General features: G+C 40.0%; 4 protein-coding genes across 4 annotated transcripts in view; 3 read left to right on the top strand and 1 right to left on the bottom strand.

The window, feature by feature from the left end:
* The window catches only part of LOC133616125 (CTD small phosphatase-like protein 2-B), a 20900-nt gene extending 2902 nt beyond the window's left edge, over window positions 1-17998 (top strand). Inside the window, exons 2-13 of the mRNA XM_061975240.1 lie at window positions 6527-6714; window positions 7639-7765; window positions 7844-7993; window positions 10772-11020; window positions 11113-11209; window positions 11584-11695; window positions 11776-11862; window positions 12050-12112; window positions 12200-12279; window positions 13716-13842; window positions 17664-17759; window positions 17851-17998. Coding sequence (XP_061831224.1) covers window positions 6550-6714; window positions 7639-7765; window positions 7844-7993; window positions 10772-11020; window positions 11113-11209; window positions 11584-11695; window positions 11776-11862; window positions 12050-12112; window positions 12200-12279; window positions 13716-13842; window positions 17664-17759; window positions 17851-17916 — 1419 coding nt within the window. The 5' untranslated portion in view covers window positions 6527-6549 and the 3' untranslated portion in view covers window positions 17917-17998. The remainder of the gene's footprint in view (window positions 1-6526; window positions 6715-7638; window positions 7766-7843; window positions 7994-10771; window positions 11021-11112; window positions 11210-11583; window positions 11696-11775; window positions 11863-12049; window positions 12113-12199; window positions 12280-13715; window positions 13843-17663; window positions 17760-17850) is intronic.
* An 8083-nt stretch (window positions 17999-26081) lies between these two features.
* Window positions 26082-93766, top strand: LOC133616257 (uncharacterized). Its single transcript, XM_061975443.2, has 29 exons — window positions 26082-26214; window positions 31128-31802; window positions 31874-31898; window positions 39009-40344; window positions 40450-41265; window positions 43457-43522; window positions 43605-43715; window positions 43853-44007; window positions 48307-48493; window positions 48766-48881; window positions 58480-58609; window positions 58711-58893; window positions 64328-64366; window positions 64454-64624; window positions 67095-67235; window positions 69137-69198; window positions 72489-72624; window positions 72718-72806; window positions 77540-77675; window positions 77770-77966; window positions 78107-78200; window positions 82171-82342; window positions 82412-82587; window positions 82682-82837; window positions 83632-83774; window positions 86041-86189; window positions 87540-87637; window positions 87740-87890; window positions 93666-93766. Exons 1-29 carry the CDS (start codon window positions 26184-26186, stop codon window positions 93755-93757), a joined length of 6033 nt encoding a protein of 2010 aa, XP_061831427.1. The 5' UTR covers window positions 26082-26183; the 3' UTR covers window positions 93758-93766.
* Window positions 93767-101464: 7698 nt separating this feature from the next.
* On the top strand, window positions 101465-113726 carry LOC133616127 (eukaryotic translation initiation factor 3 subunit J-A-like). Its single transcript, XM_061975244.2, has 8 exons — window positions 101465-101601; window positions 101750-101835; window positions 105589-105643; window positions 105717-105826; window positions 105890-105986; window positions 106282-106446; window positions 106541-106614; window positions 112580-113726. Exons 1-8 carry the CDS (start codon window positions 101508-101510, stop codon window positions 112706-112708), a joined length of 810 nt encoding a protein of 269 aa, XP_061831228.1. The 5' UTR covers window positions 101465-101507; the 3' UTR covers window positions 112709-113726.
* Window positions 113727-113842: 116 nt separating this feature from the next.
* LOC133616126 (cartilage intermediate layer protein 1-like) lies at window positions 113843-121605 on the bottom strand. Its single transcript, XM_061975241.1, has 8 exons — window positions 121502-121605; window positions 118799-118852; window positions 118455-118724; window positions 117394-117570; window positions 116797-117102; window positions 116622-116730; window positions 116391-116539; window positions 113843-116311 (listed from the first exon to the last, which is right to left on the bottom strand). The coding sequence occupies exons 1-8, from the start codon at window positions 121548-121550 to the stop codon at window positions 113958-113960; spliced, it is 3468 nt and encodes a 1155-aa protein (XP_061831225.1). The 5' UTR covers window positions 121551-121605; the 3' UTR covers window positions 113843-113957.
* Window positions 121606-140859: the final 19254 nt, after the last annotated feature.

A 140859-nucleotide genomic window follows, 5' to 3' on the forward strand; every position in this document is an offset into this window, starting at 1 on the left:
AGCATTATTCACATGTGAGTGATATAAATATATTATACATATATTCTACATTTAAGTGCAGTCAAGAAGGAACATCTGCATTATACAGTCTGATGCCTGTATAAGGGCTGATAACATGCTATGAAATAAACAATTGTGGTCATTTAGAAAAACAATTTCTAATAAAAATTGTGGTCATTTAGAAAACCACTTCCAAAGACATGCACCTGGGGATAAGTTGATTGGCAACACTAAATTGGCCCTAGTGTGTGGATGTGAGTGTGAATGTTGTCTGTCTATCTGTGTTGGCCCTGCGATGAGGTGGAGACTTGTCCAGGGTGTACACCGCCTTCCGCCCGAAGCTGAGATAGGCTCCAGCGACCCCAAAGGGAATAAGCGGTAGAAAATGGATGGATAGAAAAACTATTTCTAAATGGCCACACATTTAATTTTATAGCATGTTATCAAGATTTTGTTCCCAAATGTATTGAGGATCCCTAATGTGCAGATATGTTTTCCTGTCTGCTATTTTTTTTTAAATTGCTGTTTTCAGCCAGATAATAAAATATAGAAAAATAGAAAGAAAAAAAATCTAAATGACCACATTGTTTTATTTAATTTCAGGCAAGTGAAATTCACGCGGAAATCCGTGTTTTTAAGTAGAGATGTCTGATAATATCGGACTGCCGATATTATTGGCCGATAAATGCTTTAAAATGTAATATCGGAAATTATCAGTATCTGTTTCAAAAAGTACAATTTATGACTTTTTAAAACGCCGCTGTACGGAGTGGTACGCGGACGTAGGGAAGTACAGAGCAGTTGCGTCTCCCAGTCATACTTGCCAATCCTCCCGATTTTCTCGGGAGACTCCGGAATTTCAGTGCCCCTCCCGAAAATCTCCCGGGGCAACCATTCTCCCGAATTTCTCCCGATTTCCACCCAGACAACAATATTGGGGGCGTGCCTGAAAGGCACTGCCTTTGCGTGCCGGCCAATCACATAATATCTATGGCTTTTCACACACACAAGTGAATGCAATTCATACTTGGTCAACAGCCATACAGGTCACACTGAGGGTGGTCGTATAAACAACTTTAACACTGTTACAAATATGCGCCACACTGTGAACCCACACCAAACAACAATGACAAACACATTTCGGGAGAACATCCGCACTGTAACAACAAAAACACAACACGACAAATACCCAGAACCCCTTGCAGCACTAACCCTTCCGGAACGCTACAATATACACCACCCGCTATCCCCTAGCCCCCTCAACCCCGCCTCGCCCACCTTAACCTCCTCATGCTCTCTCAGGGAGAGCATGTCCCAAATTCCAAGCTGCTGTTTTGAGGCATGTTAAAAAAAAATAATGTACTTTGTGACTTCAATAATAAATATGGCTGTGCCATGTTGGCACTTTTTTCCATAACTTGAGTTGATTTATTTTGGAAAACCTTGTTACATTGTTTAATGTATCCAGCGGGGCATCACAACAAAATGAGGCATAATAATGTGTTAATTCCACGACTGTATATATCGGTATCTGTTGATATCGGAATCGGTAATTAAGAGTTGGACAATATCGGAATATCGAACATCTCTATTTTTAGCAATAATTTTTTGCCTCAAAACATCACTTCCGTTTTTTTAATGAAATATCAAAACTATGATCTAAATAAACAAAACTATGATCTAAATAAACAACGCTCTCCTCAGCCGCAGGCACTGGCTGTTCATCTTTCCTAAACGCAGCACTAAGTTGCAGGACCGGGAGACGATCAGAAGCACCTATACAAGCTCGCTTGTTAGTTAACCATAGGTTTGTACGATATACAATATATAGTACCGCAATACTAATGAATCATATTCGGTACTATACCGCCTCTGAAAAGTTCCGGTCCACCCCTCCGCCCCGGCACATATCTATTCGATACTACTATGATTACGTCAATATTTTTTGGCATCACATCTTTCGGTTTTTTTTAGATTTATATTATGTTTATAAACTCAGGAAATATGTTCCTGGACACATGAGAACTTTGAATATGACCAATGTATGATCCTGTAACGACTTGGTATCGGATTGATACCCAAATTTGTGGTATCATCCAAAACTAATGTAAAGTATCAAACAGAAGAATACGTGATTATTACATTTTAACAGAAGGGTAGATAGAACATGTTAATAGAGAAAGTAAGCAGATATTAACAGTAAATGAACAAGTAGATGAATAATTCATTTTCTACCACTTGTCCTTAATTTTGATAAAATAATAGAATGGAAAATGACACAATTTGTTACTGTATTCTTCAGCAGACTAATAAGGGGCCTTTGTTTGCTTACTTACTAATAAAATAAAAGTTGTCTTGTATGATCACTATTTTATTTAAGGACCAACTTGCAATAAGAAACATGTTTAATGTACCCTAGAATGTTTTGTTAAAATAAAGCCAATAATGCAATTTTTTGTGGTCCCTTTTATTTAGAAAAGTATCAAAGTACTGAAAAGTATTGGTATCGGACAACACTATTTAACCATCAGTTACCTAGCTTAATTGTTGTCCCCTCCGTTCGCTCTTGGAGCTACAACGTTTACGGCTGTCTACTTGCTGCTAATCGTGTTTGGATGATTAAAATCTGAACACTGTTAGTTCTGAACCAGTTGTAGTTCTAGAGTATTTATTAATAGCCTAGCCAGCAAGAAGTTATATTTTTGATATGACTGATTGTAAACACAGATCACAACACCGGAAGTATACTACCTAAGGGGGAGGGGCTACAGGATAGAGATGCCAAATGAGAAATGTTTTTCTGAGTTCTTTGAATGCATGGTACATACTTTTACATTACATTTTCTATGATTATAATGTTAGTAAATGATCTACTAAAAACAAAAACAAAATTGGTGGTACAATATGAGACATGTAAGTGTCAACTGAACAGCCAAAAGAGGTTGGTAGATGAGAATAAATCTAAAGGCAAAATATATTGTAGAAATGAACCCAATTGCAGGATATGTGGTCTTGATTTTCAAAAATTTATTTTCCGAGCTTGCGTGGCAACACTTGGTGCTGATACAAAATTGCATGTACGAGCCAGGCTGTCCCACAACACAGGATAGCGAAAAATAAGGAACTTATTGACTGCAACATCAGATGACAATGGCAGACTAGCACAAAGCTCTTTGGGTAAAACTTAGCCGTATATAGAGACATCCGCTGACGCCACCAATTGGGGGAAAAAAGTCACTAATTGGGCAAATTCCAAACTGCTCATTAAAAGGAAGTATGAAGGAAGGCAAGATTGTTTTACAAATATCTCTGCCATGCCTCCATGGTTTGATTTAAAATTTTCAGGACTTGCAGATCTGAAACACACACAAACAGGTGCCAATAGGTAAGAAAGGTTGGTATAACATAATAATGTACTACATGCTCAAACGGTAATAATGATAACCGCTGTAAAACTCCCGACGGTTAGTATTGCCTTATTAGATTAAAGTGATCAAAAAACCGGGATTGATAACTGCACTTTGATAAACCTATGGACCCATTAACGACTAGGTTTAGCTTGCGAGCTAGTCTAAATGCAATCATGAAAACAAACATTAATGTCTATTTCTATTAAGGATGGTCATATCCCAATCTAAACTTATGTAAGCACATTACTGTCCAAACAACTGAGACACAGTATTCACATTGGAACATTAAGGCTGTACTGTATTTGCACAAAGTTATCGATAGAAACTCAACATTGTCGCGTTGAAACAGACCATTCAACAGGAAGTGAACTTGCGTGATGTCACATAAACCGGAAGTGAAAACAATAGATCACCAAATTTACATTTATTAAAAAATTCCAAATTTTTTACTAATGAAAATAGAAGACGATTAACATATTTAAACACACAAATACAAACAATATTGCTCTTATAAAGCCAGAACAATATTCAATGTGGCCTCTGCCTAGGAAGTATATTGTCTATTTATTTTAGTTATTTTTTAACACATTCAACAATACCGTGACAATAATGGTAAATAGTTTTATTTAGCCATATTATTTTTCTGTTATGGTTGTGTATATGTGTGGTCCTCCACCCCTTCAACAGCGACATAACCTATTTTATTGCTGTTGGTTGTCATTTTTATTTAAGTGCAACATTTTGCTGACACATTATATTTCATTTGTATTTGTTTTCTTTTTATCTAACATGAATATTTAAAACTTAACATTCCAATGTTAAAATAGATGAAAAATACAAGTGTATTACATTTCAAAGGGTATAATTGCGTTATGTATTATCACTACATCAGTGGTTAATTTGGTCTTAAAATAATGTTTGCAATAATATCGTTTATTGGCAATAATTTGTAGGTCAATATATCGTCCAGCAAAATTTGTTGTTTGCCCAGGCCTATTTCTGCTGCTCATACAAATGTGGTTATCTTAGGTAAATTAGGTGATCGGTCAACTTCCCTCATGTTCTTTTTATCACTAAAATGACTTTGTATAAATATATTGCTTGGAATGATGTTCATACAGCATCCAGATAGTATCTGTGAGGATTCAACATCAACTAATATATATCAAGAGTAATAATAATCAGTGTTGGTAGGCCTGGGCACTATGGCCTAAAAATAAAATGTTGAAATATTTTTTTTAACGTAATATTTGACCTCCAATTTTTTTTACCTATTTCTAAAAGAAACCAATAAATACATATGACAGATAATGTACAACACGTTTTGCTTTCAGTTAGCTTTTAAACTAGTAGTTTGAAAGACAAACAATGCCACAATTTTAAAAGGATACATTGCATGACCATACACTGCTTCTTTCTTTATACAGTTATTATTTTTAGAGCAAATATACATTGCACGTTGTATAGACTCTTTGTCAAAATCTAAATTAAGAACTTACTTACTCTGGGAGGCAAAACTTTTGTCTTGAATAAAGTACTTCTGTAAACAAAAATGAAACCTTGCACTTTACATGCAAATAAACGGCAGTATTGAAATCAATAAAGTACAAACTTAAATCCTTTATTTCAAATTAAGTATGTCTGTAAACAAAAATGTAGCATTGTGCATTGTATGCAAATAAACAATAAACTCCAACATTAAGGTGTCTCTATAGTTTTAGTAGGTGGATAAACACAGGCGTTCCACTTTTTGGAAACCACATCTTTAGCAAGTGCAGATCGACCGCTTAGTTATTGTTCTTTATTATGCTCCTTTCTTATCATACTTGGTACCTTGAGTAAACGATTCCATCACATGAAGTTGCTGTTTAGCGGGAGTGTGTTTGTTGTTACGGTCCTGGTCGCCTTCTTGTTGCATTACCCCCACTTGGCTGGATGCTATTTTTTTTCCCCAGATCCTGGAATACGTTTGTTGTGCTACGGCCTTTTTTTTAACAAACTTTGCATCGTGCTGTCATTTGTTTTACGCCTGTTATCACAAATCCAAATCACTGATGACATTTAACTTTTCTTTCTCGTTCTTGTTTACGTTAGCAGTAGCCATGATGTAGCTGTGTGTGTGAATCTCCGTTAAAGAAATGAAAGTGGAACAGAAGCTCCTGGGGGCAATAAGTATGCTGGAGCAAGAGGAGAAAAACATAAATTTACTTCTTTTTTTTTCTTTTCTTTTTATCGTCTGCAACAAAAAACAACTCGACTTTATCAATACAGTTGATATAGTAGTCAGTTAGATATTTGTGTTTTTTTCAAACTCTTTTTATTACTCATTGTTTAAAGCACAATTAAAGAACATACTGTAAATGTTTCCATCAATATTGTCTTTTAGTGTTCGTCATTTATTTTAACATACGTACTTAATCCTCTCACTATTTATTAATGTGATGCTGTTTAAAGTCTGTGTTGGTGTTTTACTGCACAACAGTCGTTTATTATTTTGATGCTGTGCTTTAAAAACTGACATTGTGAAGCCCCCATACTCGGTTTGATTGTATTCCGTATGAATGGATGTGTCTACAGCTTGTGGATATGTCCAGACATATTTTCAGTCTGCTGCTGTTACGCAAGCACAAGAGCAAGAGAGGATGTGCTTACACTTGGTGTCCTCTGTGAATAGTTTTTCTCCTCGGCAGTGTGAATACTTTGAACATCTCCGTTCTAGAGAGCAAGATGTGTGCTCTTTGCAGATATGGCTAAAATCACAAGTTGAATAAACAAGTTTTCCAGTCCAAACTAAATCGCCTAGAATGTGTATAGTGTAAGATCCATTGTTTCGTGTTTTGAAAGCCATCTGGCTGCTGTGAGGTAAGTGAAATGGGATGTTGAATACATCCAGATGGTTGAAGCCAGCAAAACCAATACTACGGAAATATATTTTCACATTTACCTGTATTAAACGTTAAGTGTGTTTTAGATTATTAGGTTAACCTATTACGCTCAATTTATGCATTTCTTTAATTTGTATTCAGTTCTCTTAAGTACCTCAATCATCCTATGTGTCACCTTTACTGTTGATTGTGTATCATTTGACTAAGTAAATCTTTTCTTATTTCAAACAGCCTTACATGTGACGGCTAAAACGATGAGGCTGAGAATGCGTAAGGCGTCTCAGCAACCGATCCCTAGTCTGGCACCACGCCCATCTCGGACCAAGAGAAAGCATTCAGAAGTAGAAGAAGACGCTCCTACCAGTGCGAGGGGCTTGTTCTCAACAATCAAAAAGTTCATCAGAGGAACTGCAGTCAAGGTAAATACCCAAGTCATTTCAGTTGTCTTGACAATAAGCCTTGAAGTAGTCTCAGCTGACTTTTTTTTTTTTCAAATCTGTCAATTTGATTTTGCACAGTTGCCTAAAACTGTATTAGGCATGGTTTTATTGTTGGAGAGTGTCACATTTCCATTGAAAACCTGCTGGATTGCAGTAGCCTATCAGAGAACTTGGTTCTAATTTTAGATGTTTGCTCAAGAGTTGCTGCATAGGAACTGGAGATTTTATAACAAGTAGAAAAGTAAACTGCAAACAAGCGTCTCCCTGTGTTCATGTAATATGGTTTCTAATTTTAATAACTTTAGATTTATATTGTTCTACTATCTAAAGACTGCATCACACTTTGTTTTTCCAGAATGTTTGTCTAGATTTATAATGTTTCTCATTAGGGATGGGCAATATGGCCTAAAATCTACATAACAATATATATTTTAGCATCCTGCCATAATGATATGTATCACAAAATAAATATTTGGTATATAAATGATAATACAATTTCAAAATGAGTTATAAAGGCTCCTAATTTTGCCTGCTGACGTGTGTGCGCACTTGCCAACGATACTCTATTTACATTTCGTAACTTGAATATTACCCAAGTGTTTGTGATAATATTATAAGCGTTAACACAGACAAACCATAGCGGCGCCATAATCACTAGCTTGTGTGCCTATTTTGACATGATCGACTGGTGAGCTGCTTCCTTGCTCGTTGAAGTTTATTGTAGATCACATGTTCCCGGATGACATTCCAGCAATAAAATGGCAGTTGTCCAAATATTGAGGTCTGTTGTTTTCGCCATATAATGCTACACTTACAAGCTAGACTCACAAGCTCCACTATCACAAAATGCAAATACTTTTTAGCTTTTGTATAGAATTGTGCATAAATTGTTGTCTTTTTAAGGTGCAGCAGGACAACCCAGCCAAGAAGGCACGTCTCCACTGCGACGTTGACAACCTAATCACTTCAGCACCAGACACCCCTCGCAGGACTGTCAGCAGGGTTGGTGGGAAAGGCGGCGTCAATGGATGTGAGTAGCACAAAGAACAGTGGTATTTTTTCCTATACTTTGTTATTGTGGTCTAAATTATATTGATTCTTTCTTCAGTGGCAACCAATCATGACAGGAGCAAGGAGAAGCCCAATGGAAGTCTGGAGGAGACAACAGCTGCTGAGGTGCCCACCAGCCCTCCTAGGACAACTCTTCTTGGGACCATTTTCTCCCCTGTTTTCAACTTCTTCTCACCGGCTAAGAATGGTAGGCTTTCACAGTAGATGTTGGTTAAACTGCATTTTAATGTAATTCCTACATTAACCTAATCTGTGGCTCGATGGAGATTTTAACTAATAAGACTATAATATTTATTTAATGTTATGCAGCAAAGGTCAATTTAAAAAGTAAGGTTTTACAAAATAAAACTGCTCGGAATCGGTGACCATTTGAGCGTTCATGAAAATGAATACTCTTCATCTTTAAAAGGGGCCTGCACTTCTTTTTATTTATTTTTTTATTTTGCTAATCGTTCACAATCATTATGAAAGACATGACAACATATGTATTTTTTAATGCATTGTAACTCGTAAATTAAAGTCTGCTTACAGCATAGCCAGTGGATGTCTTTTTTCCGCCCATAAAACCCAATTAAAAAATCGGCAACAATACTCCATTTACATTTTGTGACTTGAATAATAACCAAGTATTAGTGACAACCTATAGCGGTGCCGTGATCCCAAGCGTGTGTGCTTATATTTACATCATTGAGTGGTAAGCTGCTTCCCTGCTCGTGAACGTTTATTCTAAATCCTGCCTCACCTGGATAGTAGAAAGACCAGGATGTAATCAGACATGTTGGTACAATTTGATAGCCAATTTAGACCCGGAAATGGCGAACGACACAAAAAGATGCTTGCTTCCACCCCCCTTTTCTTCGCGAGGGTCACGAGTCATTTTTCATCTAAACAGGAATATAACAAGATTCTATCAGTTGGCATCCTCATGACAGCAGACATTGTACAGTAAGTAATGTTTCATTATGTTTGTTGGCTCTCATGAAGTCTACGGTGAGTACTAATCAGTGATGTAGTGGGGGGGAAGCAACCAATGTTTTTGAAATGAATGTGCCGCGTATGCTTAAAATTATCAAATTACGTAAATATTAAATGTTCTATAAATGTGCCTCATCGGTCCATTGAAATCGGACTTTTGATCTCATTCATTAAATATGTAAAATACATTAAAAAAAGGAAAACATTCGTTCTTGTCTTACGTAAGGATTAAAGATGGGGGAAATCGATTTTTAGATGCACCGCAATTCATACATGGACGATTGTAAAATCGATTAGTAAATGTCAATCGATAATGGATTTACTTATTTTAAATAAAGTCATGCAGACCGTTCTAAAATTTGGCTGACTGCAGCGAGCCACTTCCCTGAGAGACCTGACCAGCTCTTTTATTATGGGGCACTTATGATCCAGTTTTGCACATATTTTCATTAATTTAATAAATGTGATGGGAATTTATTATGCACTGTTTTTAAAAGTTGCAAGTGATAAATGCTTATTTATTGAAACAAAAATGAATGTAAAACGGCATGAATATTCATAAATTGAAGATTCATCAATAATTTTTTATCGAATCATAGCTCCTGAATCGTAATCGAATCGTGAGGTGGCCAAAGATTTCCACCTCCTGATAAGGATTGTGAATGATGGGCTGCATGTCAAAAAAAGTGCAGTTCCCCTTTAATGATGGTCGATGGTGATAGTCAAGAAATAGGAAACAAATTCAAGACTAATACCGTTGGCGGTTTTATCCCCCTAGCTTTTTATTGTGTTCATTTTCATTTCCTTGTCACACTGCTGCATGAACTCCGTAAAGTTAACTAAAAAGTGCCTTTACTATAATCTCTTCAGGGTAGTTGTAAAACTGTGTGAGCTATCTGATTCAAAGCACTGAGTACACAAATTTCACGACTCCTTGCACTACCTCCAATGACCCCCTTACTACCTCTTTTGAATTCCTTCAATGAGCTGGCTCTTTCCTCCAAACCTTCCAGCAATACACCTTAATGTACACCTCTCATAAAAAGTAAGATCGCCGCTAGGGCTGTAATGATAGGAAAATTAAAATGATCACGGTTATCATTATTACTGTATTGTTGAATGCACACAGACACACTGAAATCATTTGACCAAGTTTTTTTAAATTTAAATCTCTAAAATAGACACACTGTTGGACAACCCACTATTTTACATGTTTTGTGTTTATGCTACACTGATTTTGTTTTAGTCTTGGTATTTTATCTGTTTTAATGGCTAAGCTTTTATTGTTTAAAATATTGGTTTGTACTGTAGCACTTAAAGATGTATTTAAATGAAAAGCTATTACTTCTGGTGAGTGTTGTGAGGTCCTACTCTGTTTGGCGAATTTTGAACGCACCGTAAAACTCCTCTCTCTTTTCTACTAACTTAGAACTATGAATATGTTTTAAGAGAGCATAACTTTTAAGTTCCATGTGCACCATTTAATATCTTTGTTGCTCACACAGCAATGTTTATATATGTTTAGATTGGGATATGTTGTTTCTTAATGGAGAAAGACGTTAATGTTCCTTGTTTTCATGTTTGCATTTAAGCTAGCGAGTTGGTACCAGTAAGTCTCTGAGTTTATTAAAGTTTCAGCGGAGAATTGGACGTCGCACACTTAACCTAGACAAAGAGCTATACGGGGATCGGGATTACATGGTATACTACACAAAAGCAAAGTTCAGGCTTAAATTGTCTTCAAAAAATCATAATCCCTCCAAATATACGGTTTATTATTCTAATAGAAATAATCAAATGTCTCTTTAATTATTTTGGCTATGTCCTCAGCTGTACAGTTAGATTTGGTTTTACCATAATGCATTTTATCATTATGTATATGTTATATAAACTCCTTGTATATCACCAAACTGTGCCTATACTATTTAAAAAGATACTCTCCAATCACCAGCGACAGGCTTTATGAGTACTTTTCTCCCCTTTGACACAGCCTCGTCCGGTTCAGACTCCCCAGACCAAGCATTGGAAGCAGAAGAAATAGTGAAACAGCTGGAAATGGAGCAATCTGTAGAAACAGCCACCAGCACCATCACTTCTACACAGGAATTATGTACCACCACAAACTTCTACTCGAGTGTATCCCAGCTGCCCCCTTTGCGACTTCCTCACATCCCTGATGCATGCCCCACTGTAGAGGAGGATGAAATTGATGCTAATGCTGACCTTCCACCTCTCACTGGTCGGTCATAAATTTTTATTGATTTGATCAGAATTATGCGCATGCTTATACAGTATTTTGAAATTATTCAATATATGATTTTATTTTCCTAGCTCCAGGCTCAAGTCCACAAATGGCATACATGAACTCTCCTCCCCCTGCTGTTCCACCAGAAGCATCTTATGAAGAAGAATGGGAAGTCTTTGACCCGTAAGTAAAAACCCAAGTCATAAAATGTAGGTAATAGATTGCCATCGGTCTCTGAATAGACAGTGATTTCAACACTTTGGGTTTAACTGGATTGATGTCTGCAAGATGAAGTCTTTTGACATAAAGCTAGTAGAAAACCAGACATTTCTCAAAAATTATTGCTAATGTAAAGAACCTTTCCAGTAAATGTTATAAAAAAAGAACTATATATATACTAATATATAAATTTAATTTAAATTTAAATCTCTTAATTGTTCTTGCCATTAGAGACTTAAGTTAGACCACTACATTGATATGTCAACCCCACTTCCCTTACTTATACTGTGGTTGAAATGGTTGGATCAATTAAACATGTTTAATGTCTTACTTTCCAGGTATTTCTTCATCAAACACGTCCCACCATTAACTGAAGAGCAGCTAACTCGGAAACCAGCCTTACCATTAAAGACTCGTAGCACACCTGAGTTTTCTTTGGTCCTTGATCTGGTCAGTTTCGGAACGCAAGAAATGTTCTATTTTTGCAGTTTATATACTTATGAAAAACATGTTTCACTTATATTTTCAAGGATGAAACGTTGGTCCACTGCAGTTTAAACGAGCTTGACGATGCAGCACTTACCTTCCCTGTACTCTTTCAGGATGTGATATACCAGGTAACTGATGCATGCTCTGACCACTAGAGGGGGTTATAACACTTGGAATCAGTTCTGCATTTTTTGTCAAATACACAGACAAAATAAGCATGAAAAAAAGGATAAATTGCCTTTGTCGCCCTAAACAAATGTATGCAGTGAACCGTGCCGTGCTTATGTATTTCTCATGCTCTTTTGCCATTTACAGGTATATGTGCGCTTGAGACCGTTTTTTAGAGAGTTTTTGGAACGCATGTCTCAAATTTATGAGGTAAATATATCTTTGGTATTACATGTATTTTATCTTATTTCTAACAATGTAGGATTTGATACAGTGGTCTTTCTGTCTCTTTTCCAGATCATCCTTTTCACAGCCTCTAAAAAGGTGTATGCAGACAAATTGCTCAATATCTTGGACCCTAAGAAGCAGTTAGTAAGGTGAGGTGTTTCAGTATGTTAGCAACAATTTTACAGCTCTAAATACAATGTACAGTAAGTAGGGCTGGACGATTATGGCAAAAATAATAATCATGATTTTGATTGATACTGTAATCACAATTAGACAATTCATTAATTTGAAAACATGAGTATTTATTGTACTAGCAAAACTCAACTTTAAATATAAAGTTATACATTAGTATCAAATAAACCACAGCAAGTAAAATATTAATAGCAAAACAATTAAATGTAAATAGCAATACAATAAAATTCAGTTTTTCTGTTTTGTTTTTAATGTAGTTTTAGTAGTTTTTTCCATAGTGTGTGCTTTTTGTGTAAAATATCATTTAAATGTTTGTTAATTAAATGCAAAAATCATCACATTTATTAGTGCAATATATCTTTGGACAATTTTGACCAATATTGTAGGTCAAACCTTAATTTTTGTAAATTTATCATTAAATGCTTTAAGTACATTAAGCTTGTGCAAGATACTTTTTTGAAACCTTTATTTTGTTAGCGCAGTCAGGCCAGATTGTGAAGGGGGGAAGTGTGCTGTGCTGTTCTCAGCTTGACGAGTAAAGAGGCGACTCGCTTGAGGCTGTTAAAAAAAAAAAAATTTTTTAAATGAGAGAGCGGGAGCGCCTCTCAAGTTGCGACCACTGTTGTACATTGATCTTACGTGGATGATGTCGTTCACAACAACACAAGTAGATGAGATGCGTTGTGGGTGTATAGATTGTTCTTGTTAGCTTCAGCTTCATAGTTTAGTCACTGTTTCAAGTGACCGTCTTGACATTGTTTCGTTCAGAACGGGGGGACTGAGTGTGTCGGGAGGATATGAGCGCTACCGGACACATTATTTTGCCAAACAAATGTTTCTTCTCCTCACAAAGACAACATTTCACTTACATTTATATCAATTTCCATGGTATTATTTTGCGTTTATCAGCAGATTTTGTCTTATTGGTCAGTTATGTGACTCTGTTAAAGTACCAATGATTCTCACACACACTAGGTGTGGCGAAATTATTCTCTGCATTTGACCAATCACCATTGATCACCCCCTGGAAGGGCAGAAATCATATGCCTTACTTTTTTGTTGAGTTAAGTGATTATTGATTAGGCATATTAGCCCTGTGTCAAATAAAAAGTAGCAAACATGGTGACATCCCAAATTTTTCGTAGACATGCATTTTTCCCCACTCATTCGTTCCTCATCTATTTCACAGTCACAAGCTCCGGAATTTGCATGCACGTTGTGTGGTCGATTATTATATTTTCATAATTGTGTGAAGCCATAATGTACAGCACCAGTGTTGAAATGATGAGCTGTAAGTGTGGTGGTGTTCTCTGAATTTTTTATCGTCCTGACCTTGTCAATGTGTCCTCAATCTCCCTGACCCCCTTCTTTTCTGTCATTCTTCACTCACTAGACACAGGTTGTTCCGAGAGCATTGTGTCTGTGTCCAAGGAAACTACATCAAGGATCTTAACATTCTTGGCAGAGACCTGTCAAAGACCATCATCATTGACAATTCACCACAAGCCTTTGCATACCAGGTACCTACAGAAATAGAACTGTATGTGTCATAGTTTTCAAAACAAATACATTAGAGAACCGCTTGTGGCTCAAATTGCCTTTGTTTAGTACAGATATAAAATTGCCATGAACTGCAGAATTATAACATAATGCTATGTTCTGAAGGGCTGCTGCTATCGATTTATTGTAGTAATTAATGTAGTAATCGGATAAAGACACTTGATAGATTCAATGCATATTTAAGGGAAAGTAGTTTAAACAATTGTTTTTATGCTTAGCATAACCTTTTTTTTTCTTCTCCAGTAAACGGCCATAATCAACATTGAAATTGCACTTTTGACATGTGTAGTAACATTTTAAAAAATAATCGATCACGACATTCACATACCACTTCTCTCATATTAGCTCTATTGCAGCAGATGCGCGTACACTATGTCCACGTCTTTAAAGTTCCGGCCACTTTATGCGGTCTGAATTTTATACATTTTTATTAGTTAAGCTTGAAACAACCCAATATGAATCAAAGGGCTTAGTATTTTTGGCTAAGGCATCCCACAAGGCATTGTCAGCAACTATATTAAAAGACTACCGTCATTGTTCAGGATAAAGCTACATGTAATATTTTCTATTCAGTCGAAAATATCATTGCACCAGCTGTGATACGATGGAGAAATACTGTGTCATTGGATAAGAAGTCCCTTCGTCGTTTTTAAGGTGAAAACAGCCACAATTGAATGCAATGATCCGTACAAGATCAAGCAGTCTTTAGTGGAGCAGAAACTACAACATATTCCCCGATGTCTCATACTAAGACTTTGTGAACTACTTAATTTTTCAATACAGGCCATTTTAGACCTTGAAGTACTTTCAAAATTAGAAAAGTCTAGAAAACTATGTCGGACTATTGTTTGTGGATGGCTTTGTATGTTGTGTTAATCTTGATAAACCCAGTGGACATAGTGTCGTTGTCAAGCCAGACTAGAGTCATGCACTCTCAGAAATGATCCGACCCAAGTTTGACACCCTGGATAATCTCCGATAACTAATCAAGATCATCTCCGCACACTGTAACTTTAAGGCAGAATTGGGATAATGTTATTCTCATGTCGCTTCAGTTCTGTTTTATGTGGCGGCTACAGAGAAGTACTATTTTTTTTTTTTTAATCAATACAATTACTGTCTAGTTATTCAACCAAATGCGTCGATACAAAGTACCGTATTTTTCAGAGTATAAGTCGCACCGGAGTATAAGTCGCACCTGCCGAAAATGCATAATAAAGAAGGAAAAAAACATATATAAGTCGCATTTTTTGGGGAAATTTATTTGATAAAACCCAACACCAAGAATAGACATTTGAAAGAAAATTTAAAATAAATAAAAAATAGTGAACAACAGGCTGAATAAGTGTACGTTATATGATGCATAAATAACCAACTGAGAACGTGCCTGGTATGTTAACGTAACATGGTAAGAGTCATTCAAATAACTATAACATATAGAACATGCTATACGTTTACCAAACAATCTGTCACTCCTAATCGCTAAATCAGATGAAATCTTATACGTCTAGTCTCTTACGTGAATGAGCTAAATAATATTATTTGATATTTTACGGTAATATGTTAATAATTTCACACATAAGTCACTCCTGAGTATAAGTCGCGCCCCCGGCCAAACTATGAAAAAAAACTGCGACTTATAGTCCGAAAAATACGGTATACAAGTAGCATTTATTTTAGATTTGTTTTTACTTACATTTTCTGATTGACCTGAAATGAAATGATTCAAACAAACACAAAGTCATCATATCACGTCACATCTCAGTTGATTGCAGCAATCCATGCTCGCCTTCGCCGGTCACTCTTTTTCTGCCGCTTCAGTTTTGTCCAGAAATATGCTTAGGAATGCGATAAAAGCTAATAATACCTCTCCCACCTCGATTGTGGCAGTTGGCAATCGCACGTCGTCGACATTTTTAGTATCACTAGTTGAAAGAGCAGCAACAATGAGCATGTTTACAAATGAAGCCTTCTAATATAGCCAACAGCAATGCATTGTGAGAAATGTAGAAAAATCCGGAGCCCTCTATAAAACACAGCACAATAAGATGCAATCTGGCGCAGATTTCTTAAAACGACAAATGTTTCACGGTTCTTTAACTCCCTTGTCATACAGACCTGCCTGTATGTAGGCATTTTTCATATTGTAAGCATTTTGTTGCATTTCACTGGTTTCAGTTTGGAGTTCCGTCTGAAAACTGGATTGTGTTCTTGTGTCGAGGCTAGGGCTGCAGCTATAGATTCATTTAGTAATCGAGTAATCTATCGATTTAATTTGGTCTATTAACTGAATAAAACACGATTTACAGCCTTGATGCGTTGTTTGGGGAAAGTGATTGAAATAAATAAGCATTTTTCTAATGACCTTTCATTCTTATTTCTTATAAATGCACATACAATTGAAATTGCACTTTTAAGATTTGGGAGCACCACTATATTACTTATATTTTGAAAAGAAAATGGTTTGAAAGATAAACAAGTGTAGCCTAAAACCAGATAATAGATAATAAAGAACCAAACTAAACAAATGGGCTCTCTGATAAACTATGATGAATTGAATGACAATGTATTTAACATTTGAAAAAGTTTTAATTGAGGAGTGGTGTTGAATTTTGGACAAACAACTTATTAGCATTAACATACCGGTACAAACTGTAGACGCTAACATGTCCTCACATGCCCCCATGTGTTTGAATATAAACTTTGTTATACTATTAAAACAGATAAGATGACATTAGCTACCAAAATAGACTTTTACCTTGTTTCTGCTTGTTTGCATCTTTATGTAGGATACTTTCTGGTAATGCTGCATCATTTGTGCAGTCTTATTGTGAAATTCCAGCTCCGTTTGACATTATGAACATTTAACCACGATGTCTGTGTTTTTCACTTAGAAATGATCGTAAAACCTCTCTTCTTCTCTGGACCCTGTGTTATCTTTCGAACTTGTTTTTCTTTGAGCAGTTTCTCTTTATCAGCAAGCCACGCTTCCTGCCCCCCACCCCCCCCCCCCCACACACACACACACACCTACCTGCTACATCACCAATAGGTGCACCTCTATCTCTTGCTCTCTCTTGGAGCAGTCTAGTGGGAATGATGTCCATGTATTCTACTTATTAGACTAATTATCCAAGCAACAAATTGATGCTTTTTTTTTGTATAGATTTAATCAATCATTCTTTTCAGCCCTGGTCAAGGTACCAGCATAAACGAAACCGGCTCGCTCCTCTCCCTGCAAAACCTTCCTGTGTAGATTCAAATGACAAGTAGCTTCAATAAGATACGTCTTCCCTGACTGTAAAGGCTGTGATTGATCGGCTTGCGGAAAATTATTTCACTGTGTAGACAACTTGTTGCCTACAGACCACATCCAAGAATACCTTCTTTGCCAATTTTGGATCAATTTTTACAATAGAAATGACTTGTTGGGCATCAAATAGTTCCAGCTGCAGTAACCATCTCCTCTCCCTTTAATTACCATCCTTTGCTAACAACAACAACATAAGTTAACAAGCTCACTAGTTGTCAGGATTTGTGTTTGATCAGAGTTGATCTGAAAGTGTGGCCCAGGGGCCAATTGGAGCCCTTTGTTTTTGTTTTTTACTGGCCCAAGGCCCAGTGTATAAATAAAATTACACCAAAACATTTATCATTTATATGATGCTTTTTTTAGCCTTTGTACAAAATGCAAATCTCAATTAGCAAGTATTATATTAAAATGCTTTTTTGTTTTGTATCATTTCTAGCCACATTTAATATTTTATTTTAACCCTCACAGTTGTCCAACGGAATTCCCATTGAGAGCTGGTTTATGGACAGGAATGACAGTGAGCTGCTGAAGTTGGTGCCCTTCCTTGAGAAGCTGGTTGAGATGGTACGATGCCCTACTTGTTCTGTGTTTTATCATGCATAATCTGTTTTGTTGGTCTATTCTATCATGACTCAAGCAGCTACTTACTCAACAGGATGAAGATGTGCGGCCACATGTTCGGGAGAGGTTCCGTCTTCACGACCTGTTGCCTCCGGATTGAAGTCCAGTTTCTTAGACAGGGACAGCTAGGAAGGACTGAAAACCAAGTGTGTAAAAAGCCCCTCATAAAAAAACTTGCGTCATTTTGTTTTTTATTTTTTTTACTCAGCGTTGCTATGGAAAAATACATTATCCATTCAAAAGAAGAACATTTCCTGTATGAATTTTTCTAAAAAAAAGAAAGAAAAAAGGGTTTTGTTTTTTTACTTCAGTTTTGGAGTGGGCTATCGTCTCTACACTAAATCCAGGTTTTGGTGCTTGCTTAGTGGATATAGGCGCAAAAACCCAACTCAACCTCTGGTGCTGAAGCTGTTGACACTCTAGTCTCCACAGGAAAGACTGGCTTGTATATCAATACGTGCGTCTCTGTTCACTCCGTTTGTCTTTTGCAAACTGTAGCTTTTAAAATCATATGCATTCCACCTTAGCCGAGTCAAGTTTGCTGTCTTGTTTTGGTCAATCCAATTTTTTTTTTATTATTCTAATTTGCATTTCCATATGTTTTATCTTTGTGAGGTGTTTTGGAAGAGGGGTCTAACAGTAAGCTGGTCAAATCCATATGAGTATAGTATGTTCTCATTCTGAAGGCTTAAAAATGCAAGGCGGACACAGCATGGCACATTCATTAAATGTTAGTTTTAAGAATCCTCATATGTAAATCTGACATAGTGTACGGTTTGAGGGCATTCATGTTTGAAGTGCTATGTGTCGACGTTACAGTATTCGATTTGTCTAGAATCAGTATTGTTTTTTTATTCTAAGTATTGTGGCTTATTCAGAGCCGTTACTTTTGATGGCTAAGATAGCATTATGGTAATGTAGCAGAGCCAGTGTCCCCTGACATCTGGCTTAGAACCTCAACCAGCCACATATGGCACCAGCATCATCCCCCGCACCTCTGCCTGTGTTTCCTACTGTTTAAAAGGTTGTTATTCCAAATGCTTATTTTATAACGATTTCTGTGCTTTCGGTCTGAGGCACTATTGTTTCTGCTGATTTAATTTTTTTTTATCCACAGATTTAATTTGTATTAAGTGCATTCTTCTTTTTTCCCCCCCCCACATTGACACCCCTTAAATTTTTTTAGAATGGAAAGAGACAATCAGACCCCAGCGTTGTTGAGCACCACTTATTCCTGCACGTATTAGTATTTGTTTGTTTCCAGTGAGTTGGATTTTACCAGATTTCTAGTTTAGTCTGTTCTGGCCAAAAAATCCCCAGCAATTGTCAAAAGTGGTTGCCATCTGTTCTGCACCTGCTCGTCACGTTAGTATCACTCCAGGAATTCAGCTTGTACAACCATAACAGGGCACAATGGAAATTCTGCATACTGTTGCGTGCACGTCCAGACGATGAATGTAAATTGTGCATAGGGGGAAGTCTTAGGTGTTTTTCCTAATTTTTTACAGTGTTTGTATCCTCAATGACATGAACAAATACATTAGGCAATGAGCCAAAAGAGATTTTAAAGTGGGGGTTTAAACATTGTGGAGAAAAAGGAGATGCACCTAGAGATCCCACAAGGGTGCCTCTAGCAGCCAGAGTGTGATGTCACAGTTTGTATCTGAAGAAGGCATTTGATGCGATTTATTCAGCTCCTTTTTATGTGCATTATTATTATTATTGTACACTCAGTGTGGAACAATACTAGCAGCCTCATGTTTTAAAAAGAAAAGTCCTTTCAGGAAAAACCTATTTTGTATCTTTTGGTTTTAAAAAGGCATGTTATATCTGCTTTTAAATGTATTAATAAGATTATCTCTTCATTACATGTTCTCCCCACTCTTCAAAATAATTTAGATTAGTCTAATGCCACCAAACAGTTTCATAGCATGTCGACAGTACAGTTTGCTTTGTGGGGGAAACGCTCTGAATTGAATTTGAATCTGGGAACTTTTTCTACAGGAAAAAAAGTTTGTCGATTCTTTTTTTTCACTGTATCTGTCAAGCCATTTTACTTGCAAGAAATGTTTCTGCTAAAGATGTTTTGAAAATGTTTTGAGACATCTTTGTAAGCCGCCAAGCTATATACTATTGTAAAGTGTATATAAAGTTACATTGAATTTCTGAAACAAAGTTTTAAAGTGAAAAGTGTCTTCAGTGCTCTTGTTTTTATTTCACTTGATTGTGAGAGGATGCTGCACATGTGCAACTTGTCAATTCTGTTTGGGGCTGCCTCGAGGGCGCTAACATTTAAATGAGGTGCCAAAATTATAACCTGCTCCAACCTTCTTGGCTATGCACAAACTAAAATGATAATATGTTACTACAAAAGCAGTGTTTGGAAAAGCAATCAGTCTCAATTTAGTTTTTACTTTTTAGCTCACAATTAAGACCTATTCTTTAGAACTGTTCCAAAACGAGCATGTCAGCATCAAACTTAAGAGAGTTGTTTACACCAATCACCAATGTAATGTTCATATGTAACACAATCAAGTAACAGCACAGCGAAATGATGAAAGACAAATATAAATAGGTGTATTCCAACACACTGAATACTTTCGAGGAAGCAGTTCCATTCATTGTCAAATGCGGAAGTGTAGCTTCATTGGTTTGAGTGTCTAATTGTCTATACAACACACCATGCACATTCACATATTTGGAGCTAACATTTTTTTTAAATATGCAACTTTATTGGCATTATTTGTCATTAACCATCTGTCATGTTTCCTTCTTCCGCAGTCAGAAAGATGTAGGAGCGTTGTGGAATATTGACATTCTATAAATATTCATCTTTACACTCGGCAAGAGATTTAGCGCTCACATTTAGTTTTAAGATTTAGATTCAACATTTAGGTTTAGATTGAACATATTTAGATTTAAAACTTAGTTTTAGATTTAATATTTAGCCCTCACTTTTAGATTTAAGATTTATTTATATATTTTTTTGTCCTGTCCGGCCACTGAGGCTAATCATATTGTTGATGTAGATGCCCATATCTGCTCTACAGGTTTACTTTACAAACGAGAAGTGTGGGATACTTTTCTTGTTGCCTTATTTGTATTTGACTTAAGTGGATGTATTTAATGCAGCCGGACCGCAGCGGGGGGATAGAAGGAAGGCAGGGAAATTTCGGTGACAAGAGGGATAAGATCGAGAGACAAAAACACAATATGATACGAAAAATGATAGCAAAGAAGCAGTTGGTGAAGTAGATTGTCATTTCTGTGTTATTACTATCATTATTGCGCTACAAATGGAGCAGTAAAATACCAATAGAAATGGCACTAATCATAATGAACAATAATTAGGGACCGCAATGTCCCTTTGGGACAGAGGACCCTATTGTTATTGTAACGTTTTATTATTATTCCGCCGCCTCTTTGAACTGTAATTTGACCCCCTTAACATGATTCAAAACTCACCATATTTGACACACACATCCCGACTGGCGAAAATTGCCATATAATAAAAAAAACCCAACCCCAAAAGTCAAAATTGCGCTCTAGCGCCCCCGAGGAAGAAAACAGACAAAACTGCCTATAACTTCCAGTAAGAAGTATGTAGGTCTCACTTAGACCTACATTTCATACAATCACACCCTTCAGCAAAAATCAACAGGAAGTTGGCAATTCTCCCTTCAAAACAAAAGTTTTGTAAAAACAATCACTTTTGCCTCTTTGAGCTACAATTTGACCCCCTTAACATGCTTCAAAACTCACCAAACTGGACACACACATCAGGACTGGCAAAATTTGCGATCTAATAATAAAAAACTAACCCTAAAACTCAAAATTGCGCTCAGACACAACTGCTCCTAGGAAGAAAACTCAGACAAAACTGCCTGTAACTTCCAGTAGGAATGTCGTAGAGACATGAAACAAAAACCTCTATGTAGGTCTCAATTAGACCTACATTTCATGTATTGACAACCCCCAGCAAAAATCAACAGGAAGTTTGCAATTCCCCCTTCAAAACAAAAGTTTTGTAAAAGCCGGTCACCTTTTATTCAAACATTATCTCCTCTGAGCGCGTTTGTCGTGTCGGCTTCAAAGTAGCACAGGAGAGAGATTGAACCCTTCTGATTAAAAGTTGACGAAAGAGTATTAATTACTGCTCCGGTTTGGATTTTATGCGCCGTCAAAGTCGGTCCCGTCCGTCGCTGCTTGCATCATCAACAATACAGTTGTTTCAAAAGGAAGCATATAAACGACGCGAAGAAAGAAGCAAACTCTAGTAACCTTGTAGATTGTTATAGTAAAAATATAGGTTAACAGTGTGCCGTGTTTTATGCAGTTTCCCCTAGGGGGAATAACGTTAATGCCTGATGAAATGTGATTATGTGCATGAGTGTATGTATGCATATGTGCTTGTGTATATATGTATTTTTGTACAGTGAATGTGAGTGTGGATGTACTGTGTGTATGTATGTATGTATGTGCGTAAGTACCTAATCTGCATATGTATGAATGAATGTACATATGTATGAATAATTGTATCTGTGTTTGTATGTACAATATATTTGTCTCCCTGTACGTGCGGGAGCCAAAGTATAGCCCCAGCCACCCAGAGAGCCCAGGTGCGGTACCCAGGGAACAAGGGACCACCGGCCCCACGCAGGCAGGCCGGCGACAGTACCCCCAGAACCGGGCCCATCATGCTGCCTCGCAGGCCATCGTTGGGCCATAGCCTAGCAGAGGACCCCAACGATAGAGTTGGAACATCCAGCAACTGCCCCGGCGTATTCTCCCCCTGAGGAAAGAGAGATAAAAAGAAAAAGAGGAGATCACACGTGCAGAAACAAGGCCACTACCCCAACAGCTGGCCACCATGCAACATCACAGAATACCATGCCCAATGGACACAGACTAGTCCCAGCAGGTCCCAACCAATACGGGCATCCGGAATAATCATTTATATTCAACATTTAAGTTTGAATGTAGAGTTAACATTTTATTATAATACTGACAGTCAACATTTAATGTAAACTTAAATGTTACAAAAATGAGCTCAGTTGGTAAAGCGCCCGTGCCAGCAACTTAAGGGTTCCAGGTTCGATCCCTGCTTACGGCATTCTTGTCACTGCTGTTGTGTGCTCGGGTAGGACACTTGACCTTTCAGTGCAACCCACACTGGTTTAAAATGTAGCTTAAAGATGTAGAGCAAGGGTCCCCACACCTTTTGACTCGGGGGCCGCATTGGGTTAAAAAAAATTTGGCCAGGGGCCGGGGTGTTTTTGTGTGTGTGTATATGTGTATATATATACATATACACACACACACACACACACACAGTATATTGTGTGTGTGTAAAAAAAATAATATATATATATATATATATTAGTGTGCACGGTGGACAGGGGTTAGTGCATCTGCCTCACAATACGAAGGTCCTGAGTAGTTCTGAGTTCAATCCCGGGCTTGGAACTTTCTGTGTGGAGTTTGCATGTTCTCCCCGTGACTGTGTGGGTTCCCTCCGGGTACTCCGGCTTCCTCCCACCTCCAAAGACATGCACCTGGGGATAAGTTGATTGGCAACACTAAATTGGCCCTAGTGTGTGAATGTGAGTGTGAATGTTGTCTATCTGTGTTGGCCCTGTGATGAGGTGGTGACTTGTCCAGGGTGTGCCCCGCCTTCTGCCCGATTGTAGCTGAGATAGGCTCCAGCGACCCCAAAAGGGACAAGCGGTAGAAAATGGATGTATGTATGTATACATATATTCCTCACACACTAATTGACTAAAAGAGTGTGCACTTGCCACCGATAACCCAACACTGTGGCGCGACGATGTCACGTTATTGATGAGGAAAATGCATTTTTAGATAAAATGATTTGCCTAAGCGGTTAGGAGACCCGGAGAGTAACAAGTGGTAGAAAATAAATTATAAAGGACAAATGATTAAAAAAAAACAAAAAAACTTGAGACTTCCCACAGGCCGGATTTTGGACGCTGGCAGGCCGTAGTTTGGAGACCCCTCATTTAACTTTACCGCTGCCGGGTATTTTTTTCTATACTTTTATTGTATCAGTATGTGTTTGTTCTATTTTTGGCCAAAGTAAGACAAAGAAAACAATCTGAAGTTGTCTTTTATTTTTTAGTTTTAATGCCACGATTTTCCTCCATGCGGCCCCAGAGCTAAAATGAGCTGGACACCCCTGATGTACAATATTACAGTATATGTAACCACTGCAGCATAAAATGGAGAGTAGATCCAGCAGAAAATATACATTATAAACATAGAGAGGTAGCTAACATAGAAGCAGTCGGATAAATAAAAAACAAAAACTTGAGACTTCCAGCGGGCTGGATTTTGGACACTGGTGGGCTGCATTCGGCCCGCCGGCCGTGGTTTGGGGACCCCTGATGTAGCTAATGTGTTTCACTATGTAAAGCGCTTTGAGTCTTTAGAGAAAAGCGCTATATAAATATAATTAACTTCACAAATGTGAGAAAAGTGAGTTAAATCAGAAATATCTGCTACAAAAGTGTGACGAAACCTTTGCACTCTGCTTTCCATACTTACATGACTTGAACAAAATAAGAACTACCCATTGGTTCTCATTCAATAACATTATTATTAACAAAAACAACTTAACCATACACACAAACACAAGATCAAAACACGGATATTTGTGAAAATCAACAGGAGAAAACTTAAAAGGCCTACTGAAATGCGATTTTCTTATTTAAACGGGGATAGCAGGTCCATTCTATGTGTCATACTTGATCATTTCGCGATATTGCCATATTTTTGCTGAAAGGATTTAGTAGAGAACATCGACGATAAAGTTCGCAACTTTTGGTCGCTGATAAAAAAGCCTTGCCTGTACCGGAAGTAGCAGACGATATGCGCGTCACGTCACAGGTTGTGGAGCTCCTCACATCTGCACATTGTTTACAATCATGGCCACCAGCAGCGAGAACGATTCGGGCCGAGAAAGCGACGATTTCCCCATTAATTTGAGCGAGGATGAAAGATTCCTGGATGAGGAAAGTAAGAGTGAAGGACTAGAGGGCAGTGGGAGCGATTCAGATAGGGAAGATGCTGTGAGAGGCGAGTGGGACCTGATATTCAGCTGGGAATGACTAAAACAGTAAATAAACACAAGACATATATATACTCTATTAGCCACAACACAACCAGGCTTATATTTAAAATGCCACAAATTAATCCCGCATAACAAACACCTCCCCCCTCCCGTCCATATAACCCGCCAATACAACTCAAACACCTGCACAACACACTCGATCCCACAGCCCAAAGTACCGTTCACCTCCCCAAAGTACATACAGCACATATATTTCCCCAAAGTTACGTATGTGACATGCCCATAGCGGTACGCACGTATGGGCAAGCGATCAAATGTTTCGAAGACGCAGCTGCATGCGTACTCACGGTACCGCGTCTGCGCATCCAACTCAAAGTCCTCTTGGTAAGAGTCTCTGTTGTCCCAGTTCTCCACAGGCCAATGGTAAAGCTTGACTGTCATCTTTCGGGAATGTAAACAATGAAACACCGGCTGTGTTTGTGTTGCTGCAGCCGCCCGCAATACACCGCTTCCCACCTACAGCTTTCTTCTTTGCTGTCTCCATTGTTCATTGAACAAATTGCAAAAGATTCACCAACACAGATGTCCAGAATACTGTGGAATTTTGCGATGAAAACAGACGACTTAATAGCTGGCCACCATGCTGTCCCAAAATGTCCTCTACAATCTGTGACGTCACGCGCAGGCGTCATCATACCGAGACGTTTTCAGCAGGATATTTCGCGCAAAATTTAAAATTGCACTTTATTAAGCTAACCCGGCCGTATTGGCATGTGTTGCAATGTTAAGATTTCATCATTGATATATAAACTATCAGACTGCGTGGTCGGTAGTAGTGGGTTTCAGTAGGCCTTTAAGTATTTTCAGTATCGATCCGACAATAGGAGCTATTATTTGTATCGACCCGCCCGTCATTATCCTGTTCTTCAGGTCGAAGGTCGATATCACGTCAATCCTGCTGGCAGCCAGTCTGGTGTCTTCTGGCAGGATTCGGATTTCAGGCGCTAGGTCTTCATCAAGACGGCTCGTCAATAATTCACAGGTCGTATTTGCCAATTTCTGTCTGCTTTCCACACCCAACAAGTTGAGGCTGTGTTAATTACACAGCTCTTGGGGCAGGTGTGGAGTTACGAGGTCAGTCCAGATCAGGAGATGTTCGAACCCGGACCTTCTACCACAAATGAACATTTCACACCGCAAAGTAGACACATCCTTTCCTTATTTATTTTTTTATAATTTTTTTTAATGTTGTTCTTGTCATTGGTTAATTTCAAACAATGAGGGCTGTCTGCACATACATCCTGTTAGGTAAGTACCAGCTACTTTTGCCTCATTCTGCCAGGAATACATCAATAAATTACTTTCTAGTCCTTTCAGTAAATCATAAATGTATTTTTTTAGGCCAATTCTTCTGTTGATTATACAATATAATATAAAAAAACTTTTGAACTATTCCTGTCAAACGTTTATCATTCTAATCCGATTAATCACACTTTTAAATGTAAATGGTGATTAATCACAATACTCACTTGCATTATTTAAATTAACTTAAAAAAAAAAAAGACCTCAATATTTTGACACAAATGCAATTCTGTTGCCAGGAACATTTAATAAAAATATGTTAAGTCGTTTATTTGTTCAAAACCTGGTAACAGTTTTATCTTGAGTGCAATCAGGGTTTATTTTGAAATGAAATTTGCCAGCGAGCGCAGCAGTCATATTTTCACTGACGTATGTATGACATGATTATATAATAACTTATAGCTTTTTTTTTTATTTGTATTTATTTATTTTAAACAATCCACAGTTGAGATAAAGGGGCATGTACGGTCAAAATAAATTGCATGATTATTGCAAAAAATGTTTGTGATGAATCACATGAATTAACTCGTTATTTTCAACAGCCCTAATTTCACCGTTTAAAGGCCTTCTAATCAAATGATGTCACAGTTGTCAATTAGTAAAATACAAAGAAAAAATACAAACATAAAATGTTGGATATTAGGACTGAAATGTATTTAAAAAATGATCAAAAATATTTTTATGCTCTTCAAAAACTTTTTCCCTGTGAACATAATTACATGTAATATTCCCTGAGGGTTGATAATGAGATATCTTATTATATATTACATTAATTTGCTTTGTGACCAATAACACAAAACTAAGACTTGTTCCAATAATTTAGCACTTGGGTTCTCAACCTTTTTTTTTTTATTTTTTTTTTTTACTAAGTACCACCTCAGAAAAAAACCTGTTTCTCCAAATACCACCATAATAACCAACATTAAAATACAGTAGCATAGTAGGCCCAAGTATTCATTAAAAACAATGCAGCTTTTTCGAATTTAAGTATATTTCATATTTATGGGCACTGTAACATTAGACACCGTTTGAACAGTAACACTTTTGTTTGAATAAAGGAAAATAAAACACTGTACTTTAATGTGATTCTTTGGCGTACCACTAGATAGGCCCCACGTACCACCAGTGGTACATGTACCACCCTGCAAAATGGTCCCCAAGCATCTTTTACTCCACGTGGCCATTTTCAGGAGAAAGTTTGGTCACCCTCTGCTTTATGGTTTCGCACAATTAATACATGAAAATATCTTTGAAAGGTGGATTGATTTTAGTTGTTTTAATTTCTGACTTTTATAATTAGCTTAGGGCAGTGATTCTCAAACTGTGGTACGCGGGCTCCATCTAGAGGTATGCTGAAGAATCACTGTGGAGGGGGGCGTGGCCTGCGGACCTGCAGCGAAGCGGGGTGTGCCAGGACCGGCTTCGAGATCTGCGACAGGTGCGTAGATGGCCCACCTGGGCGTGTTTATCTAATCACCTGTCGCTCTGTTAAAGGCAGCAGCCGGGAAGGAGAATAGGGTTGATGGTGGAGCACGAGCCGAGCGAGAGCGAGCTTGAGGAAACAAAGACAATTTATTACAAAATAAAACATTGTTGTAACCCTGGAGGAGCCTGGCATGTCGGTCATTGGTGGTCCGAAGAACCCGGAAGCGCAAATCTTCCACAATTTGGCCCCCAATGTGGGGCTGGACCACCGGAGGCGGGGGAGGACGACCCCCTGACGGCTTGTGCTCGTGCTCCATCATCAACCCTAATCTCCTTCCCGGCTGCTGCCTTTAACAGAGCGACAGGTGATTAGATAAACACGCCCAGGTGGTCCATCTACGCACCTGTTGCTGATCTCGAAGCCGGTCCTAGCACACCCGGCTTTGCTGCAGGACCGCAGGCCACGCCCCCCTCCACAATCAACTAAATATATATTCAAACAGTGTTACTGTTCAAACTGTGTGTAATGTAACAGTGGCCAAAAATAGTTGTAAAATAAAACCTCTGCCTTGTTTTTAATGAATGTGTAGGTCTACTATGCTACTGTACTTTAATGTTGGTCATTATGGTGGTACTTGGCATGCCAGTGGTTACAAAAAAGTTTGAGAACCACGAGCTTAGGGATGATTAAAACCGCAAATTCAACATCTCATAAAATGTGAAAAATGTTCAAACATTTCAATATTTCAAACCTAATGTTTTTAACTGGTCAAAGTTAAACTCCGGAAATTAAATAATTTTTGCATTATATTTAAATTCATTGCCTGACAACAAACATCTATGTTGAAAGTATTTTAGTTTATTTGACAAAAAAATACGTACCTGTAAGATTGCCAAAAATGATAATAGTGTATTAAAAAATCTTTCAAATTAGATTAACTCGCTTAATAATTGTTGGACACTAAGTGTATTTTTTTAAATTTAGTTGACAAGAAGTTAAAATCAATTATTAATTTTGTGTGTGCATCGGATGTATTATTCATTGAATGTTTCTGTTGTAATAATTTGCAGTGGTCAAGTTATAGGTTAAGGTTTTGACTCTAGGAGCTAAGCAAAATAATTAAAAAAAACAATTGTCAGTATGAAACAGACTTGAACACCACTGCAAACCTAAGCCACAATAATAAGCATATTGTACAAAACCCAGAACCAGTGAAGTTGGCACGTTGTGTAAATCGTAAATAAAAACATAAAACAATAATTTGCAAATCCTTTTCAACTTGCATTCAATTGAATAGACTGCAAAGACAAGATATTTAATGTTCGAACTGGTAAAATTTGTTATGTTTTGCAAATATTAGCTCATTTGGAATTTGATGCCTGCAACATGTTTCAAAAAAGCTGGCACAAGTGGCAAAAAAGACTGAGAAAGTTGAGGAATGCTCATCAAACACGTATTTGGAACATCCCACAGGTGAACAGGCTAATTGGGAACAGGTGGGTGCTATGATTGGGTATAAAAGCAGCTTCCATGAAATGCTCAGTCATTCACAAACAAGGATGGGGTGAGGGTCACCACTTTGTGAATACATGCGTGAGCAAATTGTCGAACAGTTTAAGAACAACATTTCTCAACCAGCTATTGCAAGGAATTTAGGGATTTCACCAAAAAGTTCAGAGAATCTGGGGAAATCAATGCACATTGAATGCCCGTGACCTTTGATCCCTCAAGCGGTACTGCATCAAAAAGCGACATCAGTTTGTAAAGGATATCACCACATGGACTCAGGAACACTTCAGAAACCCACTGTCAGTAACTACAGTTTGTCGCTACATCTTTAAGTGCAAGTTAAAACTCTACTGTGCAAAGCGGAAGCCATTTATCAACAACACCCAGAAACGCCGGCAGCTTTGCTGGGCCCGAGCTTATCTAAGACGGGCTGATGCAAAGTGGAAAAGTGTTCTGTGGTCTGACGAGTCCACATTTCAAATTGTTTTTGGAAACTGTGGACGTCGTGTCCTCCAGACCAAAGAGGAAAAGAACCACTCGAATTGTCATGGGCGCAAAGTTGAAAAGCCAGCATCTGTGATGGTATGGGGGTGTATTAGTGCCCAAGACATGGGTAACTTACACATCTGTAAAGGCACCATTAATGCTGAAAGGTACATACAGGTTTTGGAGCAACATATGTTGCCATCCAAGCAACGTTATCATGGACGCCCCTGCTTATTTCAGCAAGACAATGCCAAACAGTGTGGCTTCATAGTAAAGGAGTGCAGGTACTAGACTGGCCTGCCTGTAGTCCAGACCTGTCTTCCATTGAAAATGTGTGGTGCAATATGAAGCATAAAATACCACAACGGAGATCCCCGGAATGTTGAACAACTTAAGCTGTACATCAAGCAAGAATGGGAAATAATTCCACCTGAAAAGCTTCAAAAATTGGTCTCCTCAGTTCCCAAACGTTTACTGAGTGTTGTTAAAAGGAAAGGCCATGTAACACAGTGGCAAAAATGCCCTTGTGCCAACTTTTTTGCAATGTGTTGCTGCCATTAAATTCCAAATTAATGATTATTTGCAAAAAAAAATTACAATTAAAAATCTTGTCTTTGCAGTCTATTCAATTGAACATAAGTTGAAAAGGATTTGCAAATCATTGTATTCTGTTCTCGCCCGGAAAAGGGTGGAGTGCCATCTCCGGGTTGGGGAGGAGACCCTGCCCCAAGTGGAGGAGTTCAAGTACCTCGGAGTCTTGTTCACGAGTGAGGGAAGAGTGGATCGTCTTCAGTAATGCCGACCCTGCATCGATCCGTTGTGGTGAAGAAGGAGCTGAGCCGGAAGGCAAAGCTCTCAATTTACCGTTCGATCTACGTTCCCATCCTCACCTATGGTCATGAGCTTTGGGTTATGACCGAAAGGACAAGATCACGGGTACAAGCGGCCGAAATGAGTTTCCTCCGCCGGGTGGCGGGGCTCTCCCTTAGAGATAGGGTGAGACGCTCTGCCATCCGGGGGGAACTCAAAGTAAAGCCGCTGCTCCTCCACATCGAGAGGAGCCAGATGAGGTGGTTCGGGCATCTGGTCAGAATGCCACCCGAACGCCCCCCTAGGGAGGTGTTTAGGGCACGGGGAAGACCCAGGACACGTTGGGAAGACTATGTCTCCCGGCTGGCCTGGGAACGCCTCTGGATCCCCTGGGAAGAGCTGGACAAAGTGGCTGGGGAGAGAAAAGTCTGGGCTTCCCTGCTTAGGCTGCTGCCCCCGTGACCCGACCTCGGATAAGCGGAAGAAGATGGATGGATGTTTTCTGTTTTTATTTACGATTTACACAACGTGCCAACCAGGGTTTTGTGAAAAAATATATATTTATCAGCAATTATTCATTATTATTTATCAATGTAAGTTATATGAATGCTTCCTTTTCTGTCCACAGGGATTTTGAACCATTGCAATCAAGTGATCTCACAACCTAAACTAATCCAAATAAAGACTGACAGTTTAGAATCAGACATCCAATCAGCCGTAAATGAGATTCCCTCCTTGTCTGCAGAAAACAGAAAACACACTCGTACTATTGACTCTTCCTCCATGGGTTTGAATGCACATCACCATGTTTTGACCGACTTCTTCGCCGTCTTCAAACCGTTACTCAGAGAAGGGTTTATCGAGGAGCTTCCCCGAACCCTCGTCTGCATTCTATCTGAGCGGAAGGACTGCGGAGTGGAAGCAGAAATGACCAAGACCGTTAGTCTCGAGTTGGGAAAACCACTGCTGTTCTTCCTGTCGTCCCTGAGATCCCACACTTGCACCCCTCTGAGTGATGGAGGCCATACGCAGCATAGCGGTCTGGGGAACGCCTACTTTAGGATGGAGGAACCCGCAACTTCAACAAAGAGTGGCTTTCCGCAGACATTTTTAACCATTCTGACAAAGTTGCCTCTCTTTGGGACTTTGGTGACAACAGTGAGTGCTGTGGCAGACGCAGCTGTCACCTATGTATTCAACGTGGCGGCCTCGTTGATCCAAGTGCCCACGGACTATGTCCAAATAGCTTTGCAGTTTGGGATACAAATCCCGTCACTTATCGAGAGAGAAAGCTGTGAGCAAGGTAACGTCATGTCAGTTGGCAATATTTTCACTCCTATGTTTTTCATCATCTTTTCTTCCCCCCCATTTTAGGAGATCTCAAGCAGCTCATAATGTGGTAAGAACGTCAACAATCTCCTGAAATTCAATGTAACATATTGCCTTTTGCAACGACAACAAGCCTGATTTATGCTCTTGCTCTACATTGGCCTGCTCCTGTAGCTTGACATTCCCCTCCAACATGCGGACCTTAAAGGCCTACTGAAATGCGATTTTCTTATTCAAACGGGGATAGCAGGTCCATTCTATGTGTCATACTTGATCATTTCGCGATATTGCCATATTTTTGCTGAAAGGATTTAGTAGAGAACATCGACGATAAAGTTCGCAACTTTTGGTCACTGATAAAAAAGCCTTGCCTGTACCGGAAGTAGCAGACGAGTAGCGTGACGTCACAGGTTGTGGAGCTCCTCACATCTGCACATTGTTTACAATCATGGCCACCAGCAGCGAGAGCGATTCGGGCCGAGAAAGCGACGATTTCTCCATTAATTTGAGCGAGGATGAAAGATTCGTGGATGAGGAAAGTGAGAGTGAAGGACTAGAGGGCAGTGGGAGCGATTCAGATAGGGAAGATGCTGTAAGACGCGGGTGGGACCTGATATTCCGCTGGGAATGACTAAAACAGTAAATAAACACAAGAGATATATATACTCTATTAGCCACAACACAACCAGGCTTATATTTAATATGCCACAAATTAATCCCGCATAACAAACACCTCCCCCCTCCCGTCCATATAACCCGCCAATACAACTCAAACACCTGCACAACACACTCAATCCCACAGCCCAAAGTACCGTTCACCTCCCCAAAGTTCATACAGCACATATATTTCCCCAAAGTCCGCAAAAATACGTACGTGACATGCACATAGCAGGACGCACGTACAAGCAAGCGATCAAATGTTTGGAAGCCGCAGCTGCATGCGTACTCACGGTACCGCGTCTGCGCATCCAACTCAAAATCCTCCTGGTAAGAGTCTCTGTTGTCCCAGTTCTCCACAGGCCAATGGTAAAGCTTGACTGTCATCTTCCGGGAATGTAAACAATGAAACACCGGCTGTGTTATCCGGCACAACAGTCAAGGGGTGCATTCTACGGCGGGGGTGCGTTATCCGGCACAACACCTGCCGCAATACACCGCTTCCCACCTACAGCTTTCTTCTTTGCTGTCTCCATTGTTCATTGAACAAATTGCAAAAGATTCACCAACACAGATGTCCAGAATACTGTGGAATTTTGCGATAAAAACACGACTTAATAGCTGGCCACCATGCTGTCCCAAAATGTCCTCTACAATCCGTGACATCACGCACAGACGTCATCATACCGAGACGTTTTCAGCAGGATATTTCGCGCAAAATTTAAAATTGCACTTTAGTAAGCTAACCCGGCCGTATTGGCATGTGTTGCAATGTTAAGATTTCATCATTGATATATAAACTATCAGACTGCGTGGTCGGTAGTAGTGGGTTTCAGTAGGCCTTTGACCTCTTAAGGCCCAAGCTGTTTGTTTAAATGCTTTTTTTATTTCTCTTTGCTATTTGGGCTTGTTGGACCCTAATTAGAATAAAAACTAAAAATAATCTATTAATATGTTGTACTTAGTCCATATGTACACAAACGTGTACTTCATGTGTAGTGACATGCACATTTTTATTTTTTACCCTTTTTTTTTTTTCCAAATTCCATTGTATGTTACACTCTTCTGACACCACCAGATGGCAGTATAAGTGTCCATATGTAGGCATAAAACCCCAATTCAGTAGTGTACACAATTTTGGAAATAAGAGCTGAAAGGTGCTGTCCACGCATGTGGCCACTAAGGCCTTTAGAGGTTAAATGCTGTGATTGGTCAGATTTTTGTACAGTAGTACCTCAATTAAAGAGCTAAGTTGGTTCTGTGACGGAGATCTTGACCTAAAACACAACCGCTCCCATTAAAATGAATTTAATCAGTGCTTGCCCCTACCCTAAATAGCAGTGGTGGGCCGTGCGTTTCCCACCTAGGCCTTCAGTGATGTTCGACTTCAATGATTACCCCTCAAAATACCATAATTGATGTCACCACATGACCATTGCTGGAGAAATACTATACAGGAACACATGTACGCTCTATTTGGTATTGAAACACATCAACAGTGTACAAAACGGGTTATTTTCTGGCGCATTTAAAAATCAATTAAAATGCATCAGCAATTACAACATATCTTATGTGGTACTGTCAAAATTAAATTTGCAAAAAACTAGAGATGTCCGATAATGGCTTTTTTGCCGATATCCGATATTCCGATATTGTCCAACTCTTAATTACCGATTCCGATATCAACCGACACCGATATATACGGTCGTGGAATTAACACATTATTATGCCTAATTTTGTTGTGATGCCCCGCTGGATACATTAAACAATGTAACTAGGGATGATGTTCGAAACCGGTTCTCCCGGTTGTTCGATAAGAAAAGAACCGTTCGATAAGAAAAGAACCGATTCCATGGACTCAAATCCCTTTTTGAGAACCTGTTCCCATTATCGAGGCCACTATAGTAAAGAAAAAGAGTTTGTTTCTTTATTCGAATCCCTGGGAACGAATCCCGTCCCACAAGAAATGCCCTGTGGAACATCACAGGAAATTACGTAGCTCAGTCTGACGACTGAGCTACGTCATTTCCTGTGATGTCATTAGACTGAGCTACGTCATTTCCTGTGATGTCACACAAGCAGCAAAAATAATGGACCGGAAAAAACGCCTCAAGGCATGGCTATTTTCCTATAGTGATCACAGAAATAGGTTGTTTTTGTGTTTATATATTTGTTTTTCTGAAAAATCCCACTTAATATACTTTGGGTAACAACAGTCAATATTTATTTATTTATTCTATTTTATTGTTATAAAATAAAAGTCAGCTTTTGTTAAAGCAAATATTGTGTTTTTTTCCATATACAACAACCTATCTGGGTTCGATAAGAGAATCGATAAGGAATCGGTTCGATAAGAGGATTCGATAATGGGTTCGAACTCGATAATTTCTTATCAAACATCATCCCTAAATGTAACAAGGTTTTCCAAAATAAGAGAACAACTGCATTATTTTTTTTAACATGCCTCAAAACAGCAGCTTGGAATTTGGGACATGCTCTCCCTGAGATAATCCTGATACCCACTACAACTATGGGAAATACTATACTTTGACTTTCACAAAGTCTAAGTCTAAGTCTAAGAAAGTGCATTATTCCTTATTTTTTTTAAACAGGCCTCAAAACAACAGCTACAAAAACAATGAAGGCACACAGCTTCAGTCCAGAGTATACTAGAGTAATAAAGTAAACAATAACATAGTCCTCCTTTAGTGCAAGACTGCCTGGTATACTGTATAACAGGGAATTATAAACTGGGCTCAATCTGCCCTGCTCTAACGTATTTGTATGAGTAACACAAATGTGCTGCAAGCTAGTGGTGAGTGCTTGAAGTGGTCTAGCAGTCAGCCAGAGCTTCTGAAATGCTGCGTTGAGACAGGGCACCTCCGCTCACTGCAAGCTGCAGAGTGTGCGCCATGCAGGGAAGACTAGCCATACCAAATTCCATCGTAGCTTTGGCCAGACTGCGTGTGTTGTCCCTGACCATAGCATGAGCTTTCGCCCCGGGGTGGTTTTTGTTATATTTTTTGTTTTTTCTCAACGGAGTCTTTAAACGACAACTGTGTGGTACTACTTTTTTTCGGTGTTTGCTTTTCATCCATCTTCCGTTTGTATTCATCGTGTATCACCTTATGATTCTTGAAGAGGTGGGAGATCAAATTGCTCGTATTAAAGGAAGACGTCTTGGTTCCTCCTCGCACAACCAACTTTTTGCAGCTATTGCAAATTGCCAGTTTTTTATCCTTCAGACACACTTTAAAATCATCCCAAACCATAGACATGGTGTCGGTAGTCAGTCACCGAGCGAGCTCGCTTGTTAGCCACGGCTACAGCACCGGCAACAACACACTCTTGTTGTTGTTATGATCCGCTCGCGGCGGTTTGATGAGATCATCAAGGGTCGCCAGTAAACCTCTCATGCTGCAGCCGTCAACTCCTGTGTTGTGTGTGGGAGAGGAGAGAGGGGAGAGGGGAGGGGCTGCTGACTGGGTTTATATCCGTGTTTTACCGGATATGTACCGCTCCGCACAACGGCGTTTTAAAAAGTCATTATTTTTACTTTTTGAAACCGATACCGATAATTTCCGATATTACATTTTAAAGCATTTATCAGCCGATAATATCAGCAGGCCGATATTATCGGACATGTCTACAAAAAACATATTAAAAGTGAAAAAATTTAATATTTGAACTCATAATTAGTAAGACCTATTTGACGCCGTATAAGCCAGTGGTACCCCTCGTAAGTCGGCTGATTTGAGTGGAAATGGCAGGCATTTCCCCATTTCATCGCCAGAACAGCTGAGCTAGCTTCCGGGATTGGCCGACATCGTCTCACAAGATGTAGTTTCTCATTAAATATCCTTATTAAAAATGGCCTTGCAAATATATATCTGCCTCCTAATCAACGTTTTGTTCTCCTTCTCTGCTATCCCGGTCTGGCTACGGCGCAACACTTCCCGCTTCCTGCTAAATTGAAACTTGTGAATGGATACTCACTTTGGAATGACAAGTGAGTATCCAATCACAGCCTCGTTAACATCAGGCTAGTTAGATAGACTACTGTCAACAACTTGTGATCTGATTGGCTATCGCAACTGTCTATCAACTGTATGTGTTCTCATATTCAATAATAATAATAATAATAATAATAATAATAATAATAATAATAATAGTGGATTAGATTTTATATTGCGCTTTTCTATTATTAGATACTCAAAGCGCTCACAGAGAAGTGGGAACCCATCCTTCATTCACACCTGGTGGTGGTAAGCTACATTTGTAGCCACAGCTGCCCTGGGGTAGACTGACGGAAGCGAGGCTGCCAGTTTGCGCCTACGGCCCCTCCGACCACCACCTATCATTCATTCATCATTCGTTCACCAGTGTGAGCGGCACCGGGGGCAAGGGTGAAGTGTCCTGCCCAAGGACGCAACGGCAGCGATTTGTATGTCAAGAGGCGGGGAGCGCACTTGCAACCCTCAGGTTTCTGGCACGGCCGCTCTACCCACTACGCCATACTGCCCCATTCATCCGTTAATGGTCCCGGTGAGTATCCATTCACAGGACGCGTAAATGTCACGTTCAACCTTAGGCCAGCTAGAAGGCCTTACTGACAACAACTCGTGATCTAATTGGCTATCGCAACTGTCTATCAACTGTATGTTACCGTTCCTTTACAGTGCACGGACGCCTGCATTGTTGATTCTGAAGGCCTCGGGCAGATTTGGTACAGCATGGAAACATAAGCTAGCTGAATTCTGATTGGATACAAACTAAAAAATAAAAACAACAGCACTGGAAGGAGCATAATATGACATGAAGAGAATATGAATACTTTTAGATATTTAGGGAAAGTTAATGAACTTTTTTTTAACTCTTTAATTATGATCATGATTTCTGGTTATGTTAGGCCAGCAGAAAAAGCCTTGCTGGCCCTGATGGAACACCACTGCTAAATAGTTAAATTCTAACATGTAAAATGCCTTTTAAAAAGAAAAACAAACTACAATCATTTTATGAAATAATGTACAGCATTTACCTTGGAGAGCATACTTGTACGTTATTTTCTGCTGCTTCTCCATCGAACACACCATCCGAGGCTTTTCTATATTTTCTTGGATAAATGTCCGCCATTCATATAATAATTATAATATTCTTGGCTGGTGTTGGACTCATTCTGCTTAAGTACGGTGCACACGAGCAGTGCTATGCTCGAATGTCTTTTTTGGGGGATTTAATGAATATCATCCACTTCTTCTCAGCACTGTCCTTCACACTTACCTGCTTCTTTCTCATGGTTGGGAAACAAAGATATACCAATCTTTACCTATGAGCTAATGCTAGCCGGTAAAACCAGATGTTTGTGGTGGATCTTACAGGGTTCAGTAACATTTGCTATGGCAACTAATGGCGGGGATGCTTGTAAATCAAATGTTTGCTTGCAATTTAAAGCATAACAATAAGCCGATAAAAAACTATTACATCAAAATACTCTTAACTCGTTCAGTTGGTATGCAGCTCACCTTTTGCGTGCACCTTCTCTGATTTCGGCTCAACATTCGCAATACAAGTGACTGGTGCAACACATTGATTAGTTATAGCTCCAATAACACTCTGTCTCTCTTTGATAGCCGCAAACGCACAACCAAGGATGCTAACAAACTAAACAATCGACGAGTGTTCAAGTTGCTCACTTCGGAAACTACCGCCCCTTGTTTTTCATTAGACAATTGCATGTCACGCTCTACCCAGACAAAGAGCTATAAAATGATGAAGATGCTGAAGTGTATTTCTGGTCTTGTCATCCTCGTCCGGACAGAAGGGTGACACAGCAGTGTGGCTCGATCAAAAGAGACGTCGGAGACGCTTTACTGAATGAAAAGTTGCTTTATTACAAGCGATTGTCATTATACAGGACTGAAGTTCCCTGGAGGAGGTCAGGTCAAGAAAATGAGGCACTCCTAACTGGAGAAGCCAAACCATCAGTTTTTATATTCCCCCTTTCTGTCTCTGCGTGTGTGTGTTAAGTCAGAAGAGCACATCCTGACCATAAAAGGAGATGTTCGTGTGCAAGTGTCTGGAGAACAACTGCTTTAAGTAATAACTCAAATGTTGGCGTTGAGCTAGACAGGTAGTCTTTTCTCAAGGATATGGTTACCACTTTTGCATTCAGTAGTCCTAATTAGAGCCTTTTTTCCTACAAGAAGTGATCCAATCCACCTGAGAATATCAAACTAAGGGGCCTTATCTTTTTATGTGCTCAAACTGAAATACCACTATTTAATTAAACTTGGTGGTTTGCTTTCTCCAAGATGAATATAAACAGTCACCATATGTAGAACATAATATGAGTTCATTAATTCACTTCAATGCCATTGGACTACACGTAGTGACTACGCAGAAGCATAATCTAGGCTCAACGTCGGCAGATCTTTGTCAAAGATTTCTCAGAATATTGTTCACTGAAATATTTTGTGAATATTATTCCATTATTGAGCAACTTTGTTGAATGTGTCTTGTTTAGGGGAATGAAACACAACGTGAGCTGGTCCTTCGCCAACTCAATTATTGACATTCTTCTGGAAACCCTCCTGACTCCAGAACAATCTGGGTGCACATACGCCGACCAGAGTCCAGAGTGCCAGAATCCTCCTTTCTTCCATCGCAGTGTCCTCGAGTCTGACACTGAGACTAACCACGACACGCTCTTCCGATGTGATCGCCAAAATCTGTCTGTGTTTAATGACACACTCTGTGCTGAAATCCTCTATAGTTCAAGAGCAGGAATGTCCACATCAGTGCTCAACTTGTGTCAAGCACTCAGAACCCTCAATGCCCAGCAGGTACAGGCAGTGTGGAGTAATATGTGCTATGTCATTCAAGCACTGGTGTCCCCACTTCTTAGCAAGTCATCAGACTGCAATGTTGGCGATACGCAACTCTTTCCTGCAAGGAGCTTTGCACCTCACCGAAAAGCCAGAGAAGCCCCTAACCTCCAACAACTTGCTTGTAACTACAACAGCTGGTTAGAAAACCAGGTGGTGGATGTTGTCCTTGTCTCTCTTTGCAGCGACAACGAACAGAAAGAGTTTGTGAGGTATGTGTGTAATAATGCTTTACTGATGAGAAAGTTGCTGTTAGACCAGAAGAACAGTTGGCTGTATGGATACTGTGCAAATTCCTCAGAAAACTACAGCTATCTGGTGGATCAGTTCTGCACTTATGGACAATGGATCGATCAGCCATCAGTCCCAGTAGATTCACACTTACTAGAGTTCTGTATTAGCCTGGACAGTCAAAGGCTCACAAGACTCATCTGCGTGCACACCGGCTTGTTCATGTTATTATTTTCCAACCCCGAGAATGTGAGGTTCATGCCCAACTGCACAAGTGCACCACTACCACTACCATCTCCTGACCCGGATCCACTTGTTTCTCAGTCTTGTGTCTACTCAGAGTGGCAAGATGTAATGCAGATCACAACAGATATTTTGGCACAGTGCATTCGCAATGATCCCTCAGGTTTTGCTGAGAAAGTTTGCACTAACAGAACTTTTCTAGAGAGCCTGGTACGTAATCAGGACAATGCCTGGCTTGGAGATCACTGCAGCACTGCTTTGACCATCCTACCCACTGTGACTCCAGAACCTTTACGTATTTCGGACTGGTGCAACTACCACTTGTGGGAAGATCGGCAGGTGGACGATTCAGTAGTCGGATTCTGTTGGCAACATAATCAGGTTGCTTTTCAGACGAATGTCTGCTGCAAGACATCTTTGCTTGAAAAGCTTTTGCAAAACCCCCAAAACAAATGGCTGACATCAGTTTGTGTAGACAAGGAAATTGAGGTTCTACCAAAGGTGGGTATTTGATCGGGATCACATGGTTCTGTATCAAAATGTTATTTGACAACTACAATTGGTTGTCACATGTTTTTAATCTTTTTTCTTTTTTTTTAACTTCAGATATGCAAGTATTCTGAATGGGCACGTCCCATCATTGTCGATATGACCGAGTTGGCTCTCTGTGCTGAGAAAGACCCACTAAACTTCACCTCCAAAGTCTGCTCAAACAAAACAGTCCTTCAGAACCTGATGGCTAACCTGGACAACACTTGGTTAATAAAGTACTGTGCCAACCAATCAAATTTGGGAGTAACTCCTGATGAGGAAGGGGAGGATGGAGGAGAAGAGACTGGATTCAACCCTGCAGAGCAGTGCCAGTATTCCACCTGGACTATAAACCTTCCGGATCCAGCGATATTGACCCTCTGCTGGGAGCACGATCAGTCCAACTTTGTTTCTTCAATCTGCTCGAACCCTGGTCTTCTCTTCCTGTTAGCGCATGAGCCCTCTAGCATATGGGTGAGCATAATGTGTGCCACCTATACCAACTACACCACCACTGGTAATAAAACCACTGAAGGCAACTTTTGCCTCGCCAAACACTTGATGAGGCATTTCAACTGGACTTGTTCTGTGGACTTCACCACAGCCTGCCAACCCGATGCTAGCCAGGACATGGTCACGCGCATAATGATGCGCTGCTGGGCAGACGGTCTGAGGTCTAGGGTCAGGCATCTGATGACTCCATCTGTGGCTACAGTCTTGGAACAAGCAGTTAACACAGCTGTTGTAGTATTGCTAGCGATAGAGGAGATCCAGAACACATCACTGCATGTCACCAAGAATGTACGAATTAGTGTACTGGAGTCTGTAGTTAGTTATCTTGAGAGGGAGAACAACTTTGACCAAAAGAAGGTTTTGCTACAATGTTTTGGGGTAAGACTGACATTGTTACATATCATACCTAGATACAGTGGAACTCGTCTGTGTCAACCAACTCATCAAGTCCCAGTCCACCGTGTTTTTCCTATTACTAAAAAGTAAGGCACAGTCAAAAAAAGATTTCCAATTGTTTAATTGTCAGTTTCAATTTCGGTTATGTCGACAGCCACTTATGTCAACGTGAGTCAGCCAGTCTGAGGGGCGTCGTCATAAACGGGTTCCACTGTATGCTGTTTTTATTTAGTTGAATCCCTGCGCCCCAACATTCCCTTTTGTCGTGTGCGTACACATTACTGTTGTTGCAGAAGTGGACTGGGTTGGTACATCTCTCTTGACAGTAGCATTGACTCTCAATTCGTTCCTAGAAACAATAGAATTCCGGAAAGGAATGACATATTTTAGCCACCGATGTTCCTTACAAACTGTATGAGGTTTCCCTAAGTCAAAATAATTGGTGACTATAAGGCTGTTAAGGAATCACAGCATATTGTTGCATAATCCTAGCATGTATATGCCTCTGAGGATCACCATAACCCCAAGAACCAATGCAGATGTAATTTATACACACACTAAAACAGTACCGACAACACGAAAGAGCATCAAATTTATTGTTATCCGTTACACCCAAAAGCTTCTGCTCGTGACTTCTTGCTCGACCTACCATCCCAAACAAACTGAAATGACCACAGTAGCCCCGTAGCGTATGGGAGCCACACATAATTTGGCCCAGAGTTGGTGCAACACCGGGGATAGGGGTGCTATAGCCCTGTCAGAAATCTGTTTAGCTCCCCAACCTCCAAGCATTTTAGGTCCTTATCATGAAAAACCAACCGTTCTTACCTATCGGTACATGCTGTTATGTATTTGAGATCTGCACAAGTCCCGAAAATATCAAATCAAACCGAGGAGGCATGGCGTAGATATTCATAAAATAATCTTGTCTTCCTACAAACTTCTTCCAATAGAGTCGTTTGGAATTCGCCCCATCTGTGACGTCTCACTGGTGATGTCAGTGGATTTTTCATATGTTGTAAAAATTCCACCACTTAAATAAGACAGCCCACAAAACGGGACAGCTTTGTGGCAGCCAATCGTCTTCACGAGTCTATCTTTGCTAAGCCTATCACAGGGCTGAGTCCATTTTTCTGTGGCCAATTACCCAACCTGGTACATCTTTCCAAACACCTATCAAATGTCCAGCTCCAATCACAGCTCGAATGCAAACTTTTTTGGCCCGCCCTTCCAGAGCAATCATTTGCAAATTGAGCTGCTTGCACTTCTCTTTGCGGCAATGATGCGGCACTTTGTAGCCTATAGGCTTAATACTATTTTCACTATGAATCATTTATTAAGTTAAAATGTTGTGATCCGAAACAGCGCATAGTTGTCTGTTTTCATTCATAATGCACATGGATAAATACACCTGTTGTCGCATATAGGATGTATTGTCTGTCTTTGCAAGTGAAACAATTTTACCATCATTGCTTGTGTTAGGCTTAACTATTTTGTTTAATATTCTTTGGTAAAATTCAGTTGAAACTACTTTCATATCAAACATGCTTGTGCTGTGTATCATAAAGTTTAAGTTAAGGTAAAGTACCACTGATAGTCACACACACACTAGGTGTGGTGAAATTACTCTCTGCGTTTGACCCATCCCCTTATTCCACCCTCTGGGAGGTGAGGGGAGCAGTGAGCGCTCGGTAATCATTTTTGGGATTCAACCCCCAATTCCAACCCTTGATCCTGAGCAAAGCAGGGAGGTAATGGGTCCAATTTCTATAGTCTTTGGTATGACTCGGCTGGGGTTTGAACTCATGACCTACCGATCTCAGGGCGGACACTCTAACCACAGGGCCACTGAGCATGTCCTAACTGATTTCATTGAAAAAATGAGGACTGAAGACATGAAAATCTATTCTTTTTTTAGCGACCCCACGAATCGGTCAAGCCCCCCTTAGGCCCAGCAGAGAAACAAATCCTGGATGACAAATCCTGGATTTGTCCCTGATTTGGCCAATGGTCTATTTGGAGAGAGCACTTGTAACCAAAGATGTGTGAAAATGGATACATTATTTAGGGAAATGTGACTATGTGCATGGAAACGTACTGACTGACACATCATTCAGTTTTCGTTCAAATATTGCTATGAACTGATACTTACCAATATATTTTACCTTTGCAGACAGCACTAACCACCTTGATGCAAACAGCACGGGATGCAAGCAGTAATGAATCCCTCATCATTAAGGTACACAACAATAGTTAAAATAATACATGCATTAATGAAGTCCAAGTGTTACGAGGAGGTTTTGATACATTTGTGGTTGTAGGAGTACTTTAAGATACCATTGAGCAGCCTGAAGTCTGTGTTTAGTGCAGCTCACATCACCACTGTCAGGATGATTCTTCAATACTATGCCGGAAACAAGGATACATTGAAGGTGAAAAATCACATAAGGCATGGTTTGTCACTATTTTCCCATTTCTTTCCCAAATTCATCCTTTCTGAACACTTCAGTACTTTGTTCAAAGTCCTGCTTACTCACTGACTGGAGTTGCCTGGATTGTGTTTTGTTAGTTGCCAGATAAGTACCTGTCAACCATGACGGCCGTGCTGTTCCAGAACCACCTGGCGAAAGACGGAAGTCTCTTCTCGGAGCTGACTCCCCTTTTGGAGGTGGCCAGTCCAGCTGACATCCACTCTTTGCCTTCCCTGCAAAGCAACCTTGACGTGTATGAGAGGCCATCTGTGCAGCTAAGCCCCAAACAGAAGCCGACATACTTGTGCTAATATGATAATGATAACGACATGTCAGCGTTTGTACACTGATAACATACATTGGTTGGTACTAATTACAATGATTACCCCATGTAATCATTGGGGTTATTTTATCTGTCAACTAGCAAGCTATTTAGATAGTTAACTACTTAGATAACTATCTAAAAAACTAAGAAAGTCATGGGCGGATTTCCATGAAACTTTCAAGAAATCGAATACGAAACAACTGTGATTAGATTTTACGCCCGGTTGGAATAATTTCTACTACTGTACTACTTTACCTTTACGGTTCTCTGTTTGAATGCTAGCGGAGACAGACAAGAGTGTTCACTTGGTTTGTTTTGTTCAGCTGTAGATCGCTCAAAAAGTCATGGACAGATTTTCATCTACCTTTCACGAAATGTCCGAAATGTGATAAGGAACAAGTCATTCAATTTAGGGGTTGATCCGGATAATTTCTACGGTACGTGTTTCAACTACAGTGTGTGAATGCCACACTTGCCAACCCTCCCGGATTTTCCAGGAGACTCCCGAAATTCAGCACCTCTCCCGAAAACCTCCCGGGACAAATTTTCTCCCGAAAATCTCCCGAAATTCAGGCGGAGCTGGAGGCCACGCCCCCTCCAGCTCCATGCGGACCTGAGTCCGCTTTCCCACAATATAAACAACGTGCCTGCCCAATCATTATAACTGTAGAATGATCGAGGACGAGTTCTTGGTTTCTTATGTGGGTTTATTGTTAGGCAGTTTCTTTAATGTCCTCCCAGCGCGATAACAACACACAACAACAGCAGTCAAGTTTTCGTCTACCGTAAAGCAGTTCATCTGTCGTTAACAGCAATGTTGTGACACTCTTAAACAGGACAATGCTGCCATCTAGTGCATTTGATGAAAGCACTTTTGTGCGTGCCACACAGCAATGCATCATCAGAGAGGGTGTTCAGCATGGTTAGAAAAATAGTGACAGAGAATAGAACAAGGATGGACAATTCAACCCTTAACTCAACAATGAGTAGATGAGTGTTATGTGTGTGATATGTGTAAATAAATGAACACTGAAATTCAAGTATTTCTTTTATTTTTACACATATACATATATATATATATATATATATATATATATATATATATATATATATATATATATATATATATATATAATAAAATAAATATATATTTATAGCTAGAATTCACTGAAAGTCAAGTATTACTTATATATATATATATATATATATATATATAAATATCCATCCATCCATCCATTTTCTACCGCTTATTCCCTCCGGGGTCGCGGGGGGATATATATATATATATATATATATATATATATATTAGAGATGCGCGGATAGGCAATTATTTCATCCGCAACCGCATCAGAAAGTCGTCAACCATCCGCAATCCACCCGATCTAACATTTGATCAGAACCGCATCCGCCCGCACCCGCCCGTTGTTATATATCTAATATAGACGATGCAAGGCATTAGTGAGGTTATAAAGCTTTTGCCTGTTAAAGAAAGGAGACTGATCCAATGCAGCACAGACATTCGCGTGCCACGCTGTCACGACCCAGACGCACACCAGTGCGCAATCATATGGGAGCCGCGCTGAGCGCGCTGAGCGCGCTGAGCGCACCTCCAAGCGCGTCTCGCTGCCGGCGACGGCCGGGTATATGGGCCCGACGCTCCAGCGCCATCCATTTTCAGGGCTAGTTGATTCGGCAGGTTGGTTGTTACACACTCCTTAGCGGGTTCCAACTTCCATGGCCACCATCCTAGCTGCTGTCTATATCAACCAGGGTGAGCCCCACCCCTTTCGTGAGCGCACTGCGCGCGGAGTGACCCCTGTTACGCGCCCCCGGCAACAGGGGTGGCGGGCAGGTAAGCTGCGCGGGCGGAGCGCGCGGAGTGACCCCTGTTACGAGCCCCCGGCCACGGGGGTGGCGGGCAGGTAAGCTGCTTATCTGCTGCGCGTGACGCCGGCCGCGGCGAAGGCGGACGAGGTGGGGTGTCGGTGCGGTGGGCGCGGTGGTGACCCTGGACGTGCGTCGGGCCCTTCTCGCGGATCGCCTCAGCTACGGCTCCCGGTGGGTCCCTCTCGGGGGAAGGGGCCTCGGTCCCGGACCCCGGCGAGGCGTCCCTTCTCCGCTCCGTAAAAGTGTCCATCTCTTTTCTTTTTTTTTCTTCTGTTGTGGCATATGCAGCAGGTGCCTGCTCGTTTTTCGTATGTGGGTAACAACATTTAACTATGTATGTATATTTCCGAATTGGTTTAACTGCCACCCGCCTGAATCTATTTAAAATCTTTTTTTTTTTTTTTTTCAACCACCCGACCCGACCCGACCCGCGGATAAAATCTAATTTTCTTTATTTTCATCCGCCCGATCCGCGGATAATCCGCGGACTCCGCGGTTGTGCCCGCAAACCGCGCATCTCTAATATATATATATATATATATATATATATATATATATACATATATACATATATACATATATATATATATATATATATATATATATATATATATATATATATATATATATATATATATATATATATATGAAATACTTGACTTGGTGAATTCTAGTTGTAATTATACTCCTCCCCTCTTAACCACGCCCCCAACCACGCCCCCCACCTCCCGAAATTGGAGGTCTCAAGGTTGGCAAGTATGGTGAATGCCAGCGGCCCCGCCTCCACCCACAGACAAAAAGACAGTGGATTACTGACAAGAGGGTTCCCTCCTTTTCTTTCATTTCACTATAGATGATTTAAAATGTTAAGAGCGGACTAGGATCTACCATTTACGAAATGTCAGAAATGGAATAAGAAACAATTGATTACATTATGGGGCTGATCCGGCTCCCCCTGGATTCTGGACATTTTTACTATTGGGAGATACTGTAGGGCCTGGCAGAGGTCTGCGCTCCAATGATTACATAAAATATACAGTTTAAAACAGACGTGGGCAAAATACCTGGGCATGCGGCCCATTAAGATTTTCAATCCGGCCCGCCGGACGTTCTCCATAATTTTTTTAGACCTTTAACATCAAAACTGAGGCCCCAATATGATGTGCTCTGTTTTTAAATGACCGTAAGTCTTGAACTATAGAAAGTATTTCAATGGTTGTAATCTGCTGTTATTACAGTAATCTACGTCACAGCAGCTCAGACGAGGAACAAAGCAGAGTGGGCAGGGGTTTGTTTTCAGAGCAGCCAGCCCGAAAACGCTTGTGTCAGAAACAGACGCGGAAGCAGACTTTTACGACAAAGTTCTGCATAAAAGTGGTAATATATCATATTGTAGGTGTTTATTACACATTGCATTCATATTTTGCTGTTTGTTGCTTTTTTGTTGTGTTTTGCTTGACTGTAAAAGATGTCTATCGAGGAGCTGGTCTGAGAAGTAAAAGAGGAGCGATGTTCATACGTTGTTAATATTCAGTGTTTTATTGATCATAGTTAATATTGTAAATCCCACTTTCTTTATTTTAACCTCTTAAGGCCCAAGTTGTTTTTTTACATGCTTTTTTTATTTATTTATCTTTGCTATTTAGGCTTATTGGACCCTAATTAGAATAAAAACTAAAAAAAGTATATTTTGATATGATGTACTTAGTCCACAAACGTGTACTTCATGTGTAGTGACATGCTAATTTTTATTTTTACACTTTTTTTTTCCAAATTCCATTGTATGTTATAGTCTTCTGACACCACCAGATAGCAGTATAAGTGTCCATAAGTCACTTATATATGTCGGCATAAGACCCCAATTCAGTAGTGTACACAATTTTGGAAATAACAGCTAAAAGGTGCTGTCCACGCATGTGGCCACTAAGACCTCTAGAGGTTGTTAATGTAAATTTTGGGGGTCCCATTCAGTAAAAAACTGTAAAATTCCATTTTTTTTTTTTTCAGGTGGTCTGTCATAACGGACATTGTGACTTTTGGTATTAGTGTTCTTGGAAAAAAAGGGACCCAAACACACATACTGTACAGCATATTTTTACAACTAAATGTGTAAATATAATTTATACACACATACACATTGGCCCTTCAGACACATGTTCTTCTCTCAATGTGGCCCCCGAAATATTTGCCCAGCTCTGGTATAAAAGGATTCCAATATTAAAATAGTCTTCCAATAATTTCTTATAATGAAGGCAATATTTTCTTTAAAAGTTTTAAATAATAATTCACAACGTATAACACTGTACTGTAAACAATTATGTGTTTTGTAATGTTTTCCAGGAGGGAAACCATAAACAGAAACTTGGGCCGAATGTCTGCAGACCAGCGGCGTGCCTTCGGACTGTGGTACAGCAAGGTTCTGTTACCCTCCAACATCACAGCAAGTCATGAGTCACTCATCAGGGACACTGGAAATGTGATCACTTACCTGCCCTTCCACAACTTCCAGCACCTATCACCTGCTCAGGTAACTATCCTCTTGATCTGCGACACCAGGCTGGGAAACAGGACACTGTCACTTCGATTTGTCTCACGGAAGACCTGTCACAGACTGGACAACCTTTGTTTGCTTGTGATGAATAAATTAAGAAGAGGACATTTAGAACTATGTTAAAAAACAAGTTACAGAAGTATGGGCTTATCGTCAAATGTGCACTAAGTCTGATAAAAAAAAAAAAAGGTATCATTGTTCTATGAAAACTATCGTGATAATTGTGTTCTTTGATATTTTGTCCCCAGTTGTTGGATGGACTGGATGTCTTGCAACAAAACGACCTGAGTTTCTTGAAACAGGAGTTTGTGGCACAAACCATTACTGGCACCTACAGAAACTTGACTGCTCAGGACTTCACCAGGTCAGGCTACACTACAAAGAGCAGAGCAGCAGGTCCTATTTGTACTAAAAAATGTACCCCATTTTTACTTTGGGGTGTAATTACTTGTGTTGCCAGCAGTTTACGCGCCCATCAGTCCCTCGAGGATTTTGCGGGCTATTTTTGTGATTGTTGCAGCCTAAAATGCCTGAAACAACTTTCTGAAAAAGCTGTCGCAAAAAGTTTTTTTTTTTTCAACAACATTGAATCAACTTGTGATTTTATTAATTTTATAACCTTAACCTCAAAGATCACAGGATTTCAACAGAAATTAAAAAGCAAATACTGTATTGATGTTTTACTAATTTTATACCACACTTACTTGAAAGTACACACTAAATGGCAGCAGAAGCTCATTCTCAGAGCCCATTTTAATTATCAATCAATCAATCAATCAATCAATCCATCATCAATTCAGTTGTATTTCTATAACCCTTAGTCACAAGTGCCTCAAAGGGCTTCACAAACTCATGACATCCTTTGATCCACACCCATTTTTATGTATCATATTATTATTTTTATTGTATGTATGTATATATGTATTTTATGTATATTTTATATATGTATGTATTATAATATATTATTATTTTTAATAAATATTGTGTGCGTGTATATATATATATATATATATATATATATACATACAGTATATATATATATATATATATATATATATACATACAGTATATATATATATATATATATATATACATACAGTATATATATATATATATACATTAGAGATGCGCGGATAGGCAATTTATCTCATCCGCAACCGCGTCAGAAAGTCGTCAACCATCCGCCATCCACCCGATGTAACGTTTGATCAGAACTGCATCCGCCCGCCATCCGCCCGTTGTTATATATCTAATATTAATTAAAAAAAAAAAAAAGGGTGAAAACTACGCGAATTGCACCTTGTGCAGACAAGATTTTTCAATCGGACACGGAGGAATTAGCGATGTAAAAGACCACGTTGGGACAAAAAAACACAAGTCTAATGCCGTTGCTAGCGATACAAGTGGAAAACTTTCAACGTTTTTCGTCGCCCAAACAGATTCTTTGGATGTGATAAATGCCGAAGTTTTATTTACGGAGGCAATAATTGAGCATGGACTTCCAATTGCACTGGCTGATCACATGGGACAGTTAATAATGTAATGCAACCTTTAAAAATCATTACGCGGTGATCGCGATCCCAAAAATAAACTTTTATTGCATGATAATGTCCAGAAAAATTCGCTTTACATTACTATAGAGTCCTTTTAACGAATTAGTTTGATGGTTTATCACAAACCTTAAATGAAATTCCATGGCCACTGTCCTGCTCTCTATATCAACCAGGGTGAGCCCCACCCCTTTCGTGAGCGCACTGAGCGCGGAGTGACCCCTTTTACGCGCCCCCGGCAACAGGGGTGGCAAGCAGGTAAGCTGCGCGGGCGGAGCGCGCGGAGTGACCCATGTTACGAGCCCCCGGCCACGGGGGTGGCGGGCAGGTAAGCTGCTTACCTGCTGCGCGTGACGCCGGCCGCGGCGAAAGCGGACGAGGCGGGGTGTCGGTGCGGTGGGCGCGGTAGTGACCCTGGACGTGCGTCAGGCCCTTCTCGCGGATCGCCTCAGCTACGGCTCCCGGTGGGGCCCTCTCGGGGGAAGGGGCCTCGGTCCCGGACTCCGGCGAGGCGTCCCTTCTCCCTCCGTAAAAGTGTCCATCTCTTTTTTTTTTTTTCTTCTGTTGTGGCATATGCAGCAGGTGCCTGCTCGTTTTTCGTATGTGGGTAACAACATTTAACTATGTATATATATTTCCCAATTGGTTTAACTGCCACCCGCAAAAAAATAAATAAAAATAAAAATAAAAAAAATATCTAATTAATCCGCCCGACCCGACCCGCGAGCGGATAAAATCTTATTTTTTTTAATTTCATCCGCCCGATCCGCGGACTCCGCGGTTGTGTCCGCAAACCGCGCATCTCTAATATACATACAGTACATATATATATATATATATATATATATATATATGTATGTGTGTATATAGGTGTGTATGTATGTGTATATATATATATATATATATATATATATATATATATATATATATATATATATATATATATATATATATATATATATATATGTATGTGTGTATATAGGTGTGTATGTATGTGTATATATATATATATATATATATATATATATATATATATATATATATATATATATATATATATATATATATATATATATATATATGTACATGTACATGTATGTATGTGTGTATTTATGTATGTATGTATGTGTGTGTATATATATATATATATATATATATATATATATATACACTGTATGTATATATATATACACTGTATGTATGTATATATATATATATATATATATATATATATATATATATATATATATATATATATATATATATATATACACATATATATATACACAGTACAGGCCAAAAGTTTGGACACACCTTCTCATTCAATGGGTTTTCTTTGTTTTCATGACTATTTACATTGTAGATTGTCACTGAATGCATCAAAACTATGAATGAACACATGTGGAGTTATGTACTTAATGAAAAAAGGTGAACTATCTGAAAACATGTTTTGTATTCTAGTTTCTTCAAAATAGCCACCCTTTGCTCTGTTTACTGTTTTGCAAACTCTTGGCATTCTCTCGATGAGCTTCAAGAGGTCACCTAAATGGGTTTTCACTTCACAGGTGTTATAGTTTTGATGCTTTCAGTGACAATCTACAATGTAAATAGTCATGAAAATAAAGAAAATGCATTGAAATGAGAAGGTGTGTCCAAACTTTTGGTCTGTACTATATATATATAAATACGTCTAAACCAGGGATGTCAAACTCATTTTCGATCGGGGGCCACATGGAGAAAAATCTACTCCGAAGTGGGCCGGACTGGTAAAATCATGGCACGATAACTTAAAAATAAAGACAAGTTCAGATTGTTTTCTTTGTTTAAAAATGGAACAAGCACATTCTGAAATTGTACAAATCATAATGGTTTTCGAAGACTTCTATGGAATTGCAAGAACCGAGACTCAGATTTCCCTCGCCCGGACGCGGGTCACCGGGGCCCTCCTCCGGAGCCAGGCCCGGAGTTGGGGCACGATGGCGAGCGCCTGGTGGCCGGGCCTGTCCCCATGGGGCCCGGCCGGGCACAGCCCGAAGAGGCAACGTGGGTCCCCCCTCCAATGGGCTCACCACCCATAGCAGGGGCCATAGAGGTCGGGTGCAATGTGAGCTGGGCGGTAGCCGAAGGCAGGGCACTTGGCGGTCCGATCCTCGGCTACAGAAGCTAGCTCTTGGGACGTGGAACGTCACCTCGCTGGGGGGGAAGGAGCCTGAGCTAGTGCGCGAGGTAGAGAAGTTCCGGTTGGATATAGTCGGACTCACCTCGACGCACAGCAAGGGCTCTGGAACCAGTTCTCTCGAGAGGGGCTGGACTCTCTTCCACTCTGGCGTTGCCAGCAGTGAAAGGCGACGGGCTGGGGTGGCAATTCTTGTTGCCCCCCGGCTCAGAGCCTGCATGTTGGAGTTCAACCCAGTGGACGAGAGGGTAGCTACCCTCCGCCTTCGGGTGGGGGGACGGGTCCTGACTGTTGTTTGCGCTTACGCGCCAAACAGCAGCTCAGAGTACCCACCCTTTTTGGATTTACTCGAGGGAGTACTTGAGAGTGCTCCCCCGGGTGATTCCCTCGTTCTACTGGGGGACTTCAACGCTCATATTGGCAACGACAGTGAAACCTGGAGAGGCGTGATTGGGAAGAATGGCCGCCCGGATCTGAACCCAAGTGGTGTTTTGTTATTGGACTTTTGTGCCCGTCACGGATTGTCCATAACGAACACCATGTTCAAGCATAAGGGTGTCCATATGTGCACTTGGCACCAGGACACCCTAGGCCGCAGTTCTATGATCGACTTTGTAGTTGTGTCATCGGATTTGCGGCCTCATGTTTTGGACACTCGGGTGAAGAGAGGGGCGGAGCTTTCTACCGATCACCACCTGGTGGTGAGTTGGCTGCGATGGTGGGGGAGGATGCCGGACAGACCTGGCAGGCCCAAACGCATTGTGAGGGTTTGCTGGGAACGTCTAGCAGAGTCTCCTGTCAGAGAGAGTTTCAATTCCCACCTCCGGAAGAACTTTGAACATGTCACGAGGGAGGTGCTGGACATTGAGTCCGAGTGGACCATATTCCGCACCTCTATTGTCGAGGCGGCTGATTGGAGCTGTGGCCGCAAGGTAGTTGGTGCCTGTCGTGGCGGTAATCCTAGAACCCGTTGGTGGACACCGGCGGTGAGGGATGTCGTCAAGCTGAAGAAGGAGTCCTATCGGGTTCTTTTGGCTCATGGGACTCCTGAGGCAGCGGACAGGTACCGACAGGCCAAGCGGTGTGCGGCTTCAGCGGTCGCGGAGGCAAAAACTCGGACATGGGAGGAGTTCGGGGAAGCCATGGAAAACGACTTCCGGACGGCTTCGAAGCGATTCTGGACCACCATCCGCCGCCTCAGGAAGGGGAAGCAGTGCACTACCAACACCGTGTATGGTGCGGATGGTGTTCTGCTGACCTCGACTGCGGAAGTTGTGGATCGGTGGAGGGAATACTTCGAAGACCTCCTCAATCCCACCAACACGTCTTCCTATGAGGAAGCAGTGCCTGGGGAATCTGTGGTGGGCTCTCCTATTTCTGGGGCTGAGGTTGCTGAGGTAGTTAAAAAGCTCCTCGGTGGCAAGGCCCCGGGGGTGGATGAGATCCGCCCGGAGTTCCTTAAGGCTCTGGATGCTGTAGGGCTGTCTTGGTTGACAAGACTCTGCAGCATCGCGTGGACATCGGGGGCAGTACCTCTGGATTGGCAGACCGGGGTGGTGGTTCCTCTCTTTAAAAAGGGGAACCGGAGGGTGTGTTCTAACTATCGTGGGATCACACTCCTCAGCCTTCCCGGTAAGGTCTATTCAGGTGTACTGGAGAGGAGGCTACGCCGGATAGTCGAACCTCGGATTCAGGAGGAACAGTGTGGTTTTCGTCCTGGTCGTGGAACTGTGGACCAGCTCTATACTCTCGGCAGGGTCCTTGAGGGTGCATGGGAGTTTGCCCAACCAGTCTACATGTGCTTTGTGGACTTGGAGAAGGCATTCGACCGTGTCCCTCGGGAAGTCCTGTGGGGAGTGCTCAGAGAGTATGGGGTTTCGGACTGTCTGATTGTGGCGGTCCGCTCCCTGTATGATCAGTGTCAGAGCTTGGTCCGCATTGCCGGCAGTAAGTCGGACACGTTTCCGGTGAGGGTTGGACTCCGCCAAGGCTGCCCTTTGTCACCGATTCTGTTCATAACTTTTATGGACAGAATTTCTAGGCGCAGTCAAGGCGTTGAGGGGATCCGGTTTGGTGGCTGCAGGATTAGGTCTCTGCTTTTTGCAGATGATTTGGTCCTGATGGCTTCATCTGGCCAGGATCTTCAGCTCTCACTGGATCGGTTCGCAGCTGAGTGTGAAGCGACTGGGATGAGAATCAGCACCTCCAAGTCCGAGTCCATGGTTCTCGCCCGGAAAAGGGTGGAGTGCCATCTCCGGGTTGGGGAGGAGATCTTGCCCCAAGTGGAGGAGTTCAAGTACCTCGGAGTCTTGTTCACGAGTGAGGGAAGAGTGGATCGTGAGATCGACAGGCGGATCGGTGCGGCGTCTTCAGTAATGCGGACGCTGTATCGATCCGTTGTGGTGAAGAAGGAGCTGAGCCGGAAGGCAAAGCTCTCAATTTACCGGTCGATCTACGTTCCCATCCTCACCTATGGTCATGAGCTTTGGGTTATGACCGAAAGGACAAGATCACGGGTACAAGCGGCCGAAATGAGTTTCCTCCGCCGGGTGGCGGGGCTCTCCCTTAGAGATAGGGTGAGAAGCTCTGCCATCCGGGGGGAGCTCAAAGTAAAGCCGCTGCTCCTCCACATCGAGAGGAGCCAGATGAGGTGGCTTGGGCATCTGGTCAGGATGCCACCCGAGCGCCTCCCTAAGGAGGTGTTTAGGGCATGTCCGACCGGTAGGAGGCCACGAGGAAGACCCAGGACACGTTGGGAAGACTATGTCTCCCGGCTGGCCTGGGAACGCCTCGGGATTCCCCGGGAGGAGCTGGACGAAGTGGCTGGGGAGAGGGAAGTCTGGGCTTCCCTGCTTAGGCTGCTGCCCCCGCGACCCGACCTCGGATAAGCGGAAGAAGATGGATGGATGGATGGATAATGGTTTTTTTTTTTTTTTTACACTTACATGTTGCGGTTAATAGTATTCTATCTTTATTTATCGTTATTTATACTTTCTGAATAAATTATGTGACAATGTTCATCAGTCAACTCCAGCCATCCATTTTTCTACCGCTTCATTGGTGTTAATATTTCAATCTATCAAGATAAAAAAAATAATATCAAAATGTAATTACAGGATGTTATTCATGTAGTTTGCTCATTTTCCTCAACTGGTGCACTAACATCATGTGATTTATCTTTTTTACATATGTAGCATAATCTACAAAAATACAAATAATTGATATTGTGACATCTAGTGGACACATTTAGAACAGCAGTTTCTTTTATTCAAAAATTTCGGCTCATTTTTATACTTAGCAAACTCATCCCGCGGGCCGGATAAAACCTGTTCGCGGGCCGTACATTTGACACCCCGTGTCTAAACCCAGTTATACATAACAGTAGTAATTATTATAATCATAGAAAGAAACACCACCAAATTCTTCCTTATTTTCCGCTGTCTGCTCTGTTGTCCACTTGTTGCAGACATTCTCGGTGTATGTTTTATACCTGAAAAATGTTTGTCCATCTTAACCATTCATTTAAGATAGAGCATCTGTGCACTTTTAAGAGCGAGCTACAGCTATAGAAAGGAACCAGAAGTTAGTCTGAGGCACAGTTTGCAAGGTTTTAGGCTTATTTTTGAATTTGTGGTTGATTATTTGGGCTTTGGCCTTTTCTGTGCTCACAATAAAGTACTTTCTACACACGTTTTCTGGTTTGCGCGCCCTGGTTGACCTGACACGCCCCCAAACACTCACGCAAATGAAACATGTGCAATTACACCGGAGCCCAGACCGACAAGTGATCAGACAGAGTGAGAGTCAGTGGCAATAAGTGGTTAAAATGTAAAAAAAAAATAATAAATTTTTTTGAATATATGCATATAAAAAATATATTATAACAGGAGAAAAAGAGAGCACTAAAAGAGTGAAACCGACTTGCTTTTGGAAAATGTCTCAAGGGCATCCTGCCATTTGTGCAAGTTGAATTTATCATATACCAAAAAACAAGATACATTTCTGAGTTAAAAATAGCCACTTATGTAACTAATCACTAGAGATGTCCGATACCTGCCGATATTATCGGCCGATAAATGCTTTAAAATGTAATATCGGAAATTGTCAGTATCGGTTTCAATCTCCCGCTATTCCCTGGAGACTCCCGAATTTCAGTGCCCCTCCTGAAAATTTCCCGGGGCAACCATTCTCCCGAATTTCTCCCGATTTCCACCCGGACAACATTAATGGGGGCGTGCCTTAAAGGCACTGCTCTTAGCGTCCTCTACAATCTGTCGTCACGTCCGCTTTTCCTCCATACAAACAGTGTGCCGGCCCAGATATACAATATATACGGCTTTCACACACACATAAGTTAATGCAACGCATACTTGATCAACAGCCATACAGGTCACACTGAGGGTGGCCGTATAAACAACTTTAACACTGTTATCAACATGCTCAACACTGTGAACTCACACCAAACAAGAATGACAAACACATTTCGGGAGAACATCCGCACCGTAACACAACATAAACACAACAGAACCAGAACCCCTTGCAGCCATAACTCTTCCAGGACGCTACAATATAGTATTACCACCAAACCCCCCCCATCTTCCGAATTCAGAGGTCTCAAGGTTGGCAAGTATGCTCTAGTATACTCTGGACTGAAGCTGCTTGCCTTCATTGTTTTTGTATCTGTTGTTTTGAGGCATGTTTAAAAAAAATACAAAATAATGCACTTTGTGAAAGTCAAAGTATAGTATTTCCCATAGTTGTAGTGGGTATCAGGATTATCACAGGGAGAGCATGTCCCAAATTCTAAGCTGCTGTTTTGAGGCATGTTACAAAAATAATGCATTTTGTGACTTCAATAATAAATATGGCAGTGCCATGTTGGCACTTTTTTTTCCATTACTTGAGTTGAAGTTGTTCTCTTATTTTGGAAAACCTTGTTACATTGTTTAATGCATCCAGCGGGGCATCACAACAAAATTAGGCACAATAATGTGCTAATTCCACGACTGTATATATCGGTATCGGTTGATATCGGAATCAGTAATTAAGAGTTGGACAATATCGGAATATCGAATATCGGCAAAAAAGCCCTTATCGGACATCTCTACTTATCACACATCAATCTGTGCTGTTCATCATCTTGTTGAACTACGGGTCTTCACACTCCTGCACTTTTCCCACATTGTCCCAAAATGGAATACATTCATTTTTGTCCTCCAGGTTCTAAAAACAATACCCCATAATCACAATGTCAAAAGTTTTTTTTATTTTTTTTTTATTTTGCAAATGTATTAAAAATGAAATCTAAAAAAAATCACTGGTACATAAGTATTCACAGCATTTGCTCAGTACTTTGTTGATGCACCTTTGGCATCAACCATCTCATCTCTGCAGTAATCCACCAATCAGGCCTGTATGGTATAATGGGCGGATGGAAGCCATTTCTTCTAAAAAATTGCCAAAATGCACCTGAAAGACTCTGAGACCATAAGAAAGTCTGATGGGACAAAGATTGAACTCCAGGCGTCTTGTTTAAAGGAAACAAGGCACCGCTTATTACCAGGCCCACACCATGGTGGTGACAGAGCATCATGCTGTGGGGATGTGTTTCAGCGGCAAGAACTGTGAGGCAGGATAGAGGGAATGATGAATGCAGCAATGTACGGAGACATCCTGGATAAAAACCAACGCTTCTCATCCAACCTGATGGAGCTTGGGAGGTGCTGCAAAGAGGAATGGGTGAAACCGCCCAAAGATAGGTATGCAAAGCTTGCGGCATTGTGTAATTAATGTCAAAGGTGCATCAACAAACTATTGGGCAAATGCTGTCAATATGTACATGTGATTGTTTATTTTTTTATTAAAATTTGCAAAATTTAAAAAACATACTTTTTCACATTGTCATTATGGATTATTGTCTGTACAATTTTGAGGACACCAATGTATTTATTCCATTTTGGAAAAAGGCTGTAGCATAACTTAATGTAGAAAAAGTGAAGCGCTGTGAATACTTTCTGGATGCACTGTATATCAACAAACAATGACGTCAAAATACATCCCACAAAATTCCCTGCAATAATTATTACTATGTGTCCTGTGATTGACTGGCGACCTGTCCAAGTGTCTCCAGAAGTCTTCTGGGATAGGTTTCAGCTCACCCGCGACTCTAAAGAGGGCAAGCAGTATAGCAAATGGATGAATGAATGGATATTCAAAGACCGTGTTTATGACTTTAGGTTAGGTAATCTCTCATGCCTGGCAGAGCCAAGTGACCTCTTGGCATACAAAAGCAGCGAGTCCTTCAAGGTCATCTGGGACGTCATCATGAACTGCACTCGTGAAGGACTTAACTTGCCCAGTCACTTGGTAAGAACCGCAACATAAATATAAATAAATCACTGTTTTGTGTCTCTAAAATGCATTCATCATTAAGTTGTCATAGATATTGCTCTCATGTTCTCTTCCAGACCTCCAGTTTTTTACTGAACGGCACCGAGCTGAAAGTCCCGTCTTCACTCAGTCCCGACAAACTGGCAGGTATCGCCCACCTGCTGCCCGCCCTGGGGGCCACGTTCCTGCAGGGACTCACACCATCGCAGCTCCTTGCAGCCCTCCCTGCCCTCAAAACTGTGTCTTTCAGTCCTGCACAGGTAGACCAGTGCACACATCTTACAGTACCGTAAGACAGTGTTCTCAGTTGTAATACACTTTTCCACCACCTGTGGCAGTAATGACAATTTCATACAAACAGAAGACGTTTCTTAAGCACAAAATGTATGACTAAAGTAGTGATACTGTTTTAATTTTATTGACGGTTTCCTTAAGAAACAGATTCATTAATAATTTATTATTTTAGCAAAACAAACATTTATTTTTTGTCAGTTATTTATGAGTCCCTTCTTATGCAGTATATATTTTTTTCTAATCAGCCTGACCTAAGCCTAAGGTTTAAGTGTTAAATAAACAATAGTCTTTGTGATTACCGTATTTTTCGGACTATAAGTTGCAGTTTTTTTCAGAGTTTGGCCGGGGTTGCGACTTATACTCAGGAGCGACTTATGTGTGAAATTATTAACACATTACCGTAAAACAGAGGTGGGACCAAGTCATTGTTTTGCAAGTCACAAGTAAGTCTCAAGTCTTTGCCCTCAAGTCCGAGTCAAGTCCCGAGTCAAGACAGGCAAGCCCCGAGTCAAGTCCAAAGTCAAGACTGGAAAGTCTCAAGTCAAGTCCTAAGTCCTGCATTTTGAGTTTCGAGTCCTTTCAAGTCCTTTTAACCACAGACTAATATATTAACACAGATTGTGTATGCTTTTCAAACGCTGTATTTATTTATTAAAACAAGTGCATTTTAAATTGCAGGAAAGAAAATTGTGCTGACATTGCACTTCATAATAGCACTATTAACCAGTCATTTTAAACATTAACTCATTCCTTTACAGAACAAACACATTGAAAAATAAAGTGCAAATGTACTTATTTGTACAAAAGTGTTAACATTGAAAAAACATGACATATACGTGAACATAACAAAAAAGTTGTACTTTTTATATGTCAGGGCCCTATGCTGCATTGCATTTGCAAAAGACCAAATTAGCCAAGAGTCTGTCAGTCATTTGTGCACGATGGGGGCGTAGTATGATGCCACCATGGCTGAAAACTCGCTCCACTGGAGCACTGGAGGCAGGCACTGCCAAGACTCTCATGGCCACTCGTAACAGTGAAGGAAGAGTCTTCATGTTCAATGCCCAGGACAAAAGGGGGGAGAGAGTTTTTTTGGGTTGGTGCACTACTTGTAAGTGTATCTTGTGTTTTTTATGTTGATTTAATTAAAAAAAGAAAAAATATATATATATATATTTCTTGTGCGGCCCGATACCAATCGATCCACGGACCAGTAGCGGGCCGCGGCCCGGTGGTTGGGGACCACTGAGGTAAACAACCAACAGTATGTCAGAAAGCTAGCTAAAACGGTACACATATTCATAATATAGTATACATTTTAACTGACCTTTATTTTACTATTTTTGTCTTTTTTTAGGTGGCTAAAATACGCGGTGCTGCTGACCGCCGTCTAACGTTACGTGTGATATATTGACTAACGTAATTGCTTAAAAAAATCACTGAACAAAAAGTATGAATAAGGTAGTGAACTGCAACAGATTCCCGTGTTTGCAATAACGTTATAACGTTAGCAGTGAGTTTACAGCCTCACTGATTTAACTACACAGCAAATAAAAGTCACGTTACTTAGCCAATAAACGTTATCTTACATTCAAAACGTACCCTTCTTTGTGCAGCTTCAAATGCCGGACGAAGTTGGAAGTTGTTGCCTCTCCATCAGTAATTTTCGAACCGCATGTGTTGCATACTGCAAACCGTTTTGTGTTGACCACCTCGTAATTTTTATACCCAAACGAAATTATTTTAGGTATCATTTTTTGTTCACTGGCGTGTGGTTTGGACATGTCTTCTTCCTGCAATTTGATTGGATGAATGCTGTGTGATGAAAACAAAGTAGATCTAATTTGATTGGCTGTTGTACTGACAGCACACCAGCTGACACACGCAACGCTGATAGACAAGTACACAATGAAAAATACAGAGCGCTCCCGAATAACTTTTTCATCTTTGGGTTTTGGGGAAAGTAGCAAGTCATGTCAAGTCATGTCAATTCAAAAGGGTCAAGTCCAAGTGAAGTCACAAGTCATTGATGTTAAAGTCTAAGTCGAGTTGCATGTCTTTTTACATTTTGTCAAGTCGAGTCTAAAGTCATCAAATTCATGACTCGAGTCTGACTCGAGTCCAAGTCATGTGACTCGAGTCCACACCTCTGCCGTAAAATATCAAATAATATTATTTAGCTCATTCACGTAAGAGACTAGACGTATAAGATTTCATGGGATTTAGCGATTAGGAGTGACAGATTGTTTGGTAAACGTATAGCATGTTCTATATGTTATAGTTATTTGAATGACTCTTACCATAATATGTTACGTTAACATACCAGGCACGTTCTCAGTTGGTTATTTATGCGTCATATAACGTACACTTATTCAGCCTGTTATTCACTATTCTTTATTTATTTTAAATTGCCTTTCAAATGTCTATTCTTGGTGTTGGGTTTTATCAAATAAATTTCCCCAAAAAATGGCGACTTATACTCCAGTGCGACTTATATATGTTTTTTTTCCTTCTTTATTGTGCATTTTCGGCCGGTGCAACTTATACTCCGGAGCGACTTATACTCCGAAAAATACGGTATGTTTATGTATGTAAATGTAAATGATATGATTCCATGTCATTTGACAATATTTTTTGGTAAACTGTAAGTAGGTTAGATATTCAGTACAGGCCAAAAGATTGGACACACCTTCTCATTTCAATGCATTTTCTTTATTTTCATGACTATTTACATTGTAGATTGTCACTGAAGGCATCACAACTATGACACCTGTGAAGTGAAAACCATTTCAGGTGACTACCCGTTGAAGCTCATTAAGAGAATACCAAGAGTGTGCAAAGCAGTAATCAGAGCAAAGGGTGGCTATTTTGAAGAAACTAGAATATAAAACATGTTTTCAGTTGTTTCACCTTTTTTTGTTAAGTACATAACTCCACATGTGTTCATTCATAGTTTTGATGCCTTCAGTGACAATCTACAATGTAAATAGTCATGAAAACAAAGAAAACCCATTGAATGAGAAGGTGTGTCCAAACCTTAGGCCTGTACTGTATATTTTGAATATGATTAAAATCAAGCGTAAGATGACTAATTCAGGGTTGATAAGTGAGTGTGTCCCGGGCTCTTCTGTAGTGCAAAAGTTGGGCCCCAAGGTCAAAAAAGGTTAAGAACCCCTGCCGTAACACATATGGTTATCAAAACCATCAAAGTATACTGATCCATGCAGATGGATTTCTGTTTTTCTAGTCAACCATTTTTTTAAATTCAGGTCAATTGTCCTCCACAAGGCTCTGCTCGTCACACGCTCTGGTGCACTGCCAACAGGTGAGGAACAGCTGACAAGCAGGGAGAAGTCCTGACCTCTGAGGTGGCAGATGAGGGGAAGAGTTTTGCTGCCCCCACAGCTGTTATCTCAAAGGGGTTCTCACTTATTGACTGCTGTCTTGGCCTCGAATGCAGACCATAGTGGAGTGGATTAACCCACAAACCTGTCACACGTTCAAGCACAACTGAGGACATCCTTCCAAAGATGTTAAACCAGGGGTGTCAAACTCATTTTAGATCGCTGGCCACATGAAGAAAAATCTACTCCGGCACGATAACTTAAAAATAAAGACAACTTCAGATTGTTTTCTTTGTTTAGAAATAGAACAAAAAACATTCTGAAAATGTTTTTACACTTACATGTTGCGGTTAATAGTATTCTATCTTTATCTGTCATTATTTATACTTTCTGAATATATTATGTGATAATGTTCATCAGTCAACTCATTGGTGTTAAAAAAAACTCAACCCAATGGGACACAATGAGAAACCTTGAAGGGGACTGCAGATGTGGGGTAAAGGGTATTAAAAAGATAGTAAAAATGTGTTGAAAAGTTAGTAAACTTGTATTTCACAGGCCAGTTTTTAGTGCTTTAGCTGGGCCTATCCCAGCTGACTTTGTGCGAGAGGCGGGGTTAACACCCTAGACTGGTCACCAGCCAATCACAGAGCACATATAGCAGTGGTTCTTAACCTTGTTGGAGGTACCGAACCCCACCAGTTTCATATGTGCATTTACCGAACCCTTCTTTAGTGAAAAATAAAATTGTTTTTTTCAAATTCAAGACAAAGTTATATGTTTTTTTTTACTGGTGCACAAAATTAACCGTGCATGAACATCACCTTGTTCAAAGAACAAAACCAACACAGTGCATTAACTCACAACAAATTACACACCTTACACACATTACCATGAATTGATTAACGTGGACCCCGACTTAACCAGGTTGAAAAACGTATTCGGGTGTTACCATTTAGTGGTCAATCGTACGGAATATGTACTGCACTATGTAAACTGTACTGTTTCATAAAATGTATTCTCTTCCTTTGCAATCTGCTAGTAAAAGTTTCAATCAATCAATCAAAAAACCTGCAAATCAGATGGAAAATCAGAGGGAGCATTGTTTGGGGGTATCCATAATACGCCGATAGAGAGAAGTTTTTATTTACACGATAATTCGGATGTGTCTATACCTAAGTGGCAGAGGCTCCGCCGAACCCCTGAGGCCGACTCACCGAAACCCTAGGGTTCGATCGAACCCAGGTTAAGAACCACTGACATATAGACAAACAACCATTCACACTCACATCCACAAGTGGTTAGAGTGTCCGCCCTGAGATTGGTAGGTCGTGAGTTCATACCAAAGACTATAAAAATGGGACCCATTACCTCCCTGCTTGGCACTCAGCATCAAGGGTTGGAATTGGGGGTTAAATCACCAAAAATAATTCCCGGGCACGGCCACCGCTGCTGCTCACTGCTCTCCTCACCTCCCAGGGGGTGATCAAGGGTGATGGGTCAAATGCAGAGGATAATCTCACCACACCGAGTGTGTGTGTGACAATCATTGGTACTTTATAACACATATTCCAAATTTACAGTATATTGTGAAAAATAAAAATAGATACTTTAATATCCGCTTGTCAACCTGACTTTTATATATATAAAAAAAAGCCAGTTTTCCAGCAATTTGTTTGTAAAATAAAATAAAATAAAATAATCGAATGCATAGGCAATTGTTTAATAATATTGGTTTGGAAAGTGATAAATACTTTTATTTTTCAGTGTATGGCTCACAGTGGAACATTTTTGGACACCCCCCGATATAAATATATTCTGTATATATGCTGTATTTTGTTTGAATATTGAAGAAATTATGCATCTGATTTAGCCTGAACTGAAAAATATCGACTACATTAAGCGAGTATCGTTCCAATACCGATACTACCTTTTGGTATCAACACTAACAACATTTAGCTTGATCTGTCCACTTCTTGTATTAAAATCCCACATGGAAGCTGTTCAGTCTTGCATAGAACACCTTTGCTAATATTTGCTTCTGTATGCTTTGCAGGCTTTCATCATTGTTGACAAGTTATCATCAATCAACATTGTATGTGTTTTTGCAAAATGAAAATTCCCAGAACAGTACTGTTGGTGTTTGCCTTGACCCCCATGGCCTCTGCCCGCACATTTATAGCTGAGCCCTCTAGGCCGCCTGCAGGAGCTGGGCTCTCTCACTGTGGGTGTGAGGACGGAGACGCTGCTGATGCTGACGTCTGACCGGCTGCTGTCATCCCTCCCCGACATGGCTCAGCATGCAACAGGCCTGCGTCCGCCACAAGCAAATGCCATCTCCACCAAACTTTGGGTATTATAGGAGACGTTTTTTTTCACGTGTGTGCTATAATATCCTGTGAATATTCTTACTCACCCAAGTCATAGTTTTCTCAGGACATTGAATCAAGATTTTTATTGTCTGAAAATCAGTTCTTGTTAAAAGACTAGGTAGGACAGCTCTAGTCTGAGAGGATGGTGCAGGTTCCAAGGCTTTTTTTACGTAACCCAAAACCAGTGAAGTTGGCACTTTGTGTAATTCGTAAATAAAAACAGAATACAATGATTTGTAAATCCTTTTTAACTTATATTCAATTGAATAGACTGCAAAGACAGGATAGTTAATGTTCGGACTGAGAAACATTTTTTTTTTTTGTGCAAACAATCAATAACTTAGAATTTAATGGCAGCAACACAATGCAAAAAAATGGCACAGGGGCATTTTTACCACTGTGTTACATGGCCTTTCCTTTTAACAACGTTTGGGCATTTTTTGACCAATTTTTGAAGCTTTTCAGGTGGAATTATTTCCCATTCTTGTTTGATGTACAGCTTAAGTTGTTCACCATTGTGGTATTTTACACTTCATAATGTGCCACACATTTTCAATGGGAGACAGGTTTAGTTTAATTTATTATGATACCCATTAGTCTACACCGCAGTGGAGACTATTCTTCCTGGGGTCCAGGCAAAAAACATCACACAATCACAAAACAAAAGATTACAATGCAATACAAAATGATCAAATAATAAAATGTTGTAATACAAAAATAGCAACAACAAAGAACCCAAAAAAAAATAACAATAACTTTGAGTTTACATAATAATATTCATACCAAAGATAAAAGGAGCAATATAAAAAAAAATATATATATATATTTTTGCAAAAATAAAAAAATAACCAATGGCCTAAAATATACACATTAGTGTACCAAAGACAAACAATAAGTGACGAAAAAGTGCCATCCATCCATTTTCTACTGCTTGTCCCATAATCAATAAAATAGTCAATAATCAATAAAACCAGTCATGACATTAGGTACAATCTAGAATAATCTCTTCCTGCAATACTTCTCCTCTTAGTCTATTCTTAAAACCCATTAAGCTGGTGATTGACACCAGATATTGTGGAAGTTGATTCCAGTAAGTGAACCAGGTCTGGACTAACAGGCAGGCCAGTCTAGTACCCACCCTCTTTTACTATGAAGCCAGACTGTTGTAACACGTGGCTTGGCATTTTCTTGCTGAAATAAGCAGGGGCGTCCATGATAATGTTGCTTGGGTGGCAACATATGTTGATTCAAAACCTGTATGTACCTTTCAGCATTAATGGTGCCTTCACAGATGTGTAAGTTACCCATGTCTTGGGCACTAATACACCCCCATACCATCACAGATGCTGGCTTTTCAACTTTGCGCCTATAACAGTCCGGATGTTTTCTTTCCTCTTTGGTCCAGAGGTCACAACGTCCACAGTGAAATCCCTAAATTCCTTGCAATCGCTCGTTGAGAAATGTTGTTCTTAAACTGTTCGACAATTTGCTCACGCACTTAGTTCACAAAGTGGTGACCCTCGCCCCATCCTTGTTTGTGAATGACTGAGCATTTCATGGAAGCTGCTTTTATACCCAATCATGGCACCCACCTGTTCCCAATTAGCCTGTTCACCTGTTGGATGTTCCAAATAAGTGTTTGACGAGCATTCCTCAACTTTCTCAGTCTTTTTTGCCACTTGCTTTTTTGAAACATGTTGCAGGCATCAAATTCCAAATGAGCTAATATTTGCAAAAAATAACAAAGTTTACCAGTTTGAACGTTAACTATCCTGTCTTTGCAGTCTATTCAATTGAATATAAGTTGAAAAGGATTTGCAAGTCATTGTATTCTGTTTTTATTTACCATTTACACAACATGCCAACTTCACTGGTTCTGGGTTTTGTATGTTGGTTTTATTATGACACTTGGTCACAGCATTCATGCAGCATGTGACATCTAATAATGTAGGTTGTAGAGTAGCGTAGCGATCAAATAAAGTATAGCCTACCCAATACTTCCTGTATCCTATTTCTTCTCCTAAACGGGTGAATGCACACTGTTTAAATACTTTCTAATGACGCAATCACACTGCCCCGGACATGCACACATGACTAGCACCACCCAGATTGCAGATTGCACATTGCACATTGTGCCTCAAAAAAACATATTCTATCCCTGCAAAAGTATTTATCCTCTAAGGTAGTGTGGTACATAATGTCTGTCGTTGGCCTCACAACGTTGTGTCTTAACGACTGTCCACTTGCACCGCAAAAGTGCGGAACCCTTCTTGTCACCTTTTGAGGATTGATGTTTGGATCCGGCACCATCCCGTCAGACGAGAGCTGCATGAACTGATGAAGCCTTTAGGTGCTATAGTTTGTTCATTGTTTTGTGCCCTCTGAAATAAGATATCACAGCGACTGATCCTATTTGTATGCCAATGTATGATTTATTTATATTTTAACCAGGGATTTCCCGATGTGGTCCACTGGTTGGATGACGTTGCGCCTCTGCTCTGTTGCACTCCTCTGCTCAGTATCCTGCCCAGGACACACCTGCTGGTGGATAACATCTCCGCGGCTTCCACTAAACCTTGGAACACGCAGCAGGTTTCACACACATCATCTTTCTTCACTTACTTGCACTGCCCTTGTACAAAACCCAAAACCAGTGAAGTTGTTGTGTAAATGGTAAATAAAAACAGAATACAATGATTTGCAAATCCTTTTCAACTTATATTCAATTGAATAGAGTACAAAAACAAGATATTTTATGTGCCAACATAGAATTGTTTTTTTTTGGCAAATAATCCTTAACTTAGAATTTAATGACAGCAACACATTGCAAAAAAGTTGGCACAGGGGCATTTTTACCACTGTGTTACATGGCCTTTCCTTTTAACAACACTCAGTAAATGTTTGGGAACTGAGGAGACCAATTGTTTAAGCTTTTCAGGTGGAATTATTTCCCATTCTTGCTTGATGTACAGCTTAAGTTGTTCAACAGTCCAGGCTGTCCTTTGTGGTATTTTAGGCTTCATAATGCGCCACACATTTTCAACGGGAGACATGTATGGACTACAGGCAGGCCAGTCTAGTACCCACACTCTTTTACTATGAAGCCACACTGTTGTAACACGTGGCTTGGCATTGTCTTGCTGAAATAAGCAGGGGCGTCCATGATAACATTGCTTGGATGGCTCCAAAACCTGTATGTACCTTTCAGCATCACTGGTGCCTTCACAGATGTGTAAGTTGCCCATGCCTTGGGCATTAATATACCCCCATATCATCACAGATGCTGGCTTTTCAACTTTGCGCCTATAAAAGGTGGTTATTTTCCTCTTTGTTCCGAAGGACACGACATCCACAGTTTCCAAAAACAATTTGAAATGTGGACTCGTCAGACCACAGAACACTTTTCCACTTTGTATCAGTCCATCTTAGATGAGCTCGGGCCCAGCGAAGCCGGCGGCGTTTCTGGGTGTTGTTGATAAATGGCTTTGCATAGTAGAGTTTTAACTTGTACTTACAGATGTAGTGACGAACTGTAGTTACTGACAGTGATTTTCTGAAGTGTTCCTGAGCCCATGTGGTGATATCCTTTACACACTGATGTCGCTTTTTGCCTGAGTGATCGAAGGTCCATAATATCATCGCTTACGTGCAGTGATTTCTCCAGATTCTCTGAACCTTTTGATGATATTACAGACCGTAGATGGTGAAATCCCTAAATTCTTTGCAATAGCTGGTCGAGAAATGTTGTTCTTAAACTGTTGGACAATTTGCTCACGCATTTCTTCACAAAGTTGTGACCCTCGCCCCATCCTTGTTTGTGAATGACTGAGCATTTCATGGAAGCTGCTTTTACACCCAATCATGGCACCCACATGTTCCCAATTAGCCTGTTCACCTGTGGGATGTTCCAAATAAGTGTTTGATGAGCATTCCTCAACTTTCTCGGTCTTCTTCGCCACTTGTGCCAGCTTTTTTGAAACATGTTGCAGGCAACAAATTCCAAATGAGCTAATATTTGCAAAAAATAACAAAATTTACCAGTTTGAACATTAACTATCTTGTCTTTGCAGTCTATTCAATTGAATTTAGGTTGAAAAGGATTTGCAAATCATTGTATTCTGTTTTTATTTACGATTTACACAACGTGCCAATTTCACTGGTTTTGGGTTTTGTATTATCATTGTACTATTTACTATTAATTGATACAAAGTCAAAAAAAATGCTGTCTTGACCTGCTGACCTGCAACTTTTCATGGAATATTCTGTAAGTTTTTCATGATCTGGCGTGCCTGTGTGTTTATAGTCACTGAATGTTTACACTGTAAAGCAGCTGTGAATACGTTCATGTCAATGGTGGTGGAAAATGACTTGCCTGTGAGCAGGAAAGACAACAAGTGTGCTTATGTTAGATTTCAATTGTCTCTTTACAGTGGCCTGACAATCGACACTGCATGGTGTGTGATTGTTTTTCATGTTTCTTTGTTTTCCTTCAGGCCCAAGCGATATTTAAAGTGGCACTGGACCGTAAACCAGACCTTATAGAAGAAGATTTCCTGTAAGTCGATCTTTCGATCAAATACAGTGGGGTCTTGGTTCTTTATTAATCCATTCCAAATAATCTGAAATGCATGACAAATATTTGTTATCATAAGAAATAATGTGAATCCAATGAATCCGTTCAAGACTCCAACAAATATTAACACAAAACACATAATAATTGTAGTTTTCATGCAGAAAAACAAGTAAAATACATACGAATGACGCATACAAAGGATACACTTCTGTCAGTCTACCCCAGGGCAGCTGTGGCTACAAATGTAGCTTACCACCACCAGGTGTGAATGTGGAGTGAATGAATGATGGGTTCTCACTTTTCTGTGCAGCACTTTGAGTGTCTAGAAAAGCGCTATATAAATCTAATCCATTATTATAATTATTATAAATAAACCCATCCATCCATCCATTTTCTACAGCTTGTCCCTTTTGGGGTCGCGGTGGGTGCTGGAGCTAACATTAAATAAAATATTACGTCCCATTGATTGTTTGCTAGACGTTTTCATGGCCGTGCATCTCAGTTGTTGGTGTGACCCCAGGAGGCAGAGAAAGGTATAGCGACATGCAGGTAAAACACATTTGATTAAAAACGAGGCAGGCAGATTAAAGCATGTAGCATGAAAAATAAACACTATTACCGTGTACAAACAACAAATCCGCGCTGGAGGATAAAGCCCTTTGAATGGAAATTAGGCACCCGTGAGCCTCCTAATTGCCAACTATACCATGTGCCAGTATTTTTTGGTAACGGTTCCTAATTGAGGACCATTAGGATTCTGGGCTAATGATACTGCTATCCATATATATATATTTTTTTATCTAGCTGACCATAGTAATTGTCACAACAGCGGTAACGTATCTGCTTGACATGCCAACAAAGGAAGTGTAACCAAGAAAATAGGAAATCCGTTATCCATAGGTTTATCTATAACCTATAAAGTAGGCAGGCACGGAGCTATTTCTCAGCGTGTGTTTATTCCAGCCTGCACGTTAATACACTGACACACAACATCCGGATTCCCATCATGCATTGCTTCAAAACTACGGCAAGTAGTAATGTCCAAAAACAGAACAGAAACGAAGCAGAAGAACGAAGAAGAGACATGGTGACGACGAGTAAGAAGAAGAAGTACGTTTGCAAGTTCCAAAATGATTGGAAAAAATAATTTCAGTTCATCCAGTACAGCCCGAAGGGGAAGGGGTTTGCTGCCTGCACATTTTGTAGATCAGACTTTTACGTGTGTGTACATGTGTAAATAAATGAACACTGAAATTCAAGTATTTCTTTTATTTATATATATATATATATATATATATATATAAATATATATATATATATACATATATATAATAATAAAAAATGTATATATATACAGCTAGAATTCACTGAAATTCAAGTATTTCTTATATATACATATATAAGAAATACTTGGATTTCAGTTAATTCTAGCTATAAATATACTCATCCCCCCTTAACCCCGCCCCCTGGCCCCACCCCACCCCCCAGTCTCCCGAATTCGGAGGTCTCAAGGTTGGTAAGTATGGAAATGATACAAAATAAAGAAGAATACTGAAGAATAATGAGGTCACATGACAGCCTTACCATAACAGTGTGGTGCGTTCAGTGACAACATGTAAGCACAGACTTTTAAGCTCTCATTAAAGGCCTACTGAAATGCGATTTTCTTATTCAAACGGGGATAGCAGGTCCATTCTATGTGTCATACTTGATCATTTTGCGATATTGCCATATTTTTGCTGAAAGGATTTAGTAGAGAACATCGACGATAAAGTTCGCAACTTTTGGTCGCTGATAAAAAAGCCTTGCCTGTACCGGAAGTAGCAGACGAGTAGCGTGACGTCACAGGTTGTGAAGCTCCTCACATCTGCACATTGTTTACAATCATGGCCACAAGCAGCAAGAGCGATTCGGACCGAGAAAGCGACGATTTCCCGATTAATTTGAGCGAGGATGAAAGATTTGTGGATGAGGAAAGTGAGAGTGAAGGACTAGAGGGCAGTGGGAGCGATTCAGATAGGGAAGATGCTGTGAGAGGCGGGTGGGACCTGATATTCAGCTGGGAATGACTAAAACAGTAAATAAACACAAGACATATATATACTCTATTAGCCACAACACAACCAGGCTTATATTTAATATGCCACAAATTAATCCCGCATAACAAACACCTCCCCCTTCCCGTCCATATAACCCGCCAATACAACTCAAACACCTGCACAACACACTCAATCCCACAGCCCAAAGTACCATTCACCTCCCCAAAGTTCATACAGCACATATATTTCCCCAAAGTCCCCAAAGTTATGTACGTGACATGCACATAGCGGCACGCAAGTACGGGCAAGCGATCAAATGTTAGGAAGTCGCAGCTGCATGCGTACTCACGGTACCGCGTCTGCGCATCCAACTCAAAGTCCTCCTGGTAAGAGTCTCTGTTGTCCCAGTTCTCCACAGGCCAATGGTAAAGATTGACTGTCATCTTTCGGGAATGTAAACAATGAAACACCGGCCGTGTTTGTGTTGCTGAAGTCGGCCGCAATACACCGCTTCCCTCCTACAGCTTTCTTCTTTGCTGTCTCCATTGTTCATTGAACAAATTGCAAAAGATTCACCAACACAGATGTCCAGAATACTGTGGAATTTTGTGATGAAAACAGACTGATAGCTGGCCGCCATGCTGTCTCAAAATGTCCTCTACAATCCGCGACGTCACGCGCTGACGTCATCATACCGAGACGTTTTCAGCAGGATATGTCGCACGAAATTTAAAATTGCACTTTAGTAAGCATGTGTTGCAATGTTAAGATTTCATCATTGATATATAAACTATCAGACTGCGTGGTCGGTAGTAGTGGGTTTCAGTAGGCCTTTAACTTTGATTGGACTATTGCTGTTTGCTACAACTTTATTTGCCTCGATGGTGAGTTGTTCTGGAGGTCATTCTCAATGAATAAACCCTGAGACTAAGTCACCAAACTTTGTTTAATCGTAACAAAACCGGAACATAATTTTGGGCGAAAAGTTTTGCCTCGAACCAAATCGTACTAAAAGTGAAAACCAAAGTACAACTGTAAAATCCCTTCACCTGATAATACAACCTGCTGAGAACCAATGTTGTCTGCAGTGGACATTTGTGATTTTCATAACTTTTTTACTAAACGTGTAACCCCAAAAAACAAATGTCCACTGCAGAGGACACGGGTTCTCAGACATGATGTGTGTATTAGTGTGTTAATCTTTTTGAATGTGTTTGTGACACTTATGATCAGGAGTCTTGGGATGTTGGGCCTCGGTGTGAGCTGTCCAGTCTTACAGCAGCGTTTCAGGGCAGACGCCTCACCTGCAGCGGTGAGGAGAATCTTGGCTCTCCTCAGGCAGCAGCCCAGCCCTCTGCACACCTCGCTGGTAAACAGAAGCCTTTCACGCTAATGACCGTGTAGATGCCTGTGGCCATGGGATATTGAATGCCCTGTAATCAATGTTTGCTCCCCGATGCAGAAAAAGTGTGTGATCGAGGAGATGTATCAGTTTGAATTCTTCTCTGAGCTGCTTGAAGACCTGGGAGTTGAGATTGCCTTGTCCATGCCGTAAGTGTGAACCAGAGTAAAAATATAATGAACTACAATGTAATACATGAGTTTTGTTGTCTAATAGTACTAAATTATATCAAACTGAGAGGTTGGTGTGTTTTTAAGTTACAGTAGCACTTTGTACCGTCATACTTGGAGCCAGTAATACAGCATGAGGGATTATGTCATATTCTTTCCAGTGATGGATCCGGAAGCGGCTAGGAATACTATTGGATTAATATTTTTTATGTAGCGCTCTGTCATTTGATCAGTGAAGGGCCCCGACCTAATAGTGCCCCACTGGGATCCAGTATAATTTCTAAAAGCTCCTGAAATGAGCAGGCTAGGACCCCTTTGAAAAAACTTCCACTGGTCTTTGTGGCATTCTTTTTGGGATGTCTCGGAAGGACAGTTGACGGGGTACTTTCTTGATGGAAATAAATAGAAAGAGTAAAACAGGGGTCCTCAAACTACGGCCCGGATCCGGCCAACCAGTGTCCAAAATCTGGCCCAAATGTATTTATTTACTCATTTTTTAAATCGGTCCTCTCCAGCCGTTTAGGCAAATCATATTGTTGATGTCGATGCCCATATATGCTGTACTGATTTACTTTACAAAAGAGAAGTGTGGCATACTTCTCTTGTTACCCTATTTCTATTTGACTTTATTAAATGTTTGGATATATTTAGTGTTTGGCACAGTCAGACTTTAGCAGGAGGGATAGAAAGACAAATAGTAATAAGAAAAAAAAAGACAGGGGGCAATTGTGGGGACTAGACCACAATAAAAGTACATACAAAAAAAATGATATTCTATCTATCTGTCTGTCTGTCTGTCTATAGCAAGATGTATGCATATACATGTGTATATATATATATATATATATATATATATATATATATATATATATATATATATATATCCATCCATCCATCCATTTTGTACCGCTTATTCCCTTTGGGGTCGCGGGGGGCGCTGGAGCCTATCTCATATATATATATATATATATATATATATATATATATATATATATATATATATATATATATATATATATATATATATATATTTACCGTATTTTCCGCACTATTAGCCGCACCTAAAAACCACAAATTTACTCAAAAGCTGACAGTGCGGCTTATAACCCTGGCAGATGTTGGCGTATTAGGTCCGGCGCTGTCTCCCTGTCTTAGTGAATGTGTGTTCGCCTTCGGTCATCCATTAATATTAAGATTCATTTTCATAAAGTTTAGGTCTCGCAACTACGGTAAACAGCCGCCATCTTTTTTCCCCGTAGAAGAGGAAGTGCTTCTTCTTCTACGGTAAGCAACCGCCAAGGTAAGCACCCGCCCCCATAGAAGAAGAAGCGCGCGGGTATTACGTTTCATTTCCTTTGTGTGTTTACATCTGTAAAGACCACAAAATGGCTCCTACTAAGCGACACACTGTGGTTCTAGCTTGCCATGCTAATGGCCAGAAACTTCCACCCATGGTGATATTCAAAAGGAAGACCTTGCCAAAAGAGAACTTTCCAGCCGGCGTCATCATAAAAGCTAACTCGAAGGGATGGATGGATGAAGAAAAGATGAGCGAGTGGTTAAGGGAAGTTTACGCGAAGAGGCCGGGTGGCTTTTTTCACGCAGCTCCGTCCATGTTGATATACGACTCCAAGCGCCCACATCACAGATGGTGTCAAAAAACAAGTGAAGCACACAAATACAACACTCGCCGTCATTCCGGGTGGATTAACCAAAGAACTCCAACCGCTCGATATTGGTGTCAACAAGGCATTTAAAGCATGACTGCGAACGGCGTGGGAACAATGGATGACCGAAGGCGAACACACATTCACTAAGACAGGGAGACAGCGCCGGACGACATACGCCAACATCTGCCAGTGGATCGTAAATGCCTGGGCGGATATTTCGGTCTCAACTGTGGTCCGAGCTTTCCGGAAGGCAGGATTCACGGAACTGCTGGACAAACAACAGCGACACTGACTCTGATGACTTCGACGAGACGGAGCCGGCCATTTTGGATCCCCTATTCGCCCAACTTTTTAATTCGGACACCGTAGGAGAAGAATTCGAGGGATTTATGAATGAAGAATAACTTCAGAAAGTGAGTGTTATGTTTATTTTGTGTGTTGTGACATTAACGTTCGAGCAACATTAAGTTATTGCTATTGCTCTGCACTATTTTGAATTTTACTATGTTTGTGATTGCACATATGCACATTACCGTACATTTTGGGAGTGAACAGAGTTGTTAGAACGCTGGTTTTTAATATATCATTAAAGTTTAACTGACCTATCTGACTGTTTTTTTGACATTCCCTGTAGCGCAGTTAGATGCGGCTTATAACACGGGGCAACTTATAGGTGGACAAAGTTTTGAAATATGCCGTTCATTGAAGGCGCGGCTTATAACACGGGGCGGCTTATGGTGCGGAAAATACGGTATATATTTATTTTTATATATATATATATATATATATACATACATATATATTTATATATATATATATATATATATATATATATATATATATATATATATATATATATATATATATATATACTGTACATGTGTGTGTGTATATATATATTTATTTATATATATGTATATATATATATATATATACTGTACATGTGTGTGTGTGTGTATATATATATATATATATATATATGTATATATTTATTCATGTATATATATATATATATATATATATATATATATATATATATACTGTACATATGTGTGTGTATATATATATATATATATATATATATATATATATATATATATATATATATATATTCACATGTACATATACAGATATATATATATATACATGTATAAATATATGTATATGTGTATATATCTATATATGTATATATATATATATATATATATATATATATATACTGTACATGTGTGTGTGTATATATATATATATACACATGTACATATACAGATATTTATATATACATGTATATATATGTATATGTGTATATATCTATATATGTATATGTGTGTATATATCTATATATGTGTGTATATATATATATATATATATATATATATATATATATATATATATATATATATATATATATATATATATATATATATATATATATATATATATATATATATATATATATATATATATATATATATATAAAAGTTAAAGTACCAATGATTGTCACACACACTAAGTGTGGTGAAATGTGTCCTCTGCATTTGACCCATCCCCTTTGATCACCCCCTGGGAGGTGAGGGGAGCAGTGGGCAGCAGCGGGGTTTGAACACACAACCTACCGATCTCAGAGCGGACACTCTAACCACTAGTATATATATATATATATATATATATATATATATATATATATATATATATATATATATATATATATATATATATATATATATATATATATATATATATATATATATATATATATATATATATATATATATATATACATACACACATACATTCACGATCAAAAGTTTACATACACTTGTAAAGAACATAATGTCATGGCTGTCTTGAGTTTCCAATCATTTCTACAACTCTTATTTTTTTGTGATAGAGTGATTGGAGCACATACTTGTTGGTCACAAAAAACATTCATGAAATTTGGTTCTTTTATGAATTCATTATGGGTCTACTGAAAATGCGACCAAATCTGCTGGGTCAAAAGTATACATACAGCAATGTTAATATTTGCTTACATGTCCCTTGGCAAGTATTACTGCAATAAGGCGCTTTTGGTAGCCATCCACAAGCTTCTGGTTGAATTTGTCACCACTCCTCTTGACAAAATTGGTGCAGTTCAGCTAAATGTGTTGGTTTTCTGACATGGACTTGTTTCCACACGTGTCCACACGTTTAAGTCAGGACTTTGGGAAGGCCATTCTAAAACCTTAATTCTAGCCCAATATAGCCATTCCTTTACCACTTTTGACATGTGTTTGGGGTCATTGTTCATTGGAAGACCCAACCGCACCCAAGACCCAACCTACGGGCTGATGATTTTAGGTTGTCCTGAAGAATTTGGAGGTAATCCTCCTTTTTCATTGTCCCATTTACTCTCTGTAAAGCACCAGTTCCATTGGCAGCAAAACAGGCCCAGAGCTTAATACTACCATCACCATGCTTGACGGTAGGAATGGTGTTCCTGGGATTAAAGCCCTCAGCTTTTCTCCTCCAAACATATTGCTGGGTATTGTGGCCAAACAGCTAAATTCTAGTTTCATCTGATCACAGAAGGTCTTATCTTTGTCCATGTGATGTCAATTTTAGGGGTCCCTGTACTAAAATGATCTATCTAGTCAAAAACATGGCGCGTTTGCTCATTCATGCATGTAATCAAGAAAAGTGAAAAGTAGTTAACAAATGCAATCCATCATTCCGCAAGCTGATGAATGATGGCCAGCAAGCCTGGCTGGTGTACAACCAGGACAAGGCGAGGCGAGGCTCACTGGGAACAGGGAAAGTGAGGACTGTCATGCCAAAGGCAATGCAGCACGAGCCCTTGAGTTTGTGCAGCCCCACTGTACACCACTAAAGAAACAATCAACATACACTATTGTACATTGACAACCTGTCAGACTGGCAATCACAAATGAAAATGACCAACTTCATAAAGTATAATATTCACATGTTCCCCTTATGGCAAGACAAAAACATATACTTTACCTTTCATTATTTAAGCGTCAGACTTGGTGTGTTTGACTGCAGGGCGAGCACCATCAAAAAGTTCCCTTCGGACCTAATGGACACACTGCGGCGAATGATCATCGCAGACTCCGTCCCCTTTTTCATGATGTCAAGAACAGAACAGGAGCTCCTTGTGGACAAAATGGTGCAGAGGATGGTCAGAATACGTCCATGAAGTCATCTTTGAAGGCAATGACAAATGTCGTTCATATGGAATCAGCTGTTGAAGTGTTGTTGTCCTCCATCTGCAGGGCATGTACACCGGAATGTACACCGAGGAGGAATTCCGTTCTCTGGGAATCATGGCCACATTTGTGTCGGATGAGATTCTGATCCATTTGGATCGCACGTTCTTCACGGACAATCTGGATTTCCTCCAGACTCTCTGCTTCAGCACCAACAAGATGGACATTGTGGCTCGGATGCTACAGGAAGTTGATGTCTTTGGGTAATAAAACTGCTAGTCATGCAAAACTTTGCTAACCCAGTAGAATTAAGTGTTTTTGTCGTTGTTGTTGTTTATTACCATGTTATTAACTTCGCTGGCTTTCATAGGACAGCTTTTTCCTAAATGTTGTTTTTATTTAGCCCAGCTGTGCAAGACTGGAACCAGACCACACTCAATCAGGTGGACCGGTTTCTCTTCTTTCTTCCACAGGACCGACTGCAGGATATTTCCTCGGTGAGTTTACCGTTGTATTTTATTTTAATCCACTGGGGTATGCATTGTACGGAAAAACAATGAATTCCAATTTTATCGATTTGCACTAAAAATGTATCATCAAGTGGCAATATAGCTGTAGCTATGCAAACCGTTATCCATCCATCCTTCCATAATCTGTTAAAGTGGTCTTAGCTACCAATAGCTCACCACCTGATTTTGATGAAGGAAATGTAGTATCTGCTAGTTTAAGAAATAACATGTTTTGCATATGGTGAAAGATTACATTCCTCTTGGAGCAAGCAGTCAGCCAGTAAAATGAGGTCCATCATCTTGGGCAGGTAATAAAGCATGACCATTACGTGTGACACGCACAGGTGGATAACATACACTTCACAAAAGCAAGGCTTAGTAAATCTGCCTATGGTATGCTGAGTCTGGACAGTTCTCCATGAGTAACAGTCATAATACTTCTATAATGTCAACGGTTAGCAGTGTTGGGTTAGTTACTGAAAACCAGTAACTAGTTACAGTTACTAGTTACTTTTTTTTTCAAAAGTAACTCAGTTACTAACTCAGTTACTTACACCAAAAAGTAATGCGTTACTCTGAAAAGCAACTACTTAGTTTAGTGAAAGAGTATATAAGATAATTGACAGAGTGTGTGTAACTTCAGTGCTGAATGATGAGCAGAGGTAGAGTTTGGAGTGTTTTGTTTAGTCCACTGTGTCCAGCTGCCTGAAAGCGGGTGACACCACTGTAGAAATAGCCTGCATGTCTTCTAGTACATACGCTGCAATGCCGCTATCAATGTTGTCCTGGCTAGCATTCCATCCGTTAAAATCCTTAGGTGAAGTGTGTCTCTCTTTACTAGCTTTGTCGAAGCATGTTGCTTTTGTAACTGTTTCAGCAGATTTGAATTGCTGTTTTGGGCAGTAGATAGGATCTTTGATCCAAGACACAACTTACATTTAACTAAAATGTTATTTTCTTTGTGCTAGACAAAAGAAAAGTAGTGAAAATATCTCCATGTCAAGAAACTCGGCTTCGGCTCCGCCATGATGTTTTGTTAGTAAACACAGACTCGCCCCCCCCCCAACCCCGCCCCCCGCCCCACACACCTGCACACACCGCGTGGCGCGCCTCTTCCTTGTGAGACAGGAACATTCAGAAGGACGACACTGCAGCGCTTCAATAAAACACACTCAGATCTTCTGTTTCTAGCCGATACTATATAAAAAAAAATAACGTAAAATAACGCAGTAACGCATCATGTAGTAACGGAAAATGAGTTATTGAATATAAAAAATTACGCGCTAGACTACTAGTTACCGCCGAAACTAACGGCGTTACAGTAACGCGTTACAAAGTAACGCTGATGGTTAGTAATGCCCAAAGCCGGACGACTAGGGAACATGCCTTTATAAGGGTCTGACAGAGTCAAAATTGGTACTATGAACTCAAAGACTTGAGATGACATGATTTCAGGCTATAAAAACCGGTTGCCTTGCTCTTCAAAGAGAGAGAGAGAGAGAAATCAATTGGCTAAATTTCCTCCAAGATCTTGCAACACCTGCTTTTGTGATGCTCGCTAGATCAATAAATAAGCTTTTGTTCAATAATTAATCACCAACGTCCCCTTTGATCTATTGCACACCCATGACATCCTTCTGTCCAGGAGAAGGTGGCAATACCAACAGTATACATGATCTCCTAACAGTGATGGAAGCACAGTAACTTTAAAATACCATCTAAAAGCTAATCTCGTCAGAGATGCTACTAGTACATCAACAACAAGCAGTGACAAACAAGGCTGGTAGAGAATAGGCCTACCCGCGGAAATATTGCCAACAAAAATGCTACAGATGAGTTAATCATTGTTTTTGTAGCAACTGTGATTCATTGGGATTAATCAAAAATGTTAAATGTGATTAACCAAATTCACATATTTCATAGTGTTGGACCGAATAATTATGTTTAAAGGTAAAATTCTTGCAAAATAGTTATTTTAGGCTTATTGTTCTAAGGCGTTTCACCATAATTTTAAAACGCCTGCTTTTAGCTCCAAAATGTAGGCGGGCATTCGTCAGCCTGCTGACGTCACCTACAGAAGACTGGAGGCTATTTCCTATTGCCTAATATGTGTTTGGTAGTATCTTCATCCCCAATCAAGTTATTTTCGCACAGAATTTGAAGGAATTTTCCAATATGCCTGTCAGATCCATTGTTGCAGCTGGTAGAAATACAACTAGCGAAGGGGTCAGCCTGAATACATTTCCAAATGATGGAAATATGAGGAAAGTATGGACCTCAACAGTCAAATTGACTCGTGCAAAATGGGACGGATCTAGTGAGAGGAGTATAATTTGCAAATGATTCTGACTTAGAAGAAAACGTTTGGTCGGGGTTTGGAAGGAAAAAATGTAAAAGATTCAAATCAGATGTGATCCCGAAAATAAGAAGCAACCTTTAGCAAGATTTAGTAAGAATCTGCAGGAAAACTGGGAAAAGGGAGGTTAGTCGCTACTATTGTATTTTGCGTCCTCTTATTCTGATGCTTTCCGAAAAACGCTTGAGGAAGTGCTGAAAGAGGACGGTGATCGTCAGCTGTACTGCCCGCTCCTGGGCCTCGGTCAGGATTGGCCTTCCTTTCTTCGGCCTTTGCTTCCGGCTCAAAAAAGTACGGTGGAAGTCCACCATTGGGGGCTAATTGGCCTTCTTCAGATCCTTTGTCGGCCGAATTTGAATGCAAAATCTCAGATTCAGATTTTGAATCACAGCTTCTTGCAAAGAAGCCATCTTTGTCCAAACTAGTGCAAAAATTCAGTAACACATTATATCTCCAACGTCTTTTAAAGTTATTTTTTGCTCATAATGTAGACCATCAGTTTTGAAGTAATCATGGACCAGGGTGACAATAACATGCAAATAATTGTTTAAAATATTACTATTACTTGCTTTTATCTACACCAGTGGTTCTTAACCTGGGTTCGATGGAACCCTAGGGGTTCGGTGAGTCGGGCTCAGGGGTTCGGCGGAGGTCAAGACACACCCGGACTCATCGTGTAAATAAAAACTTCTCCCTATCGGCGTATTACGGATATGGCAACAGCAGAAGTCAGACTGATTTGCAGGTGTGTAATTTGTTGTGAGTTTATGCACTGTGTTGGTTTTGTTCTTTGAACAAGATGATGTTCATGCACGGTTGATTTTGTGCACCAGTAATAAAACATGGTAACACTTTAGTATGGGGAACATATTCACCATTATTTAGTTGCTTATTAACATGCAAATTAGTAACATATTGGCTCTTAACTAGTCATTATTAAGTACTTATTAATGCCTTGTTCTGCATGGCCTTATTATAACCCTAACCCTCTAACCCTGGCCCTAACTCTCTAACCCTAACCCTAACCAAATAACTCTAAATTAAGTCTTTGTTACTTAGAATATGTTCGCCATACTAAAGTGTTACCAAAAACATATAACTTTGTCTTGAATTTGAAAAAAACTATTTTATTTTTCACTAAAGAAGGGTTCGGTAAATGCGCATATGAAACTGGTGGGGTTCGGTACCTCCAACAAGGTTAAGAACCACTGATCCACACTGTCTATGCAGGGAAATGGGCTCCAGTTCTGTAGATGTCACACCAAGAGGGGGCAGCATATCAAGTTAATCATCTATCATTACTCATAACTAATTGATATCATGGGAAATTTCCCATTCAAGTATTAGGATAAAAAATACATAAACTTGTTTGTGAAATTTTGTTTAGTAAATTTATTTGGACACTGTAATCTTTTGACTGCACTAATTAAAAGGCAATCCCTCATGTCCAGAAATCCTCAGTGAGGTGTTCAGATTGGTATTTGATATTACTCCTTCGGTAATAGAGCCTGTCATTATATCCTCCAGGTCCAGGTGGTGTCAGGATCAGGTGGTATCCTGTAAATCATCAATGTTTCAGCGTGTGTTATGTGTGTTCTGTAGAAATTGATAACTGTCGGGCGTATAGAGAAGCTGTTCATGAGGCAGCGTCAGTGGGAACGAGGTGACGTGGGACTCCGCTGTTTGGGTGAAGGCGAAAAGAGGCAGTTTGCCGAAAAGCAGCAGTTTGTTCTCCAGTTATTTCTGGGTTTCCTAAAGATGTATCCTCTGTCACGTAAGCATCATACCTTTAGAAACATTTAAATAAATGTGTATTTACTGAATCCATTGATCTTTTGAGCAGCGGCTCCTATGGTTCCTAGCTGTGAGATTTTGCATACAACAGCTCCATCTGCTTGGACCTCAAACAGCCTGGCAAGCATGTCGCCATCCGCCTTCACCAACTGTCTGGAGCTGATTGGAAAAGACCCCTTCCTTGCACCTTACCAACGCAGCCAAGTCTTCAGCAAAGTCAAACAAGTGAGACTGTCATGTGGTCTACCCCATACCCATAAGCAACACGGTAATGTTGCTAGTCTGCTGCTTCTCACGCCATGACTCATGTGTTTCAAAGCTGTACGGGCCAGTCTCTTCCTTCTCCCAGTCTGTCATCAGTCAGCTGGGCCGACTGGCGCTGGAGATGTCACCGCAGGAGCTGAGCATGTTGCGACTGACTGAGAGGAGGAGCATCGCCTCGCTGGGCGCCGTCAGTGAATGGACCACCAGACAGGTAAGTTAACATGAACACAGTGGTTTATGCCATCTAGTAAAATGTGATCATAAATAAGTATGGGTAAGGTGTAAACAATTGTGCAACTTGATTTAATAGACCTCAGTCTCTAAAAATGTAATGTTGTATATTTGATGGTCGTGTGATGGGTGACGAGTCAAGGAGATGCCAACGAGGAATCGTCGGACAAAAAGCTTTATTTGTTTCAGCGAGCCTCAGACTGGAGCTGCAGGAGAAAGAGTGGGCCTGATTACTCTCTTCTGATGTCCTCTCGGACAACTGTCCTTAAATACCTTTTTCCCAAAGACCCCCACTCTTCGTAACTCTAGCCTTGGAGCCGACCCGTCTGGACAAAAGCAGAGCTTGTTGTTTGGCCAGTCAACCTATTTCCTGTGATCGGTTTGAGTCGGGTGACCTCCGACGCCTATCTTCTACTCCTATCTGTTGGGGGCTTCCTTCCAGATGTTGCTAATGTCTTTACACTTCCTCCTAAACTCCAAACTTGCATTCCTGTAGGATTCCAATTTCCTGGGGGCAAGGGGCACCACTCTCTGGAGCGCTTGTGATGGACATGTGCACTTATGACCTTAGTAGAATAATCCTCTAAAGGATTCTGTGACCAAATACAAACACATGCTAGTAAACAATCATATAAGAAAATTGTATTCGGTATAATTCTTGTGACTAGTTGAAGACTAGTCCAGGGTCTACCGCACATCTCTCAGACTCCAGCTTCCCCCAACAGCTAAATACAGAGAATACATGGATGGTCATGGCTCTTGCTTTCTTCCTAGTTGGCTGCTCTGTTTGCGGCAATATTGAACTCCACCAAGTTGAATCCGAGCCAACTTGACTCCAGCACCTTGGTTGCAGTCGGACACATTGTGTGTGGAGCGAAAGCCACAGACATGAGCTCTTTCAATGCAGTTGAGTTTAGGTGAGCAAATAAACAGGCCTTGCCTTAAAGGTGACCTATGATGATTCAAATGTACATTTAACACACTTCCCTGTGGTCCTGAAAACATGTATGGGATTCGCTTTCTGCATTTTGATGTTACATCCGTATTACAGAATAGAATAAAGTCTTTTATGTCCTCAAAATTCAACAGACAATACCCCGTATTGACAATGTGAAAATGTTATTTTAAGATAATTTGCATATTTATTTAAATTAGAAAATAAAAAATCACATGTAAATCAGTTTTCACAGCCTTTGCCCAATACATAGTTAATTTTGACAATTGTTTTTAATTTTGTTTTAGTCACAGTCTTTTGTCGATAATGTATTTTAATTTTAGTCCTATTTTAGTCATCTAAATTTATTTAGTTTAAGTCTAGTTTCAGTCGACTAAATTCCGCAACATTTTTGATGACTAAAATTACAGTAAATTTCTTTGTTGTTGCACCTTTGGCAGCCTCAAGTCTTTTTGAATACAATGCCACAAACTTTGCACACCTATCTTTGGGCAGTTCCGCCCATTCCTCATTACAGCATCTCTCAAGTTCCATTAGATTGCATGGGAAGCGTTTGTTTTCATCCAGGATGTCTCTGTAATTTTTAATTTTAAACATTCATCTCAGTCTCGTCAGGGAGGTGACCAAGAAAATGATTGTCACTCTGTCAGAACTACAGCATTCCTCTGTGGAGAGAGGAGAACTATCCAGAAGGACAACCGTCTCTGCAGCAATCTACCAATCAGGCCTGAATGGTAATAGTGACCAGACGGAAGCCATTTCTTAATAAAAAGTTTGCCAAAATGCACCGGAAAGACTCTCTGACCATGGTAAACTGATGAGAAACTGATGAGACAAAGCGTCAACTCTTTTGCGTCATCAGGCGTTCATCAGGCAAATACCATCCCTACAGTGAAGCATGGTGGTGGCAGCATCATGCTGTGGGGATGTTTTTCAGCGGTAGGAACTGGGAGACTAGTCAGGATAGAGGGAAATATGAATGCAGCAATGTACAGAGACATCATGGATGAAAAACAACGCTTCCCGTTCAACCTGTTGAATGGGCGAAACTACCCAAAGATAGGTGTGCCAAGCTTGTGGCATCATATTCAAAAAGACTTGAGGCTGTATCCATCCATCCATTTTCTACCGCTTATTCCCTTTTGGGGTCGCGGGGGGCGCTGGAGCCTATCTCAGCTACAATCGGGCGGAAGGCGGGGTACACCCTGGACAAGTCGCCACCTCATCGCAGACTTGAGGCTGTAATTGCAGCCAAATGTGCATCAACAAAGTACTATATGCTGTGAATACTTATGTGTATATATATATATATATATATAATATATATATATATATATATATATATTATATATATATATATATATATATATATATATATATACATATATGTATACATATATATATATATATATATATATATATATATATATATATATATATATGCATATATATATATATATATATATATATACGTACATAAATATATATATTCGCAATATATTAAAAAAAAATACATCGTCTTTATGTAATATTGTGTGTAGAATTTTTACAACAAAATTTAATTTATTACATTTTGGTAGGCTGTAACATAACAAAATGTGGAAAAAGTTAAATGCTGTTAATACTGTAACTTGAAGATTCCTTTAACTCACCGCATGTCGCACATCAGTGATACTGTGCACATGCCAAGATTAGATGAAAATAATACTTGATCCTATGTTTTCTTGGTACCCTAAACCAAGTTGTAATTTTGCAGTGGTTCTCTATTTTTCGTCGCAGTTCAGTGGCTAATCCAGTTTGTAATTAATAGTCCATGTTGATGAAACAGTCCTGTTTATAAACATCAGAGCAGGCGCGAGAGAATGAAAGGAGAAGGAATAACACTGGAGGCTCGAGGCAGCAGAGCAGAGAGGAGGAGCTTGGCAGAGAGCATGTACTAGAAATGTCTACTTAAGTACTTCCCCCACACTGTGACATCACAAATGGTCTACTGTTAAAAAAAAGACAGCGTTCAAAAGCATCCAAAACTGCATGCAAGCTCACGCACATATGCATGAACCTTAGCATTTGATCGCTTTGCCATTGTTTATCATGAGTATCCAACATTGTAACAACATTTATAAGTCAGAAAAGAGGAAAATCATCATAGGTCCCCATAATAAAGTAAGGTTTCACGACAGAGTTTTTCTTCCTGACTGATTCACTGTGTCTCCCCTTGGTGATTACAGTAAGGCGGCGCTCTGGCTCGGTCAGCTAAGGTTGTCTTGCTCTGAAGAACAATTGTTGGCACTTGTGGGCCTTCTGACCCACAGTCTCGCTTTTGGACACATTAGTTCATGGGAAATGGACGTCTTCATCGAGATTGGAGTTCTGGCAGGTATGCTGCATTCACCTTTACCGATGCATCGGTCAGTTCAGTTCAGTTTCAGGTTATTTCGAACATGCATACGATACAATGTAATGCATCACATATTTCCAGTTGTTTCATAACAGCACGTCCGAAAAGGAGTAGGAAGAAGCAGAGCTTATTTAATCCTACCCCTTTTTATATCAGAGCAATTTTATCCCATGTCCTTGTCCTCTGTTTGTAACACAACAGTGAATAAATAATGAATACGTAAATAAATATACCATAAGTAAGTAAACAAATATTAAATACAAAAATAATCATTACTTCCTTTTTTTTTTTTTAAGTTTCAAGATGTTCATCCTGGTTGTTCTTCTTTATATTTTTTTAACACTTGTAGTTTGAACAGTCTCTGAATCATATTGGTGATTTGTTTGATTTCCTTGTGTTATCCATTCCATAATTTAATTCCACAATCAGATATGCTAAAGGTTTTAAGTGTTGTACGTGCATAAGAATGTCTTAAATTAGATTTTCCTCTAAGGTTGTATTTTATTCCCCTGTGTTGAGAAGAATTGTTGTACATTCTTGGGGAGCAGGTTATAGTTTGCTTTGTACATCATTTTAGCTGTTTGCACATGCACCAAGTCGTTGAATTTCAATTATTTTCATTCAATAAATAAAGGGTTTGTATGTTCTCTACATCCAACATTATGTATTATTCTAATTGATCTTTTTTGTAACACTGTTAGTGAATGAAGCACACATTTGTAGTTATTTCTCCATATTTCTACACAGTAACTCAGATATGGTAACACTAGCGAGCAGTAGAGAATATGAAGTGATTTTTGGTCCAGAACATGTTTTGCTTTATTCATTATTGACATGTTTGTTGCTACTATATGTTGTATATTATTTACTTGAGGTTTCCAGTTCATTTTATCATCTATTATTACACCCTCTTTTACCCTTTCAATATCTACTCCGTTGTGTCCTATTTACACAATGTTGGGCTCTCATCGAAATAGTTGTAGACATTTTTACTTCCGTAACAATCACCATTGTATTTAGAACGGTAAAAACACTCATAGAGTGCGGACTTTCACCAGTCCCTATTTCAAAATAGTAAAAAATCCTTGAAAAAAAAAATTCCTGAAACCAGACGGTGATTCGGATCACACCCTTCTAATCTACTGATTAGTAACTGCTGCATTGACCAACTATGGATTGCAGTTTGAACACTAATACAAATGTAATTATTTTTTGCCAGGTATGCTGCAGACAGACTATGTTAACATCATTGAATACATATATATTTTCACTATATTCTTAATTTTAAATTGTGGTAATCTTCTCATGAATGTTGTGAACTTTTTCCAGCTGGTCTCCCAGATATGGCAATGTCAGCATTGGTGAAAGAGCAAATAGAAGGAATAAGTCCTTCAGCTATCGCAACGATAAAGCCTGATAAGTTTGCTGTAAGTCAACTTTTTCCGTAACATGACTTTATCTCTGCTAGAATTCTGAATTTAGCGACTTATTTTGTCCTCATTTCTTTCCTCTTATTTCACCACAAAAAGGTGGTGTTCCACCAGAGGCAGATAAGCATGTTCTCCTACGGGCAGGCGGCTGCCGTAACAGACGAGCAGCTCTCAGCTCTATCAGATGTTCAGAGGACAGCGCTCGCTATGGTGCTGATGCCCTGGGAAGACCGACATGTGGACTTTAGAGGTGAACACACACACTCACGGTTCACAATTAGGTTCCTTTTCAGATGCATAAAAAATGTGTATCTCTGAACACGATTCATTCAATCATTTCTAGTTTGTAAAAGCTATAAATAGAACAGTGGTTCTCTGAAAACACTCAGAAAACACTTAGGTCTCCAAGTACCACCATAATGACCAACATTAGAATACAGTTGCGTAGAAGGCCTAAGCCGGGGGTCGGCAACCCAAAACGTTGAAAGAGCAATATTGGACCAACAATACAAAAAACAAATCTGCTTACAATACAATGAAGGCAACACATGACGTAAGTATCTATATTAGCTATAATAGCCTACTATCAAAATGACTATGTGTCGCAGGCTGACGCAAATCTTCGTTGACAGAAATGTTGAAATGTAATATTTATTCTACACATTTTTCTAACATTAGTAACCATTAGTAAATCAGAGGGTACTCAGAAGGTGAGAAAACCCCTGGAAATTACTGGCCAAAGGTGTAGATGTCTGTGTCCGACAGTGTTGGGACTAACGCGTTACAAAGTAACGCGTTACTGTAACGCCGTTAGTTTCGGCGGTAACTAGTAATCTAACGCGTTATTTTTTTTTATTCAGTAATTTAGTTACCGTTACTACATGATGCGTTACTGCGTTATTTTACGTTACTTTTGATGTAGTATCGGCTAGAAACAGAAGCGCTACGGTGTCGTTTTTCTGAATCTTCCTCTGTCACAAGCCGGAGAGAAGAAAAGAGGCGCGGTCTATGTGTGTGTGGGTGTGGGTGTGGGGAAAAAAAGTTGTTGTCACGTTCAGTCCACACACAGCGTGGTCATGGCGAGCGCAGTAACGGAGGAGCTTGAACGCCCCCGCCATTGAATCGGTGTGTTTATAAGTGCAGACTCAGTTGTGCAAAACGAGGATTTTAAACACATGCTGAACGTGCTTGAACCACGTTACGACATCCCGTCGCGCACCCACTTCATCGATAAGATTGTGCCAGATCTTTATGAGCAGGAGAAGAAAAAAGTTGTGGATGAACTATCCCGAGCATCATCTGTTGCGCTCATGACAGACGGGTGGACGTCCAGCGGAACTATAAGCGCTCACTTCATCACAGCAGACTGGGAGATGAGAAGACACGCCCCCTCTACGAGAGTCACCTTGCTCAGGTACTGACACAAGCAGTGGAGGACTGGAAGATAAAGATATCCCAGTCACACGTGATAATGCCAAAAAATCAAATAATTACAGAGAATGAGGCAGGACTGGGACCACAGATAGGTGGCTTTGCACATGTAGTGAATTTGGCATCACAGAAGGGAATCTCAGTCAATAGGATGGAGCGCCTCTTTGGGAGGATCAGGAAGGTTTCTTACTTCCACCCAAGCACAACAGCTGCTCATGTGCTTAAGACAAAGCAAGAAATGCTAAAGCTGCCTGCTCATACATGATGTCCCAACGAGGTGGAACTCCACTTATGATATGTTGGAGCAGCAGGCAGCTATATACTCTGCATTGACCCACAACACCCTGAAGACAAATGTCACCCTGTCTGATGATGATGTGAGAGTGGCAGATGAGGTCCTCCAGGTGCTTAAAAGTGTTCCATCTCTACTGAGCACTGAAACTTCACCATCTGTGTCAATGATCCTGCCACTGAAAACAAGGATTCTACAATCCATGGCTCCAAGTGTGGAAGACAGCAGCATCACTCCAGATGTCAGGCTTTATGTTTCAAGGAAGATGATGTGCCTTCTTATGTTGCACTTTAACTTGTTTTTTATTCATGGTCATTGGTCCAAGTTTAAAGAAAGGAGGAATGCCTTTTTATGTTGCACTGTTTTTCATTAATTATGTTAAAAGGAAAATAAAAATGTATGTCAAGTTGATCAACAGATTGTATTATTCTCCGGTGCAATAACAGTACTGAAATGAAGGCAAAAAGGGCATTAATGGGAGCTTTAAAAAAAAAAGAAGAAAAAAAGAAGTAACTAAATAGTTACTTTTCACAGTAACGCATTACTTTTTGGTGTAAGTAACTGAGTTAGTAACTGAGTTACTTTTGAAATAAAGTAACTAGTAACTGTAACTAGTTACTGGTTTTCAGTAACTAACCCAACACTGGTGTCCGAGTTAAAGGAAAAATGTCAGGCTGTCTTCTTTTAATAGATTTATTACAATCTTTGGCAAGCATGTTTGTAATGTTTGCTGTGATCTGGAACAACATGACACATAAACAACTATCTGAAAAGGGTCATAAGACATGCAAAACTAAATTATATACAAAAAGGATACAAGTAAAGGATATTAAATGAGCTCAAATATACCTACAAATGAGGCATAATGATGCAATATGTACATACAGCTAGCCTAAATAGCATGTTAGCATTGATTAGCTTGCAGTCATGCAGTGACCAAACATGCCTGATTAGCACTCCAACAAGTCAATAACATCAACAAAGCGCACCTTTGTGCATTCGCGCACAGTATACAATGTTTGGTGGACAAAATGAGACAAAAAAGGACTGGAAGATTTTACATGTAAACAAACTGTTGCGTCACAGTCCACACTATGGTGAGTTTAAGAACCGCCGAAATTAGTAGGACAAAACGATGTTCACCAAATACTCTCAGTGGGCTTTCTAACAACTGGTAAGGTTTGTGTCATGTTTGTCCTCAAACAAAAAACATACTAAAACAAAAAAATTATTCCCCCCCCACCATATTTTTCCATTTTCAATCCTTTTTTAAAAATGCTCCAGGGAGCCACTAGGGCGGCGCTAAAGAACCGTGGGTTGCTGACCCCCGGCCTAAGCATCCATTAAAAACAAGGCAGAGGATTTATTTAATGTGTATAATTAATATTTTTGGCTACTGTAACATTACACACAGTTTGAACAGTAACACTGTTGGAATATTTAATTAAGTGATTCGTTGGCGTACCACTAGATGGAGCCCCCAGTTTGGTATATAATAATAATAATAATATGCTCCAATGCATGGGTTTCACAAGTGTACATAGTCATGTTAAATGGGGCTGCCCCGACCTAAACGCAGAACACACCCCGTTTGGTGGGAAGAAGCACATGGAAAATGTCGATGAATGAATGACAGGAAACTTCAAATTGAATTTTTACCACAAACGTATTTCCAGCCGATTCATGCGTACTTATAGAGATGATAGAAAATCTCTGTGGCTCTCGTGGCGCAGAGCATTAATGCTTACCTTTATAAGGCAGATGATAGTGATACATTGTTGAGGTGTTTAAAAATTGTTCATTGTATACATTGTAAATGGTGTCGATATACAGTATCCCAATGCTTTGACAATCTATTTGGCAAAATCATCATTTGTAGCACAATAAAATCCATGCAAATAAAACATTTTAACATTACAGAAAAAACATAAACAAATCAGAAATAAATGTGTATATGTTTATAATACATATGTACAATAAAAAGAAATAGGGATTCATTAAAATGTAAATGTAAAACTGTACTACTCGACCTGCTGAACAACATTTTTTCAGGCACTAGAAAATAGACGGATGGATGGATATATTTTACTTCGTAGTACTGGAGAGCAGTCATTTTAATATAAAAAAGTTGTGCAAACAAACGACTCCCAACTAAGAATCGTCTCTTATCGTTAACTTAAAAGAGACGTTCAAACGTCACATCTCTAATACGTACAGTATCACCGCTGAACTATACCATGAAATCCAAAGGGCTCAAATGAAGATCAAATGTTCATGTTTTCAATCATCAGACAATGGTAAATATTTCAGTGGGTTGATAGATTATTTTCAGATTTTTGTTCCCTTTTATTACAAATACACAACACACAAACTTCTACACATTGCACTGCCAAGAGGAGTAATACATCAGTCATCACTTAAGAATATAAACATTTTATAATGATCATAATTAAGCATGTTACCCCTGAAAAAGTATTTATCTGACGGATTGAACAGTTTTACAAAAGGTTACATGTAAATGTCCAGATATATTTTGGGTATATTCTGGTAAACCCAAAACACCCTCAAAAGATAATGTTCCAAACATACTAGAATTTTACTTCCATAGGAATTAAACAAAGCCAGAAAATGTACTTGTATAAACTATTCAAGTACAAACACAGTTTCCATATGATTTGGGAAATTGTGTTAGATGAAAATATAAACGGAATACAATGATTTGCAAGTCATTTTCAACCCATATTCAGTTGAATATCCTACAAAGACAACATATTTGATGTTCAAACTGATAAACATTTTTTTTTTTGCAAATAATCATTAACTTTAGAATTTGATGCCAGCAACATGTGACAAAGAAGTTGGGAATGGTGGCAATAAATACTGATAAAGTTGAGGAATGCTCATCAAACACTTATTTGGAACATCCCACAAGTGAACAGGCAAATTGGGAACATGTGGGTGCCATGATTGGGTATAAAAGTAGATTCCATGAAATGCTCAGTCATTCACAAACAAGGATGGGGCGAGGGTCATCACTTTGTCCACAAATGCGTGAGTAAATTGTTGAACAGTTTAAGAAAAACCTTTCTCAACCAGCTATTGCAAGGAATTTAGGGATTTCACCATCTACGGTCCGTAATATCATCAAAGGGTTCAGAGAATCTGGAGAAATCACTGCACGTAAGCAGCTAAGCCTGCGATCTTGAGATCCCTCAGGCTGTACTGCATCAACAAGCGACATCAGTGTGTAAAGGATATCACCACATGTGCTCAGGAACACTTCAGAAACCCACTGTCAGTAACTACAGTTGGTCGCTACATCTGTAAGTGCAAGTTAAAACTCTCCTATGCAAGGCGAAAACCGTTTATCAACAACACCCAGAAACGCCGTCGGCTTCGCTGGGCCTGAGCTCATCTAAGATGGACTGATACAAAGTGGAAAAGTGTTCTGTGGTCTGACGAGTCCACATTTCAAATTGTTTTTGGAAACTGTGGACGTTGTGTCCTCCGGACCAAAGAGGAAAAGAACCATCCGGATTGTTATAGGCGCAAAGTTGAAAAGCCAGCATCTGTGATGGTATGGGGGTGTATTAGTGCCCAATACATGGGTAACTTACACATCCGTGAAGGCGCCATTAATGCCGAAAGGTACATACATACATACAGGTTTGAGATCCAAGCAACGTTACCATGGACGCCCCTGCTTATTTCAGCAAGACAATGCCAAGCCACGTGTTACATCAACGTGGCTTCATAGTAAAAGAGTGCGGGTACTAGACTGGCCTGCCTGTAGTCCAGACCTGTCTCCCATTGAAAATGTGTGGCGCATTATGAAGCCTAAAATACCACAACGGAGACCCCCGGACAGTTGAACAACTTAAGCTGTACATCAAGCAAGAATGGGAAAGAATTCCACCTGAGAAGCTTAAAAAATGTATCTCCTCAGTTCCCAAACGTTTACTGAGTGTTGTTAAAAGGAAAGGCCATGTAACACAGTGGTGAACATGCCCTTTCCCAACTACCTTGGCACGTGTTGCAGCCATGAAATTCTAAGTTAATTATTATTTAAAAAAAAAAAAAAAAAGTTTATGAGTTTGAACATCAAATATCTTGTCTTAGTGCATTCATATGGGTTGAAAAGGATTTGCAAATCATTGTATTCCGTTTATATTTACATCTAACACAATTTCCCAACTCATATGGAAACAGGGTTTGTAGTTGTACAGTGTTTTTGCAATGGCATGCAAACTCATTTGTTAGCTATTTGTCAAAAGTTTGCAATGATTTGCCCTAATCCTTTAGGGAGGTCACATGCGGGGAAGGTGCTGGGCTCCAGTTTTCTGTGCCTAATCCAGGCCCTGCTGATGGTGCTGATGGTCCAGGCCCGACACTGACATTTTTTTTTTCAACACCCGACTAACCCCTGCTGGATCAGGATGGGCCTTCTCACCCTCATGACCAAGAGTATTTTATTTGTCTGTGCACTTTCATACCTACTTTAAACATATTTAATAAATATATATATATATATATATATACATAAATAGGTGTATATATATAGGTGTATATATATATATACACATACAGTATATATGTATGTATATGTATGTATATATACTGTATGTGTGTGTATATATATATATATATATATGTGTGTATATATTTGTATTTATATGTATATGTATGTATGTATATCCAGTAGAAAAGAGATTCATATGGCCCCATTTGTCACAGTTTACCTGACACATGAAATGTGACGGATTTGGGGTGCAGCCGCCAGATGGCAGTAGAGTGTCGCATATCTTAAAATGTGTTTTGTGGCAATTCGAACTTCAACCACAGCCTCAGTTGTTATGTAGAGTGGCGCAGCAGACTGCATTGCAAAATAATTAACCTCGCCTCTACTTCTTGCGCGAGTTTCACTCAAGAATCTGGTCATATGAATCCCTTCCCTACTGTGTGCATATATATATTAAGGGCTACAAAAACTTTCAAAATATTTTAAGTTTGCATTGAGTTTTCACGATCATCCACTTGTTTTGAATGGCATGTGTGCCGGGGCCGGCTCCAGGCTTTTTGTGGCCCCATTTTGGTCTTTCCTATTACTTGGGTTTGATTGTGTAAGTTGCTAATCAAATTAAAACCATTCGAGGCTGCAAATGTATAATTATTGAAAATATGAATATCTAACTTGACTTGAAAATGGCCAGAGCCTTTTTGATCATGTGTTGTTGCGACCAAGCGTGACCAACTATTACATGACTTCTTGCAGATGTATTAATGAATAAATGTTTGTAACCAGTAATACGAAATGGTCTTGTACTGTTTGTCTCATGCATGTTACACCATAAAACTATCAGAGGTGTCCAAACTGTTTTTGCTGCGGGCTAAACATTGAAAAACAGAAGGATGAGGGAGCGCCACTTAGACACATTTTGTGCATTAACAATACTAATCCAATATTCTAAATCAATATATGCTAAGATAACTGAACACAGCATCCAGATATTAGCTTTTTATAATATAGTTTATAAATAACGAATTATACAACACAAAATGAGCTGCGGTCCGAAAAGTAGTGATGGGATTAATACTGAAATATTGATACCGCTGATACCAGATCTCTATGCTCTGATATTGATGTTAAAATCAAAATATCGATACTTTTGATAATATAGTTATTTGAGATAATGTATATCATTAACAGGAAGACAGTGTAAAGTAACTAAATCATTGAGATTGTGTATAAATGAAACACATTTAGTGGGAACTACTTTTTCTTCCGCCTAGATAAGTAGTCATTCAGTCTGTCATTTGTTAATTTTAGAAAATGGCTGACAATTAAACTAAGTCACTCGCGATTACAAAACAGCAAGCGTATGTCTTGCTTTGCTGTAGGTTATTTGGAGACACCACATACAGAGTTGAATATAAATAAGATAATTCATTCAGTGCAGAATAACGCCATCATTTGTTTTGCCCTGGGATTTTATGTCGTTTGAAGATGATTGCCTTGAACACTTGAATTACACTACTTTTTAAATTTGACCATACACCTTCAGTATAACTGCACAAAGTATCGGTATCCTCGCGTCACGTAGTTTTTGAAATATCACAATCATGTCAGTCTTTCCAAAAATCCTCACACATTTCAGTTTTATTTGTGGTGGCCTGCCACAAATAGATTTGGCACATCTATTCGCCTTTGCTTCAAAAAGAGACCATTGAAGACTACTGGAAGCAAACACCTCAATTTACGAACCTCTCTATTTGCAAACTTTTTAATTTACAAACTTTTAAATTGCGCCGAATATGCATCCTCCGTTTGCAAACCATGTCTCTATGTATAAACACTTCATTCATTCATTCATTCATTCATTCCTTGTCCCACCTATATGGAAGAATTGACAATAAATGCTTTGTACCATAGCAAGTTATAATTGTGATCAGATCGTACTTTTACGGAAAAATATGCCAAAGCAGACTTAAAGAAGTTTAGCGGAGCCTATTCCAAGGCACACACACACACGGCCCCTTCCCCCGATCCCTCACTTCTCCCCCTGTGTTCGTCTGCTCCATTCTCTTTGCCGATGTTAATGTACCGGTAAGTGGATTTCAGTTTTTTAAATGGTTATTATTGAAGCAATGTGCTTGTTTAAGTTAATGATTTTTGTTATTTCTGATTGTTTCTTTCTTTCTTTCTTTAGTTTATTTGGAACATGAACACACTTACATCATAATACATCACACAATTTCATATCATTTCATTTTACATCATGCCCGAAAAGGAGTAGGAAGAAGCAAAGCTTATTTAATCCTACCCCTTTCCCACTTCAAAGCGTTTACAAATATATAGAATCATTTACTGACCTTTTTATATAATAAAACAACATCTATGAATTAGTATACAACAGTTTTGTAATATGTAATTAATGAATTGATTCAGTCATTATTAACATACTGAGATGAAGAATATCTTATTTTCAATAAGGTTGGAAGTATTTCTCGTAATTCTTCTTCTTTGTACTCTGTAAGCACTATTATTTTGAACAACCTTTTGTTTGTGAGGGCACCAAAGGGACTTCTGTGTGTGTGGGTATGTTGGTAGAGGAGCGCATACAGAGAGCGGAAGCTTGTTGTTGTTTTGGCTTCTTAATAAAGAGCCAGTTGATCCATGACCCTCTTGTTATGTTTTTTTGCACTTTATATTGTGTTCAAAGTGACCACAGAACGTTCCTCCAGAAAGTCTCATCTTTGTCCATGTGATGTCAGATGAAACAAAAATTGAGCTGTTTGGCCACAATACCCAGCAATATGTTTGGAGGAGAAAAGGTGAGGCCTTTAATCCCAGGAACACCATTCCTACTGTCAAGCATGGTGGTGGTAGTATTATGCTCTGGGCCTGTTTTGCTGCCAATGGAACTGGTGCTTTACAGAAAGTAAATGGGACAATAAAAACGGAAGAATACCTCCAAATTCTTCAGGACAACCTAAAATCATCAGCCCGGAGGTTGGGTCTTGGGCGCAGTTGGGTGTTCCAACAGGACAATCATCCCAAACACACGTCAAAAGTGGTAAAGGAATGGCTACATCAGGCTAGAATTAAGGTTTTAGAATGGCCTTCCCAAAGTCCTGACTTAAACGTGTGGACAATGCTGAAGAAACAAGTCCATGTCAGAAAACCAACAAATTTAGCTAAACTGCACCAATTTTGTCAAGAGGATTGGTCAAAAATTCAACCAGAAGCTTGCCAGAAGCTTGTGGATGGCTACCAAAAGCGCCTTATTGCAGTGAAACTTGCCAAGGGACATGTAACCAAATATCATCATAGCTGTACGTATACTTTTGACCCAGCAGATTTGGTCACATTTTCAGTAGACCCATAACAAATTCATAAAAGAACCAAACTTCATGAATGTTTTTTGTGACCAACAAGCATGTGTTTCAATCACTCTATCACAAAAAAATAAGAGTTGTAGAAATTATTGGAAACTCAAGACAGCCATGACATTATGTTCTTTACAAGTGTATGTAAACTTTTGACCACGACTGTATATATATATATATATATATATATATATATATATACACACACAAATAGATAGCCCGGCCCCCGGCCAAGTTCTTTTAATCCAATGTGGCCCCCGGGTCAAAATGTTTGGGGGCCCCTAGATTGAATCATTCTTGCACCAACGCCACAGCTAGATTGCAGTCCTATGGGAAATACTGTATTATTGAAAAAAGTCTATATGATACAAATGTAAAAATGCACATAAAATTTTAATCTCAATACTTGAGAACATTTTTAGTTTTTCCCAGTTAAGGGTGAGTTAAAATTGTAAAAACAAACAAAACAATCCTTTTGGAGATACTCAATAAACATGGAGTAAATAATAAGTTCTTTGGATGAGTGTTTGACTTTTTTTTAACCAAAAGTGCTGAGGCCCATTGTTGGGTTGCGAGCGCTCCTCGAGAGCCACAAAAAATATATGTTTCTCAGCAGAGGTCCGTATGAATTGTAGTTCACTTTTACACCACTTGTGGCAGTAACGACAATATCAAACAAACAGAGGAAGTCTGGAGCTAAAGTCATCGAGAAGTTTATTAAGCGCAACAAGTATGACTAAAGTGGTGAAGTTGTATTATCATTTGCACTTTAATTTTATTGACAATATATTTGAGAAACCTATTTGCAGCTGAGATAGGCTCCAGCGACCCCCTACGACCCCGAGAGGGACAAGCGGTAGAAAATGGATGGATGGATATATTATCATTATATATTATTAATTTAGTTAGAAAGTATTTATTTTAGCCTTGTATAATTGTATGTAATTTTTTTCATCAGTTTTTATGAGTCACTTCCTTTGTAGTATATTTGATTAGTATTTATTTTTGTTATTAGCATGACCTGAGCTTTGCGCCAGTGTGGTTATGTGCGTGGGCAAGGCCAGCGGATGTGGGTATGAGTTACCCTGATAGTTGTTGGGTGCGGTCGTGTTTTCCTCTTACTGTTATTGTGCTGCACGTTCATGATTAAACGTCATTCACATATCACCGTTTGTGCTTGCAGTTATTATCTACCAATATAGTCCTGCCTTATTAATGGTGTGGTAGCAGCGTGCATCGTACCCACATCTACACCTGGAGCTATTTTTAGATTGGCCGGCACATTTTTTTTCATCCCTTTTTCCCTCGACGTAGCTGCATCGTTGTCTATATTTTAACTGTGGTGCGCAGACGGTTGCTCGGACAGGGTGGCTCGCTCACACAGGGCACCAAAACAGTGGTACCTTTCCAAAGTTGAGATTGTTATTTCATTTGAGAATTTGCGCCAGAACATCACATAAACACTTTCTCTCAACCATGAATTTGCCCCATTCTTAGATGATGGAGTGACATGGGAAAATAAGACACAGGCCGCGCAATGCCGAGGCTTTGTGACATGCCTCCCGGACTACGGCGCTCCAAAGAGCAGGTTAGCATGCTTGAGCTGATGCCGGGTCAAATCGCCAATTACTGCCTGGTGATCTCACGCCACGACTATGTCAAAAACTCCACAACTATGGACATGATATGGCATTCAATTCGGCTCCGTTTTGGCTTCCAGTGCACCGGCGCACATTTAATTGATTTAATTGAGAGACCTAAGGACATGTATCAGCGATTAATGGCGTTTTTGGATGACAACCTGCTGACCAGAGACTCTAGGGACTCTGTCATAACGGCGCCAGAGTGGAGGAGGACTTTATTGTGCTCTCATGACTCCGACTCATCCATGCCGATCTACCCAAACTACCGAAACAGCGCTATGGCACGCTGGCATCCATTAAGCCCGAAATTTCACAGGCACTTAGGTCCCTCCTCAACGAGTTGCAGGCAAAGGAGGACGTCAGGGCCATGCGCACAGCGGTTTCGTGGCGCTCTAAACCTGCTCCCCCAAGGCGTGCTACCCCCCACGTACAAAGAGGAGCTGTCCCCTATGCAAGGCCCTTGGAAAGCCTGACAACCACTTCCTAAGCAAATGCTCATCCCTGCCCCCCCGGGGACAGAACCTATATGGCGAGGGCGCGCCACGTTGCTGGCGAGCAGGGCAGCTAAGAGGAGGATGTCAGTGACAATGACGACAACGCCCCCAGTTCACAACATCCTTCTGAGCTTGTGCAGCTTGTGCTTATCAAACAGTCCCCGTATGTTGATACGTTCCACGCACATCACCCTGTGCGTCTTACCATAGACAGCGGCGCTACGGGGAACATGATGCCCTCTGAGCCTGAATTTCACAAGCAGCACACAGTCAGCCCGCCAGGCGGACAGGTCGTGCACACTGAAAGTCATGTTTGAAGTCAGAATGGAGAGTCCCGCCACCCGGCGGAGGAAAACTCATTTTGGCCGCTTCTACCCATGATCTTGTCCTTTCGGTCAGAACCCAAAGCTCATGACCATAGGTGAGGATGGGAACGTAGATCGACCGGTAAATTGAGAGCTTTGCCTTCCGGTTCAGCTCCTTCTTCACCACAACGGATCGATACAGCGTCCGCATTACTGAAGACGCCGCACCAATCCGCCTGTCGACCTCACGATCCACTCTTCCCTCACTCGTGAACAAGTACTTGAACTCCTCAACTTGGGGCAGGGTCTCCTCCCCAACCCGGAGATGGCACCCCACCCTTTTCCGGGCGAGAACCATGGACTCGGACGTGGAGGTGCTGATTCTCATCCCAGTCACTTCACACTCGGCTGCGAACCGATCCAGTGAGAGCTGAAGATCCTGGCCAGATGAAGCCATCAGGACCACATCTTCTGCAAAAAGCAGAGACCTAATCCTGCAGCCACTAATGTTGTGTCGTTCGCGAACGATTCGTTTTGAGTGAACGAACTGAACCGAATCACTTCATGAACTGATTCGTTCCTTTCTCAGTTCAGTTGAGCTCCGCCGCGACCATGCCGGTATGAGTGGAACTGGCGCATTCTGTGGCTCACTGAACCCTCGACGTCGGCGAGCCAGCTACTCATCATTGGGGGGGGGGGGGGGGGGGGGTTAACGACATGAATCACTCAGTGAACGACAGAATCAGGACTCGCGAACCTACTGACACAGAGAACTGACTGTGTCGCGAAGGAGGACGTCACATTGAGGCTCTCGTTCAGTCACTGTGCGCGTCGCTCATTGGGTGCTGAGGGCTTGTGTCGTTCGCGAACTGACACACACCGAGATCTGCCGCTGGGGAAGCTGTTACTGACTGACTCATGATTCGCCGACCTGCACACAGAACAGCTGCTGCAGAAGTGATTCAGGTTCACATACTGAACTGTGCTGACTGTGGCGCTGTCAGTCACTCACTGCCTGGTGTACTGCATGCACAGAGATGTGTAGGGACTCGCGTTCAGGGGCGCCGAAAAGGGGGGGTAAAGGAGACGGATTCTAGGGGCCCATGATGGAGGGGGGCCCAGAGAGGCCCCTAATGATGATGAAATTATAATACAGAAACAATAATGACACTGTGTTGGGGGCCCTGTAAAGATTCTTTTCATGGGGCCCAAAATCCCTAGCGGAGCCCCTGCTCGCGTTCACCCTATTTGCTGCTTCTCCCGCGAATGTCTGCACTGTACTGTACTATGCACGCCCCCCCCCACTATTATTTTTTTTTTGGGGGGGGGGGGGTGGATTCGGTGAACACATTTTTTGAACGACTCAATTTAAGGAACTGATTCTAGTGATTCAGTACAGTCAAAAGAACTGCCGATCCCATCACTAGCAGCCATCAAATCGGATCCCCTCAACGCCTTGACTGCGCCTAGAAATTCTGTCCATAATAAACGACCGCTCTCGAGTAAAAAGATCTCGAGAAAGATTACTCATTTAGTTTTACTATTTAAGTGGGCCCCGTGCCCCGTGGTCAAAAAGGTTAAAAATCCCTGCTTTAAGTAACCTTTTTTTTTTTTTTTTCATAAAGGCTTGCTTTTTTTTTTTGTTTAACAGTAACGAACTGGCTGATCAAAGAACGAGTGACGTCACTATTAGTAAAATAGTTACAAGCAGTCGTTATCGCATAAGGGTACGGCAGAAAACACAGTGGTGGTTGTAAAACAAAACGAAGATTACATTTCATTTTTTATTTGGAGCCGCTGGCCGAAAGCTTAGACATGAATAAGTCAGCGTACAGTCGTGACGTGAAGGAAGTGGGAGAAGTCGCAGCCTGTCAAAAGCTGAGCATCACAGCCAACATGGCGGACTGGGGTAAGGAAGCAACTTGGAGCGGATAACAACATGCATGTTATTCACTCGTTCTTGTCTTTGATTTACGAATACATCGCTCCTTTGTTACATAGCTGACTTGCGGCATGTGGCTGTGAGTCTTATCATTGTTCTCTTTTTCTTTTTACAGACGTTGACAGCTTCGAGCCGGAGGAGACGCCTCAAAAGGCGGCACAAGACAAATGGGAAGGCGAGGACGAAGACGACGATGTTAGAGTAGGTGGATAGGGCGAGTTTTGTCTGATACAATTAGTCACTTACGGTTTTAATGGCGTTCCTGTACTGTCTTCCTGGTTATTACCGCAGTAGTTCACTTCCGCGCCGCACACTAAGATAGCACGACCAGCTAACTAGCGGCTAACTCATGTGGCATTGGAACTTGGCCGTAACCAATAGTTTGCTCACGGCCTGAATTCCGCTCTATTCCCGTATTTTTCAATACTTACATATCGAGGGTTTTGACATGGCGGTAGTTGGCGTGTTGTCCGCACGTCTCAGTAAAACAACGGTCTGAATTCTTGTAGCTCGAAGCTAGTCTCAGTTGGTTTAGCAGGCGTGCTAACATACTTGCTAACTCCGCGTCGCTTCGTGTCCAGAATCGATAGGAATCAACGACACCGGCGGGTTTACTCCAAAACGGATGTGTGTTTTTTTAAATCACGGACATATAATCGCGTAATATTGGTTGTCACAAACAAGCGGCCAAAATTAACTTTAGTATGACGTCAACAACATGAGGCGACCGCTAGCTCGCCATGCTAATTTGAGCTGCTGTCAAAGGGAAAAACATGAGGAGGTGACACAATCAAGATTTTAGGTTTTCTCCATAAATGTCTCATTTTAATGTTGGCAAGTATTGGTCTAGGTGCTGTGACAGTGCATAATAGCTTCTGTACACCCACAAAAATTGCCTCAGGGTGGAGTGCTAGTTGGAGGCCTCTTCCAATTGTTCTTTTTTTAAAGAGAAAGTGATGACTACGGTAATCACTGTATTATGTACACCCAGAGGTGGGCAGAGTACCTCAAATGTACTCAAGTAAGAGTATACAAGTATAAAGCAGTCATCAAAATAATTATTTGAGTAAGTAAAGATTCCGGTGAACTCCTCGTGTTAAGTAACATAACTTCTGATTCATTTACTAGTTATTTTTTATGGTTCTTGGACTACAACTGTAGTTGTGTGTGTAAAATTATATATATAATTATATATTATATGCAATTTACTGCAGCCTTTTTTTTGTAGATGACCGCACATGATATAAATGTTGTTTTTTTAGTTTGAAAGTAAGCATTGACGATTTGTGCTGCGTCATGTCACTTTTTACAGTCGGTACGTTTCTATCAACTAAATTAGTCTGATTTCTCAAATCATTCTTTTTTTTTTTCACACCTACATGTACAGTTCTAGTTTCTATCTCTTAATTTGACACAGTGTGCCTCTTGTACACTATGGGGGCGTTGTTTAGCTAGCTATGTGATAATGTAAATACAGTAGAATAGAATGTAACTATCAAGTGCCGTATAAAAGGATAGGTACTATTACTACGTTGGTGTTGTCGGTAATGTTTTAATTTGTTTAAATGACACTTGTGGTCTTTTGAGACAAGTTGTGGGTCCATTGGATATTCTTGGCCCTAGTGTGTGAATGTGAGTGTGAATGTTGTCTGTCAATCTGTGTTGGCCCTGGGATGAGGTGGCAACTTGTCCAGGGTGTACCCCGCCTTCCGCCTGATTGTAGCTGAGATAGGCTCCAGCACCCCCCGTGATCCTGAAAGGGATAAGCATTAGAAAATGGATGGATGGATGGATGGATATTCTTCTTTTTACATAGGGAGAATTTATGTCAGAAACATTTGGATTTAACTGTCAATACAACCACAATTCTAATATTGAGCAGCCTTAGTTTAACTGTAATTCCTAAATGGTAAATGCCAGATTTTTGTAGAAACCTTAAAATAATGTGCTAATGTCTTACTACTTCAATCACATGCTTATTTATTTATTTTTTTGGTAGTGTTAACTGTCACCCTACTGTCAACATGAGGCAACCGCGAGCTCGCCATGCCAATTTGAGCTGCTGTCAAAGGAAAACATGAGGAGGTGGCACGATCAAGATTTTAGGTTTAGTCCGTAAAGGTCTCATTTTAATGTTAGCAAGTATTGGTCTAGGTGCTGTGACAGTGTAGGTGAATGCCATAATAGTTTCTGTACACCCACTAAAATTGCCTCAGGGTAGAGTGCTAGTTGGAGGCCTCTTCAAATTTTTTCATTTTTTTTTTTTTTAAACAAAGTGATGACTGATCACTGTATTATGTACACCCAGAGGTGGGGCAGAGTATCTAAAATGTACTCAAGTAAGAGTATACAAGCATAAGTATAAAGTAGTCATCAAAAATAATGATTTGAGTAAGTAAGGATTCCGGTAAACTCCTCATGTTAAGTAACTTGAGTAACTTCTGGATTCATTTTGTAGCTATTTTTTATGGTTCTTGGACTACACCTGTAGTTATGTGTAAAACATAAAAATTATATGCAATTTACTGCAGCATTTTTTTTTTGTAGATGACCGCACAGCACGGTGGCACAGGGGTTAGTGCACAATACGAAGGTCCTGAGTAGTCCTGAGTTCAATCCCGGGCTCGGGGTCTTTCTGTGTGGAGTTTGCATGTTCTCCCCGTGACTGCGTGGGTTCCCTCCGGGTACTCCGGCTTCCTCCCACCTCCAAAGACATGCACCTGGGGATAGGTTGATTGGAAACACTAAATTGGCCATAGTGTGTGAATGTTGTCCGTCTACCTGTGTTGGCCTTGCGAGGAGGTGGCGACTTGTCCAGGGTGTACCCCGCCTTCCGCCCGAATGCAGCTGAGATAGGCCCCAGCACCACCCGCGACCCCAAAAGGGACAAGCGGTAGAAAATGGATGGATCGCACATGATATAAATGTTGTTTTTTAGTTTGAAAGTAAGCATTGACGATTTGTGCAGCATCATGTCACTTTTTTTTACAGTCTGTACGTTTCTATCAACTAAATTAGTCTGATTTCTCAAATCAGTTGATTTTTTTCACACCTACATGTAAAGTTCTAGTTTCCATGTTTCTATCTCTAATTTGTTGCAGTGTGCCTCTTGTACACTATGGGGGCGTTGTGATCATTTCAGCTTGTTTAGCTATGTGGTAATGTAAATATAGTAGAATATAATGTAACTTTCAAGCGCCGTATAAAACGGATAAGTACTTTTACTACTTGGTGTGGTTGGTAATGTTTTAATTTGTTTAAATGACACTTGTGGTCTTTTAAGACAAGTTTTGGGTCCATTGGATATTCTTCCTCTTACACAGTGAGCATTCATGTCAGAAACATTTGGATTTAACTGTCAATACAACCACAATTTTAGTATTGAGCAGCCTTAGTGTAGCTGTAATTCCTAAATGGTAAATACCAGATTTTTGTAAAAACCTTAAAATAATGTGCTGATGTCTTAATACTTCAATCATCCATCCATTTTCTACCGCTTATTCCCTTCGGGGTCGCGGGGGGCGCTGGAGCCTATCTCAGCTACAATGTTTTTTTTTTTGTTTTTTTTTTTGGTAGTGTTAACTGTCACCCTACTGTAGATGTAACATTGGCTTTTCAGTGTTGAAAATGGTGTTGACTAGTACTATATAAAGTTTATTTATTTAAGAAGAAAATGAAGTGGCCCACAACAAAACATATTTACTATTAGGTGCCAAAAATAATTCACCTACTTTCTGGTGTGAATAAACATCCAATCTTGGTCAGCATTAGCCACGTTTATTGTACTTAATAACTAGCTTGTTTGCTGTTAAATACTTTGAATATCTGCAAAATGCTAAATGTAATTTATTGGTCAAGTACCGGTAGATTTGCAGCTACCTGATCAGTTAGTTTGTAACTGTTGCCTGCTAAAAAAATTTAAATAGAAACCGATCTTCTTGTTTATCTTCACAGGACAACTGGGATGATGAGGAAGAAGAGGAGAAAAAAGCTGACGGGAACAAAATAGGTATTGTAATAATTGTCCCTATGTTCTCAATCCTGGCTGCTTTCAGTGCTGTAAAATACTTTTCTTATTTCAGAGGGTTCAAAGGTTTCTGAAAAGAAAAAGTTGAGTGAGAAGATTAAAGAGAAAGAAAACCGTTTAAAGAAAAAACAACAGGAGCTAAAACAAAAAGAATTGGAAGAGCAGGTGAGTTGTTTTTTGCATTGATACTTGGAATTGATTAATAACTTAAGATTTCTCTTTAAATAGCAAGAAAATCTAACCCCTGAAGAACAAGCTGCAGAGAAGTTAAGGGTGCAGAAGCTACAGGAAGACGCAGACATGGAGTTAGCAAAAGATGCCTTTGGTAAGACGAGCTGCTCTGTGAAGTATCTTAGTGGGTTCTTCCTAGGCAAGGCAACTTTATTTGTATAGCACTTTTCATACACAAGGCAGACTCAAAGTGCTTCACAGACAACAAAGTGAAATGAAATAAGGTCAACATGTGCCTTAACATTTTTCTGACATTGATAGTAAACCAAATCATCGCTGTCAACATTATTTCTAAAGCTTTTTCCTATTTCCAGCTTTGTCTTTAGGTGCTGACATGCCATTAAGCACTGCTTAATACTGTTGGCACATCAACTTTCTTTTCTTTTCAGGAGTTGGGAGTTCTTCAGTAGCTGGAATTGATGCCATGTGTCCATCTTCCAAAGAAGACTTCACAGAGCTTGAGAAATTGCTAAAAGAGAAACTATCCCAGTTTGAAAAATCAGTCCATTATTCAAGCTTTTTGGATTCATTGTTTCGGGAACTCTGTATTACATGTAAGCATGTTTCAATTGAAGCACACTGATTATCACTTTATCAGAATACTTTCAGGCAAATCGATCTTCTAATACTATGGTTGCTCTTTCTCAGTGGAGGTGGATGACTTGAAGAAAATAAGTAACTCCCTTTCTGTTCTACTTAGTGAAAAACAGAAACAAGAAAAGGTAAGAGACAGAGTACTTGTTCTGGTTTGTTTTATGGCTTCTAAGGGGCACTGTTTACCTGACCTGAAATGATCAAGCAAAGTACTGCACAATATTTAGTGTATTGGTAGTTTTAAATTACTATATTCATGTGAACATACACAATTTACAATTCAAAGGAAATGTTTCAAGTAACCTCTTAACATTAACAAGTGTGAAAATGGGTTACAACACTGACAATATGTTAAGGGTGAAAAATAAAACCGTCAACAATACTTCATTCCATAACCTGTTTGATAACCAAGCTGTAGCAACATTATTATTGTAAAAGGTAACACTGAGAAACTCTTTATCTAGCGTAGTAACACGTCTGTGTGCTATGGTATTCGCCGTAAAAGCTAACTACGGAAACAGGTAAGCTAGGAGCTGCGTCAACTAGGGATGTCCCGATCCGATATTTGGATCGGACAGGCCGCCGATATTTGCCAAAAAATGCGTATCGGCAAGGCATGGGAAAATGCCGATCCAGATCCAGTTTAAAAAAAACTCCGGTCCATGTTTTCCAACTCACTGATTTAAATAATACATTGCACTTTTCTGCTGCTCCCTAATTTCCGTTCCGCATTTTCCAGCACACCTTCAACACACCCACAGGTCTGTGGATTCTCACGCAGTTGCTTTTAGCTGCTGGCATTACACGACAGGCTCTTCTCACTCTTTCCTGTCTCTCCTTCTCACAGACAACAAGCGCACCTTCTTACACACGTCACATACTGTCACGTCATACATCACATACGTATACGTCCTCCCCGAGCAGAGACGTAGCAGCATGGCTAACGTTAGCTGTGATGCTAGCGCAGCTGTGCGAGCAACGTTCCGTCTAAGGTGCGCACCTGTGCAATTGCGCACTGCTCAAGCGTCCTCTGCGCACGGCAAATCTATGCCACGCACAAAATCAAATAAAAAAAATAAGCGCATAACAATCTTCGACACACGGACACGACAGAGAAAACAGTTTTCATCATCATTGTTCAAATATTGTAACGTCTGTCGAGACGCTTATCTCCATTCGGTGCCACATGCCCACACCATCAAAATGCCGAGGCAAACATTTCCAGATCAACACCGTATGAAAAAAATGGTGAATTTTTTTCGTTGTGATTTCCTTCTCTGCATGAAAGTTTAAAAGTAGCATATATTAATGCAGTATGAAGAAGAATGTTTTAATGTAGACACATAGAATCATCATACTGCTGTGATTATATGCATCAAGTGTTCATTCAAGGCTAAGGCAAAATATCGAGATATATATCGTGTATCGCAATATAGCCTTAAAATATCGCAATATTAAAAAAAGGCCATATCGCCCAGCCCGAGTTCAATGATGCCATTTCTGTTTGTCATGTATAATTTTGTCTATTTTGTGTTTATCCTTGAATAAACAGGTCAGTTTCTTGTTACCAACCATTGTGTATTATTCAAACTCCCCTAATTCAGTTGGCTAGTTGTTTTCAAGAGTACTAAAACCCTTTTCAACATGATTCTGACAACTAAGTAGGCTAAATAACTTTAAACTTTAATACATGCTCGGATAGGCCAGTATCGGTCGGTATCGGATCGGAAGTACAAAAACATCGGTATCGGATCAGAAGTGCAAAAACCTGGATCGGGACATCCCTAGCGTCAACACAAAACACGTTTGACTTTGTATTGCACAACACAGTACCAAGACACCTATCTGTACTGACTGAAAAACATGAACAATCATATTACAGTATCTGTAAAGTATTAGCCCACATGTCATGTTTTGTTTGTACACATCTAGCCAGACAGCGTACATGCATGACGTGCTGCGTGTGTCATGATCAACATTTAAAGTGTGACTCACTCGATGGACAGTTGAGTTTGGTCCAGCTGGCCATGGATGTTTTTTCTGGTTTATTTTGGGTTAAGCACTCCATTTATGTCGACATAGCTTGTGTCCAAGTTCCACATTTATAGCGTCGTCATTTTCACCTCACTCTCGGCTTCCGTCTGCTCCAATGTCTCACCACACCAAAAATAGAAGTAGCTATTAGTTCAGTGCTAATGATTGCAATCTCAGCCACCTGCAACAAGTGATATTATAAGCAATGTCTTGTAAAGTAATGAAGCGTCCCGGCAGAACCACGCAGTCTCATGCTCTTTTTAAACTTTATTGATAACTTAACGTGACAAAAGAATCGCTCATTCCACCGCCAACCAATAGCCACAACACCACCACCACAGCACTTTGTCATTATGTACTAATGACGGTTGCAGTCACAAACACCCGGAATTATGAGCTTCAACATTACAACACAAAAGTCGCTTTTTGCGAGTTCTTATTTTTACATGTATTACTTAGTTATCATTCAATCCATATAATTGAGGTATTTCATTTACTAGTCTGTTAAACGTGGATGTCATAAAATTCCATCAAAATAAAATGTTTTTTTTAACAGACCTTTGCATGTTTTCTAAGCAGTGGCACCGTTTTCAAGTAGTTATTTGGCACTAGTATCGGTTAAAATGTAAAACGATACCCATCCCTATATTTAAGTTTGTCAATAATTTTTTTGTCATGCCCCCCGGCCTGGGATATCGTTTTTTTCACGCCCCCCCCTAAATTTATATACAATTGGGAAACCCCCCCCAATACAAACATCTTATCATGCCCTCCCACCATATAAGAAGTACTGGTCTCCCCCCCAGTCCTTTTTAATAACTCAAGTACAGGATACGTCTGTGTACATGTCCTTCATCTAGATCAGTGGTTCTGAAAGGTAGGTGGCAGCACCGCACGAATCAAGTTGCTCAACCAGGAAATATGACCAAGTATACATACAGTACAGGCCAAATTATGGACACACCTTCTCATTCAATGTTTGCCAAAAGTGTGCAAAGCAGTAATCAGAGCAAAGGGTGGCTATTTTGAAGAAACTAGAATATAACATGTTTTCAGTTATTTCACCTTTTTTTTGTTAAAGGCCTACTGAAATGAATTTTTTTTATTTAAATGGGGATAGCAGATCCATTCTGTGTCATACTTGATCATTTCGCGATATTGCCATATTTTTGCTGAAAGGATTTAGTAGAGAACATCGACGATAAAGTTCGCAACTTTTGGTCGCTGATTAAAAAAAAAAGCCTTGCCTGTACCGGAAGTAGCGTGACGTCACAAGTTGAAAGTCTCCTCACATTTCCCTATTGTTTACACCAGCAGCGAGAGCGATTCGGACCGAGAAAGCGACGATTACCCCATTAATTTGAGCGAGGATGAAAGATTCGTGGATGAAAAACGTGAGAGTGAAGGACTAGAGTGCAGTGCACGATGTATCTTTTTTCGCTCTGACCGTAACTTGGATACAAGGGCTCATTGGATTCCACACTCTCTCCTTTTTCTATTGTGGATCACGGATTTGTATTTTAAACCACCTCGGATACTATATCCTCTTGAAAATGAGAGTCGAGAACGCGAAATGGACATTCACAGTGACTTTTGTCTCCACGACAATACATCAGCGAAGCACTTTAGCTACGGAGCTAACGTGATAGCATCGTGCTTAACTGCAGATAGAAACAAAAGAAATAAGCCCCTGACTGGAAGGATAGACAGAATATCAACAATACTACCAAACTCTGGACCTATAACCACACGGTTAATGCTGTACCGCCTGACGAAGCCTAGCAATGCTGTTGCTAACGAAGCCATTGAAGCTAACTTAGCTACGGGACCTCGATAGAGCTATGCTAATAACATTAGCTCTCCACCGACGCCAGCTCTCATCTGCTCATCAACACCAGTGTTCACTTGCGTTCCAGCGATCGACGGCGCGACGAAGGACTTCACCCGATCATCGATGCGGTCGGCGGCTAGCGTCGGATAGCGCGTCTGCTATCCAAGTCAAAGTCCTCCTGGTTGTGTTGCTGTAGCCAGACGCTAATACACCGATCGCACCTAAATGTTTCTTTGCAGTCGCTATTGTTCATTAAACAAATTGCAAAAGATTCACCAACACAGATGTCCAGAATACTGTGGAATTTAGCGATGAAAAAAGACGATTTAAGCTGGCGACCGACCTATTCCAAAATGTCTGATTCAACTACTGACGTCACACGTATACGTCATCATACCTGAATGTTTTCAACCGGAAGTTTCCTGGGAAATTTAAAATTGCACTTTATAAGTTAACCCGGCCGAATTGGCATGTGTTGCAATGTTAAGATTTCATCATTGATATATAAACTATCAGACTGCATGGTCGGTAGTAGTGGGTTTCAGTGGCCTTTAAGTACATAACTCCACATGTGTTCATTCATAGTTTTGATGCTTTCAGTGACAATCTACAATGTAAATAGTCATGACAATAAAGAAAACACATTGAATGAGAAGGTGTGTCCATAATTTGGCCTGTACTGTATGTATACTTGGTCATATTTCCTGGTTGAGCAACTTGATTGATTTGTGCGGTGCTGCCACCTACATTTCTAGAATTAAAAACGACTAATATTGGAAGTTCCTTGTCTCTCAGGCCCCACCTGACACCTTACTGTGCCCCTACTGGGGGGGGGGGGGGCTGCAACACTATTTGAGAGACTGATTTAACATAACTTACCTTTTTTCATGCAAAATGTTAATTTCTTTATTGTCAAAAAACAAATCATATGGAAAGTGAGACGTACGAAAACCAGGTTCAACTAAAGTACGAGCAGGGTCTGTGGCATTGCCCTGTAGTCTAAGGCCCCGTTTACACTAAGGTTATCCAGGGTAAATCCCACCTAACCTTATCCTTGTCCACACACACAATGGTCGTTTAAGACCCCCCCTCCCCTCCGTCAGCCGGTGCAACGCAACCTAATACGCATGCGTGGAAAATGCGCACAGTGTTGCTTTGTGTGCAAGTTCTTAAATGTAACTTATCTGAACAATATCCAGTGTTGTGTTATTTCAATGAACTGAAATCAGTGTGCTGTGGGGCCCTATTGTAGTGAATCACACCTGAGCTATCATAAATTAATCCAATCTTTAATGGACATATAAAAGTAAACAATGTGACAAAGAACATTTGACAACAATCAATCTAGGGATCTAGATATCTTATCAGGACACTTCACTCTTTTGCCTTCACCTTCATTGTACATTCGTTTTTGGTGACTTTTTATACTGTGGACCTAGATGTTGAGTCCGCGACATACATACACCGCAGACAATAACTGATACAGTCTGCTTTGCCAGTCCAAATGCATTCGCAGTTTTCCGTAGTTAGTCTTCCCTCGACGGCCAAGTAATACAAAGCACACGCTACCTATTTTATCACATTCACGGGAGCCCGCATTCTCGTTGTCTCTCCTTCGATAAATGGACAAAGTTTTTCGGTTAGTAGGCAAATGATCTCGGAGAAGCATCAGCTGACCTGGACATTGGAAAGTTCTCTTGCCGTCTGAGAAGTGTTGTGTCAGAAATAGCTGCAATCGCTTTCATGTGTGATTTCCACAAGTGTCTGTACGTAGAGGAAGGAGAAACACAGCATGTCTGGATGACTCTCCTCCATATTTCCAGTGGTTAGCTCCGAGTTACGAAACCGCTTTATTATGAAGCTGTCTGTGGCGCGTTCTTTCTGACTTCACTTCCTGTGTGGGACGCGGTCTTTCTGGCGTGAACCTCTTCTCCGAACTCAGTTTGTAAACGATCAATGAGTTCATACAAAGCTAAGAGCCGGAGATTCAAGAAATACATGGCGCACTAACCCGTGTAAAAATTTGTCAGAGGAGGGAAAACCTTATACGCTGGTTTAGTGTGGCTAAAACGGGGCTTAGGCTAAACAATTATTCATTTAAGGGGTTATCCGTTTTAGTGTAGACTAAACCTTAAGGAAAGAGTTTTAGCAAAAAACAATTATTATTAATTTTTTATTTAATCTGAATAAGTGGTTTAGATATGTACTCACCTTGTTTTCTATCCCAGCAAATGAAAGCCAAGAAGAAGAAGAAGGGTGTCGTGCCCGGTGGTGGTTTGAAAGCACAGATGAGAGATGACCTGGACTATGGCGGCTTTGACGGCGGCTTCACCCAAGAGTATGAGGACTTCATGTGACACAGGCTCCACAGCCACGTCATGCCCTCTCTTCCAACCTTGAGGGATGGAGCTCTACCTTCCTTTGCTGTCCAGTGCCATCCTGGAAGATCAGAACTATATGTTGCCCCCTTCATCTTGCTTCAGTGACTTCAGGGACTGTACTGGAAGCATCCAGTCTCACTTTCTCTAACGTTTTAAAAATAAGAAATTGCCTTTTCTCTCTTCATGCATCCTGGACTCACATGCAAACTCACATAATTACGTTTATCTGTTGGGTAACCTGCTTCAAGGGAGAATAAGTTTGTACCTTGTCTGTTTTCAGGGCTCATTTTTAAAGAAATGTTGCTACTGTCAGAATAACAGACATAGTTGCAGTTATACATGTAGTGACATAGAAACAGAAGGTTCTATGCAAATTCTTAAACCAGAATGTCATATATATATTTTGGGTCTCACTTGTGGATGGGTTCTCTTACAGATAAGTATATAGTATCTATAAGTGGTTGCCAAATACAAAGCAATTATCAATCTTTATAAATGGAGAGTTTATTCTGTGAAACTGACAAGATGTTTATTTACAGAAAGTATAGAACCGTTAAAAGCTAAAAGGGAAGAATGAATATAAATGAAAATTGACTTTAAACCACCACAGCCATTCTATGAATCTGGAATGTCTTGAAAAAAACTGAGCAAAAGTATTAAGTGGTATTGTTTTGTGCATGACAAATATCATTTGCTACCAACATGATTTATACTAGTGCTGAAGACTGGATTAGAATTTGGATGAACTTGTTCAAAATGGTCTCTAATCATGACTTCTGCAGGCTTGTATCAAGTGTGATGTGGAAAAGGGGATTCATGGACATCCCCCAACCATGTCTTCATATGGGCTACAGCCATTTGAAAGCGATATATTTCTCTTTTCTAGAAGTTGACCAGTTGCAATGTTACATGGAGAATTGACTACTGTGTTGACATTAAGCTATCTGCAGTGTTTTATAAACATCTAATTTAATAAATCACTGGTCAAAACAAAGTGTTTTTTTATGTAATTCTCCAGTCATATTTTGTAATAAATATTTTTATTTACATTTTCAAGTAAATGCTTCAGTACACATGTAAGAATGACACTGAGAAAAATCCAATAGCAATATGTAGTACAGAAATATTACGTTTTCGTATTCAGTAATCTTAGTAACGTGTTTGCCAAAATCAAGATTAATATTAACACTTGACTGGTGTCAGGCATCGACCTTCAGTGATTTGTTCAGCTTCTGGCCTTTTTCCCTCGTCCTTGAGGATCTCTGGTGCTACGTCTTCGACTATTACGGGAAGTGTTGGCTCTTTGCCGACGTCTGTTTTGCCTCCCTTCCCCTCTCAACACATTGGTCTGGCCTTGTGAATTCTGTAGGGCCTGGAATACACTCTGGTGTGTCACCTCACGATCCCCACAAGTGAATGTCAACGCAACACCCTCGTTGGTCTTCATGACTCGAGAAGTACTGTCGGAGGTGCCATCAAAACAGCGTCCAAGTGCAATTTCTTTGGCTGTTCGGGGATCTTGATCTGTCACTGTATAAATTCCATAGTTATGCCCCAGGGGGTCAAGAGGGGCGAGCATAGTGAACTGGTTTGTGTCGTTGTTGACGGCTAGTGGCAGATGGTTCACCAGGTACTCCTGAAGTAGTGGATTGACATGATCCCTTTTGCAGCTACCTTGTGGAATCACCTTGACCAAGGTCCGATCGACACGTTCCTGATCGTACAACATCCCACTGCACTTGAACTCCAAGCACACAGCTGACACAGCTGTCTGCTCCATGTCACGGATACTTCTGATGTCTCGAAGGCCGTACAGCTGGCCGACTGTTTTCGGGTGGGTGCCTCCCATGTTGTGAGACCGCACGTTAATCTCGTGCGGGCTGTTCATTTTGACTTTGACGTAGCATGCGCGGTATTCCATGGGCTTAGGCCACCAACTAAGGTAGTCTTCTGTCCAGCTCATTGGATCATCCTCATTGAACGGTACTGTGTTGTAATCATACCGATCTCCTTCTACTCGTGAGAAGCGGAAGTGTGCAGCACTGAATGGCGCCTCTTCACATTGTTTCAAGTTCTCAAATGCATAAACTGGTCCATTGGACTCCTCGGCTGTGTTTGGTGTTGGTTTTGCTAAATTGATACTGAATGCCGTCTTCTTCAGTCTGTGGTTTTCATGGTCTGTGCGTCTGTAGTTCAGCTTACTCAGATAAGGCTGAGGCACTCCAATGAGGTTTGGGTTGAGTTTGGGTGAAGAAGGAACAGCTTCTAGTTCCTCACCTCCAAGGTTGGCCATGACGTATGCAGAGTAGGCATCTGTCTTTTGATCATCGCAGAAAGCGGGAAGACAAGCACCATTGGAGCCTGTTATGACACTGTCAAAACGCCCCCAAGCACGAGGGTTAGTGGAGAAGCCAGCTGTGGGCTCCATGTTTATAAGACTCACTACCACTCCCTCAACCTGTTCACTGGGCATGAAGCGTTCACTGCGGAAGGCTCTAACCTTCACGTAACATCTACGATTCTCTGGGACATCAAGGTTAAAAAGACGCCTTTCTCTGATCTCCACGTTACCAATCAGAAAAGTTCTTTCTTCCCTTTTGCCTCTTGATTTCTTCTCAACTTCTAAACTTCCCTCATCCTCCCAAAGGCCAGTATCAGGGTTGAGGGACCACAGCTTCATGGTACTTAAGTGTTCAGACATCGTCACCTGGGCAGAGTCCAGTAACACCTTTACCTCACCTGCATTTAGAGGCTCATTAGTTTCGCCATCTCTGAAGTCAACTGAGAACATCCCGTAGGTTCTTAGTGGTAGCATATCTCCTTCATTCCCCACGAAATTGAGATCACTTTGGGCTGCCGCTGCTGTGGAAACATCTCTGGGGTCAAGGAATGTTACACTGGCGTCTACATTACCTACAAACACTTCTCCATTCAGTTTATAGAAGGAATTTGGAGGAATCTGAATGTGAGCCATTGGTTCCTGACCCGTCGCTTCCCCTAAATCAAGAGTGTTGCTTTCTAAAGAGCTCATGGTCACTGGCTCTTTTTTTCTCAGAAGTTTGATTTCATGGTAAACAGCACCTCCTTTGGTGTTGAATGGAAGTACCTTTGTTGTGTTGATGAATTTATCCATGTTGTCTACAAAAGTCAGGACTAACCTCTCGGTTTCAGGAGGAACATGGATGGAAAAGGTACCTTTGTAACCTGTTCGACTGATTCTTACACCATTCATAAATATGTGGCCGAACCTCATTGGTTCAGCATTGTCTGCAGCTATGGCTCGACCATGCACGATAGCCTTGGTGTCGACACATTTCTGACAGCCACATTCAGTCACCACCATAGTGGGTAGTTGGTAGCCTTGGCATGTTAAGTGCCTCTCCTCCATCTTTGCCACGCCACAGCAGTAAGCCACTTTGTCTTTGCATCTGATGCCGTTGTCCAATTGTCCAACGCATGTGCTGGATGCGCATTTTCCCACATCGTAATAAAACGAATTTGTACCGTTTTGGTAGCAGTCATGTGGAAGACGTATCAGATGGGACTGGGGCGTGGGCTCGCATGAATTGCTATTTCTGCCTGAGGAGAAATTACATGATATTATCATCACCACATATTAGCCCTCACAACTCATTTGAATGTTGTTCATAAAACCTACCGATGATTTTGAGAGTAGCTGGTTTGGTTTTAATGGCTCCAGTTGGACCACTCGCCCTGCAGTAGTACTCTCCAGCTTGTTCAGGATGCAGATCTTTTAGAACCAAGATGTTCTCAGATTGCCTCCCTAAGAGACTGTTGTTATGAAACCTGATGGTTCAGAGACAGAAACAAGAAAAAGTTAAAGATTATTGAATTGGTTTTATATTATATCCAAAATATCAGGTTGTACCATTGATATTTGTCTGGTTGCGGTATTCCCGCCACATTGCAGCAGAAGGCAGTGGTTTGTCCCTCCCTCCTTGCCTTGCTATCGGGGTTGCTCAACACATGAAGCTTCTCTGACGAAGGTAAGAAAAAAAACATCAGTTTCTCACCTTTTGTACTTACCATGTTGCTCATTGTACCTTCTCGTTTGAGCTGAACACTGAGGACTGAGGTACTCTCAGTGCTCTTTGGAATTACAATACTAAGAGGTGCGTGGCCTTGCTGTCTTATTGTCAACGTGGTATTGCCATCAGGGCAGAGTCCGGGGATACGGAAATGTCCATTGTGGTCTGTGAGGGTTAGGAGTTTCTTCGAAAGAAGTATTGCAGCCCCTTCGGCGATGAGACCCCCAGCACCACGGGCCGAGCCCAGCAGGGTATGCTCTTCACACATGCATGTGTCACACTCTGCATTTACTTTACCCATCACACACTGCATGGAACATTCTAAGAAATGGAAGACATTAAACATAGTTACAAATAACACTAGTCAATGCTAATGCCTTTAGTTTACAGGTGTAGCGTATAGTAAATGATTGGAGAAAGCCATATGATCACGAGGTATTACAATGCATTTTGTGGTGATCATGTACAAGAGTTCAGTGATACATTTAACTAACAAGACAACGATTAGCTATTCTACGTTTTAACCATACCTAAAATAGTTCTTATTCAGATGAAGAACTATTTCAAAGGAACCAAGTTAGAAGTGTCTACTTAAAACAGATACTAGCTTACCTGTCTGACATTCGGGTCCCCGGCATTCTTTTCTCTCAACCTTTGGTCCGCTGCAATACCTTAGACGAGAATTGCAGCTCCTGGAGCGAATTTGGACCCCCACTTGACCACATAGGGCAGAACATGGACTCCAGTCTGTCCATGAACTCCAGGTGTCTTGTAAGGTTAGGCTGATTCCTGCAGAGAAATATAAGTGGACGCATACAGTAGTTACAGCAAGGGAAGAGTATCCTACTGAATTCAATACTTTTATAGGTACAAACTGAATTTATGTCACCAGAATTGCCTTTCTTATGCTTGGGAGACATCATGTAGTGCAAAATGTTAACTAAAACTGGGAGCGCTGTTGTTCTCCGTCAGTACTGCAAATGAGCCTCGTATTGAATTCTTGCGCCACATGCACTGCAACTACTAACTATAGATCATGAGCAAGTCTGGTTTTTACGCACCAAAATTAAGTTTTTAATTGTTTTTTTTGTGTACCTTCGTACCTATGAAACTGTTATGTATGTTGTCTTCTCCCTGCCTTCTCTATTGGTTTTTTCAGTTTCATCCACAGTCTTTTGTCCCCAACGAGGCACACCTGCTGCTAATCATCTCCGGGTAGTATTTAAGCGCGTCTCCACCAGCTGGTCCCCGCCGGTTATTCTTCCTGAACTCTACTCTGACATGTGTTACCTTGACTCAGCTTCCCTGGTATGTTGCCTTCACATATTTCTGTTATATTGACCTTGTTGTGTTTTTGTTTTTCTCGCCACCTTGTTTTAGAGGACTAGTTTTTTGCCACGCTGTGTGCGTTCCTGACCTTGGTTCCGCCAACCTCTGAAAGAGACTCCTTTTGTTAGATTTTCCATGGTGTGCACTTTTTGTCCCATCATCCTTAGTTACCATTTTTGGACTTATTAAATATTTTCATTTGTTATCGCTTCCCTTGCCTCCATTCTCCGCATCCCGGGGTCCACCCTTGAACTCTATCCTAACAGAAACGTCATTACACAGAAGATGGTGGAACAGATATAGCGACACATGAATACATTATATGATACATAACATGAACAAACCTTTGGGACAAAGGAATCGTACTGCGTAGTTGGAACAGTTCTGGTCTGGACCTTGCTCCTCATTGAGGCACCAGAAGCCCACAGTGGGGTCCGCGTGGACCTTCTCTCCGGTTTCTCGAGCTGGGACCCACTCAGTGGTTCTGGCCTCCAGTGCTCGGGGAGTCTCACACACTCGGGCGCGGTAGTAGAAGCGAATGGCATCGAGCTGCTCATAGTCTCCACGGCCGCCTGGGTGGTCCACGTTAAACCATGTGGTCCATTCGTAATTGTCTAGTTTAGAAACAAACATGGACATTGTAGCATCTAGAGATGTTAGATACAGTTTGAGCCAAAAAAAAGTTGACCTTCAGTGTGATACACAGAAGGGTCTGTATCTTTGCTGTCACTGCTCCTAAGCCCTGCAAGAGACAGAAGATTGGATTCTGTGACTGTATCTCCTCACATTACCTTTTGATGTTTTTGGTATATCTAATGAGGGCAGTCATATTAAACGTGTTGATCCATGTGATTAATCACAACACATTATCACATTAATTAATCATGTGTCAACACAGATTTATCATCCAATTAATTTTGTTCATCTTTCATATACTGTATGTTTCTTCCAACATACACCCCAATGGGACTTTAGATAATACTGTTTCATGTTGTGCGCAAATAAATGTTTCATTAAACTTGCATTTGTGTCAAAATATTTAAGTATTTTTCTCATAAGATCATTTAGATTATGCAAGCAAGTAATTAACTGTGATTAATCACAATCAATCCACAATTAAATGTGTGATTAATCCAATTAAAACAATCATTTGACACACACACACACACAGTGTATGTCATATGTCAGCAACATCAACCACCAAAAGGACATTCCCACCTCTACTACTCTACTACATTATATGATAATAGGTAGATCATTTATTGATGCCATTGTGTCGCGAGTGTGATTCCTTCACAATCTGATCAAATTGACTTGAATATTAAATATTAAATTTACTAGGAATATTAACAACTCCTTCAGAAAAGACCTGACGGTAACAGTTCCCTTTGAATGGCTCTGACCAGAAGACAGTAGGTGTTTAAAGTGACCAATCAGAATGGAGGGGTGTCGCCTGGCCGTGTATTCAATGCCCGCCCCTAAGTGCCAAAAGGGATGACAGAAACAGTAAGTATGTGCGTGGCTTTTGGTAATGTGCTATCTTCTCACGGTTTTGACGCTATATAGATGTGCTTCTTCTTCAGACACTCCTTTGTTGCCTTGCCGCTATCACAGGTCACAGGTGTCAAATTCAAGGCCCGGGGGCCAAATCTGGCCCGCGGCATAATTTTATCTGGCCCTCAAACACCTGGAAATGATATGTGTCAATGAAGTACTTAATATTTTCTCACTAAATGTAATGGATTTTTTTCATTTTGACTGCACTGCTTACATTTGCATGCATTTTAAACTTTAGTAGTATCCATTATTGCAACAAATATTACAGTATACTTTCCAAACATTTTTTGTCTAAATAAAAACTTGACTTCTGATTTTGAAGCAAACTACCCATCAAATTAATAAAAATGACAATACATTTTACAGTGTTCTTTACAGCATATTATTGTGAATTGAATAAAACTACCATTTTTTTGCGTTAAAATTCTGTTGACTGAGCTGCCATTTTTTACCGTAAAATCTTGTTTTTAACGGTGTATTAGTGTGAATGGAAAGAAGGTACATTTGTTTTTATGGAAAAAAAAACTGGCAGCTAAGTTGCCAGAATAAAAAAGGAACTTGTACTGTTTTTCCATTATCAATTTAGTGTAAAAACCAATGTCAATTTAACACAAATTCTGGCAACTAAGCTGCCAGCTTTTTCCGTAAAAAAAACAAAAACAAAACAGTGGTACTGTTTTTATATTTACCGTAAAATGTTGTAGTATATAAAAAAAGCCCACTATATTTTACAGTAACATTTTGTAAATGTAAAATTTTTACTGTAGAATCGATATAATTAATAATAAATCCAGAGGCAAATTCATACATTATTTGCTGTTACAAGCGGCCCTCTGACCATAATAAGGTACTCATCAATAAAATATGAAAAATTAATTTACATACAAGTATGTTGTGTTAAAATAAATAAAATAATAATGAATATGTTTCTTAACCAGAGTATCAATACAAATGTAAATAAAGCTTCAACACTTAAGTCATAATTTTTGCGCTCAAGAAACTTCTCTATGACTTTAGCTCCAGACTCCTTTTGTCAGTTTGAGATTGTCCTTACTGCCACAAGTGGTGGAAAAGTATATTACAACTAAGCGCCGCTCCAAACCATACGGATCACAGCTGAGAAACAGACATTCTCGGGGTAATGGTAATTTTTTATTTTTTAATTTTTTATTTTTTGTCATAAAAATATACAATCATGTGTGCTTACGGACTGTATCCCTGCAGACTGTATTCATCTATATTGATATATAATGTAGGAACCAGAAATATTAATAACAGAAAGAAACAACCCTTTTGTGCAAATGAGTGTAAATGGGGGAGGGAGGTTTTTTGGGTTGGTGCACTAATTGTAAGTGTATCTTGTGTTTTTTTATGTTGATTTAATAAAAAAAAAAAATATATATATTTCTTGTGCGGCCCGGTACCAATCAGCCCGGTGGTTGGGGACCACTGATATAGATGGTATTTAACTAGCTTTTTTGCAGAAGGGCCTTAAAAACAACAGAGCTGACAAAATAAATTGGCAAACATCAAATGTCCACTGTAGAAGACACTGGTTCCACGGAATATACAAAATAAGACTAATAGTAAAGGGAGAAGTCCACCCCACCGGTTCTTTGCTTTCTGGAAATGTGGCCCCCCAAGCAATGTAGTTAAATATCCCTGCTATAGGGGGTCAAATACATATCAATTTATAACCTTCATTTTACATATTTTTTGTTGAAATTCTCCTATTCTACCATACAATTTAAAGACTGTCCATGAATAGGCAAACTTACAAAATCTGCAAGGGATCAAAGCATTTTTGTTGGTGTCAGAATGGACCGAGACCCACCTTGGGCTGGCATGATTACCAGGATGACCAGGAAAAGCCCCAATGCCATTTTCACACTGCTTTTTGTGTCTGACCTTTGAACTTCCTCCCCCTGTTGCGTATATTCTGCACCAGGAACTGGGAACAAGATAGATCCCAACAACACAGCCTCACTTCTGGTGGGGGACAGAAACAAACAACACAACATAAAAATATTTCCTGAAATACGAAGCATATTCAACCCTCTTTCTGCTAATTCTGGCTGTATTTTGGCTATCATTTTTGTTGTTAGTCCATTAAAGATGATTTTTCATAAGAGGGTTTTTAAAAATGTTTTATATCCAATTCTTTCACAGGTGTATGTTACACTGGCAGTTATTCCACAGCCAAACTGGACAAACAGATCCTTCATTTTTTAAAGGGCATACGGGTAAAAAGATTTTGGATTTATATATTTTTTTACTTTCTTTGCTCAAATCTCTAAATCAACCTCAGCCCTAAACAAATACCAAACATGTCATGTTTAAAAATAATAATAATTTCAACCCTTTGAAGGCCTTTTGAGTAAAAATGTGCATAACATTAGTTAGTTTACTAATTCAAACCTGGAACATCATTGGATCAAAAGGCCTCTGAAGCGTAAAAAAACAAAACATTGCATGTTTGATATTTTTGTTTTAGACTGAAGTTTACTGAGACAATTTAGCAAAAAAAAAAAGGAAAACAAATATGAATCCAAAATGTTTTCAAAATCTTAACTGTCATGTTTGTCTTGAAGATACAAAACCCAAAACCAGTGAAGTTGGCACGTGGTGTAATTTGTAAATAAAAACAGAATACAATGATTTTCAAATCCTTTTCAACTTATATTCAAGTGAATAGACTGCAAAGACAAGATATTTAATGTTCGAACTGAGAAACCTTTTTTTTTTTTTTCAAATAATCACTAACTTTGAATTTAATGGCAGCAACACATTGCAAACAATTTTGCACAGGAGCATTTTTATTTCCTTTTAACAACACTCAGTTAACGTTTGGGAACTGAGGAGACCAATTTTTTTAAGCTTTTCAGGTGGATATCTTTCCCATTCTTGCTTGATGTACAGCTTAAGTTGTTCAACAGTCCCGGGTCTTCGTTGTTGTATTTTAGGCTTCATAATGTGCCGCACATTTTCTATGGGAGACAGTTCTGGACTACAGGCAGGTCAGTCTAGTACCCACACTCTTTTACTATGAAGTCACATTGTTGTAGCACGTGGCTTGGCATTGTCTTGCTGAAATAAGCAGGGGCGACCATAATAACATTGCTTGGATGGCAACATATGTTGCTCCAAAACCTGTATGTACCTTTCAGCTTTAATGGTGCCTTCACAGATGTGTAAGTTACCCATGTCTTGGGCACTAATACACCCCCATACCATCACAGATGCTGGCTTTTGAACTTTACGCCTATAACAATCCGGATGGTTCTTTTCTTCTTTGGTCCGGAGGACACGACGTCCACAGTTTCCAAAAAAAATTTGAAATGTAGACTCGCCAGACCACAGAACACTTTTCCACTTTACATCAGTCCATCTTAGATGAGCTCGGGCCCAGCAAAGCCGGCTGCGTTTCTGGGTGTTGTTGATAAATGGCGTTCGCTTTGCATAATAGAGTTTTAACTTGCACTTACAGATGTAGCGACAAACTTTAGTTACTGACAGTGGTTTTCTGAAGTGTTCCTAAGCCCATGTGGTGATATCCTTTACACACTGATGTCGCTTTTTGATGCACTACCGCCTGAGGGATCGAAGGTCTGTAATATCATCGCTTACGTGCAGTGATTTCTCTAGATTCTCTTCTGAACCTTTTGATGATTTTACGGACCGTAGATGGTGAAATCCCTAAATTCCTTGCAATAGCTGGTTGAGAAATGTTGTTCTTAAACTGTTGGACGATTTACTCACGCATTTGTTCACAAAGTGGTGACCCTCTCCCCATCCTTGTTTGTGAATGACTGAGCATTTCATGGAATCTACTTTTATACCCAATCATGGCACCCACCTGTTCTCAATTAGCCTGTTCACCTGTGGGATGTTCCAAAAAAGTGTTTGATGAGCATTCCTCAACTTTCTCAGTCTTTTTTGCCACTCGTGCCATTCCTTTTTAAAACATGTTGCAGGCATCAAATTCCAAATGAGCTAATATTTGTTTTCCAGTTTGAACTTTAAGTATCTTGTATTTGCAGTCTATTCAATTGAATATAAGTTGAAAAGGATTTGCAAATCATTGTATTCTGTTTTTTTATTTACGATTTACACAACGTGCCAACTTCACTGGTTTTGGGTTGTGTAATTAAAATCGAATGGATGTCCCCAGAGGATTAAAGGGGAACTCCACTATTTTTGGATTTTTTTGCTTATCATTCACAAACCTTATGTAAGACAAAAACACATTTGTTTTACTTTGTTTTATGCATTCTAAATAGTAAATGAATGCGAGCAAAAGTCATCTTACAATGGAGCCTATGGAAGTCACTCAAGTCTGCCAATGAAGCACTTAAAACATCCAAACACCTCCATTAAGGTTTTATATACATGATGAAAGTATATGTATGAACGGGCACATTTATAACAACATTTAAGATTTACGTGTTTTGCTCATTTTTAACATGCGGCGGTGCATTAATTACAAAAACGCATCACGACGTTCGCTTTTTTACCGTAACAACATCACTGATTACTACTCACTGCAGACTTCATGAGAGCCAACTCACATAATAAAACACCGCTTACTGTACAATGTCTGCTGTCACTGGAATGCTGACCTATAGGATGTTCTAATATTCCCGTTTGGATGAAGAATGCCTCATAATCCTCATGAAGAAAAAGGGGGTGTAACCAAACGTCTTTTCGTGTCGTTCTTGTCAATTCAGTGTCTAAATTGGATGCCAAATTTTTTCGGATTATGTCCTCATCCTTCCACTATCCAGGTGAGAGGCATTATTTACGATCTAGAACAGGGGTCCCCAAAATCCGGCCCGCTAGAAGTCCCAAGTTAAAAAAATAAAAAAAATAAAAAATTTGTTTTGAATCTGTCATTTAAAATCCATTTTCTACCGCTTGTTACTCTCGGTGTCTCCTAGCCGCTCAGGCAAATCATATTGTCTAATGCATTTTCCCATCGATAACGTGACATCTGACATATATATATATATATATATGCTGTGAACCTGTTTTTATGTTTTTATGTTTTTATTTATTCTATTTTATTTATTTATTTATTTTTTATCGTGTTCTGTTTGTGTTGTGTTGTGTTTGCTCGGTACTCGTTTTATCTTTTAACCTGTCCATTGTACAGCACTTTGGCTACCCCTGTGGTAAATTTTAAATGTGCTTTATAAATAAAGTTGATTTGATTTGATTTGATATATATATATATATATATATATATATATATATATATATATATAAAAAAAAAAATATATATATATATATATATATATATATATATATATCAAATCAAATCAACTTTATTTATAAAGCACATTTAAAATGATGTGCCATATATATATATATATATATATATATATATATATATATATGTCTATATATATATGTATATATATACATATACACATATATATGTATATATATATATATATATATATATATATGTATATATATATATGTCTATATATATATGTATATATATACATATACACATATATATGTATATATATATATACATACATATAGGTATATATATGCATATATATACATATATATGTATATATGTATATATTTACATATATACATATATATGTATATATACACATATATATACATATATATGTGTATATATACATATATATACGTATATATATGTATATATATATATATATATACATGTATATATATATATATACATATATACGTATATATACATATATATATATATATATATACATATATACGTATATATATATATATATATATATATATATATATATATATATATATACACAACCGTCCCCCGGCCAAATTTCTTGAACCCAATGCGGCCCCCGAGTCAAAAAGTTTGGGGACCCCTGATCTAGAATAAACTCTCACCAGCTCCGAGGCGAGAAAGCAGCTCACCAGCTGATGACATCATTAGCTCTGTGTGATCACGGCGCCGCTTCAAATAGTTTGTCTGCGTTAATGCTTATAATAACAATATCACCAATAATTGGTTAATATTCGGGTCACGAGCTGCAAAAATGGAATATTGTTGGCGCTTTTTGGATAATAAATGATAAATGGGTTGTACTTGTATAGCGCTTTTCTACCTTCAAGGTACTCAAAGCGCTTTGACACTACTTCCACATTTACCCATTCACACACACATTCACACACTGATGGAGGGAGCTGCCATGCAAGGCGCTAACCAGCACCCATCAGGAGCAAGGGTGAAGTGTCTTGCTCAGGACACAACGGACATGACGAGGTTGGTACTAGGTGGGGATTGAACCAGGGACCCTGTAAGCGGGATTTTATTTATGAATTACAACGCTTACAAACAAACAAACAAACATTTCACCTCTTGTCTTTTGTAGTGATTGTGACCGATAGGCCGAATTCCAAAAAAGTACATTTAGTATTTCAAGAACCAATTTATTCATCATCATATCGAAGACATACGGAACTAAGCAGCAACATGTAGAGTATTTGAGGGAATCAACAACAAGACATTGCTGGAGCCTCCACTGCTCAGATTACACATCTGTGTTGGCCATCAACAATCGTCAGGGGAGCTCTCAAGCCTTTCTGCATCTTTTCCTCACACACGTTTGCACTTAAGCCTCAGCATTACAAGCACCGTAGTTATGTCCTGTTCATCACATTTGCACTCACTTTAGAAAGAATGTAGACGTTATTATGATGCCAATTACAGTAAATTAACGGGACACCAATGGAAAACCTAAATTGAATTGAATTGAAGTATTTATTTCAAACCTGCACAGTACAACACATTTTATTTTTTTTGGCAGAGACATTTATGCAAGGCTTGAAAAGGGGTTGGATGAAGCAGATGCTTATAATATCCCAACCCCTTTCACTCACTCCACATTTAACATAAACCATATAATACAAGAACAATACCATACAAACAAAAACAAGAAAAACTCCTGCACACTAACAATATAATAGTACCACTGTTAGTATAAGACAAGACAAGACAAGACGAGACAAAACACACACACACACACACACACACACACACACACACACACACACACACACACACACACACACACACACACACACACACACACACACACACACACACACACACACACACACAGGCCCAAACACTCTCTGACCATACACCTCTCTCCCATGGCTCTGTGCTGAGGGCATCACTCTCTTTCCTCCTCGTACTTCTTCAGTACTTCTTTTTTAAACAGTCTTTTAAATTGAATCATGTTGGAACACGTTTTTAACTCGTCCCCAAGCTGTTCCACGCACTGAAATGCACATTGATTTTAAAGTTGTTCTAAATTTCGGCAAATATAATTTGTTGTTTTCTCTAAGACTGTGACTATGGTGAGCATCTCTATCCTGGAATAGGTTCTGTATATTGGATGGTAGAGAGTTTTGGGATGCCCTAAACATAATTTGAGCAGTTTTAAAATTGATCACATCGTGCAGTTTAACTTGCTTTAACTCCATGAATAGTGGATTTGAATGTTTGTCTGAAGTGAACATTAGACACAATCCTAATGGCCTTTTTCTGCAGAGAGACTAAATCAGTGGTTCTTAACCTGGGTTCGATCGAACCCTAGGGGTTCGGTGAGTCGGGCTCAGGGGTTTGGCGGAGGTCAAACACCCGACTCATCGTGTAAATAAAAACTTCTCCCTATCGGCGTATTACGGATACGGCAACAGCAGAAGTCAGACTGATTTGCAGGTGTGTCATTTGTTGTGAGTTTATGCACTGTGTTGGTTTTGTTGTTTGAACAAGGTGATGTTCATGCACGGTTCATTTTGTGCACCAGTAAAAAAACATGGTAACACTTTAGTATGGGGAACATATTCACCATTAATTAGTTGCTTATTAACATGCAAATTAGTAACATATTGGCTCTTAACTAGTCATTATTAAGTACTTATTAATGCCTTATTCGGCATGGCCTTATTATAACCCTAACTCTCTAACCCTGGCTAACCTTAACCCTAACCAAATAACTCTAAATTAAGTCTTTGTTACTTAGAAAATGTTCCCCTAGTGTCCAAAAAACTCTAAATTAAGTCTTTGTTACTTAGAATATGTTACCCTAGTGCATACTTGCCAACCCTCCCGGATTTTCCGGGAGACTCCCGAAATTCAGCGCCTCTCCCGAAAACCTCCCGGGACAAATTTTCTCCCGAAAATCTCCCGAAATTCAGGCGGACTCAGGTCCATGAGGACCTGAGTCCGCTAACCCACAATATAACCAGCATACCTGCCCAATCACGTTATAACTGTAGAATGATGGAGGGCAAGTTCTTGGTTTCTTATGTGGGTTTATTGTTCGGCAGTTTCATTAACGTCCTCCCAGCGCGGCAACAACACACAAAAACAGCAGTCACGTTTTTGTATACCGTAAAGCAGTTCGTCTCCCGTAAACAGCAATGTTGTGACACTCTTAAACAGGACAATACTGCCATCTAGTGCATTTGATGAAAGCACTTTTGTGCGTGCCACACATCAATGCATCATCAGAGTTCAGCATGGTTAGAAAAATAGTGACAGAGAATAGAACAAGGACGGACAATTCAACCCTTAACTCAACAATGAGTAGATGAGTGTTATGTGTGTGTATATGTGTAAATAAATGAACACTGAAATTCAAGTATTTTTATATATATATATATATATATATATATATATATATATATATATATATATATATATATATATATATATATATATATATATATATGTATGTATATATACATATATATATATATATATATATGTATATATACATAGCTAGAATTCACTGAACGTCAAGTATTTGTTATATATATATATATATATATACATATATATATATATATATATATATATATATGTATATATATATATATATATATATATGAAATACTTGACTTGGTGAATTCTAGCTGTAAATATACTCCTCCCCTTTTAGCCACGCCCCCAACCACGCCCCCTCCCCCCACCTCCCGAAATCAGAGGTCTCAAGGTTGGCAAGTGTGCCCTAGTGCACAAAAATGCACTAGTAGCTTGTTTTAATAACTCTAAATCAAGTCTTTGTTACTTAGAATATGTTCCCCTAGTGTCAAAAAAAACTCTAAATTTAAGTCTTTGTTACTTAGAATATGTTCTCCGAGTGTCCAAAAAACTCTAAATTAAGTCTTTGTTACTTAGAATATGTTCCCCTAGTGTCCAAAAAACTCTAAATTAAGTCTTTGTTACTTAGAATATGTTCCCCTAGTGTCCAAATAACTCTAAATTAAGTCTTTGTTACTTAGAATATGTTCCCCTAGTGTCCAAAAAAACTCTAAATTAAGTCTTTGTTACTTAGAATATGTTCCCCTAGTGTCCAAATAACTCTAAATTAAGTCTTTGTTACTTAGAATATGTTCCCCTAGTGAACAAAAGTGCACTATTAGCTTGTTTTAATAACTCTAAATTAAGTCTTTGTTACTTAGAATATGTTCCCCTCGTGTCCAAAAAACTCTAAATTAAGTCTTTGTTACTTAGAATATGTTCCCCTAATGCACAAAAATGCACTAGTAGCTTGTTTTAATAACTCTAAATCAAGTCTTTGTTACTTAGAATATGTTCCCCTAGTGTCCAAAAAAACTCTAAATTAAGTCTTTGTTACTTAGAATATGTTCCCCTAGTGTCCAAAAAACTCTAAATTAAGTCTTTGTTACTTAGAATATGTTCCCCTAGTGTCCAAAAAAACTCTTAATTAAGTCTTTGTTACTTAGAATATGTTCCCCTAGTGCACAAAAGTGCACTAGTAGCTTGTTTTAATAACTCTAAATTAAGTCTTTGTTACTTAGAATATGTTCCCCTAGTGTCCAAAAAAACTCTAAATTAAGTCTTTGTTACTTAGAATATGTTCCCCTAGTGTCCAAATAACTCTAAATTAAGTCTTTGTTACTTAGAATATGTTCCCCTAGTGAACAAAAGTGCACTAGTAGCTTGTTTTAATAACTCTAAATTAAGTCTTTGTTACGTAGAATATGTTCCCCTCGTGTCCAAAAAACTCTAAATTAAGTCTTTGTTACTTAGAATATGTTCCCCTAGTGTCCAAAAAAACTCTAAATTAAGTCTTTGTTACTTAGAATATGTTCCCCTAGTGTCCAAAAAACTCTAAATTAAGTCTTTGTTACTTAGAATATGTTCCCCTAGTGTCCAAAAAAACTCTTAATTAAGTCTTTGTTACTTAGAATATGATCCCCTAGTGCACAAAAGTGCACTAGTAGCTTGTTTTAATAACTCTAAATTAAGTCTTTGTTACTTAGAATATGTTCCCCTAGTGAACAAAAGTGCACTAGTAGCTTGTTTTAATAACTCTAAATTAAGTCTTTGTTACTTAGAATATGTTCCCCTCGTGTCCAAAAAACTCTAAATTAAGTCTTTGTTACTTAGAATATGTTCCCCTAGTGTCCAAAAAAACTCTTAATTAAGTCTTTGTTACTTAGAATATGTTCCCCTAGTGTCCAAAAAAACTCTTAATTAAGTCTTTGTTACTTAGAATATGTTCCCCTAGTGCACACAAGTGCACTAGTAGCTTGTTTTAATAACTCTAAATTAAGTCTTTGTTACTTAGAATATGTTCCCCTTGTGTCCAAAAAACTCTAAATTAAGTCTTTGTTACTTAGAATATGTTCCCCTAGTGTCCAAAAAACTCTAAATTAAGTTTTTGTTACTTAGAATACGTTCCCCTAGTGCACTTTTAATAGCTTGTTTTAATAACTCTAAATTAAGTCTTTGTTACATAGAATATGTTCCCCATACTAAAGTGTTACCAAAAACATATGATTTTGTCTTGAATTTGAAAAAAAAAAATTTTTTTTTTATTTTTCACTAAAGAAGGGTTCGGTGAATGCGCATATGAAACTGGTGGGGTTCAGTACCTCCAACAAGTTTAAGAACCACTGACCTAAAAGCTGTAGATGGGATTTATAACAATTTCCCCAGACTTCAACACAATAGTTGAAATATGACATAATAAATGAATGATACAATAACAGCAGAGCATTGGTGTTCAATAAATGACATGATCTCCTCATCATTCCGATGATAGCTGTCGACGTTACTAAAAATCAATGGAATATTTTCCCAGAAACGACTGATATTGTTAGCGTGACGTCAAAAGTAAAGATAGTAAATATTTGTCACCTGCAGGTGGACTGACTCATGCGCCTCCTTGTCTTCTTGGCTTCCACATGTCTGTCCTCCACCTCTGGTCTTCATGTGCTTCAACACTCCTCCCGTGTTCCTTTTATACTACTCCGCCCCTCCTTCCTCTCTGGCTGCATGCCACAATGTCTGTGTTATCCCCGAACATATTCATTGTGTGAACGCTACAAGCATTATGTTAGCATTTTAACAGATTTCATACTTTTCGAACTGCTAATCATGGATTTTTGTCACTTGGTTCCGCCTTAGAAGTATGCTAGCTGTTCCCCTGTTACCATGCTAATGTAAGCATGCTAACATTTTATGCTAGCATTCCAGCTAATTTCGTACTTTTTAATCGTATGTTCACGGTAGGGTTGTACGGTATTAGTATAGTACCGCGATACTAATGAATCATATTCGGTACTATACCGCCCATACTTGCCAACCCTCCCGATTTTCCCGAGAGACTCCCGAATTTCAGTGCCCCTCCCAAAAACCATTCTCCCGAATTTTTCCTGATTTCCACCCGGACAACAATATTGGGGGCGTGCCTTAAAGGCACTGCCTTTAGCGCCCTCTCTCACCTGAAAAGGAGACTATTATACAAATCCTGTTTCCATATGAGTTGGGAAATTGTGTTAGATCGATGTAAAAATAAACGGAATACAATGATTTGCAAATCCTTTTCAACCTATATTCAATTGAATGCACTACAAAGACAACATATTTGATGTTCAAACTCATAAACTTAATTTTTTTTTTGCAAATAATAATTAACTTAGAATTTTATGGCTGCAACATGTGCCAAAGTAGTTGGGAAAGGGCATGTTCACCACTGTGTTACATGGCCTTTTCTTTTAACAACACTCAATAAACGATTGGGAACTGAGGAAACTAATTGTTGAAGCTTTGTATTCTTGTTTTCTGTAGAGCTTCAGTTGTTCAACAGTCCGGGGTCTCCGCTGTCATATTTTACGCTTCATAATGCACCACACATTTTTAATGGGAGACAGGTCTGGACTGCAGGCGAGCCAGGAAAGTACTTGCACTCTTTTTTTTACGAAGCCACGCTGTTGTAACACGTGCTGAATGTGGCTTGGCATTGTCTTGCTGAAATAAGCAGGGGCGTCCATGAACAAGACAGCGCTTAGATGGCAGCATATGTTGTTCCAAAACCTATATGTACCTTTCAGCATTAATGGTGCCTTCACAGATGTGTAAGTTACCCATGCCTTGGCCACTAATGCACCCTCATACCATCACAGATGCTGGCTTTTGAACTTTGCGCCTAGAACAGTCTGGATGGTTCGCTTCCCCTTTGGTCCGAATAACACGATGTCGAATATTTCCAAAAACAATTTGAAATGTGGACTCGTCAGACCACAGAACACTTTTCCACTTTGCATCAGTCCATCTTAGATGATCTCGGGCCCAGAGAAGCCGGCGGCGTTTCTGGATGTTGTTGATAAGTGGCTTTCGCTTTGCATAGTAGAGCTTTAACTTGCACTTACAGATGTAGCGACGAACTGTATTTAGTGACATTGGTTTTCTGAAGTGTTCCTGAGCCCATGTGGTGATATCCTTTGGAGATTGATGTCGGTTTTTGATACAGTGCAGTCTGAGGGATCGAAGGTCACGGTCATTCAATGTTGGTTTCCGGCCATCCCGCTTACGTGGAGTGATTTCTCCAGATTCTCTGAACCTTTTGATGATATTATGGACCGTAGATGTTGAAATCCCTAAATTTCTTGCAATTGCACTTTGAGAAACGTTGTTCTTAAACTGTTTGACTATTTGCTCACGCAGTTGTGGACAAAGGGGTGTACCTCGCCCCATCCTTTCTTGTGAAAGACTGAGCATTTTTTGGGAAGCTGTTTTTATACCCAATCATGGCACCCACCAGTTCCCAATTAGCCTGCACACCTGTGGGATGTTCCAAATAAGTGTTTGATGAGCATTCCTCAACTTTATCAGTATTTATTGCCACCTTTCCCAACTTCTTTGTCACGTGTTGCTGGCATCAAATTCTAAAGTCAATGATTATTTGCAAAAAAAAAAAAGTTTATCAGTTTGAACATCAAACATGTTGTCTTTGCAGCATATTCAACTGAATATGGGTTGAAAATTATTTGCAAATCATTGTATTCCGTTTATATCTACATCTAACACAATTTCCCAGCTCATATGGAAACGGGGTTTGTATATGTCTCCGTTATCAGGCCCGGCCCTAACCAATCTGGCGCCCTCGGCAAGATTTTAGGTGGCGCCCCCCCACATCGGCAGTGAAGTGTATATACTCACAAGAAACCGAATAGCTTTGTCTTTGACCTTTTTTTTTTTTTTTACTTACAACTATACCTAATATATAAAGGGGTGGACAAGTGACTATTACCTGCAGGGCAAACATTAGCTAACCAGAAGGCAATAACAATGTAAACAAAAAACACCTGCTTAAAAGATCTAATACAAATGTCCCTGAGGAATGTAAGGTGAGTACTGTAATTACCTAACGTTACATTATTATTTTCCATAACAATTTAGCCCCCTCCACAATATTAACCCGACGTTAAAACACAACTAGCTATTTATTGATTAGCAATTGCCGAATCATGTAACATTAGCTTAATGCTAAAAAGCCAGGTTACTATCACATTCTGTAACAGACAAATAATTTCATGTAGGCTAACGTTACCTACCTGCTAACTCTGTCTTTTCTCGTTTCTACTCCTCTTCTTTTCTCTTTTTTCTTCCCTGGGCACCTGACAGTTTTGGCCGTTTTGACATCTTGTGTTGATTTTTTGATGTGGTGACGTCCAAAAAGAGTCATGATACGGAAAGGGAGGGGGCGCACCGTGCGGGGGAGAGGGGGGGTGTAATGTTGTAACAAATAATATTTCTATTAAATAGGCTTTACTTTGCATTTTAATTAACGTGGGATTATTTTTTGTATTTAGAAATAATAATACCAACTTTTTTTTTTCTCCAACATTTGTGGCACTGGCGTGGCGCCCCCTGATGGACGGCGCCCTTAGCATTTGCCTATACGGCCTATGCCACGGGCCGGCCCTGTCCGTTATCCATAGGTTTATCTATAACCCATAAAGTAGGCAGGCACAGAGCTATTTCTCAGCGTGTGTTTATTCCAACCGGCACGTTAATACACTGACACACAACATCCGGATTCCAATCATGCATTTGCTTCAAAACTACGGCAAGTAGTAATGTCCAAAAACAGAACAGCGACGAAGCAGAAGAACGAAGAAGAGACGTGGCGACGAAGAGTAAGAAGAAGAAGTACGCTTGCAAGTTCCAAAATGATTGGAAAAAATAATTTCAGTTCATCCAGGACAGCTCGAAGGGGAAGGAGTATGCTGCCTGCACATTTTGTAGATCAGACTTCTCCATTGAACACGGTGGCCAGATGGATATACTCATTCGGAGGTCTCAAGGTTGGCAAGTATGATACCGCCTCTAAAAAGTACCGGTCCACCACCCCACCGTCGTTGTCACGTCGTATCATTGCTGGTTTACGAGCAGACGAGCACAATCACGGAGTACTTACAAGCAGACACAGTGTGTAGACAGAAAAGGGAGAACGGACGCATTTTGGCTTAAAAACTAAAGATAAAGGTGAAGTTATAACACTGAGACGCCCTCAGGAAGAGGTGCTTTAAGACATGGCTTGCTAGCTAGCCGCTAAAGTTCAGCCGTTTTAGCTACTTCTAAATTACTAATCCTGGCCTCCATGGCGACAAATAAAGTATGTTTCTTACAAGTATCATCCTTGCAGGATGAGGAATAGCTAAACATGTTTCACTACACACCATAGATCATTGGTGTCAAAATGTAAACAATGCTATTGATGGATCTACACCTGACATCCACTGTCGATATCTTTTTTGACATCACAAAATCTTCTTTCGTTTTTTTTTTAAAATGTATATTATGTTTATAAACTCAGGAAATATGTCCCTGGACACATGAGAACTTTGAATATGACCAATGTATGATCCTGTAACTACTTGGTATCGGATTGATACGAAATTTGTGGTATCATCCAAAACTAATGTAAAGTATCAAACAACAGAAGAATAAATGATTATTACATTTTAACAGAAGTGTAGATACAACATGTTAAAAGAGAAAGTAAGCAGATATTAACAGTAAATGAACAAGTAGATGAATAAATAATTTTCTACCAATTGTCCTTAACAATTTTGACAAAATAATAGAATGATAAATGACACAATATGTTACTGCATATGTCAGCAGCTAAATTTGGAGCCTTTGTTTGCTTACTTAGTACTAAAAGACAAGTTGTCTTGTTTGTTCACTATTTTATTTAAGGACAAACTTGCAATAACAAACATACGTTTAATGTATCCTAAGATTTTTTTGTTAAAATAAAGCCAATAATGCCTTTTTTTTTTGGTCCCCTTTATTTAGAAAAGTACCGAAAAGTATCGAAATAATTTTGGTACTGGTACCAAAATATTGGTATCGGGACAACACTAGTTCACAGATTCCGTTATTTGGCGCCACTTTAATGGTTTGCTAGCCCTTCACCTGTTAGCATGGTAATATTAGCATTAAACGTTAGCGTGCTAGCATTTTATCTAAATTTATAAGTTTTATGATAATAATCATGGTGCTATTTTAGGAGTATGCTAGCTGTTCCCCTGCTATAAATAATGATAAATGGGTTGTACTTGTATAGCGCTTTTCTACCTTCAAGGTACTCAAAGCGCTTTGACACTACTTCCACATTTACCCATTCACACACACATTCACACACTGATGGAGGGAGCTGCCATGCAAGGCGCTAACCAGCACCCATCAGGAGCAAGGGTGAAGTGTCTTGCTCAGGACACAACGGACATGACGAGGTTGGTACTAGGTGGGGATTGAACCAGCGACCCTCGGGTCGCGCACGGCCATTCTTCCACTGCGCCATGCCGTCCCTATCATACTAATTTTTGCATGCTAACATTTTTTGCAGGCATTTAGGCTAGCTTTGTACTTTTTAATCAAATAAACATGGATTCCGTTACTTGTCGCCATCTTAGAAGTATGTTAGCTCTCCTGCTTTTAGCGTGCTAACTGTGTATATCAACATTTCAGCTAATTTTATAGATGTACAGCTAATAATCATGAAATCTGTTACTTTGTATTCTCTTTGAAGTATGCTAACTCATCAACCTTTACCAACAGTTAGCATTTCAAGATTCATACTACATTTCAATATAACTTCTGCCCTTCACCTTTCAAACCATTTTTAACTTTTAAACTATTTGAACCTTCAAACCATTTCTACAGACCACTAGCATATCAACCATTCCTTCAAGTAAACCATGTCACCATTTAAACCACTTCAATATTCAAACCATTTCTACATTCAAACTATTCTTACATTCATTCTACAATCCGTCAGCATTTCCATTCAGCTTCATCATTGGAGGATTCACACGCAATTTATACAGAATTGCTTTGTCTAGTTATCATATAATACTTTTCATTTAAACAAATACATAAATAAAATACAATTGGGCAAGGCGATTTCATTTATAGAGCACAATACGTACGCCAGGCAACTCAAAGTGGTTTACAAATGCATACAATGATACGGAGACAAACAAAATCATGAATAAAAATAAAATAATCGTATAAATATTAATGAATTAAGTCAAATAAAATCAAAGAGTTCAGTTAAAATAAAGCCTAAGTACATTATTACCCCTAGGTAATAATGTTTTTTTTATTTTATTTTATTTTAATTTAATTTAATTTTATTTTATTTTTAATACACTGTAGCACTCTGAGATTGTTTACTCAATATAAAGTGCTTTTTACAAATAAAATCTATTATTATTATTATTATCCATCCATCCATCCATCCATTTTCTACCGCTTATTCCCTTTGGGGTCGTGGGGGGCGCTGGAGCCTATCTCAGCTACAATCGGGCGGAAGGCGGGGTACACCCTGGACAAGTCGCCACCTCATCGCAGGGCCTATTATTATTATTATTATTATTATTATTAGGTGTTTAACTTGATTATATATATACAGTCGTGGTCAAAAGTTTACATGCTCCTGTAAAGAACATAATGGCTAAGGGGGACAAGGCAGGCTCGGAGGTCCGTGGGCAAGCAAGAGGCAGGAGCGGGGCGTCAGAGTCCGTGTCCAGGCGAGAGGTCGAAATCCAGGGAGGCAGCAAGAAGACCAGAGGGAATCCGGGGAGACAAGGCACACAGCTCGAATCAAGGGAACGAAGAGGAACTGCAGGGTGACGACACAGGACAGGACACAATGAGCACAGAGGAGGGGAACCACAGAGAGCGAGTAGGCACATAGGCGAGGAGAGCTAGAGACGTGTAGGGCTTACTGTACGGAGACAAGTAGCTACGTTCTGGCACTGGAACACAGGACACGCTGGCTTAAGAAGGCAGGGGAGCTCTCATCAGCGTCAGCTGTGTTGATTGTAGATTGGAGACAGCCGGGGCCCAGATATGCGCGCCCAGATATGCGCTCAGCGGAGTGCACTGAGGAATGCGCAGCGGCATGCGCTTGCGCCGTGACACACAGTGCCCAATAGAACTCGTTTTAACCACAAAACTACACCTGTGTAATATCCGTCAGTGCTTTTTCATTTGTATGTTTGCATCTATTAATTTTTTTTAGTAAAGTGAATTATATTTACATAGCGCATTTTCTGTAGTGACTCAAAGCACTTAAGAACCCCATTGTCTACATTCAAGCTACATTTCCAGCAGTGTGGGTGGCACTGGGAGAAAGGTGGGTGAAGTCTTTCCGAAGGACACATCGGCAGTGACTTGGATGGCGAAAGCTGGATTCGAACCAGGAACCTTCGAGTGTCTGGCCGGTTACTCTGCCATCTGAGCCCCACCGCCACTTCTTCGACCTGGAGCCTCTCCCAGCTGATTTGGGGCGAAAAGTGGGCCACTGGTTGCAGGTCAATCATTGGGGAACATGTAGAGACTCACACCAGGACAGCACAAAAAACAGGGAACACAAACATGGAATTTCATATCTAAATGATGACTTTTTTTTATTTTATTTCACCTAACAAGTTGCATCACAAACAAACATTAACTTTTGTAGTTTTGTTAAATTGAAAAATCATCAAGACTGACCGTGACGTGGAAATGTTCGCTGCTTCACCCCAAGGTTGTGGGTATTCGTTGGGGCTTTGCCAACATTTGATTTGAACAATGTAAAAACGACTGAGGCAAGGACACAAAATTAACTTTTTCACCAATGCATTTAATGCTTTATATTCATATTTGTAAGGATTTACTGTATCTAGGCGAGATTTTTGCCGCCTGTTGCTGTCAATACGTGTTCCTGCGACTCCTTGCAGCAAGTGGTCATGGCACACTGGCATCGGAGACTGAGGAGGATGTCACGTATACGGCTGCTCCCCCATAAAGTTCTCCTGAGTTGTATCAATAAATTGAGTAATCTAACAAGAGTCAAAGTCTTTCTTATCCTTTGTGATATGTTGACATGTTAACATTTAAAAGATTGCAAGATGACCTCATTTTGTTTCCTGGCATAGCGTGCTGTGCTTAGGCCAGGTCAAGTACACGGAACAATAACTATGATGAACATCTTGAACATTTTTGTTTTGTTTTGAGATAAAGATTATCTATGTATTTATATTTGTTTACTTACTATGGTATGTTATTTATGTATTCACTGTTCTGTTACAGAGAACAAGGAAATTGGATGAAATTGCTATGGTATGAAAAGGGGTAGGATTAAATAAGATCGGCTTCTTCCTACTACTTTTCGGACGTGCTGTAATAAAAACTGGAAATATGTGATGCATTACATTGTATGGTATGCATGTTCGAAATAAACTGAAACTGAACTGAACTGAACTGAAACTACTCAAGTACTAGGTAACTGGTGAGTAACTTCTGATTTATTTAGTAGCTATTTCTTAATGGTACTTGCACGACAAACGTAGTTGGTGTGTGTGTGTGTGTGTGTGTGTGTGTGTGTGTGTGTGTGTGTGTGAGACAGAGGGGCAATGCTATACATGTGCGACAAAATGTACAAATTGATGACATTATTACTGTCATGTCTGTATTATCATGTTTTGTTTTAAGTCATGTTTTGTTTAGTTTCTGTCTTTTTCACTCCCTTGTCTGGTCACCATAGCAACCATTGGTTTTCGCCTGTCACGTCACGCACCTGTTTCACGTTTTGAGTCACGCACCTGCTTTCACTAATCATGTCCATAGTATTTAAGTTCAGTGTTTTTCAGTTTGTCTTTCTGACGACCTCGCACCACATTTATGCTCCTGCACACTCTCCACACCCTGATGACCCTTGCTACTCTTTTTTTCATGCCGGTTCCATGCCAAGTAAGTTTTTGTTTGTTAAGCCACAGTTAGTGTTTTGTTTAATTGTTCATAGTTTCTGCCAATGTGCAAGTTTTGTGTTTAAAGTCTAGTTTTATTCTCCGCCACTGTGCGCGCTTTTTGTTTGATCTTTTTTTAATAAATAAATCATGTACCTTGGTTCCCGTCTCGCCCGTGCCAACTTTCCGTTGCATCCCGGAAAAGCAAACTCCAAAGATCAAGACACTAGGTCGTCAGCAGACCCGCTTTTCCGCACGTAAGTTGGCCAATTTGGACAATTTGGATGAGGCTTCTTGGGAGGTGCTGCGCGCCATGGAGGCAGAGACGCTGCGCTTTTCCCCCAGGGAGCGCAGGGGGATGATGTGGGGGAATGGAGGCAAGTTGGTGCCGATCGGTACGTCACCTCAGCCACGGAAGCGCCACCAAAGGCGAGGGACGCCAGGAAAGACTTCCGCGAGCCTGCAGGACACGCCGCTCCCACAAGCCCCTCCCCCTCCGGGCGAAAGCATGCAGCAGTCTGCCCGGCTTCCCCATGATGACATCACAGACCAGGATTTTTTTTTTTCAACTCTTTTTCTTTTGAACATCCGCCTCCAACAAAAGACACTAATGGCATGACTTTGATAAATCATTATCAAAACATGTTTTTAGAAATCAGGTCTAATCAGTCCAAGCCACGTCCCAAATTTCATGCCCCGCCCCCCAAGACTCATGCCCCGCCCCCCAAGACTCAAGTCCCGCCCCGTCACAATTTTTTTCTTTTTTTCCGCCCACACAACCCCAGGTGGGGGATAAAAAAACCAAACAATTTGGACAATTTAATGGGGAAGTTTCTGCCCTCCTCCGCCCACCCCTACAGAGAGTTCCAGACCGCAGGGAGCGCGTCTGGTATCCGCCCCTTGAGGGGGGGGCTGGGGTCGGGAGCTGTGTTGGTGGGGTGGCTCGGCATCACCATGCCAAGCCACAGCCTCCAGCACGACCGCCCTCACCAGTCTACCGACCCGTCAAGCCACAGCCTCCAGCACGACCGCCCTCACCAGTCTTCCGACCTGCCAAGCCGCAACCCCCAGCTAGGCCACCTCCACCTGCACCAAGGCTAGCACCTGTCGCCGCACCAAGGCTAGCACCAGCTCCACCACGCCAAGTTCCTCGCCAAGCTCCGGTACCAGCTCCACGACGCCAAGCTCCGGTACCAGCTCCACGACGCCAAGCTCCGGTACCAGCTCCACGACGCCAAGCTCCGGAACCAGCTCCACGACGCCAAGCTCCGGTACCAGCTCCACGACGCCAAGCTACGGTACCAGCTCGACGTCAAGACCAAGACACGCCATGCCAAGACCAAGACACGCCATGCCAAGACCAAGACACGCCATGCCAAGACCAAGACACGCCATGCCAAGACCAAGACACGCCAAGCCAAGACCAAGACCAAGACCCGCCAAACCAAGACCAAGACCAAGACCCGCTAAGCCAAGACCAAGACACGCCATGCCAAGACCAAGACTCGCCATGCCAAGACCAAGACTCGCCATGCCAAGACCAAGACTCGCCATGCCAAGACCAAGACTCGCCATGCCAAGACCAAGACTCGCCATGCCAAGACC

This window comes from Nerophis lumbriciformis, linkage group LG15 (assembly GCF_033978685.3).
Source record: "Nerophis lumbriciformis linkage group LG15, RoL_Nlum_v2.1, whole genome shotgun sequence".
Classification (NCBI taxonomy): domain Eukaryota; kingdom Metazoa; phylum Chordata; class Actinopteri; order Syngnathiformes; family Syngnathidae; genus Nerophis; species Nerophis lumbriciformis.

Excerpts from the sequence above, each read along its gene's own strand:
- LOC133616127 (XM_061975244.2), top strand. The coding sequence starts at position 101,508 with ATGAATAAGTCAGCGTACAGTCGTGACGTGAAGGAAGTGGGAGAAGTC. Across the intron at positions 105,644-105,716 it reads AGCTGACGGGAACAAAATAG|AGGGTTCAAAGGTTTCTGAA; the intron begins GTATTGTAATAA and ends TTCTTATTTCAG. Across the intron at positions 106,447-106,540 it reads TCGGGAACTCTGTATTACAT|TGGAGGTGGATGACTTGAAG; the intron begins GTAAGCATGTTT and ends GCTCTTTCTCAG.
- LOC133616257 (XM_061975443.2), top strand. The coding sequence starts at position 26,184 with ATGAGGGCTGTCTGCACATACATCCTGTTAG. Across the intron at positions 43,523-43,604 it reads ATGAATCCCTCATCATTAAG|GAGTACTTTAAGATACCATT; the intron begins GTACACAACAAT and ends TTGTGGTTGTAG. Across the intron at positions 67,236-69,136 it reads AACCTTGGAACACGCAGCAG|GCCCAAGCGATATTTAAAGT; the intron begins GTTTCACACACA and ends GTTTTCCTTCAG.
- LOC133616126 (XM_061975241.1), bottom strand. The coding sequence starts at position 121,550 with ATGGCATTGGGGCTTTTCCTGGTCATCCTGGTAATCATGCCAGCCCAA. Across the intron at positions 117,103-117,393 it reads GGGACCCGAATGTCAGACAG|AATGTTCCATGCAGTGTGTG; the intron begins GTAAGCTAGTAT and ends TCCATTTCTTAG. Across the intron at positions 116,312-116,390 it reads AGCTACTCTCAAAATCATCG|GCAGAAATAGCAATTCATGC; the intron begins GTAGGTTTTATG and ends ATTTCTCCTCAG.